Genomic DNA, 144,179 nt, shown 5'->3' on the forward strand with positions numbered 1-144,179 from the left:
GGTTAAGAAACGGTTGACATTTCAAAGTGAAATTGCATGAAATTGCACATTGTATTTCAGAATGATGTCTGTCTGTTTAACAAAACAAGTAATCAAAATATGACAGGCCAGAAAGACTGTGCCTGGAATTTAACATGTGACCTTGCACTATGCAGGACAACAGCTCAACCTATTGAGCCACCCTTAGAACTTAGAAATTATGGTCAGTTTCTGTATAAAAAAAGAAAGCCGTTTCTCCTGCAGCATGGATTGCTCGATTCGGCCAAAGTTTAAACAGCTGCAATTCAATGATCTTTTGACATATCAAGGTGAAATTGCGCATGGTACTTCAGAACGATGTCATCCTGTTTAACTAAACAGATTAAATTTAGAACAAATTTCAGAACAAATTTAAGACAGGCTAAATGACTGTGGCTGGATTCGATCCCACGACCTTATACTTTGCAGATCGCCGTCCCAGTTCAGTTACTGCATAAAAAACTACGCTGTTTCTCCTGTGGTAAGCGAAAGTTGAAACAGCTTTAATTCAATCATATTTTGACATACCAAGGTGAAATTGTGTACGGTACGTCAGAGTAATGTCATCTTAAAGCCTATTAGGTTTGAAAAACCATCATTTAAAAATGACATTTTATTTAGTGACACAAACATATTGAGTAAATGTGGACATTTACATAAATACACCCCTTTCAGCCATTTTGTACTTGATTCAATTGCCTTAAGTACAAAAATTTAAATACGTCAATGATACAGATATGAACCAAATTTCAAGTCAATTAGACCTTTGGTTCAAGAGAAGAGGAATTTTGAATGTTTTCCCACATTATCACTGTACAGGAAAATCCATCATGGCGGTCCTTATGGGTCCTTGAGGCTTTTTTGTTCCTCATGAAAAATGAGGAATGCCCACCAAGTTACAGAAGAATTGGAGCAATGGGGTGGAAATGCAATCACTCTGAAAAGTGGACATTTGGGCGTGGCCTGTGGCGCCCCCTATAGTCTGATGTGGGCCAGTCTGTGTTTGGGCCGTAGTTGTGGCATGTTGTATCAATATGCCAAATTCCCAAACTTTTTACCAATGTGTTCATGAGATAAATTACAAGAATAATAACTAGAGACGGTACAATTTCTAGGGAAATTGTAGGGTGTGCTTGCTTGCTTCAGATGCAGGTGGGTCCGTTTTCCCTTCTAGTGATATTTTCAAGCATTTATCCTACTCATATTGCATAATTCATTAAGAACACCCTTTGAAACAAGCTACTGTAACAACGTTGTCACTGGCAGTATTTCAGATGGAATTGCGATTCAAATAGTACCGTCTGCTAACTGAAAATAAGCCCCCCAAAACGTAAATAAGTTCGATATTAATTTAGGGGGAAATGGCTACTTCAAAAGCAGATTGCTAGAGGCAAGCTAGCTGCTGTTGCTATCCACACTCCACTGATTGTTTGAAAGCGCAGGAAATTAGACCATTTCTTTTGTAAGGATATTTAAGCAATAAGCCACAAGAGGCCGTGGTTTGCGCTGATTTTAGAACAGGTAAGGGGAGTTGTTAGGCACAACGCGAAGCAGAGTTTTCTCCAGTTTTGTTTCGCCATGAAGGGGCTTATTTCCCCGATAATGACCGGCGTTCTATACATTATCCCGCTTATTACACGGCCAGTGGTGTAACTATAGGGAGTGCAGGGAGTGCAGCTGCACTAGGGCCCGTGGCGAAAGGGGGCCCGTCCTCGATCTCAAGTGAGAACACTACCTGAAGAACTGGCAGGGCCCCTCGCTCCGCGTAAATCACAGAAAGGTTAACATATGATCCAGTCCGATCAATTAGCAAACATTTCTCAATTATGGTTATTCTCATCTGCCCAATAAACATTTTAATAGTCAGTCTTCACAACAGCAAATAATTCATTTGGCCTCATTTGCCTTTTGCTGAATGAAACGAATCTCGTTTTTATTAAGTAATATTATCTGGGTAATATGTTGTCAACGATTCTATAGCCCACCCACACGTTGTGATCGTTTGCCATCCTGTTGTGGTGCATTGCATCATGCCCTTCTTTCAAAAACACAAAAGTGGCTGCAGGAAGCGGCACAAACGCAAAGAGCAGGATTAAAGGGTGGCAAAGCTGGCAAAATTATCTTCATTTGGATTTGTGGCAAGGTGTTCAAGAGGACGGTACATCTGACCCCCAGCCCAACAGCAATGAGTGAAACTCAATTCATGTTAGCCACCAGGGTAGGCTAACGTTTACTGTCAGGTATAGCATATTGAAAGCATTTAGACATGGCTATTAAACGTCATTAAATGCACGTATAGGCATATGGCAGCAGCCAGGTTAGATATTGAAAACAATGTGCATGATGTTGTTGGAAAATAACTAAAGCTAGATAAGCTAAACGTTAAGCTAGCATATACAAAAATAAAATCAAACATTCACCAATCAATTCACAATGTGTATTGTAATAAGCAGTGTTGGGAAAGTTCACTTTCTACATGAACTAACTACTTCAGTTCATAGTTCATACTTCAAAATGTTGAACTAAGTTCAAAGCTCCAAATAATGAACTAGGTTAGTTCAGTTCTTTTTTTCAATAAGTGGCTGCCGTCTGCAATACCGCTCTCTGCCTCTACGCAATTCGGCGTTTTCACACGTGCCATGCATAGACAGTAGAAGAAAGAAAGAAAGCACGCGCAGCGATTGACAGGTTGGACACAAGACTGTTAACGGTGTGTTTTTAGCCTGGAAGTCTCTAGAAATCTGGCACCTTATTAAACGAAATTAAAAAGAGTGAACGTGCCATTCCCCCTCCGTGAGTCACCACCTTACCGCGGTGGAGGGGTTTGCGTGTCCTAGTGATCCTGGAAGCTATGTTGTCGGGGGCTTTATGCCCCTGGTAGGGTCTCCCAAGGCAAACAGGTTCCAGGTGAAAGACCAGACAAAGCGTGGCTCAAAAAACCAACCATGAAGAAACACAACAATGGTTCCCAGTTGCCCCTGCCCGGAAGCGGGTCACCGGGGGCCCCCCCTGGAGCCAGGCCCGGGGGTGGGGCTCGATGGCGAGCGCCTGGTGGCCGGGCCTTTTCCCATGGGGCCCGGTCGGGCACAGCCCGAAGAGACAACGTGGGACCCTCTTCCAGTGGGCTCACCATCCGCAGGAGGGGTCATGGGGGTCGGGTGCAGTGTGAGACGGGCGGCGGCCGAAGGCGGGGGCCTTGGCGGTCCGATCCTCGGCTGCAGAAGCTAACTTTAGGGACGTGGAACGTCACCTCGCTGGCGGGAAAGGAGCCTGAGCTGGTGCGCGAGGTAGAGAGTTTCCGGCTAGATATAGTCGGCCTCGCCTCGACGCACAGCACGGGCTCCGGAACCAGTCTCCTTGAGAGGGGCTGGACTCTCTTCCACTCTGGAGTTGCCCTTGGTGAGAGGCGTCGAGCTGGGGTGGGAATACTTGTTTCCCCTCGGTTCGGTGCCTGTACATTGGGGTTCACCCCGGTGGATGAGAGGGTAGCCTCCCTCCGCCTTCGGGTGGGGGGACGGGTCCTCACTGTCGTTTGTGCTTATGCACCAAACGGCAGCTCAGAGTACCCACCCTATTTGGAGTCTCTGGAGGGTGTGCTGGAAAGCGCTCCTCCCGGGGATTCCCTCGTCCTCCTGGGGGACTTCAATGCTCATGTGGGCAATGACAGTGAGACCTGGAGGGGCGTGATTGGGAGGAACGGCCCCCCCGATCTGAACCCGAGTGGTGTTCTGTTGTTGGACTTCTGTGCTAAACACGGCTTGTCCATAACGAACACCATGTTCAAGCATAAGGGTGTCCATATGTGCACCTGCCACCAGGACACCCGAGGTCTCAGTTCGATGATCGACTTCGTAGTCGTGTCGTCGGACTTGAGGCCGCATGTCTTGGACACTCGGGTGAGGAGAGGGGCGGAGCTGTCAACTGATCACCACCTGGTGGTGAGTTGGCTCCGATGGTGGGGGAGGACGCCGGTCAGGCCTGGCAGGCCCAAACGTAATGTGAGGGTCTGCTGGGAACGGCTGGCGGAACCCTCTGTCAGAAGGAGCTTCAACTCCCACCTCCGGGAGAGCTTCGATCATGTCTCGGGGGGGGCCGGGGACATTGAGTCCGAATGGGCCATGTTCCGGCCCTCCATTGTTGAAGCGGCTGAACCGGAGCTGCGGCCGCAAGGCGGTCGGTGCATGTCGCGGCGGTAACCCTCGGACCCGGTGGTGGACTCCGGAGGTGAGGGATGCCGTCAAGCTGAAGAAGGAGGCCTATCGGGCTTTATTGGCTGGTAGGACTCCTGAGGCAGCTGATGTGTACCGGCAGGCCAAGCGGAACGCGGCTCTGGCGGTCGCGGAGGCAAAAACCCGGGCATGGGAGGAGTTCGGCGAGGCCATGGAGAATGACTTCCGAACGGCTTCAAAAAGGTTCTGGACCACCATCCGGCGACTCAGGAGGGGGAAGCAGTGTTCTGTCAACACTGTATACGGTAGGGACGGTGCGCTGCTGACTTCGACGGGGGACGTCCTGGATCGGTGGAAGGAATACTTTGAAGACCTCCTTAATTCCACCAACACGCTTTCCGACGTGGAGGCAGAGTCTGGGGACATCGGGGGGGGCCCTTCTATCTCTGGGGCCGAGGTCGCCGAGGTGGTTGAAAAGCTCCGCGGTGGCAGGGCCCCTGGGGTGGACGAGGTCCGCCCGGAGTTCCTTAAGGCTCTGGATGTTGTAGGGCTGTCTTGGTTGACACGACTCTGCAACATCGCGTGGACATGGGGGACAGTGCCTCTGGACTGGCAGACCGGGGTGGTGGTTCCCCTCTTTAAAAAGGGGGACCGGAGGGTGTGCTCCAACTTTAGGGGGATCACACTCCTCAGCCTCCCTGGGAAGGTCTATTCAGGGGTCCTGGAGAGGAGGGTCCGCCGGATTGTCGAACCTCGGATTCAGGAGGAGCAATGTGGTTTTCGTCCTGGCCGTGGAACAGTGGACCAGCTCTATACCCTCCGCGGAGTCCTGGAGGGTACATGGGAGTTCGCCCAACCAGTCTACACATGTTTTGTGGATTTGGAAAAGGCGTTCGACCGTGTCCCTCGGGGGCTCATGTGGGGGGTGCTCCGAGAGTACGGGGTACCGGATTCCCTGATCGGGGCTGTCCGGTCCCTGTACGACCGGTGCCAGAGTTTGGTCCGCATTGCCGGTAGTAAGTCGAACTTGTTTCCGGTGAGGGTTGGACTCCGCCAGGGCTGCCCTATGTCACCGATTCTGTTCATTACCTATATGGACAGGATTTCTAGGCGCAGCCAGGGTGTTGAGGGGGTCCGGTTTGGTGACCTCAGGATCGGGTCGCTGCTTTTTGCAGATGATGTGGTCCTGTTGGCTTCATCGGGCCGTGACCTTCAGCTCTCACTGGAGCGGTTCGCAACCGAATGTGAAGCGGCTGGGATGCGAATCAGCACCTCTAAATCTGAGGCCATGGTTATCGACCGGAAAAGGGTGGAGTGCCATCTCCGGGTCGGGGAGGAGATCCTGAACCAAGCGGAGGAGTTCAAGTATCTCGGGGTCTTGTTCACGAGTGAGGGAAGAATGGAGCGCGAGGTCGACAGGCGGATCGGTGCGGCGTCCGCAGTGATGCGGGCTCTGCATCGGTCCGTCGTGGTGAAGAAGGAGCTGAGTCGAAAGGCGAAGCTCTCTATTTACCAGTCGATCTACGTTCCTACCCTCACCTATGGTCACGAACTATGGGTAGTGACCGAAAGAACGAGATCGCGAATACAAGCGGCCGAAATGAGCTTTCTCCGCAGGGTGTCCGGGCTCTCCCTTACAGATAGGGTGAGAAGCTCGGTCATCCGGGAGGGGCTCAGAGTAGAACCGCTGCTCCTCCGCGTCGAGAGGAGCCAGCTGAAGTGGCTCGGGCATCTGATTAGGATGCCTCCTGGACGCCTCCCTGGTGAGGTGTTCCGGGGACATCCCACTGGGAAGAGGCCCCGGGGAAGACCCAGGACACGCTGGAGGGACTATGTCTCTCGGCTGGCCTGGGAACGCCTCGGGATCCCCCGGGAAGAGCTGGTGGAAGTGGCCGGGGAGAGGGAAGCCTGGGCCTCCCTGCTTAGGTCGTTGCCCCCGCGACCCGATCCCCGGACAAGCGGAAGATGACGAGAGACGAGGAGACGAACGTGCCATTCACAGACACCAGAATGAGTGCGTCCACTGCCTAGTCTCGTTCATCAGGCAGTAGCCTAATACAGTAGGCTACGTTCAGTTCACCATCCATCCATCCATCATCTGCCGCTTGTCCGGGGATCGGGTCACGGGGGCAGCGACCTAAGCAGGGAGGCCCAGACTTCCCTCTCCCCGGCCACTTCCACCAGCTCTTCCTGGGGGACCCCGAGGCGTTCCCAGGCCAGCCGAGAGACATAGTCCCTCCAGCGTGTCCTGGGTCTTCCCCGGGGCCTCTTCCCAGTGGGATGTCCCCGGAACACCTCACCAGGGAGGCGTCCAGGAGGCATCCTAATCAGATGCCCGAGCCACTTCAGCTGGCTCCTCTCGACGCGGAGGAGCAGCGGTTCTACTCTGAGCCCCTCCCGGATGACCGAGCTTCTCACCCTATCTGTAAGGGAGAGCCCGGACACCCTGCGGAGAAAGCTCATTTCGGCCGCTTGTATTCGCGATCTCGTTCTTTCGGTCTCTACCCATAGTTCGTGACCATAGGTGAGGGTAGGAACGTAGATCGACTGGTAAATAGAGAGCTTCGCCTTTCGACTCAGCTCCTTCTTCACCACGACGGACCGATGCAGAGCCCGCATCACTGCGGACGCCGCACCGATCCGCCTGTCGACCTCGCGCTCCATTCTTCCCTCACTCGTGAACAAGACCCAGAGATACTTGAACTCCTCCGCTTGGTTCAGGATCTCCTCCCCGACCCGGAGATGGCACTCCACCCTTTTCCGGTCGATAACCATGGCCTCAGATTTGGAGGTGCTGATTTGCATCCCAGCCGCTTCACATTCGGTTGCGAACCGCTCCAGTGAGAGCTGAAGGTCACGGCCCGATGAAGCCAACAGGACCACATCATCTGCAAAAAGCAGCGACCCAATCCTGAGGTCACCAAACCGGACCCCCTCAACACCCTGGCTACGCCTAGAAATTCTGTCCATATAGGTAATGAACAGAATCGGTGACATAGGACAGCCCTGGCGGAGTCCAACCCTCACCGGAAACAAGTTCGACTTACTACAGGCAATGCGGCAGTTCACTTTCACCAAAATTATGAACGAGTTCATGAACGTGTTCAGACGCAACACTGATAATAAATACATTTCCATGCGCCTCTCTAAGATCAACACTCAATAATTTCGCCTGACGATAGGTCAGTTAAGGGGCTGTACGCCGCTGTACACGGCTACTTGCCAACAAAAATAACTTAACACAGTGTGTCTTTTTACAATGTATTTGTTACCATTCGTATTGTTGATCAGCAGAGAAATAGTTCGCCAAAGACGTTGAACTTCATAGACATAGAGCATTATTTAGGTTTCAAATCAGCTGACGTCGCTAAGCAACAGAGTACGCTGGGGTTGAAAAGTTACCGGACTACTTGCGAAAGACGTGAATCCGAGACAAAAGGGCCACTTTCCTTGACAGCCGTCAAATATGCATAGCAACGGTCAAATATGAGAAAATTGTTCACTGCAGAACGTTGGGAAGCTCCATTTAAGTGAATGGAGCATTCTACAGCATTAAAAACAGCCGTGTAATAAGACATAATAAAGTTTAGCTATTAGCTGTGGCATTGAAGACAGTACGCCAGTGTAGCGAGCCGAGTCTGTGACTCTGTGGCTAATGTCAAAACAAGAAGCAGCCTCACTCAAATTCCAAGTTTTACACAAATAACAAACTATGCTGACCCGCTGACTGTCTTCGCAATCGCCATATCTTTAAAACACTGCTGTCCATTTAGATGTAGAATTGACCCTGGTACGAAATTAAGAAAATACTCACCAGATGCAGATCGACATTTGACTGAGTGACAACACCGTTGACAACACTGTTGTTGCTGCCTCAATCGTCAATGGAGGCTGACAGGCTCTCTCGTAGCAAACAAATCAACGTTTTTACAGCAATCTATATTAAAATCTCACCACCTGGCTGTTTTCACAATAGTCATATCGTCATAACATTTCCCTCTTTCAGTTTTTTTGTGTAAAATTGAACTATAAAATTATCTACAAAAAATACTACTATGACGGTTTCTAGCATTGTTGCGAGCTAGAAAGTCTTTATCACGTTGTATCCATGCGTCGTTGCTAACGTGTGTTGACGTTGTGACGTAGCCAGCACAGATTACCATTTTGACAAAAGGCACGTTGTAACCTCCTAAACTGAGCAACGGAATGTAAATCCCAATACAAGCAACTCAATTGCTAGCAAGACAAAACTTTTGACACAGGCGTTGTCAATTTAGTCAAAATATTGATTGAGTTTTAGGGGTGTGAAGAGAAACAATAATAAAAATATATATGTGAGATAACAATGGTTTGTCCTCGCCGAAGGCAAGCACACCCCAATAATAATACCAACAATTACAACGGAGGAACCCTAACAAGGGGAATGTGTTGCTCTCAGGAGGAGGCTGGCTAAAAGGAACATATATAGGCACAATGGATCCTGACTCTGGCTAAATATAAATCCATGTCCACTACATATCCACAACCTTGATGAGTAACTACACTGTGATTGGTTGGAAAAGTGACATTGTCAAGCTCATCGACTTAATGAAAAGTTGAACACGTTTCAACGAAAGGCACCAGTGATCCCTCACCACTGCGGTTCACTTATCGCGGATTCGCTATTTCGCGGATTTTCATAATGCTTTTTTTTTTTTTTTTGGTGCATTGTGCTCTGCATTCTGATTCGCTAAAAACTCACTCCCGCTTCTTGTATCAAAACATGCTACGAATTGTGCTATCATTTTGTCGTCTCGTGCAGTTATGTGTACGTACATAAAACAGCTTGGCAAATTTACATTAAGTTGGCCAAATTATCTTGTAATTTCGAACATCTCCTAAACCCATAATGTCGACGAAACGGCCTGGACCGACAAAAGCACCTGCGGATGGGCCCAAACGGCGGACGATGCTATCTATCTCAGATAAAGTTAAACTTCTGGACATGCTAAGGGAAGGTAACACGTGAGTCACTGTATTTGTATACATGTAATAGTTGCTAATTGTAAAAAAAAAAAAAGTTTTCTATTTCGCGGATTTCACTTATCGCGGGTCATTTTCGGAACGTAACCCCCGCGATAAACGAGGGATTACTGTATATAGGCACAATGGATCCTGACTAAATCTAAATCTAAATCCATGTCCACTACATATCCACAACCTTGATGAGTAACTACACTGTGATTGGTTGGAAAAGTGACATTGTCAAGCTCATCGACTTAATGAAAAGTTGAACACGTTTCAACGAAAGGCACCTGATATAGCAAAATGACCAGCTAACTAAACCCAAACCTTCCTTATCTTATCCCTATTTTCTTCTGTCTCTGTTTTTGTTTAACACGATGCTTAAGCATCCCACAGAGCCAAGCTCGAATATGTTTTGAATGATCAGCAGCGAGAGGGGGGCTAGTCTTTACTCACACACTGTGCTCGTAATAATGTTTGCAGTTCGCGCACACATCAAATTTTAGGGGCATATGCGAGTGAAATAGTTGCACTGTTGAGCCCTGAATTGGCTTATTATTGTCAACGATGGAGACTTGCTACGAAGTTGGGGTGCGCTCACCAGAGGATTGTCCTGCAAAGGCAGCTGGAGTTGGCACCGTTGCGACTCAAAGACAGTCGTACTGCATTTTATCTTTATCTGATGCACAACGTTGAGGTGCTTGTTCATCACAGTTGATAAATGAAGCGAAGTAGCGCGTGAGGCAATTAAATTCTTCTTTGTTTAGTTTAAAGGCGGTTGGCAGTCCATTCAATTGAATTTAGTCATTTTATTAGTCAAACGTTGTATGTTTGTGCACCAGTGATTTGATTTAAATAACTACTATTTTCTTGAGACATAAGTCAACGTTACATTATATTACTTAGTCTCGATAGCGGTATCGATAAGCTTGGACCTTATTGATATTCGGGTTTTGAGAAATTTGGAACCAGGTCCTTACAGAACCGGTTATCGATACCCATCTCTACTTTTGACACTGACGTTGTCTATGTAGTCCAAATATTGAGGGATCCTTTGGGGTGGGAAAATAAATAATAATAAAATATGAAGAATAAATCGATATGAAAGAACAAAGGTTGTCCTCTTGCCAAAGGCAAGCACACCCAATAAGAAATCATAAAACTTTAAACCGCTATAAGATAACAAGTAATTATGCCTAATACTCAGTTGGTTTATTGTTCACTTGAAGAGGTAACAATACAGAAGAATGTAATACAAGAGCAGATTAATAAATCATACTTACCTGGGTTACTGGTATGAAGCTTTTCTAGGCAGAGCCATATTATTTTTTGTGGATTCTTCACTCAGAATGAAGTGCAAATGGTATTCCTCTACCCGTGCCATTAATTAACAATAGCGCAAAAAAGGCATAGCCATATCAAGTTATCCCTTTGTAGGAGGTATCCATGAAAAACATGGGATATGGGTGGCCCTTTAATAGATATCTCTGTGATGGTATTTGCACCACTTTGATTAGGGGTTTGTGATTGTGTAAGTGGCTAATAAAAACAGATGTTTCCCGGAGCTCAGTAGTGACAAACTTGTCTACACTGACTGAATCATCAACGTCTGGGAAAGTGAGGACATGCAGACTGCTTTTAATTTATCTTATGTCTTCAGGGGTAAGGTAGCTTGACGTTGTCATACTCATAATTATAGTCAGAATATGAGTCTGATAACTCTCCGTTGGGCTGTGAGTATGGGACGTGTTTTAACCGAACTCGTAAAACAAATGCCTCTTCGCTCAATTGGATAGACCTACAACCAATCAGAGCAATGTAATATGTTGTTTGTTGAAAACAAATTCTACCCAAGTGCTCTTTGGTGACGTGGTTGATTACGGTACTGATCATCTGTCCATAATCGTATAAAGCCCGCCCTCACAATTTCATTGGTCCGAACAGCTCCTGTTCGGACATAGTTTTTCCCCAACCGAGCTTCCCCAGACCCAACTTCCAACCAAATGTTTTTATGGGCGGGGCTAAGTTGGGCTGGAAACCAGACTAGGGCTAAGGTAATAGCCGACCTTATGTTTGTCAGTATGTCCTTGCCCGTATTCAGAACACTTGTGTAAGTCACATCTCAACAAATGTCAACTCAGGATCTACACAATTTTTGGTTCCCTCATTCAAATTGGCAATATCATGTCCTCTCTGAACTGTACATTTTGTGAACCACTACACCTGTAAAATTGGTGTCCTTTCTAAATTTGAATGAAATGTATGCTCCACGAGAATTATCCTGTGTTTTTGTTGGCTTGCCTTTGCTTCTTCCTTCCCCCGTTCAATAGCAAAAAAATAATAATCTTTGTAGGTTGACACTGGAGCCGGAAAACATTTTTGCTCTCATTTTGCAACTTGTGGATGTAGGATTTCATGTATTCTTTGTCCTCTCCAGTAACAAGGCCCACCTGTAAATATTTCTCAAGAAGTGCACAGATTCGTCAGCCTCAAGGAAAGTTGTAGTTTATTTTTGCTGCAAGGAACTCTGTACAGAGTTGTAGTCCTTTTATACATGTTCTGAACAAGTTCAACTTACATGAGGGAGGTGAAATCTGTTTCCCATATTTGGAGACAGAAACTTTTCACCCTTGAATGTCACCTGTCAGTCTGCTTAGTCAAAGTTTGTAATAACAGCTGTAAAGAACGTCTGGCGTATTTCGCCTATGCACGCCGAAATCTGGTGCACATAATTTTCATTTCTACATAAAATTATGTAAAATATCTTCCACAACAGCATTCTTTTCAACTTGCATAACAGCGTCCACAAATATTTCTAACACCACCTCCCGACTGACCCTGGTATCTTTTATCTAGATTTTTTTTCCTCAATTCCTTTGAGCCAGTATTTCCCCTTTTTCCAAAAAAGCCAAAACACTATATTGTAAAGGATGGATATTGATGGAATGAAATTGTATTGACGATGAAAGAACATGGCATATCACTACTGCTGCCCTCAGAATGTCTACCAGGGGAATTAGTCCTAATAGAACAGGAAGCCAGTATTTCCTGCTGCTCCAAGAACAACTCCCTTTAAGAGTGTACTCCTAATCGCAGCTCGTTACCTGTATAAAAAGAGCTGGAAGCCAGTAATCCTTCAGATTGAGAGGGGTCAAATACTTATTTCACTCATTAATATCAATTTATAACAATTTTGACATGCGTTTTTCTGAATTTTGTTGTTGTGATTCTGGATGTTGTTATTCTGTCTCTCACTGTTCAACTAAACATACCATTAAAGAATTATTGTTTTTCTGGATTTTGTTGTTATTCTGTCTCTCACTGTTCAAATAAACCTACCATAAAAGAATGATCGTTTTTCTGGATTTTGTTGTTGTTATTCTGTCTCTCACTATTCAAATAAACCTACAATTAAAGAATGATCATTTCTTTGTCAGTGGGCAAACGTACAAAATCAGCAGGGGATCAAAACAAAAATGTCATCACTACAATACTGTCATCTCATTGGATAGTGCACTTTACATTGAGCAATAAACCAAACTATGATGTTATCCTGTAATTGGTAAATGGACAACTGTTGAGAAATGCATTATAGGGGTTCTGTATTTAAATTGCACTCGATATAGCTTGCTTGACCCAGAGATAAATACACAAACAAGCAACACAAAGATAAATCAATAGCTTGCTGCCGCAGTATCCTTTTTGACTGTCCAGTACACTCTCAATACAGTCTTGATATACTGTATAAAAATTAAAGTTTGTGGTCCTACATAATTCGCCAGCACGACTACACGGTTGTCAATCCCAACTATTGTGTGCACTGTAAAACTGCGCTACTTCGTTGCCAGACAATCTTGGTAGCTAGACAATTTAACACTGATCTCTGAAATTGCTTTTATACAACAAAATGTGTCACCACAGGTTGTGCTAGGGAGTATCCTGGTAACATATGCAAATGGCTGTGTGATCCTGACTGGGACCAATGACTTGCAACACATGTAGCTCATGCAGATTTCCTTATAAAGACTTGATGTAACATTAGCACATAAATTGAATATAAATTGAAAAACTTGCCACAAAACAGAACAAATATTCAATTTTTTTTATTTAAAAACTATAAACAGTCACCAAAGTAAATAAAGCCAATCTCTAACAGATTGTTATGTCTATGTATATCGCACATCCTACTGACACCGCAGAAATGAGGATGGGTGGGTTTCCCCGCTCGGATGCTAACACAACAGGCAGTCATAAATGTTACACAATACATCGTAGAGAGGACAGTCTGAGGACGTGAGCCGGAATGTGACATGGTATTAAGAATGAAAAAATAGTACAATAAAACTCCACACTATATTAAGATAGAAAAAAGTAGTGAAGAAAATATTATACCTGCACATAAAGAAAAGAACACAGGAGAAAACCTGTATAAAACTCCATGTATTTAAACCAATTTACAAATACAAAAAAATTTGGTACGCGCACTGTGCTCGTACATGACAAACGTTTACAGTGGATACATGTTAGATTTTGTGTATGTGTGTGTGTGTATGTGTAGGAATACCTTCAATATTTCTTTTACAAAATGAACAGATATATTATTCCATACTCTTTCAGCCAGCAAAATGAGTTCTACAAGGTATTTTTATACAAAAAAAGTCACAGTTCCACAAAAAACTGCTTTACCCTTCCATACACTTTACAGCATCAGTACCTTTGCAGAAGTATTTACAGGTTTTAAGTACATTCATTCACTGCTGAGTATAGAATCACATTAGATACAAGTAACCAGGGATCATAAAAAAGCAAACAAAGAAAAACCATACTGTTAAATTCTACCAAAGTAATGCTTCTATTACTCCACAGAGCAAGTTCTCCAGTGGCTGTATCGGCTTGAAAGAGGATTTTCTTTATATATATTCACAAATATTTACACAATTCTTTTCATTAATTGTAAGGGTATTCATTTCAATAATAAATAAGTGAAAATATATTGACTCAAGTAAGAAAAACCAAGCTACCAAGTTCTAAACAAAAACAACAGCGCCAGTCACCTGCTGATGCTCCTCCAATTTGTGACCCATCTCCTTCTGTCACCCAACTCCCCATAAACCCATATCTTTCTGCCAACTCACACCAATTCCTTGCAAACAGTCCCAGGTTTACAAAAAATGTGCTCGCATTTAGTTTTTTTTGTAGTCCCTCATGGCAGCTGTCTATAAAGCTCCCCCTTTTGGGAGGCTGGTGGAAGACCCCATGGCAGTTTGTTGTGTGGAGTGGGGCAGAATATTAGGATTCACGCACACAAGGTGGGTGTTAGGGAGGGGTAGCAGACCGGTTTAGTTCCAGTAGAGAGCTGCTGCCCTATCGTGTGCTCATTTTGCGGTGAGCATTTTCCCTCTTCTCTGATGATGGGTTGAGCAGTTGTCCCTTTAGCCTCAAGCCTGTAGCGAGCGCGTCAGTTCGTAAAGGCATTTGGCGAGCGTGGTGGATACCTCCATGTTACTGAGTGCCAGCACAGAGAGGTGATTCTCATGCCTCTTTACTAACCTGGAAGGCCAAATGAAGGAAAGTGGACATGGATCAAAACAAACTTGCCTCTCGATATTGAAGGCATGACATCACAAGCAGAAAAAACATCCAGTATTAGGCCATTACTTTTCTTTGAATTAAGATTAAAACATTGTTTAGTTGTAGATTAATCATAGATTTGCGGTTTCAACTGTATCATTACAGATGCAATTGAGAAAATTAACAATGAGCAAATTTGTCATTTTCCAAACTAATGCAATAATAAACTATCTGAATCCCTTCATCACCATCTCTAACCTTTAGTTTTGATGTATCTGCTATTTGACAATCCTGCACACAAGTCTTGGACATAGGACCATTTATTTGCCCAATTTACAAATTTGTAAGTACTTTTCACTTTGTAACTTTGCTTGGCCAAAGGGCACTGGATTTAATAATTAGCAGTACATTACTTCAAGAGACACCAGCATGTTGTTTTTGAGATCTTGCTGCATCACTGTTTGATGTTGCCCTTGTTTTTTTCTGAACTGTACTATGTCATAGTTCTTGAGATGTTATTGCTACACTGTGGTTGACACATCGTACTTGGTAGCTAAGATTTTGACACATTTTAGGTAAATACTGACCGTTCCTCGAATCTGACCACTGAAATGGTAATAAAACTACGCACTTCTGATCCTTTCTGCTGGACTTCCTGCACACGCTATTTGTATGTCACATTAAAACGCATCTTGTAAGTGAATAAAATGTAATGTAAATGTAATTTGCTGTAAAACCCTATTGATTTTTTTATTTATTAGTTTGAATTCTGTTAATTATTAATTATAATAGTGAACTGTATTTATAAAGTGCTTTTCTCAACTTTATGTGGAACGATATTGTAAGCATACTTTCCATGGCACTTGTGAGACTTGTGAGCACCAATAACTTAACATCAACAGTATAGCAAAGATTTGAATAGCAACTTTGAGAGTGTCAACTTACTTCCGACCACAATCTGAATACTTTGCGATGTTCTTCAGAGTTAAGGCAGCAGTTAGTCTTATGTGTTTTGTCATTGGTCCCTCTTTTTCATCCTAAGAAAAAAAAAAAAAAAGTTCATATTCACAAGCAAAATTCCCAAGAACAATTAATGACCAATCTGTAAGAACTATGACAACAAAACAATTGATAGATTTGGCAAAGTCTGTCACCCATCTCTTGGCATTTACAGTGTCTCCAATACGGTGCTCTTAATTATTGACAGTGGGGAATATTTAGTGGACTAAAAGACAGCCAATCCCCAAGTCTCTGAGATATCACATCAGCATCTAACCATTGCTACTGTGCTTGGAGGTACAATAGGTATGAATCACTATGTCAGAAGCTTCCCCTGACTTACTTTCCCCTTTAAAATTTTTATTCAGGGAAAATGTTGTTGGATGTGAATAATTCATACTATGGAGTACAACACCGTACAAGTGTACACCAATTGATTGAACAATACACTTAATATTTAGACTGACAATGGTACCTGAATAAACTTGACTCTGGTTCAGTGAATTTGATAAAATTACTATTAACCTCCCTATTAACTATTACAGCCTATTTAAAAAAACAAAAAACTGACGGGATGTAATTTTGCAGGTAATTACAATGCTGTGAACTACTGTTATCCATGTAAACTGTGCATGAGAAGGCATTATGATAAAAGCTTTATGAAAAGAGTACAACTTACGGTGAAGTCTCTGAACACCAGGTTTCGAGAACCCCTGCGCAGGGCCATAAGAGCTGCACTCGGATGATTGACTATAGCTTTCTGAGCTCGCGGTGTTGGAGTGCTGCATGCTACTGACTGAGGCCTACACAGCAACACAACACGTCCACAAAATCATGTTAGACAATGAATACAGTGCAGTAAATTATCAATGAGACACTTTGCAACTACTGCAGCTAATTATTTAAGTGAGAAGCATTCATATGAATACATTCAAAGGTGTTTTATTATCTGGATCAAGAATATAAATATTGGCAACATTATTATGTAACTACAATAAGTGCACATAATTACTATGCAGGTACAATGGGTTACTACAAGGACGTAACAACAATGTTGTTTTTGCATAGCGTAAATCGATTTTGTAAAAGAGCAGTGGATAGTTTTGTTCCCAAAAGAATGTTAATATAACATTAATCTATACATGTTGAACAACATCAACCCTTTTGCAAGCTTTTAAAATGTGTGAACCTTTCTTAGATATAGATACATGTGGTATGGTAAGTTGATGATCAAGATCTCATGAAGTAATCCTAGCTTGTATATGATTGAATGTGTTAGAAGACCAATCAAAAGCTGTGGAAGAACAAAAATACTAACCAAGAATAAACTCCAGAAAAAAAATTCGGAAAGTTATTTTGGTCGATTATTCCTCCCCTTTATAAATACCAATTAGTATTGTATGTTATATTGTTGGAAAGCTTGATTAGTCACCTTTACAACGAGGTACAACTTGCAAGGATCATGCATTTGTGGAATGAGCAACACAGCTAACCGTGTGGGTAGCGCCCCAAAATCCTCTGCAATATTCTTCTGTTGGTATTCACTCTCGTTTTGAGCTTCAAGTGGGATCAGCTTGGGCGTGCTGTATGTGCCAGAGTGACCAATGCAAACATGTTGGCTGACTTGCGACAAATCCTGGTTTAGGAATGGGATGCCATCCCACAGCAGTGTGTGACCAGTCTGGTGACCAGCATGAGGAGGTGCGAAGCTGTTGTGGCTGTGTATGGATCTTCCACATGCTACTGAGGTCCCTGACAGTGTAAAATGAATAAAGTGTAAAAATTGCCAATATGTGTATTTTTTTCCTCATTACTGTGGGAGAGTGCAATTATCCAATCCACCAAGCTACTCAAAACGAGAGTGAATACCAACAGAAGAATATTCCAGGGGATTTTGGCCTGGACACTTGGACATTTTTGGGCATGTATTCTGTCACAAAACATGTTTTGAAAGTATCCTTCCGAACACTGGGTACAAGTATTGTAGCCTGAATTCAAGTATTGTTACCTCAGTAAAAAAATGCAATCAGGAATATATACATCATTGGCAATTAGACTAGCTATATTTTACCTGTATTATTTTATGATTCATTGTTTATGATTTGCTGACGTTACTAGTAGAGCTAAATGTGAACATCAATAGGTAAGGTTTATTTAAACTGTCAAATGTATCTACTTTTTTTCTTGTTCTCCAGTAGCTACTTAGCTACTTAACTTAATCCAATCATCTAGGCTAGTTGTGACTTAATCCTACAGTAGTACGCTAAAAATCCTCAAATTTGTAGAGCTAGACTATAGAAACCATCTGAGGAGAAAACCATGTATTCGCGGTGCTGTTTATTTGGTTGCCATGACTTTGCAAGTGAAGATCCAGATCCTGTTGCTCATCCTCAAAGTGGAGTGCAAGTGCGGAAGCAGGTAGGGATGGAGATTTTAACAGATTTCACTATTCGAATAGTATCCGAAATTATTTTCGAATATCCGGATAATCTATTTTGTTAATGTGGTTCCGTTATGTAATTAGCCTGACGTGACGCAAAGCATACAGTAAACACATGAACCACCACACATTCTGGCAATAATTGGGACTGTTAAGATATTAGATTAAATAAGGGTTGAATAAAGAAAATAAATGAAAGATCAATTTATTAACATGACGAAAAGACAATGAACTTGAAAAAATGCTGCGCCTTCAGACGTAGGCTCTTAATTTGGCGGAGAAGCGATTAGCCTATTATTATGTGAAATAAAAAGTAGGCTACATTGGACTAAATTAAACACATTGGGTAAGCTATTCTCGATAAAAACGAAAGACACACATGGAGAACTATTGCATATTAACTTGGATATTAACTTGGAACCGGAATCCTATAGGATACGGTGCGCCACCACACAATGCAAACATAAACAGCCGATTACGCTAGCTCTACATGGCTACTGGTAAGAAAATAAATAAGCCACAACTGCATTAGCCATACGCATTTTTAATCAGGAGAATTAGCATGTAAACATGCTCAGGGGAGAGGCGAGTACGGAGTCGATTTACGAGCAGGCCGGCGTAGAAAAGACTGCAGGACCTGAGGTTGCTGCGAGGTACTGCTTAGCCAGGACACTATGCTTCTTGTAGCGCCAAATGAAATGAAAGGAGACTTGCAGCAGAACACAGGCGTTGCCTACCTTTTTTGATGGTTTTCATCATTTTCTAACGTCACAACTATTAGAATTCACAACACGACGGTTTTTCAATAAAATGTTTTTTTAAATTAAACTACGCTCATAAGTATTCGAAAAAGGTATTCGAATACTAACTTACTATAGGATATCCGGATATTCGATTAACCACGCCCATCCCTAGAAGCAGGTGACCGTTCATTTGAGTTCAGTGGAGCAGACAGCTTCAAAGTCGTGTAATTAAAATATGTTTTTAAATATCCGAAGCAGTGGCAAGCCGCTACAGAATGCATATAGCGAAAACACTGCTGATCCTTTGTCTTTTGTATAAGTGCTTGTACTTTCTTTGATCCTTTTCTATTTTGTTCAAATAAATACATAGTACATAAGTACATACTTGGAAGTTGTCTGATTGATGCCCTGTTTCTGTTCCTCCATTTTCATTGCTGCTAACAAGGCATCCCGAGAACAGTGCTTATCCTACAGGTGGATTGAGGTGAAACATTAAGTAGCATTATGCAGATGCACAATACAAGACAAAACACCCACTCCCCCCAATTTAAAAAAGGGCATGAAAAGAAAAATTATCTGTTGTTGAAAGTTTAATTTAGGTAATTGCCCACACCCTTTATATAGAAAACAAACAACTAATAGGACTACTTTCAACTTACAAAAATGTTACTTTTTCTTTGGCCATGCTCATAAAATTCTTACAGTATGTTAATATGTTTTGCATGTCTCCACTAAAATGCTATTTGAACTGAGTCTATATTTCTTAGAAACCCATAAATGGGTAGGAGTTTGGACTTGCCTGCAAGTGGGTTATGAAAGACAGTCTTTGCCGTGGAAAGGGTTCACATCCTTCCCATAGGCACTGGCCACCATACATGTCCTTACCGCCATGCTGGGTAGCTGCATGGTAGAAAACTTGTGATGGAGTCTCAAACCACCTGAAGGGGGAATAAAACGCATTTAGCGATGATTATACAATGTGTCAAGGGACTGAAGAAAAGCCATGATTGCTATGTAAGACAATGTGAAACATGCACTGTATGTCAGGTTGGTATGTTTATGTTTCTTTTCCACTGTATGACCAGCATTAAGCTCACCGTTTACATGATTGCCACAGACACTTGAAGTTTTGTCCTGTTTTTCTGATCTGCTCTGAGGGACCTGGTGAGGCATGTCGTGGCAATATAGAGGAGTTCAATCTGGGGTTGCCTGCCTGATCAGTCTGCTGTATAGCAGGGGGTGAAGATGGCGTCATGCCAGGCTAAGGGGGGAAATGTAAGCATTAGAAGACTAAGTTTAGTTTAAAACTTGAAGATATAAAAGCTACATGTATTTAGATTTATTTCTGAGTTGAGACTTTGCATAGACTTCTGACAAGAATACTGGGCTCATATTGCCTTTCAACAAATATAATACTCACCATGGTGCTGGCTGCCTGTGGCGGAGAGCAGTTTCTCTGATGTGTGGCGCTCTCTAATGCTACTTTGGCTACTGTGCTTGGGTCCGCTCCAGCAGGCACAGCAACCATGGTGGAGCTGCTTCCGGCATTGTTTGGGTCACTGATGGTAATAATACGTACCCCCACCTTACTGGGGATACCTGAGGTTGTATTGCCCCGGTCATCATCCTCTGCCGGCCTCTTAGGTGCCCGTCCTTCACCACTGCCTCCATTAGCCGGCACAGTCCGTAGCCCAGCAGGATTATGAGAGTTGACAGTGATGTTGGTAGGTGCAGCATTGGGAACCAGCTGTTGCCTTTGCATTGGCACAGCAGCAGAGTTGAGCCCCAATGGCCCATTGGACAGTTCAACTGAACTTTTGTTGCACACCATTTGGGGCCCATTGGCCAGGCGTTCTACTGGCTCAGCTTTGGCAGTGTCCTGCTGTGGAGGTGGGGGCTGCTGGACAGTATCCTGCAGCTTCTGGGGAGAGGGCACCTCCCCGTTTCCGAAGTGTTTGGAAGCGATGTGATTTGGAATGATTCTGTTAAAGTGGGTGCCAGCATTAGAAGTGTCCCCCCGATCAAGGTCACAAACCCCATTGACCAGAGTCTTTTTGGGGTCAGTATGTCCCCCCTCTAAGTCCTGCTGCCTCCCATTGGTGGGGAAGACTTCGCTAGCTGGCCCGTTAACCACCCCCTGGCTGTTCCCTGAGTAGTACGGTGGTAAACTAGAATCTACACACTTCCTTCCATTTAGCAGCTTGGTCCCTGCCAGGTCCCCGTTGCTCGTTTTTCCAGCTGGAGCTCCCCCTTCTGCCAGTGATGAATTCTCCATCACTTCAATTTTGCGCTCATGGATGTGCAGCCCTGTGGCGTCTTTGGCCTCCTCCTCTTTCTGGCATATGATCTTGTCACCCCTGAGGGGTGGTGGTGGTCCCCCTGTTACACTCCCTGTTTGGTGTGGTAGAAGCATGCCTGGAGTGACAGCACCCTGGCTGACCGTGGCGGCTGCCGCAGAGGTGGTGAAGCTTGTGTTGGGCACCACAGTAAAAGTGACCTGGCCCCCAGGTACTGGAGCCTGGATGATTGTGGCTGAGCTGCTGGTAGAAAGGAGTTGTCCTGGTAGAAGCTGGACTGTCTGGAGGGCACCCTGGGCCTGGATCGAGCCAGGCACCAATTGAACATTGAGCTGTTGAGGTTGCTGGTACAGCACCTGGGGACTTGATGCTCGAGTGCTGGTGGGAGGGGGTACTTGCGGTGCAGGGAGAATAAGCTTCCCTCCCGGTGTGGAGGGCCCTCGCTTTGGAAGCAGTAACTGTTTGATCAAACTGGACTCAGTGGAGGTAGGCTGGGAAGGAGGTGGCTGAGGAGACAGAGGAAGGGGTTGAGGGTGGATCTGCTGCTGCTGATGTTTGACTGATGGCATCTGGCTGACAGGAAGATGACTCTGGACCTGGGCGATGGGTGTGGGAGGGCAGGATGAGGGGTTGGAACTAGTTCCGGGCTGCCCTGCTAGCTGGATAGTCTGGGCACCAGGCATGACAGAGGGATTGCCAAGCACAATCTGGTGGATGGCTGGGTTGTATGTCGGGCTGTGTTGCGCATTGGGGCTAATGATGACAACACTGGACTGCTGGGGCTGGCCAGGAGTGGCTGTTGTAGACATGGATCCACCATCCTGTGATGGAGCTGGTTTGGGTGCAATATTTTGAAAAGTGACCCGGGAACCCTGGGTATTGGGTACACCTGCAATGGTAAACACCTGACCTCCTCCCATCTGGAAGTTCTGTAGCGTCGAAGAGGGAACTGACACACCTGGGCCATAGTGAGGAGTTGCCGAGTGTCCAGTTGTGTCCTGCTGTCCTGATTGAACTGTCAGGGGAGGTGTATGAGGTGCAGGTGGGCGCTGGGCCATGGGAGAACATGAGCCCTGCACCCTCGCTGAGAGGATGTGGCCCTGTGGTACTTGCTGAATCAGCGTCACCGGGGTACCAGGAGGGAGGACGGGGCTGGATTGGTGGCCTAAATGCGGCTGCTGCTGTTGCGGAGAGGGGAAGTGGTTCTGAATGACAGGTGAAGATGGGATAGAACTTTGCATCATTGCTGATTTAAGGATATCCCCAGAGCGGGCCTGCTGCTGGACCATGATGAGAGAGTTGTGATGTAACTGCTGCTGTGGGAGCCTGGGAACAGTTGTCTGAGCCATGTGTGGTACTTCTGGAGTGGGAGAGGCCACCTGTGGAGAAGCCCCACTGGCATTAAGGCTGGGGATAGGGTGCTGTGCAAACTGGAGTCCAGGAGGTAAGCCTAATTCAAGGAAAGAAAGAGATACAGTAAAGCATTCAATTTCAGTTTCAACTCTTACAACATACTTAATGTTACATTGACAGCATTTACCCATATCCTAAGAATGCAGTAATAAAGGTTTCTCTTTCTGAAGCTAATTTGTAAAAGCATGTAGACATGATCAAAGTCACCTTATTTGAAAGCCTGATGCTTTGCAAAAACATACCCCCTTAACACGTGCATAGTTTCAGCCAAGTAAAACCTACAACAGTGCACATGAAACAGGGTTCTTCCTGCCTACAGTATTAAGAGACGCCTGCCTCCGTGCCAAAGTGTGTGCTGCCTCCAGCTCTCTACAAAAGTCAGACGGGTGAAAACACTTTTCTAACAAGCGTTGCTATTGGTGGATTTATTAGGGGCCAAGCAGCAGCGAAGCTGCTGTGGCACCTATTGTTTTGTTCATTTTATTATTATTATGCATAGCGATTGGTGCAAAGTTTTGAAATTTGGCACACTGATTTGGAACGGTCTCCTGATTATCGCCAGCAAAGTTTCCTGTCGATCCCTGAAGTTCTATAGCGCCACCAAGGCGTCAAAGTTGGAGGTGCGTTTACGCCCACAACTTTTGAACTGTGAGACAATTTTTCTTAATTGAGGTATCATTGGATTCCTTGGATGCAGACAATTCGATTGAACCCTGTGACGTCATTGTCGTCATTATGGTTTTTAAGTCATTTGTATTTTAAGAAATACCAACTTTTTCAAACTCCTCCTAGGCCGTTGCTCCGATTTTCATGAAAATTGCAACAGATCATCTTCAGACCATGCTGACAAAACGTTTAAAATAACGCGAATAACGCAGAAACGATTTTGACAAAGAGGACGCCAAAGCGCACGTGAGGCCATGACTCTGACGGTTTACAGAGTCGAAACTTTGGAAATGTCATCACGAGCATGTAATCTAATCATCTTCTTACCACAATAACCTTGATATGTCAAAATATGACTGAATTACAGCTGTTTATACTTGGGTCAAATCTGACAAAGCTCGCCACGGGAGAAACGGCTTCCTTTTTTTAAAATAAAGTAACCGAACACAGCATTTCCCAGCAGCGAGAATAGCTCACTGGGATAACACGGGCTGCTTTGAAACACGGTCATAGGATCGAATCCAGCCACAGTTGTCAAGCATGTCGTGACACTGGATTATCTTTTTTGCGAAGCCAGGTATGCCACTGTAGCTATCTAGCAGTATAATCATAATAACGATAATGTTTCATTCTCAGGACATTTATACTCAAGAAGAGTCAGATTTATTGTGTTTTGTAGATTTAACGCTGCTACATCTAGCAAGCGCATTTTTTTGTCTCAAAATGACATGAATGTTTTTTATCATTTGCTTCTTTAGCTCCTGAATTTCTATATCGAATGCTGCTTGGCCCCTTCATTGCTGCTTGCAGCTATATTTTTATTTATAACTGCAATTGCGGCATTACACCGATGTGGTGGAGCTGTATCGTAATAAGCACAGTGCACTGGGAAAAGCGCTGCCAAAACTGCTGAGGAAAAGAATAGCGTCTTTTTTTCTCCTGTTTCTGGTGCCGCCCTGGTATTTCATGGTTGTTCATACAGGTGAATATCGTGTCTTCTGCATCCAAGCCAGTCTGATTTCATAACATTTCCTAAATTAATGTTACATCCAATCAGTGTAATGTTTGACAGTTTTGCTTTGTTTAGCAAAGTTAGCTAGCTAGTGGCATAAAATGAAAAACAGTCAGTTGATTTAGAGACGTTAACAAGTTTCTTAAACATCTTCTGATCATACATACATAATATTTATTCACTCATATGATTGAGAACACTATCACAATTCATGTACAGTATGTATAATAATACAGAGTTTCTTAATGTATGTAAAAAAAAAATACATAGTTTAAGAAACTCATGCGCAACAGATATTTGTTAAAGACATTTTTGCAAGGTGGCCCTCAAGGAGGCCTTGGACTACAAGGAGTTCTTGAAGAGGTTTTTATAAGATAAAAATAAAGGCTGAAATATTTTGCTTCTGAACAGAGTAGGGGAAAACAATGCCATGTTCAACTATCCTGTAACACAGACATTTAGCTTTTTATGAAACGTGTAAACTAAAGTTTATTTATAAGAAATAAAATATGCTTCAACTTAACAATTGTCATTTTATCATAATTATTAGAATGAATAATTGTTACTTGTAAAGTGTTTGCTTGAGCCAGTTGAAGGCATGGTACACATGCATGTGTGCACATAATCAGGATGTTACCACCTAATTTTGAGCCAGAAAAAAAACATGTTAAAAGTACAAAAACAATGTGTAATCATTTTAGTTGGTGTGTTTTAGAGAATTAAACTGCATGTATTCCAATAGTCTTGTAATCCCAACTACATTGCTTGTGGTTGGGATGTCTCGATCTGACCTCCAAGATCGGGGTCAATCAAGGCATTTGTTACTTTTGCTTTTCTATTTGTTAGATATGTTGCTGCAAGCATTGTTGAACCTGAAATACCCCGACGTCTACAGAAAATGTATTTAAGAAAAACTAAACTCAGGGAATTTAAGGACAAGTTGTTAGCCATCTGTCTAACTTTGTAAAGAGATGCAATGGAATGAAAGAATAGTTTTAATGAGCACAAACTTAAGCCCAGCACGTCTACATTTACAAAAACATGAATGATTTAGTTGGGTTCTATCAGATGAGATTGCAAAGACAGTGTTGAAATTAAATTATGACGAAAGATGATTGTTTATATCAGCAATTTACAGAACTATCAAAAAAATATTGCCTTATGTAAAAAAAAAAAAAGAGGAACATTTACATTTTGGATCGGAATGCGGTACTGGTCGACTCAATAATAAATTTACCTGACATTGGGATTAAATACTTAATTGAGACATCTCTTATTTTAGGTAAATCAGTATGCAGGACTACTCGTTTCATTATACAGTCCATCAGAAATATACAGTACAATGCAGAACCATAGGAAAAATGTATTAAACGGACCGCAAAAGGAATTTGGATTGACTTTATTCCATATTCAGTGGTGGAAAACTACTACTACTGCTATTTTGGTATTCTCTGTGACAACTACTTATGTCACTTTTGAACATTTTAATATGGTGTCGTTTTATATTTATTAATTAATCTACACTCAATTAATGACAAAGATTTGTGGATTAAATCTTTCATCCCTAGTGTTAGGTGATCAGATACAGCAATGTCCTATCATCCACCAAACCATGTTATCAGTGATTTCCTCACTGCTTCCAATACATTTGGACCCTCTCCACCAATTTATTTTATATATTCCCCCCCCCAAAATATCTGGCATTGACTATACTAACTGGAATTATATTTGTTTAAATCTCTCTTTTTGGGGGCCAAGCAGGCCAAGCTGCGAAGCCACCTTGAGTGTTTCTACCTTTTCTTATAATTAGGGTTCCTCAGGTAAGAAAGAACCTATTGTTATTGTTAGTTTTACGGTTGTTCCATGGGAGTCAATGGCAACCCCGAGACCAGTAACGTAAAAAGTTTTGAAATTTGGCATGTCGAAATTGCAGAGCATTAGTAACAACCTTACCAAACATTGGCCACGTGAGACAATAGGTGGCGCTACAGGCCACGCCCCAATATGTCAATTTTCTAAGTGATGCCATAAGTCCCAAAATTCTGAAATTTAGTATATATGCCTTACAGCTCACAAGGAACAAAAGAGCCTCAATAACCTATAACGGCCACCATATTGGATGTTTTTGTATAATAAAGATTAAGGAAACACGTTTTTTCACTAATCTTCATACAATTTTTGTCCAATATTCCCCAGAATTGGCATGCATCATCATCAGAGCCACCCTCACTCAAATCCGGTACAGTTGTCTGGTACAGCCAATCAAAATCAGATTCAGCCAAATCAAATCATTGGCAGAAATATACTGCCAATTAATAATTGACAATAACAGGCTTTAATGAACTGAAAACACAAGTTATACGACTTACGGTTCTCAAGGACGCACACACGCAATCTCAACTGCGCTGTGAAGCGTGTGTCCTTGCTATTCTCCGACATGCACTCTAACAATCACTGCTGATAGACAGTCTATAATCTTGTACAGCCCTATTTCTGATACCGTGGCGGCAGAAATGTTGCCGTGGCGACAAAATCAACATAGTGTTTCCCCCATCTCAGCAAATCTTTGAGATATCAACACCAAACTTGGTATGTCACGAGGAAGACACTACAACATGTTACCATGTGCAAAGGCAACTTAATATCTCAAAAAATGATTGAAATAAAGGAAATCCAATTTATTGCCAACGCTAAAATATTGCTTTAAGCATGCTTCCTGATACTCTGATTTAATCACAAGTTCATATGAAGACTCTTGACAATGTTTACTAAACAAATCTGAGAAAAGGTATAGAATATATTAAATATGCATGTTTGGCTAATTGCTAGGGCTTTTTCTGATGAAAAGTTTCCCTTTCTCTTCAGCGTGCGTGCTCCAAATTCTCACACACACAATCTGGCCCCTTGACACGTGCAAACTTCGTGAGGCGCACAGACATCCAAGATTTTTTGAAAAGGGTGGGCTGACCAAGCACCCACCCCTCACCCCTACCCTCGCCTTGGTTTTTATCATAGGCCCTTGTGGAGTAACACCCTGTGGTGTAATTGTATTTCAGATTTTGTATGCGATGGTAAAAAGCTCTCAATCCTGAACAATTTATAGTATATGCCATGGGGGGGGGGGCTAAACGAAAGTTATAAAGTCATTGGACTTGTTTGTTTGTTACTGACAGTCTTTAGTGTAAGTGACGTGGTAACACCATTGCCTCCACATGATTCAGTTGACGCAGCTTCGAACTCAGAACTGTTCATGCCTGCATAGCCTAGTTGTTCATCAATCGTTTAAGCTCTTTTATAGCATCTTCGGTAAGATATGAGGTTTTGAAATGATAAAAGGTCATGCAAGACAAATACGTGAACTTATAGCTGTCCTTATGGCCCGTTCCTGTGTGTCTAATGTTAGTGAAGCTCCCTGTGTACGCTTTGACCCGGTTGTCATAGTTATGAAAGTAAACATTTTTTCTTTAGACAAAACAAGATTTTTGTTCAGAAACGATACTGCCTTAGTTTTATTCATTATCGATTGGCTCATCTCAGCTAGTTAGTAAACTAGTCCATCAACATTCTACTCTGTAGCCCAACTAGTGCAATTTCATAATCTCTTTGTTTTATAAGACAATCTGAGGCAGCCTTTTAAACCTCTAGGTAAAAAAAAAGAGTTCTGATTTGATTGGAAACTCTATACATGTATAGTTGGATTTGACATTTAACAGACATTTAATTCATTTTTCAAGTTCTTTAACTCAAACAACCCATAACAGTACAAAATTGCAGTCAGAATTGGCAAAATTGCTAGCTTGGATGTTATCTTTACATATAGAGGGGGTCTTGTGTTTACAAACAATGAAAATAAGTACACAGCCTCAAGGCAGAAAGATGCGTTTAATTTCACTTTCTGTGTATGTTCCTGCCACCCCCCCTTTCTGAATAAAGTTCATTTGATCTGATTTGTTTTATTTCTGTTGCTATGAAAACCAGTTTAGCCAAACGAACTAACATTGCTTTTAGCTAACAAAACATTAGTTAGCTTGCTAATCGGTCCAAACTGGTTCATGCAGGAAACTCAGAGACCTTAATACGTCACTAGAATCTCATACTCCACATGACTTGACTGTGCCGCCCTTGTTATGTTCTGGTTAGTTCGTCTATGTCTATGCTGTTCAAGCCCTTCACGATGCTGCTAATACTAAATATTAGGGCTGTCCCCGACTAAGATTTTCTTTGGTCGACCAAAACCCGACTGAAACGTCTGAATCGACTAATCGAAATTAGAAACGCAAAAGAAACTTTCACTGTCTGACTCAATGGCTGCTGGACATTGCAGATTCAGCCGCTAATAGCCTACTAATAATAAGACTCGTATCACCAGTCCTGTTGTAACCGAATGCCGATGGTATTTAGTATCCATTACAATGTACTACAAATAAAAAATATTGTTTGTTTAACATACAAATCATCAGAGCGCGCTTATCACTGCCTGAACTTGCAGCATGCAAACTTACGTAGAAGCTGGGTAGGGAACGGAGCAACAGAGAAATATTTTGTTGTCTTAGCTGGAAAAGATAATGTCATTCGATTTGGATGTGATTCTTATAATAGGCATATTCATTTTTCAACCCAGTGCGTTTGCATGAGCGAAGTAGGGCTAGGCCAACTTGCGTTCTTCAGGTGGTAGGCTACATCATACTCAACGTCGAACTGTGAAAAATAAACCGTTCTTGGCAGAGTTTGTATTCAACGTTTTTCGAGTCACCCGGTACTTTGTAAATGTAAATCTACTTTAATGAAATGCTGCCATACTACAGATTTCTTTGCCATTTTGACTAATAACACCAACAAAGTAGGCTATGAGTTCTGCAGCTAATTGTGCTTGTGCCGTGTGCAAAATACCGAAAGGGAAAATAGTAACATCTTTTCTTTTAAATTATATATTTTTAGAGTTGCTTTATTTGTCTTAAATAATATAATCTACAATTTCTGTATAACATTTCGTTAATTCAGCAATGATGACAAGAAATCAGATCTCACACTGCCATGAGACAGCTCGACTAAAATCTTTGTCGACCAAGAGCATATTGGAAAATCGACTGGTCGACGGAGTGGGGACAGCCCTACTGAATATTGTTACTGTTACGTGTCTTGATTGTGCTAAGGTTTACACAAGGGTTATTTATGGGCACCTTGTATTGCACTTTTTATGTCAAAACTATGCAGTGTTTGAATGCTCTAAACAGTATTTCGTTGTTTTCTATGACATATGAATGATGATGATGAATAAATATATTGAATTGAATCTTGTCATATTATACAGTCGAAGACAGCTAGATAATCATATTGTAGCGTCAGTGCCCTTGGGTACCCAGCATGCAGTGCGGCATACCAAAAAACGCAGAGTTGTGGAAAATAGTTTGGTTACAACAGCCGTGCGAGGGATTTCAGTTGTTGTGCTCGTTCAGTTAAATGTGTGAAATGTTATTGTTTGTTGGTTAAGATAATCCTGTTGGTCAGCCTAATTGTGCATGTTGTGTCGTTTAATGGGACCAGAGTCTGACCATGTTAAAGTATTGTCAGGCCGCTGTACTATCACAAGGTACATTCACAAGCAGCTGAACATGAGCTCTGCCTTAGCCCAGTTGCCCACATGACTTGTCAATTGTGCTTTGACAGATTCTAGAAAGTGATCAACTCAAGAAGTTTCAATATCCTTGGTTTTCAAGCTATCTTGGGGTAACTTTGAAAGCAGTGTCGTGTTTAAAATGTATTGGTTGCAGGAGGCATGTTTTTGGCCTATTTCTACACCTCATTAGGTTTAGGGTTAGGGTTTTCTATACCGCATTTCTGCCTTGGCGTGACCAAGGCAGAAATCCCTGCGCTGGGAGAGGGGGAAACGGCATGAATGAGGATAGTGTGGGCAGAGTAAGCAGTAGTAGTTCATAACCTACTCACACTTCCTTTAATTAAGTGTATCCTCACTTTCATAAAGTTACTGTTGCTCCGTGTCTCTGTTCAGTGGTAATAGGAAGCCGCATGATTAAGTAATTTGTTGTAATGAACCAATGAAATCCTTGGTACATAGACCCGGGACCACGTTGTAAAAATGCCCCAAAAGGTTTGACCTCTAGGCGGCGGTGCAAAAAACAAAGATTTGGCACGGGTCATCTTCAAACCAACCCTCACAAATGTTATCACACGGTTTTTAGATTTTCCTAACCGTTTGCCGGCAGTGCCGCCAAACTTGCTACGTGTACTCGGAACCCTGTTCCGCGGATGTCTAAAACGTTTTTTTTTTTCGGCATTTAATCTGCTTGGCCCCCTCATTGCGGCTTGCAGCTATATATTTTTTATATTTATTAAGTTGCCATGGTTTCTCACTAAATACTGTAGTGTCCTCTTCATGTGTGGCCCATATCAAGTCGATAGGTCAACATTGATGGACACATGAAGTATGTGCAACAGTTGACAATTCACCAATATATGAATATTTCTGCCATTTTGTATTTGATTCCTTATCCATTATCACCCGATGGGGTGGCATGTCTCCCTATAGGAGTCCCTATTAATCGAATTCTTCCCTGACAGTGGAATACTATTATTACTAACAATAGGCTTACTCCTGACAAAATAATCCAAATTATTGTCCACAGAGACAACAAGTGTCGTACATGTGTTCATTCCGGAATGGACTTGTCTGTACCTGCCAATTATGGTGCTACTGACATAGACGTTGTGTGGCAACTGTAATTGATTGTCTTTTATTTACTTGACCAGTTAGCATGCCACTCAAAAACTATAAGGCAAGAAAATGTAATATATTCTGCTTCTTGTAAACTATTGAAGTCTACAAGTATTTCATGCTTTGGTTTCAAAAAAAGTTTATAATGAGTAATCGTCCATTCAGTAGTCCTGAAGAGTACGTTTTCAAATATACCTCCTGTATTAGTTAGTAGATGCTATGTATTGTCCAAGTATAAATACATTTGCCTGTCATTTGAAATTGTCAACAATCGGTTAATCTACTAATAATCGTAAAAAATCCAATATCGGTCAACCTACAATAGTTAGCACATAGTATGAATTCTGAGATTACTTATTAATCATTATCAAGCGCAGACTGTAGTAATCAAACCAAGTACGAGTCATCTTTAATTCTTACCTGAGGGGGGCTGTTCGACGGGGCCCTCATGTCGATGTCCCAGTGGTGGTGCATTATTGGGTTGCTGCTGGTAATACAACTGGATGGGCAGTGGGATTGCCCGCCGCCTCACCCCCATGACCAGTATGTGGACCGGTGAGTTTGGCTTAGGGTCATCTTGCCTCTTTACTGTGTGGTTTGGGAAGATGGTCCTAGGATGTCAATTTAAGGGAGAATTAAAAGTGTGATGAAAACATGAACAGGGATGCAATATCCAAAAATGCCATTGTAGCATAAAAAATATTTTATGAGGGTATTGACATTATTCCAAACAAACTTACCGTAGACATTTGAGGAAGCTAGAAGAAGTCAGGATGCCACCACGACCCATCTTACTACAGATGGCCAAGTACTCAGAGTACATGTCTGATCGAGACACAGAGCTGTCAGGGTTGGCCTCAAAGTGTGCATTCATCCTGTTCACAAACAGAAGAAAAAGTAAAGACACTAGTAAACTAGAGAGGGTACAATTTCTAAAGGGTACAATTTCTAGGGAAATTGTAGGGGGTGCTTGCTTGTGTCGCTTCAGATGGGTCTGTTTATTAACTGTAATTTTTTACAACTTATTTCTGTATATTTTAGATAAATGTGCACTTATTATTTATGAAGATTAAATAGATTTAAAAGCATACATTTGTTGATGCTCATTTACAAAATACTAAAAGTGAAGTGTAGAATGAAAAGTTGTCTTCTCATTTTCCCTGCAAGAGGGAATAGTGATAAGCTATAGCAGCCTCAGTTGAAAAGTTGGGTCAAACGAAGATATTGGACAATCCAGAGTATAAATGGTCCTAACCTTTATGACTTAAATGTCCCAAGTTTTTCTCTTCTATTGATATTTTCAAGCATTCAGCCTACTCATTATATTAATTCATTAAGAACCCCCTTTGAAACAAGCTATTCTAACAACGTTGTCACCGGCAGTATTTCAGATGGAATCGCGATTTAAACAGTACCATCTGCTAAATGAAAATATAGCCCCAAAAGCTTAAGTACGGTTGACATTTATTTAGGGGGAAATGGCTAATTCAAGAGGTTTGTTGGAAGCGACCTTTGTCAGTAACAATGCCAAATGCGACCATTTTGTCTCAGTCTAGAGCTCTGCATGGAGAAGCTGACCCGATTGTGCTACGAGCAAGCTAGCCTAACTGCTGTTGCTATTAACAGCGTTAACGGAAACCCATTTTAAGGAAATACATTTTTTATTGCAGGATTAACGTTTTTCTTTTTTTGGCCTACCAAACTTTGTTGCTGCAACAACTAGTGACGTTAGAAAAACTGCAACACCACACCGGATCTAGCTAGACCGGAAACAAAACACCAGGCACGCCCACACACTTGTTTGGGTTAGCGAGCCATCTTAAGTGTAGTAGCACAGAATGTCTAATATGGGGAGGACTCCCACTCTCGGGGAAACTTCCGGGTTCTGAACTGGTTGCAGGTTCCACTCTAGTTCCATATGAGGGCGCTAACGGTCGAGTGCAGAATGAATGGAGGTCTATGGATCTTTACCCCTCAAAATCCACTTTTCTCAGGATATCATTTTTTATGAAAATACACACTGTTGGATGATAGATTTTTTTTTTTAAGTCACCTTTCTGTTCTAAAAAGCCTTTTAAAATGTAATTGACGTCATACACATTGTACTGCCCGAGATACTGCTTGACGGCAAGCTCTGGTTACTGCCACTTTTCTCTCAAAGCATTGACAACACAGCTGACCGTGGAGGCTCTCCCTGTCAATACACATACTAGAAAGGGTTTTGGTTTGCTAATGTTGCTAATGCTCTGATATTCTGGTTCTGCTTCGGATGCCATCAAGCGGGATCTCTGGTAGTAGTCAGTCCTTCACTAACCAATCGGCATTCGTTAGCAGAATGCTAGAGTGTTATGGGCAACAACGACTTACCCTGTAAGAAATCAAAAGGTCACAAGTACTCGTTCATTCAACTTTTCGAACTGTAATCCATGTTTAACATACAAAAACTACAAATCTGAGATTTCTCAATGACAATCAGGTAAAAAAGACAAATGTAACCGTTTAGCTCTATAGACTCCCATTCATTTTGCACTCGACCACGATCACTCCCAGTGGAACTCTGGTGGAACTGCAACAAAATTTGGTTCCATAGGGCTTAATAGGGAGTGAGCAGGCTATCCTTAAACAGGCTCTGGTAGTAGGCCAACGCTACGTTTTGAGTGGATGGCAAGTGTGAGATGCCGAAATGGATGCCAATAAGATTATGAATGGAAAGTTTACTTTTAAAAAGTTGCCAAATGGCTCCATTGACAAGACCGAAGTGATCTGTGTGTTTTGTCGTTGTGAACTGAGTCGCAGCACATCCACTTGATGGCCAAGCACACAGTTAATGCAAATTCTCCACCCCTTCATCAAAGCCAGGCGATTGCAATGTTGTTTTCAAAAAAAAGTTTTTCCACTCCAATCCACTTTTCCATGTTGATAAGAGCATTAAAATGAGAAAAAACAATGGGCCAAAAAGAAATCGAGGGACATTTCGAATAGTGTTTCCCACACAGACTAATGTGTGGCGGTGTGCTACAGAATCAAAACCGGCCGCCACATATTGCGTTTCATTATAAAATAATGTTTTTAACGCTATCTAAAACACACAGCGTACTCGTTCAGCTGCATTTCTTTTCCCTGCTCTCCCTCCGTCTCTCTGTCACTCACGCGTCTCTCACATACACACACACACACACACACAGTTTCAAAGTCATCACACGTTAGCAACGACGCAGGGCTCTCAAGTTTTGAAGACAGGCAAGAGTGACATTCTCCCCCCCCCCTCCCCGTCAGGGGGTCAAAATGTATTGCTTTTTACCCAACATCTTTGAAAGGCAGCAATGATTAATGCATCCATGGCCAGGATATACTAATAAAATATGACATTTTAAAAGTCAGAGGCATCGGGCCTATTTACTGCACTGGGTTCAATCTTGCCACCTTTAACATACTAAGTGCCGCCACTACCAGCTAGGCCAACGAAGGGCTATACGTTGTTGCACGTGGCCTATTATTTACCTGAGGAGTGAGTTTCACTGATACACACCAGCTACATCTATGAACTACTTGTTCTGAGCAGGTGTTGTCAGTGAACAGGCTGTAAAACTGTTGGTTGAGACTCGTGAAAAACTGATGCTAATTATCTGGGAAACATTGAACATTTTTTAACAGCAGTCAAGTTGTCATTGTTTGTGTCAAACATGTTGTGAATTTGTTGTAACATCAAAACAGGAGATCATGACTGTGCTCAAAGTGATGCTCGAGCTCCAGCGGTTTGCTTTGTAGATGAACAAAACTTTCGGAAGACGTACCATAATCACGAAAAAATTACAGGATATGCTTTTTTCCATTGGTTGTTGCATTAAATCTTACCCAGATACAATGGTGCTATTTTCCGATTGGCTATTGTATAGACCTTTTTTTGGATTGACTGATAAGTGGCAGGCTCGACTAAGAACTCCATGGGAGACGCGCTTGACTGCCGGTTCCATAGTGAGAGTGGGGCGGCCTGAGGAATTTTGGTTGGGTGCTGCGGCCATGGGCGTAACTACCATTGAGGACACCAAGGTCGTGTCCTCTGTATTTTCTTATTTCAGTTTTTTTTCTTAAATTGAGGTACAACTCAAAGTAAAAGTACACGTGAAACTGACTGTAGGACAATGATCTTAGTCTCCCACAAACCGTAACGTGATTTTATACTTTAAGAGCCAAGAGTAGCTTGAGAGTTTGGACATACGTGCTGCGCGTCATCAACAAAACGCACTGCCGCTATGGTAACCACCACACACAAGTCAGACGCTGATGTTGTTACCGCTATAGACATACCGCTACCGTTCGTGAGTCAGTTAGTTACAGTCACTGGAAGAGGAGTGCATCAAACTAAACATGTAGGTTGAGAGAAGTTTAAGTGGCAGATGACTGTGAGAAGAAAATTCATTTTCATGTGGAAATATTTTTATTGCAGCCCAGCGTACTACTCAGATAAGGAAACATCGAATTAAAGTTTAGTTAACTCCGCCAGTACCGGTCGTCAATCAATTTCCACCGGTTGAATCAACATTCATTTAGCGATTGATACGTCATTGATGTGATTGATTGAAAATGAAACATTTATTCAGTGTTGATTTCTCAATGTCGGATGTTGAACCTGTTATATATTTCTTCCGGATGCCGGAGCACAACGCAGCAACACGGCAGATACAAAATAAAACATCCGGTTAATTTTCAAAATAATAATAAAACTATTTTTGTGGTAACTTGCCCTTACTTCATGAGTCACCATAATGGTCCTTCAAAAAGCCTCAGAATGCCCCATTTTTACCTCAATTTCAAAAGCTCCACACCGCCCTCAAGGTTTTTAAAGGGGCAGTTGATTGCAAAACCGATTTGATATTGTCATAGTTGAATAACGACAGTTCGGTGGGTAAAATGAACATACAGTGAATATCAAAGTCCATTGACACCTCTTTCCTATGCAAATCTCAAAAAGAAAATTTGGCTGTAAAACGCTAGCTTTTCAACAAAGCCACCGGTGTGACGTAGGACCAGGGACCGACCTTTTTGGCTCTGGTCTGCATCTTTGTCACGCCCCAAAATGTACATCCAGACCAGCCCGAGGTAGCGTCTATCTCCAATACTAGTTTAGCTGCACGCTGCTCTGTGTAGGCTACTTATAAGAAATTACAAAGAATAACGTTTTGAATTATAACAACCAAATGGACCACGGTCGTAAATGCTGTGTTCCAGGCCGTACAGGGAAGGCTAACACTCACAGTCTTCCCAAGGAGCCAAACATTCGACAGGCATGGCTGCTGTTTATGAAAAGATCCCGGCGAAGTTCGACACTCACAGTTTTGACAACCTTGGACAATTTCAAGCAGGATTTGCTAGGAAGCTGAACCTGGAAAGAGGTGCTGTTCCGACCGTATGCTCATTGCAACCGCAAGCTGTAAGGACAGTATGATGTTGCGCTAACAGTTATTAGCAATGCTAACGTGTCCTGTATATAGCATAGGTAGAATGCTAAATATGTTTCTACACACATCAAATGACTAGCTAGACTAGCTGTAGTCGGCATTAGAAGGGCAGCTTCCCAAAAAATAGCCAGACTACGAACAGCAGTCTGGCTTATTGCTAACGCCTGTCTAGATAATCTATTTCAAGAACTGGAGAAAGGCAGGTGCTAGATACATGATACGTTAGCATTGCTAGTAGTTAACTGTTACTAGTAACACCTAGACTGTAGTAGGCATGTAAACTAGTTTGGCTTGCTCACGCAAGAGCATAGGTAGAATGTGTGATAATTTATCCTAGTTTATTGGCAATGGGGCTAACGTTGTTTCATGTTCCTGACTGTGTTTCATTCAAATAAATAACCTGTGTCATGTAAATCTACAATTAAAGATGCATGTTTGTCCAGATATTTGTCAGGTTATTTTTCAGCAAGATATCTAGAGCTAGCTAACTGAAGCAGAGTTGAATCAGGATATGGTTTGGTTGCTAAGCCTAACGTTCTACCCACCAGTTGATCCAGTTTGCTTCAACAACAGAAGTGTAAACAAGTAATGTTATCATTTCAAATTATAGGTAGTCAATCTGTTGAAAACAGTGTTGTGTAGACATAATAGATTTATTTACGCGTTTTTATTTCAAGTCTCTAGCTTCGGTGTTTCAGTGAGTGCTGCTGTTGGCCGCGTTGCGTTATTGCTCCCCAGCTTCACTCGTTGAAAACCAACCAATCAGCGCACAGCTTATCTAAATATTAATGAGCATACCATAAAAGGAGAAAACCTTGTGTTTTTTCCCGGGAACATTTCAGAGGATCTATCAGGGGGAATAGAAGAGCACCTGGGCCATTTTCAACCCAACCAATGTTACATACCCTATTCGGAGACCTTATGGAACAATGTGAAATACCCCAAAAACCCAGTCAATTGCCCCTTTAAAGATGACACATCTGAATACATGATGTTGAAATGGCATATTGTTTTCATTTCTATCAGTTTAGGATTTGACTTTGTTTATATTCTTCACTAAAGGGAGAACAGGATAGTGAGGAAAAGGTTGTCAAACCAAGCTCATCTTTGGGCCAAGAAGCAAGAAGAGGAGCAGTGAAGAGAGAGATAGAGGGAGATCAGGTACTAAAAAAGGAAGAGACAATGCCAGAACTGTATACGTTTTAAAAGTCAGATGTTTAATGCATGATAATTGGGTGATGTTCTCTGATAAACAAATAAACCTATTCAAAAGTCATAATGATGATGTTTTTGCTCCTTAAGACTCTGAAAATGGCCGGGTTTAAATAATGTAATTAAAAACAATTTCGGGGGAGCATGCCCCCGAACCTGCCTTGAAGTTCTGACTCATGACCTCAGTATTTTTTGGGCCCTGCGTACTGGGCTGCGGCATATCAAATATTATAAATATTAATTTTCTACTTGAAAAATACAATGTGTGGCGGGAGGGCGTGACTTAAGACCAAAATGAGTGATTGTCACTCTCAATGCGTGACACTTGAGAGCCCTGATGACGGTATGCGATATCAGCAACTCTTCAGCATTAGAACAGTAGCTAAGTCTAGGAAAGTTGAGGTTACTTTTCGCTAGGTACCTACGAATGTCTTAATCTGCTAGACAAGTGGCTTCCCCATCGTTATTTTGGTGAGTAGTCTCACGTGCCTTACTTACCAGGCGTCATGGAGCCGACCAGCTAAATAGTTATTTAGCACTGGCGTTGCTACCTGCATACATGCAGAAATTGTTTACAATGTTTTCAGGCCACAACCAGTTCTGCTCAAGCATAAATACAGGGTCAGGGAGAGAAAGAGATAGTAGGAGGGGAGGACAGCATCCAATATAGCTAATATATATATATTTAATAAATAAATAAAAACCCTAACAAACCGCAAATTGCTTTCGAATCTGTGGGAAACACTGTAGAATAGATAAAAATGTGCGATTAATTGCGAGTTATCTATGACATTAATGAGATTAATCACGATTAAATATTGTAATCGTTTGGCAGCACTAGTTCTTTGATTAACATTAATGAGACGGATATGAGTGGGTTTGTTAGACGGCAGTCTCTAAGACCTGACGCACATGTCGCAGATCTGACACAAATTCAGTTGTTTTGTTCCAGTTCATGAATATATAGATGAGCTGCGCGCTGATTGGTTGGTTTACAACAACTGAAGCTGTGGAGCAAAGACGCAACAACAGCACTCACTGAAACAACGAAGGTGGAGACTTGAAATAAAAATGAACAAAAACATCTATTGTGTCTACACAACACTGTTTTCAACAGATTGACTAGATATCATTTGAAATGATTACGCTAGTTGTTTCCACTTCTGTTATCAAAAAAAAAACAGAATCACCTTAGGTGGGTAATGTTGGCACGTTTAGCAAACAAACTACCGTGATTCAACTCAGCTTCAGTTAGCTCTCTGAAAAATAGATCTGGACAAACATGCATCTTGAATTGTAGATTTACATGACAACACAGGTTATTTATTTGAATGAAACACAGTCAGGAACATGAAATAACGTTAACCCCATTGGCAATAAACTAGGCTAAATCATCACACATTCTACTTATGCTCTTGCATTGGCACGCTAAACTAGTTTACATGCCTACAGTCTTAACAAAAAGCAGATGAGCTAGAGTCTAGCTAACATTGCTGATGTTTGTCTAGCGTAGAAGATCCCTGTGCAGTTTGACAGCACCTCTTTTCAGCAACAGCGGCTTGGCAAATCCTTCTTTAAATTGTCCAAGATTTTCATTAAAAACCGTCTTTGGTGAAATGGTTCGAGCAAATGAATAAATGAGTGTCGAACTTCACAGGGATCTTCTCATAGAAAAACATCAGCCATGCCCGTCGAGTGTCTGGTTCCTTGGGAAGAAAGTGTCATCATTCCCAATAGCCTGGAAAACTGCATTTACGATTTTCAATATAGTTTAAAAACGGAAAAAAAAAACAAAAAAAAACATAGCTTTTTCATTGGTAAAACCTTGTCTAGTGAAGGTGATGTCTTTTTGTCTCAGCTTTTCAGCCCCACCCTTACGTTTCTTAGCCTGGTTTTCCATCGTTATTCTTCTCCCGGTGCTCCCGATGGCCAGTCCGCTACTACGGGGCTGTGCCGCGGTGGTGGATTTTCAAGTCATATCATTTTAAATTCTCGTGCTGTCAGGGTGTGCTGCAGTACCCTAAGCATCCCTAGTTCCCGCGGCCATGAATATGTATGTATTTATTTAAACAAGTTTGAAGCTCATGATTCGTACCCGATGTTTCTGGTTGGACTTGAACCTCTGTTGACGTGTCTGGCGTTCTTTTAGTACCTTCAGCTGTGAAAAATCTGTTACGCACTTACGCAGGCATCAGACAGCTTTTTCGAACTAGTGTCCGTGGAGAAGCAAACTTCTGATAGGGTGGGCCAACTGCTTGCCTTTACGTGATTCGTCAAGATCTGAGGTAAGTCACGTAATGATAGGGTCATTGCCAATCTCTCTGATGCTGACGCTTTTTCTGTCAGTGGTAGAGTATCGGGCCGGCTACATGCCAAAAGTAGCGGTACGCAAGCAAAAGTGCCGGTACGCTTAAGAGTAAAATGTAGAAGTGCCAGTAATGAAAACATATTTGGCGACCCAATTTTCATTCCCCGCCAACCACCCCTGGGTCGCGACCCAGACTTTGAAAAACACTGCCTTAACGAGTTAATAGCATTCACAAAAAAAGTGTTTCTACTTTTATACCTTGTTTTTTTTATAAAACGTTCTATAAGCCGCTTTGAAATATAAACCGCACCACCACAAGATGTAAAATCGGGTTACAAACCACAGTTTTATTTCCGAAAGATACGGTAATAAAATGTAACTCGATAACTCAAGCCTGCTCCTCGGTCGGTTGTTGAAACGAGCCACAGCAAGAATAGGATAAGAACATTATTTCTACCAATTTAGACTCCTCGGTCAATTTCTTGGGGCATACATATAGCAAGCCTCAAACGGCATACAACAGGAAAAATGTTCTTATGAATTTATCCACCTCAGTCAGTTGGTGTCTTGCGTGAACGTGATACAGAACATACAAGACAATTTTACAATATTGCATAGCACAAAGGAAAAAATACGAATGCTAATGTAAACATAGCGAACGCACAGCAGAGCTGTACATGCAACACTGTATGGCAGAACAGGCCTAAAATGAGGACAACAAGAACAACCATTGTGACTTATGTAAAATGTTTGAATGCGCCATCCCTAATATTTGATTAATGGAATGTAAATTTTTGTCTTACAACTCACCATTGTATTGTAAACTTCTCTCCATCAAGTTCCATAATACCAGGTGGAGTGGACTGAACAGGAACTCTTGCTGCTGTAGAGAGAGAAGTTTTGAGAAGTTAATTGATCAACACATGGATTAAACCAAAGTTTCTAACAATTCAGACAAATGCTGGAATGTTCAAATGAAATGCTCAAAAGCGATGTGGCTAGTAAGTATAGACCAGTGTTTCCCACATAGACTAATTTGTGTCAGTGTACCACAGAATCAACACCGGCCGCCACATATTGCGTTTTGTTAAATATCTATTTTTTTTTAATGCTATTTAAAACACGCAGCGTATTCGTTCAGCTGAATTTCCTTTCCCTGCTCTCTTTCTGTCTCTCTGTCACTCACACGTCTCTCACACACACACAGTCACAACGTCAGCAACAACATAGATCCGCTGTCCTAGTAAGACAGAGTGATATCAGCGAGCCTTCAGCATTAGTACCGTAGCTTAAAGTATAGGAAAGTTAAGGTACCTATAGACATGTCTTGATCTGCTAGACAAATGGGTTCCCCTTTGTTATTTTGGTGAGCAGTCTCACAAGCCCTACTTACGTAGCATCATGGAGCCGACCAGCTAGTTAATTAGCACTAGCGTTGCTACCTGCATATATGCAGAAATTGTTTACAATATTTGAAGGCTTCAACCAGTGCTGCTCAAGCAGAAAGACAGGTCAGGGAAAGAAAGAGATTCGTTAGGCATTGAAGAAAGAGTAGGAGAGGAGGACAGCATCCAACATGCTGCTGTGAGAGAGCCAGCTGAAGCAACAGGTGAGGTGGACAAAGATGTAGTAACAGGCAGGTAAGAAAGCAGGACAGTTAATTTTGTATAGGGTGTTGTAACAAACGATTAACATAGGAATTATTTTTACCCCCCTCCCCGGTCAGACACGGGTCGACCGACTCCCACAAATTGCTTTCAAATCTGTGGGAAACACTACAGACTGTTTAGACTGATACTGTAGTCGCTTTGCATAAAAGTGTCTGCTAAATGAATAAAATGGAAATGTAATATATTGAGTATGCAAAATATCTGCATAAATATATTTATTCATTTAGCAGACGCTTTTATCCAAAGCGACTTCCAAGAGAGAGCTATACAAAGTGCATAGGTCACTGATAATAACAAGATAGCCCCAAAAACATTGCGGGTAGCCAAAACATAAAGCACATATTGTGAACAACCAAAATAAGTGTCAAAGGGAAGAACCATAAGAGCACGTAGTTAAACAAGTTACAATTAAACAACATGAATCGCTATAAGTGCAAGTTTACCAGTAGAAAAGCAAGCAACAGTAAAAAAAATATTAAAAAAATATAAATCACAGCGAGTACAACAATTTAAATCAGTTACCACTAACCAACATGAGCAACAAGTCTCTAAGCAAGTCATTGCGATCCTTGAGGAAACTAACATTGGGAATTTGTCAATGTTCACGCTACTATCCAATACAACACTGGCATATTTAATTTGCAAATCAAATATTCAAACGCTAACAAACACTTATGAATCAAATGCTTTAACTCTTCCGAGTCGACGATCACGCCGGCGTGATCAGAGCGCTGATCGGCTTTCGGACCACGCAGCATGTAAACAAAGACACTCAGAGGGCTGCCGTCGATTTCATGCAATAGTGCAGACCTGAAGCTACATTTGAGTGTTTGAGTTGTGTAAATACGCCAAGTAAAACTTAAACAGCAGGTCTCAAATGTGATCAGGTTGTCCCAACTCAGAAGTCTGTACTTATGGAGGACTGAACAGTGATGGTGTGATTGAGTTTTTTTGTCAAGTATTTTGAGAGCCTGATTGTAGAGAGATATGACTGGTTTAAGGGTAGTGGAGTTGGCAGTAGACCAGGTGGGTAAGCAGTAGTTAATGTGAGATAAAATCTGCGAGAAAATGTAAATTTTAGCAGCTTCGGTCGACATGTGATTTTAAAGATGCCTGAAGTTGGCCACGGTGAATTTTAAATTTCTTCATTGTGTCGCCGTTTTGTCCGCCATATTCTTTTTTTTCTTATTTTACCCATAATGCAAAGCGCAACAGGCTATATAAGTCAGTCTTACGTTAGTCACTCATAGTGAAGCTTTATGCAACAGGTAAATTGAAGTGTCTATGGCAAGTCGGACTTAGTTACATTTAAGTTTAAGAGTAGGTCTTTTTTTGTGCAACTGGCCCCAGGGCTTGTTGTGTCATGTTATGTCATAACTAGCTGGGTTGTTTTGGAGAGGATGGGAGAGATCACAGCCCTTACCAACACAGTGAAGATATGTTGCAATTGGAACAGTGCAGGAGGTACTCCAATAGCCTCATATTCAACGTGCCTTAAATTTGACAGCCAGCCTTACCAATGCACTTGACATACCTGAAGAGATTCAGGGATAACTTACTTTTTGAATAGCGGCACAGATGGAAATATTGCACAATTGTTTGTCAGAAAATAGTCTTTGGGGACATTCTCTAAACTTTCAACCTCTTAGCCTTCCCATCACACACAGAAATGTTCTTATGTATTCTATTACTCAACATTAATAATCGTTATTACAATATCAAGAGCAATAATCAACATTGATTTAATTTGTCAACCTTCTATGCGATCATGTTTTTAATAGCACTATAACATCTGATTTAATGTGATGTGAAGTGTGATGTATGAAAACATGTAATTTGCCACAGTTGTAAGGTGCTGAAAAAGGTTATAAAAATGCACTTTGAAAATGCTTGAATTTGACTTTGGAAAAGGTGTAAGAACCTTGCTTTTGTTAGAGCCAACAATTATAAAAAGTAATACCTTTTTATCCTAGTATGGATAAAGTATTTGACCAAGGGTCCTTTTGGAGTCTCCAAAGGGCACTTTTAGAAGAAGTTCAAAATCCGGTTTAACCTGGCCCCCCCACCACTATGCAGCCTCGTCAAGTTTAGAACAGCAGCAACCAGTGCTACTCGAGGGGCAGCAAGAGGAGACTGTGAAATTCCTTTAAAGGTGACAAATTGCTGTCAAAACACAGCCGTTTCAAACGTCTTTAGATGTTTGAACCATCTATGCTTCCAATTGGTTGGCGTCTTATCTTTCCATATTCCACAGATATGTCCCTTAGTACATGCATACACACACACACACACACACACACACACACACAGAGTATAAATATGTATGAAATGAATTGATTGTAAAACTCTTACATTTTTTTATGTGCTCTTAAATTCTCATTTAGGAGCAGATATACTCCTTGGGGAAAAAAAGTTGGCGTAGAGCCCTGCTCAGGGCCCCCGGCTCCAGCTAAACTCTTACCAGGGTCACCCAGCTCCGCACAAACTCATACCAATGCGCCATCATATATATAATTAGACCTTGCAAGAAAGTGCTTTAAATAACTTAATCTGGAGTATTAATAATATATCTAAATCTAAAGCAATACGACATATGATTTAAACATTTGCAATGTGGTGTTGTAGTATTGCATCATTGTCATCACATTTGGCAAACATTTCCAATAGCATAGTGCAAACCTGTGACTTAAGTCAAACTGTATTATTTGTCTGAAGATAAAGGCCATGCAACTTACCAGGCATGGGAGCCCCCTGCATTGGTGCAGGCACCTGCTCCACCAGCTGTGGCCGCACCTCTGCCGTCTGGCTGCTGCCAGCACTCTGGTGCTCCATTATCCTCACTGCCGTCAGAGCATCCGGTCCAAATGTATGCAGGTCTACTGATACTAATCGCACCAGAAGGTCTGCCAAGGAAGAGAAGGGGATATACAAATGTATTCAAAACACAATCCTTGAGATTAAGTTAAAAGTAGGAAGCCAGCCATAATCTTTAATATCTTTTTATACGATACGATACAATACGATGAACTTTATTGTTCCACTCAGGGAAATTTGTCTTGGTCTCTGTGGTGCGTCATAAATGCCTTGACAGTCACAGTAACAACAAACAATACATCCTCAGCCAAACATTATCAACAGTTACATAACTGTATTGAACATGTCCCATAACATAACACATACATACACCTCATAATAATACATGCTAAAAGATCACTGTAATAAAGGCACTATAAAAATTATTACATAGATTTCAGCCTCAAGGAGCATTGAGAGGTTTTATGGAAGTTGGAACAAATGAGTTCTTAAAACGGTTGCGTTTGCAGCAAGGGACTCTATATCGCCTCCTTGAGGGTTATACCAGCATTCCATTGGCAGCAGACTCCTGGGAACCAATGGGGGAAAGATTTATGCTACAATGAATATGCAGAACCCTTGACCTGAACATAGGAAGTAAAAGACCTTTCGGGCACTCTTGAATGTAGGAGTTTTAAGTTGGGACGTAGTGTAAAATAAAATAATACAATGATTTACAAATCTCAAAAACCCATTATATTATTCATAATATAACATATAAAACATGTCAAATGTTTAAACAAGTGCTGTCAAACGATTAAAATATTTAATCGCAATTAATCGCATTAATGTCATAGTTAACTCGCGATTAATCACAATTAATCGCACATTTTTATCTATTCTAAATGTCCCTGATTTCTTTTTGTCCCAATCTTTTTTCAAATTTTAATGCTCTTATCAACATAGAAAAGTGGTTCGGATTGCTTTGTGCAAATATTTTTTTTTGTTGAAAACAACATTGCAATCGCCTGGCTTTGACGAGGGGGCAGAGAATTCGCATCAGCTGTGTGCTTGGCCATCAAGTGGTATTTCAGACTGGACGTGCTTCGATGATAGCTCAGTTTACAACGACAAAACACACAGATCACTGGTCTTGTCAATAGAACCATTTGGCAACTTTCCATTCAGAATCTTATTGGCATCCATTTCGGCATCTCGCGCTCGTCATCCACTCAAAACGTAACGTTAGCCTACTACCAGAGAATGTCTAATATCCGTAAACGGGCTCTGCTACTACTCTTTAGCCAGCTCGCAAGCCAAACGAGTGTTTGGCGTGCCTGTTGTTTTGTTTCCGGTCTAGCTAGATCCGGTGCGGTGTTGTAGTTTTTCTAACGTCGGTAGTTGTGGCAACAGCATGTGAAAAAAACTACAAAGTTTGCTAGGCCAAAAATAGCGTTAATCGCGCGATAAAATAATTGACGCCGTTAATTTGGGTTTGCGTTAACGCCGTTAATAACGCGTTAAACTGACAGCACTAGTTTAAACTGATGAAATGTACCATTTTAAGGAAAAAATAAGGTAATTTTGAATTTGATGGCAGCAACACGTCTCAAAAGTTGGGACGGGGGCAATAAAAGTCTGGAAAAGGTGTGTTACTAAACATAAACGGCTGGAGGAACATTTTGCATTTACATATTGTGGAACAATTTCAGAATAATTTTGGAACAATTTCAGCTTCCTGCTGCACCAAAGAAATTAAATGGACTGTGGTTCCTTATTATTCTCTATTGACATTCATTTTTGAAAATTAATTAATGTTATATCTTTATTGAGGGAAATCCTTACTTAGATTTATTGCCCAGTCCTATCCAGGGTTTCCCGCAGCACTTTGCCGTTAAGGCGTCCGCCTTAACAACACACGCCTGCCGCCTTGACTACATTGTAAAAAATAAGTTTTATTTTATCTTTTTAATTAGCGATATTCACTGTGTTTCCACCAGTTTTCTCCACCAGGAGTCCACAATTAAAAACCCACAAGCAAAACTTCGTCAACTTAAATATTTATAAACAACTACATTATTTTTGTCTAATCAATTTAGATTCCATAGACGCGCGAATATAGACAAGGGGTAAAGTGTGAGCGAGTGAACTGGTTGAAATGTGTCTCACGGTCAATGTGTGAGGCTTGAGAACCCTGCAATGAGTTTATTATTTTAGATGTGTTTTAAGAAGACTAGCCTACAACAGGGTTGCAAAACAGGCAACACAGAAGACTAGCAGAGGCTGACTTACAAAAATATATTTTATTATTTAGTAAAAACAAGTATCTCCAGCCCCACTCAGCCTGATTAACAACTGGCGCGTCAAAACCCTCCCTTTCCAGTTACACCCCAGGACAGGGCCAACCAAAATGTTGCTGCGCAACCCACCCACGAGACGAGATTTCACAGGTGTTCCATGTTCGCGCATAGTGAGCTTGAGTGTTGCTTCACTCAGTGTATCTGCGCCTCGTTCATTACTGGTTACAACGTTAGCAGAACTACTTGGTCGTTTCCTTCTCAGCGTGAGAATTGGTTGAAATACATGAGTTGGTAGCCCTGCTACAATAAAAAAATAATAGTATATAGAGAGATACATATAATTCCACCCGCCAAACTGGCTAGCAAGACTGACTGCTTTACCCGCCACAGCCGAATTCGACCCACATTTGGCGGGTGACAATGTCATGTCCTGAGTATAGTTTTTATACACACACACACACACACACACACACACACACACACACACACACACACACACACACACACACACACACACACACACACACACACACACACACACACACACACACACACACACACACACACACACACACACACACACACACACACATATATATACACACACTAAAGCATAAAGTTTGTAGCCACAATGACAAAGTAATTCCAGGAATACAACAGACACAGCTTGACCAGAGTAATGGAGGGGTGGAGACGGACAACACCAAACATTCTGTCCAAACAAAAAATTAAAATGACCCGCTCTGAACTCCCTACTGATTGAACGTCACTGTTATTCCAAGGTTCATACTGGAGTACTTATCCACACATGATCCATCAAAGCCAGTGACTTATTCAGCATATTCATCCAAACTCAAGGCTAAATAGTGAAAGATAGACCAGTTTCTCACCACACATCTCTTCTGTACACAGCAGTTGTATTTGAATGTTTGTATAGGCTTACAAGGCTATGGTTGGTTTACCTGATTTCTCATACCTCTAGTACAGGGGTGGCTAACCAGTCCGGCATAAAGAGCCACAAAAAAGACGCACCATAGCAAAGAGCCACACATGCACGCCCGTACTACAACAGCAGCTTACAGATCTAACGACAGTTATAATACAAAGTATCAGTTTTTATACGACCGCACAGTGCCTGCAATCACAAAAATGTGTTTTACTTTCAATATTTTTTTATTCCTGTTCTCGACTTGATGTGCTCTAAAATGAAAGTGAGTCGGGTGCTGAGAAAATGAGCAAAAAAGGAGCAAGAATTTCACAAATCGATTCGAGGATCGCTGAATAAATTTGTCAGCACGTCTATCAGAAATGGCGTGGATCCGCGCGCACGCAGGATAATAGCTGTCGGAATTATGGACAGTCTACGTGATTTTCAGAATCAACTTTTCGCTGGGTTGCACCAATGAATCAAGGCATTGCGGTCCGGATCCGGACCGGAGTCCGTTTATTGAGTACCCACCGCAGACAGTAAAAGATACGCAGTAAGAAGAAACACTAGTGGTTCACGCTTGCGCGCATAGGCTACTGCTGATTTGCTTATTTCCTATTTACTTGTTTGGTGTAGGCAATCTAGAATTACTGTTGGTGCAATTATAATCAGAAATCCCCCCCCCCCCTAAAAAAAACTTTTTGGATCTGCACGATTCACGCAAGTCACCCAAACTGACGCGAAAAAAGCAGGAGGCGCCGAAAAGCACACCTTTTGCATCCTGTAAATTGAGGATAACAGGGAAATATCTCCAAGATAGTTCAGGCCAAAAACAAAGTTAACACACCATGCTGATCCATACCAGCCTACCGTGTGGTATCTTACCTACGCTCCTATCCACAGAAGCAATCTTGCTGCAGGGGATTTCTCCCAGCTCCGCCAGTAGGTAGAGTACCTCAAGGGAAGCCATGAGAAGCATGAGGTCTGGCAGGGAAAGCAGGCCAATCACCTCCTTGTAAGAGTCATGGTCCACGTACTCGCAGATCAGCATGCCATTATCCTCAACCTTGCTCAGGTTGCCCAAGATTTCCATGGCTAAGAGTGAGAACCAAGATCAAAAGGTCATGAGGGTACATAACCCAGACTGGAGGCTTGTACATGATTTATTTTGTAATATAACAAAACCAATCGGTGTCAGTTTACTAGAAGTATTCACATTCACAGCAAAACAGACAAGACTAAGATAAACACTTAAGACACTTTTTTTGTGGTATGTATCAACCCATTTGGCATGTTCTATGATTATCTGGTAACTGGCATGTTTAACCAAGCATGTTTGGCCCAACTGAACTGAACATGTAAATTAGAGTAACGCAACTTACATTATCATTTAAGTAGAAATAACGATGAAAGACATGCAAACATGGTACTCACCCCTCATTTTGAGGAACCTGTCCCTGGACATCAAGCATTTGGTGATGGTGTGAAACATTAAGTGGGTAGTCCGAAAATCAACTGGATCTAATTGGAGCTGTAAGGGAAAAAAACACAATAATGCATACAGTTAATTAGGATATAAAATAGAGCCCGACCGATAAAGGATTTTTACAGCCCATACTGATATTTGGTCATTAAAAAATCTGATGTATCGGCCGATATAAAACTTTTTTTATTTATTTATCCAGAAACGTGTTACAAAACAAACTGATTTCCCCAACATTAGTTATTTGTAGTTTACCTTTTTCATCATTTTTTGTCATTTTAGTCATTTTTTGCAGACGTTCTTATCCAGAGCGACACAGTAAGTACAGGGACATTCCCCGAGGCAAGTAGGGTGAAGTGCCTTGCCCAAGGACATGTCATTTGACACGGCCTGAATCAAACCAAAGCAACCTTCTGACTAATAGCCCGATTCCCTGACTGCTCAGCCATCTGACTCCTTTTATTATTTCCTCACTAAAATAAAATGATAATGCAGTTTAAAAATAACGGGTGGAAGAAAGTGACGGGTGGAAGAACATAACGGTCGGGTAGAAAGTGAAATTGTAGAAAGAAAAATTTAGTTGACACCAACATTTAAATTTAGTAGCAAAAGCCATTGTTATGTTAACAAAATTATTTTAGATATAGTATAAGTTTAGCTAGCTTGCAAATACTGAGGATAGCCTTGTCTACCAAAGTAGAGTTGGCCAATTTCGTTAGCGATACTAGCTAACGTTAGTTTGCTAGTTGTATATAACATTTCACTGGGTCTTGCAGCTGTTTGATTTACTGAAATGATTATGAAATCTTATGTTCTTCTAGCCATTTGCCTACTTTAGCAAGTCACAGTATTTCCTAGCCCTGATAGTGTAACTGAGACGACACAGTAAATAATTCCTCTTTCAAGTAATAAGCCCCCGTTCAAGTGTTGAGCATTAAATTAGTTGCACGGTCTGGAGAGATCTTTAGACATAGCCACTTTAATGTTTTGCTAATGCAAAATTTGGTAAAATAAAATCAGTAAAACAGACGTAATGATTGGCACATAAGGGGAAATTACAAGGCATTTTATTTTGTTGGAGTTTTAACTTGTCCAGTGGGGCGAGTACATTTCTCTTCCACTTGCCCTACAAAAAAATCCACTTGTCCCAGACAAGCCTTAATGTCGAGCCCTGTTACTGGTTTAAAACTGACACAACACTCCATAAGAATATAGTCTTTTGGCAATTCTGACCATCTCAAAGTAGTAAAGGCCTACCTCATGATAAAAAAAAACATGACAGTATATTGCCATGTTTATTTCTGCTACATTCCTGAAATAAGTATTCCAATGAAGACCAAAACACATTAATGGCTCTTGAACTCGCTGTGAAATATTTTACTGTTGATTGTTCTTCTACAGGTACAGTCTTGCACTTTTTGGGGTTCATGTTGTTTTAATTTGTAACTTGCATGCTCTTATGGGTCTTCCCTTTGGCACTTGTTTAGTTTTTCACAATGTATGCTTCATGTTTTGGCTGCTTGCAATGTTTGGGACTAACTTGTTGTTATGATCAGTGACCTATGCTCTCTTGTAAAGCTCTCTCTTGGAAGTCGCTTTGGATAAAAGCATCTGCTAAATGCATAAATGTAAATGTAATGGCTGACCAACAGCATCAAGATTCTACTGTTCAGTAGTGGCTAGAGTTGCCCAAAATAATCATATGGGTACACATTTCACACTGAAGTGCAAAACTGTCCTTTAAAATAATTTACAAAACAGAGGTTATAAAACAAGACAAATTTTATGTCCCGTGTCAGCCGGCAAGGCATTTTCACAAAACCAACAAGGATGAGACCCCCATATCATTTTGACTAATGTCTAATGGAGTTTACACTCACCTCTCCTGCCATGTTACCCAGAGTGTCCAAACCCAACTGTCGAAGGGAGATGAAGTTGCAGTGGGCACATAGCAGGAGGAAGCGCAGGCAGGTGCGGTTAATTGCCAACAATTTGACATTTGCCTCCTCAAATGAGAGGTTCCGTAGGATGACTGCCACCTGCAAGACGCGCTGCCCCTCCATGTCACTGATGCCAAGGTCACGAAGAGGGTGGAAGAGAGCATTGCAACGTTCGTCCCATAACATGCCATCTGTGTCAAGATAACAGCATGAGAAGAACAGCAGGGTCGTTCCATTTATATTAATTTATATATTTTTTATACAAATGTCACATCAAGTTTCTGAAACACTAGTAGTTTAAACTTTTGACAGATCTTTGATGGAAGCTCTCCTCCAAAAGTATTAACTGGTTTCATCAGTGCATTTTTTTTGTCTGTTAATCTTCAGGTCCAAGTTGTCCATTTACCGGTTATACAATCACCAACATGTATCCTGTTGAAGAATCAATTAAAGCATGTTTTTTGGACAATTATGCTTTCAGTACTAACTTACCCTGTCCAGGACTGCCCTTGTCCCAAATGAGGTCCCTGACTTCAGCATCTTCCACAACATCCTTCCAAAACTGTGGAAATATAGTTGGATTAGGGTGGAATTGTATACAAAAAAATGTACCATCAAAATCCAAGGTCTGACTAATTAATACATTTAAAAAAAGGCAAAAAAAATTGCCTACTCTCTGAGTCTGAGTAAAATGTAGCTGTATATTTGGCAGGGTTTCCCGCAGCACTTTGCTGTTGAGGCAGCCGCCTTAGCAAAACACGCCTGCCACCTTAACTACATTGTAAAAAATATAATTAATTTGCGATATTTGCCTTTTTCTCCGCCAGTTTTTTCCCTTTCATTCCAACGGCAGTCTCCCTTCTCTAGAGAACTTCGTTTTTTGAAGTTCTCTAGAGAACCCCCCCCGATATATAATGACGCCACTGTTGATTACGGGAAGGTTTTACTAGTGGTGGGCATAGATTATTATTATTTTTATCTAGATTAATCTCAAAGTAATCTTGCCATTAATCTAGATTAATCTAGATTAAAATGGCTCATTTGAATTCCGCCGAAGGCATTCTGAATATGTGTGCTACCCAATGACTAAAAGTAAGTCTTTGAGAACGGGTTTTTCAAGCCAGGTGGCACATTAGACCAGGGGCTCATCTTCTGTTTCCAAAATGCATCACAAACTGTTTGAGAAAGCTGTTCTACTATGATAATTGGTGTTGAAAATAAATCATGTTCAATAAGATGTACTTGTATTTATGAACTGTTTATTAGATTAGTTAGCTTGGCTGAAAGAGCTGTGCTGACGGGCTTGCCTCGGTTGCACTCAAACATAGTAGTTTGACAACGACCCTTCCCCTGCGCTACATCAGTGCTTGGCCCGGCATTTTCCGCATTAGTTAAGTGATGCTTTGCGTTTAGGTGGTATTTGAAAGTCCTACAGTAAACTAATTCCGCATAGCACAGGGTGCAAACAACCTTAGTCTTGTCGAGGTTTCCATTGGGAAGCTTCTTAAAAATACATTTTCCCTGAAGTAAACCAGGTGGCTTCATAGCTGCATCCATGTTAGCATGTTATGTTTGATGTAATAATTTCATATACAAGGAATACACACAGGTTTGAAGACTCGTTCTCGCCCCCTACAGTGCAATTCGGCTAGGTATATATCCGCAAAAAAATATCAAGGTGAAAGTCATCATAGCTTGCGTAGTATAGACCCAGCTCCCAACCCAACTTTGAGAATAGATTAACGGCGATTTTTTTTTATCGCCCGATAAGAGTCTCATGTTAACGCAGCACGTTAACGCCAATAACGTCCCACCACTGATTTTTAGGTAGGTTGACTGTTCAATGCAGTAGGCTGAGAGAAAGTGAAAATGAAACTTGTGAGCAGAGAAAGTGTTGTTTGACAGTACTTTAAGTCAAAATGTTAGTTTCCTCAAGGATCACAATGACTCTTGCTTGGAGACTTGTTGCTCTTGTTGGTTAGTGGTAACTGATTTAAACTGCTGTATTTGCTGCGAAATATTCCATTTTAGTTAATCTTATTTTTACTGTTGCTTGCTTTTTCTACAGGTACACTTGCACATAGAGATTCATGTTTTTTAATTGTAACTTGCTTAACTACATGCTCTTATGGTTCTTCCCTTTGGCACTTATTTTTTGGTTGTTCACAATGTGTGCTTCTTGTTTTGGCTACCCTCAATGCTTTTGTTATTATTATCAGTGACCTATGCACTTTGTAAAGCGCTCTCTTGGAAGTCGCTTTGGATAAAAGCGTCTGCTAAATGAATAAATGTAAATGCAAATGAAAAAGAAGGCGATTCAAGTCGAGCTACATGTTCAATTTGCAATGCCGATTTGTCTTGTGGTGGCAAGGACCCTAAACAATACATATCCGCTGTTAAAACATTTGCGTATGAAACATCCAAAATAAATTCAAGAAATCTAAAAGGCTAATATTCTTTATATTGATTGGATCTTGAGATAGGGTAAACACAGGCACATGTATTTGTCAAAATAGTTTTCCCCACTTGTCTTCCTGGCATAACGTTGCCTTTTCTTTTTTTGGATTCGGTGCATCCTTAGAAACAAGCCACATGCTTGAACTATTACAGGGTGTCTACAGTTATAAACAAATTATTATGCTAGGTTGCTAGGTAACGGAAGCTAACTAAATCTAGCTAGCTTTCGTTTTGAAAAAATAACTCACTCTGGTGGCAGCGTCGGTAATATTTAGAACCTCTAAAGGTTAAGGCCTTATTTTTTGTAAAAGTGATTATAGACTTAAGACTTTTTAAGGACCCGCGGCCACCCTGTATTAGGACCCCACAGGAGGGCCATTGTCAACTTTACCTTCACAAAGTCACGTGTAGTTTTCTCCTTCCAGTCCATTCCAAATACAGCTGAGAAAGTACCTAATGCTGAAAAGACATACAGAAACCGTTAACGCAAGCATTTCTCCCTGCCATACATACTAAGATGCAGTGACACACACTTTTAATTATCCATACTTAGATCACATTAGAAACTTTTTACAAGAATGGGATTTGACAAGAATGATGAAGCTATATTTTTCAGTTATATATTTTGATAAATACATCTTTAAACCTGTTAACGATTAGAACCTAACATTTAAGTTCATTGTTAACAGGTAAAAGTTTTTAAGTAAACTGAATAATGCAATTAAAGGGTCATAGTAAATACTTACAATCATCAAAAACCCCTGCATGTGCCAGCAACAATGTGATGAGTTTGGGATCTTTCTCCAGTTGCATGGCATGCTTGCTCTCATTGGAGAGTAGAGTGCAAACATTGACCGCAAAGTCCACTTCATTGGGCAGTCCAGACAGGAGAGAGAGCACCAGTTTGTTGTAGTCACATGTTGGTGCAAACTCTGTGGACAGTCCATAGCTTTGGCGGAGATAGTCTGTTGACAAGAGACAAAACATCAAATGTTTGTCAGAATGTAAAACATTAAACAATGATTAGCGTTTACATTACTGGAATGGGGTAATATAGGGCTATAATATCATTTTACCATATTTTCCAGACTATAAGTCACTAGCCTGACGTTGTCATACTCATAATTCTAGTCAGAATATGAGTCTGAGAACTCTCCGTTGGGCTTTGACTACGGGGCGTGTTTCAAACGAGCCTGGAAAACAAATGCCTTTTCGCTCAATTGGATAGACCTACAACCAATCAGAGCAACGTAATATGTTGTTTGTTCAAAACAAATTCAACTTAAGCGCTCTTTTGTGACGTGGGTGATTATGTTACTGTTGATCATCTGTCCATCATCGTATAAAGCCCGCCCTGGCAATTTCATTGGTACGCCCAGATTCTGTTTTTCTGTAGTTGTTTCCCAATACGAGACCCTCCAGACCCAACTTCCCGACCACCTTTTTTGTGGGCGGGGAGAAGTTGGGCTGGCAGCCAGGCTAATAAGTCACACTTTTCTTCATAGTTTAGCTGGTCCTGCAACTTAGTCAGGTGCAACTTATATATCAAAACATGTATTATTGAACATGTTTTAAAATGTTAATTCATACTGACAGACATGAACCAACGAGTTCAACGGATTCAGTGATGTGGAATGAGATCGGGAGCTTGGTGAACTATCTTACCGGTTGCTTACTAACTTGCTTGTTGGACTCATTAGCTTATGATAATTTGGCCTATTCAGACTCCCATGTTTTATATGCTATTGTGTAGCTGAATAACTGTTAATGTGTTACGTTAACATACCGGACACCTATTCAGCTTGTTGTTCTGTGTGCTATTGTGAGTATTAGTTGAATAATTTGCCTTTCCAGATTAAATGTATGGTCTTGGATTTTGTGAAATACATTTCAAAATAAATGCGACATAATCTAGTGCACTGGTTCTCAACCAGGGGTACGTGAAGGCAGTCCAGGGGGTACGTGAGATTTTTAAGGTTAGCATCCATTCAAAAATCCTTTAAAAATAGTTATTATACAGCTCTTCAGAATGTTCCAAAAATGTTCTGTTTTGTATGGGCCATATGTAGGTTAAATGTCTGCGTTCGCAGGTCTGCATTAGGGGCAGGGCAGCTGTGGTGGCATATAAGGGGGCGTATTTTTTTTCAATCAAAAATGCTCTGCGCTGGTTAGGGGGTACTTGGTTGAAGAAATATTTCACAAGGGGTACATCACTGAAAAAGGTTGAGAACCACTGGTCTAGTGTGACATGTTTTATTCATATTCATGACGCATTTTTTGACTGATGCAATTTATACTCCGGAGCGACGTATAGTCCGGAAAATACGGTCCTTGCATGCACCTTTAATAGCCAATGCATAACTGTAATCACCCACATCCCACATTTTCTGTGTATAACTTAAGATGAACATAACTGGGTACAATTTAATTGGGGGGTCAGATGGCTGAGCGGTTAGGAAACCAGAGGGTTGCCGGTTCGATTCCCGACCGTGAAAATTACGTTGTGTCCTTGGGCAAGGCACTTCACCCTACTTGCGGGGGAATGTCCCTGTGTAAGTTGCTCTGGATAAGAGTGTCTGCTAAATGAGTAAATGTAATGTATCCATGTGATGCTCTCTTGCTTTCCTGAGTATATGAGTCAATTTGCACAGTTGTCAGGTATTGGTAGTCTATTTGAAATCCTACAATTTCCTGTTGGTACGTTCTTACACATATGTGTTCCCTAATTATTTGGGAACACAGTCAATATGAAAGTTAATCTGCCGTAACTTTTGGCATTATCAAATTCCCACTCCTTGGTGGAAATTGAATAATGACAAATTGGAAAATGCTAAATAAAAACTGGATGGGAGGACCAATTAGTCTATAAAACTACCTGTGTCTAAGCTGTTGTCTGCCCATTAAGAGATGGGCAGACAACAATGGTTTTCTTCTTATCTTATCTATTTTTTTAAATGCTCGTGCGCCCCGCCCCCCACGTGACATGAAAAAGTGCCGCCCCGGTCGGCTGCCCGGTCTGCCCGTGCCTAAAACTGCCCCTGTAGCAAATCCTGCTTTACATTGTCCCAGGTTTTCAAAATTGTCCTCGGTGAAATGGTTCGAGCAGATGTGTAATTGAGGGTCTAACTTCACAGGGATCTTCTCATAGACAAACATCACAGCCCGTCGAATGTTTGGTTACTTAGGAAGACTCTGAAAATGGTCAGCACTCCCTGTATAGCCGGGAACGCTGCATTTACCACCATAGTCCATTTTTAATATGCTAGAAAAACGTTCTTCTTTGTAATTCTGTGGAAGTACACAGAGCAGCACGCAGCAAATTTTGGGGCGTGACCAAGGTACACAACAGAGCCAAAAAAGGTGGAGCCACCGAACTGACGTCAGTTTTACAGCTACATTTTTTAATTGTGAGATTTGCAAAGGAAAGAGGTGTCAATGGACTTTGAAGTTCACTGTATGTCCATTTTACCCAGTGAACCGTCGTTATTCAACCGTGACAAGGTAAATTTGGTTCTGCAATCAATGACCCCTTTTAAGGATGCCCACAATTAACATTAAATCATTGTGCAATGTGCAGTAACTAATGCCAGCAGAAGTAGTATACACTTTGAGCAGGTAGGCTTAGCAGCAAGCAGTTTCTATGTGAACAATAAAAAGTAATCTGGTGTGCAAATATGTTAGTTATGCTCCCAGTGTACTTTATAGCAGATCAGCATTTTTTGTCAAATTGTCTGTCTCCCTTGAAAAATCTGAACTGTCTGCAAACATTTGATTTCATAGCAATTCAATGGAACGGGTGGCTCTACCACCATGACAATCTGTGACTCGCCCGCACGCCTCCAACTCGCCAGAGATTTTACGAGGATTAGCCACTGACAGCTGTGGGAATGAGAGCGCATACTTGAGAAACTGTTTAAAGAGGAGGAATCAATCTTCATACAAAATGGAGGGTTGCAAATTATTGGTTACATTTCTAAATAATAAAATCATAGGTCCTCTATTAACAATGAAAAAATTACGAGACAAATTATTTTACAAATGCAAAAGACATTAGAAACAGTGCCTCTCAAGTTGATCCCACACTGTATTCAGAGCATACTTTTTTACATTGGGCAATAGAAACGTGTACTTTTATGCCGGTGCACCAATGTGAATTTGTGAATCTTACCATCCCAACTGTCTATGCATTAACAGCTTTATAAAGTTGCATTGTATGACTTAAGTCGACAATAAGCTGTACAGTGTCACTGTGGTCAATTTATGAAGTCATTGTTCCATTCCTATGTATACCAGTTTAACATTACAATGACAATTCGGTTAAGCCTTGTGCCAGATAATTTTCCATGTGGAAAGTCGGATTTCTTGTCAAAGGTCAATAAATTCCATTCAAAAGTCAATTATATAGGTTTTACAAATTACCAATATAATAGTTTATAGTTAATTCTAGTATTATTATAGTTTGACTATAATATATAAAGAGAGCAAATGGCAAGAGCGATTGAAACTTACCCGATACAGTGTGTTGCTGGTAGTTATAGGAGCAAGGAATTGCACCAATTGGAAGAGATGGTTTAGGATTTCCTGGCTGCACCTCTTCATCATCCTCACCAAAGTGATGGACCTTTTCATACTTCTCTAAATATCTGAAAACAAGGACATTTATTCTCAGAGTGAACAAACAAGAGGTCTGCAAATTCTGCAGGTCAGTCACAATAGATTAGAGCTGAGCCAAACAACTCCACTCATTTTGCCAATTTTGGAGGTTGTTCAATTGATAAAATAATTAATGGCGATTACACACTAAATATTAACAGTAAATTTGGTTGGAAATAGTGAAAATGTATATATGATAAAGTTTAGCTTCTCATTAGGCATCCACAAAAATAAACATTTAGAACTATTAGAAAACCTAGTTCACACACACACACACGCACACGCACACACACCTGATCAGTAGTAGTGTTGAAAGTCATTGCCAAGCACAGTTGCTGCAGTGAGTCACCAAGTGAGCCCATTTCTGAATGGAGGCCCATTGGTTCACCGTGGCCAGGGTAATCCCCATTTCGCACTGTGACACACTGCACTATAAATACACTTAGCCTTCATTTGGAGATGCACCAACCAGGCACTATGCACCGTCATCAAATGCTGTCTGGGCATGGGCAGCAGGGAGAGGAAGGAGTTGGTCGGGGTAGCAGCTGCTTGTGTATAGCCTTTCTGCATATCTTAATCATTGTTAACCAGGGTCACCAGGAAAGCACCACAAACGCAATGATTTTGGGTTGTTTTTTCACTTTTAAATTTGGCAGACAGTTAGTCAATTCTCTATTTATCATTATAATTCAAATATGGGCCTATTAACTCAATTATGGGACAATTGCATGAGAAATTGTATTACAGTTTACAGATGCAAAATATTGTCTACTTTAATTTTAAGAAGATGTATTTAACTGATGTCATTTTAGGTCGGCTGGATCAAGTGTACAAGAGTGCCACTCTTGAGTGGCCAGCCTGCTTACTCGTAAAGTTTGGATGCCCTCTGCTGGTCAAACAAGAAAAAGAAAAGTTGAATGAACAGTCTCTCAAGACAAGAGGTCATGAGAGCTGCAAAGTATAAATTAGGAGAGGCATACAAAGAGCAGAATTAGGGTGTGTAGACTGCATTTTGTATCTAGGCTGGTAAGAATAAGATGAATAGAATATTGGTAACACCTACTGGATACACCTTTTTATTGTAATCTACATTTTAATTGTAAACAACATTATAAAAAATCCAAATTCCAAATACAAATAAGGTACAGCATTGTTGATTATTTTGAAGCTTACAGTCTAAATTCTTACATTTGTTATTCTACAAACTTTAAAATACACACATGGTCTAAAGTACAGGATTTCCTGCAGCACTTTTCGGTTTAAGCGGCCGCCTAAGCAACACACGCCTGCCACCTTAATTGGTCTATTGATGACGTAGTTATTTGTATGTAAACATTCGGGATGCGCGCACAATGTGGTTGCAGAAAACCGGGAAAGGGTAGCATTTAAAACGGCAAAAGGACCACACGGATCATACAAATAGTTAGATTTAAAAAGGTCGAGGAGGAGAGCCTTTAAGAGAGAAAGCGATTCCCCAGTGATCTGTCACATCAGAATTTTGATTTGGATCACGAAAGTCTTGAAATTTGAGTGAGAATGTTGCACGGTAGACCGCATAGTCGGGCGGCAGCAATGTCTTCACGTCATGTTACAAATTTCATAATTTTACAGTTTTACAGTCAATTGTACTTCAAAAATTTTGAGCAGGGCTGCTTTCAAGAGATATGGGAATTCTGCTTTTAGCCAGCTGGTCCGATTACTTTTGTGATTTGTTTAAAACTGGCAATCTGAGTGAGACTGTGTCCCCGTTTTGACGTTAGCATCAGTCACTCGGGTTGCTCACTGACAGTGTGCACAATGTTGTATTTCACTCCATTCTACACCAGAAAAGTGTGGGAGGACTGCCTATAGTAGATACGAGCCTGCTAGCCAGCATCTCGGATTTCTTTAACCCAACCTCTTTCATTCATCATTTCCCTGAGAAAGCGACCTCCGTTAGCCAGGCTAGTTTTGCCCAAGCCAGCCTAGTTTTGCCCGATCACTTAGTCAGGCTATTTAACGGTATTGGGGGTCAAGTGACTTTTGTGCATAGACAAGTGAAACATAAATGTACTTGTCCAAAAGACAAATGCCTCAAAGTTAATTTCAAGCCCTGCAATCCGGTGGCCAGAGATATGATGACCTGATCGAAACTCCAAGTGAAATAGACCCCGGGAGAAGTTTGTCTTTTGCAACAGACATGCGCAGTTGAGCCTCCTTGACAATCGTGTGACGTAGGGTGATAATTGGTCTATAGCGTAGTTTATAGCAATATACGCCCTGTTTTCTCCCTTCCATTCCAAACAGTGACCAACGCCAGTCTCCCTTCTCTGCAGAATGCATTAGTCTATCTATTAGTCTTTGAAAATACAAGGCATCAATAGAAAATATGAAAATGCATTATTTGTGTTCCTTGTGTATTTTTGTATGAACTGGTCATCACTGTATCCTTATTCAGAATGAGATGTACATGTAGATATTAGGGAATGATTAGTATGGCATCGCCAGACCAATTCACAAATTATGCATTTTTGTCTGGAACCTCTTTGTTCATTTTCAATTTCCATGGAGCATTATGGATACAGACCAAATTGTCGCAATTGGATAGAAATAACCAATTAGAGCAACTAAACGTAAACGGCGTTGTTTACTAAAATGTCTCAACAGCACTCCACTGTTGAGTTGTCAGATCGAACCCGCCCCCACAAAGAATAATCCTGTTGTGATTGGCCCGGCACTACCCAGGCTGAGTTGAAATCAGTTTGAATGGGTGGGAGGCCAGACCCATCTCTGCCAGAGCAAATAAAATTGATGGCATTTCATGGAGTCAGAATTCTCTTGACTAAAGCACTGAAAAAGGGTACTCGTATATAAAAATGCTGCTGTACTTGAATGCCATTATTTAAACCAGTACAAATTGCATAATTGTTTTCAAACTAAAAATACTGTTAAAACCATTGTTAATTTATTTATTTTTACAAACAAATCTGACAAGTAGACAAGGATATATTTAAATCAAGGATTTACACAGTATCACTAAGATCTTTAGAGATACTTTTAAAACTCATGTAAAAGTGTAAATGTAATATGTAGCCAATGAATACCTCCAAAAGGGGTTGTGTATATGAAAAATATTCCTGACAAGCATTTTTTTACAAACCAAAAATACATTCGCTTGTCCTTCTACATGTCTACACATTTCCAGAAATCACCTCACAAGCTAGCATCAGACACCCTGCTTGTGGGCTGTGGAGGCAACAAATGTGCAAATTCAGAAGAAGAATTCTATGGTAAGGGTTTGGGTATCCAGACTATCAATGCAGGTAGCCATAACCAGGGAGGCCATAACTAGATAGACCAGCATGGAGCATTTATGAACACAAGTATTTTGCTTACTCCTTAAAAACAAAAGCCTGGCAATCAAGTTGGTGACGGTTGACCACCTTTACCCACCAGATTGTCAGGTGATTTACATGCTAGAAGTTTGTTCACAGGGTTTCATGATCACTTGGGAATTAAGATAGTCACAAACTAGCTGCCGACTAAGTGTATGCCACCCAATAGTACAATAATATCTACAGTCAATCTCACTGAATAGTTCATATTAGAAACACTGTGGTAAATATACATAGCATTTGTTAATGTGTCTCCACAGCAGATATCCACACCTTGTATGGATATTCCCTGCATAGGAATGGGAATAAATATGCGACATGGCACATTTATCAAAATACCAAAGTATACGGGTTGCTAAAAGCAGTGAAGTTCAAACAGCTGATTATCCTTATATTAGGAAAAGAGCTACACTTCAATCAACTCATGTGACTTTTGTTATGGGTGATTTTATTTAGTTTTGAGATGTCTTCCCATGATTTTAGAGTGTCTTCTGTATTATCCTTATACAAACAGATTTACCCTAATCTATCGTCCATGTAAATCCTCAACTGAGTCACAGCTTTGTAATTACTTATTACTTATTTATTATCAAAAAGTGACTACTCTCCAGGACTCGGTGGCTGGACCCAGCAATGGCATCACAGGGTTTGAAATTAACTTTTTTTACTTGGTGGCACTGGTGCTCCCAACTTTGAAAAGTTAGGAGCACAAGCAATAATTTAGGAGAACCCACTGAATATTAAGGAGCACCGCAACTAAAACTGTAACAAAAAACATGGTGAATGCGTGACAATCGAGCCCTGGATTTATTTGGCGCGCTAGTTAGCTCCTTGTCACGTGACAACGGAGTGCAGTGACTGACGGCTAATATTAACCTTCCGCATTAGAAGAGTAAAGATTAAGTTAAAAAAAATGGGTTAGAACGGTGGACCGGTCTCTGTAGCAGCTCACAGGAGTCACATACTGTATAGTTGGCCTAATAGCAAGCATTTTGTAAAAACAAAAATTAACAGGTTGCACCATAACAATTATTTGCACTTGCACAAATGTTCTATATTTTGAGGTCAAAGAATTTTGGGAGCATCATTTCAAGCCCTACATCATTGTTTTTCACATACCAAATCTGTTCTCACAACTTATATCAGGCACAATTCCATCTGAACTATCATCTGGGACCACTAATAAGTTCAATGAAGATAAAGTGCAAGAATGATAATTCTATTTAATTCACTGAATATTAATATCCGTTGTTGTGAGGATATCAAGTACCACAGGAAAAACTGATCTCTAAAGAGTGGGAGAAATAAATAAAATGATTGCTTGTCTCATTATGATGGTCTTACCTTAAGTTTAGGCATTAAGCTTATATTTTCTTTCAATAATGTAAAGTTGCTACAGTGGATAAAAAACAATTATGCAAGGAGGTAAAGCATTGCATTGGTCATGTCTTCACTCTGCTGTTCTTGGTCCGTAAAGTGTAATCAGTAAAGATTAGACCAATTAAAACCCTTGTGTTTTACCATTAAGTCAACATATGTAATTATTTGGGCATTTCTACAGCTTAATGCTGCATCCAATGTGTTTTCTCTGAGCATGTGTCAGACTTCCGTACAACACCTTTCGGTTGTCTGGAACAGCATTTATGGTAGATCTCTGGCCATTTTTTCAATGTTTGATACTGTATAACGCTATATGCGTCTCCATAAGGACATATTACCATTTTACATATTATTCAGCTTTCAAAGTGTCCCAACAAACTTGTTTAAGACCTCGGTGTACTACAACCTACCACCTCTGACAAGTTAGACATCCCCGTTGGTATTATAACTAGGTTAGGATATATGACATATCACAAGAACCCAAGAAAAGAAGAATGTTGTGGCATAACTCCTCTATATAGTCAAGATTACCAAATTAATCCACATTAGTTTGGCAAAATTGCACTTTTAGCTAAGAATGCAAATATTTTATCCACTCAATTGCAATAATCTGTTTCTTTGCACTATTGTGTGCATCTTAATTTATCCAATGATGTCCTAACTGTTTACTACCGATCAAAGTGCCGTAATAAACTCTGTCCACATTACATGAGTAGTTCATCTCTTCCATACAAAATCAAAGACTGAGGAAGACACTGCTGTCCCTAATGTTGACTTATTGCTCTGTATCTGTATAGGTCAATTCATGCAAGATAGTCAATATACAGGAAACATGGGTTGGTGACTACCCATGAAGTAAATATTAACATGACGAGCTACTATACATAAAAAGGGGTAGGGCAGCCTAAAACTTTTAAACCAAGTCTGTTCGATTGCAGTTACAAAACTGGGACAAAGCAGAACATTTAGTAAGTGAACAAATGTAAGATTCTAAAAAGAATGACTACCTGCAGACCCTATTTTACCGAAACTGCACTGAAAACTCACCTGATTTTATTTGTAGTACCTGTGAGTTCCTAATTATAATCCTATACATTTCAAGTTACAAAATACGCAATGCACAAATACATTAATGTAAATATCTATAGACACGTCTATATACATGGCTTCGCTGCAGATAAGTCTTCAGCATGGGTATGTAATGAATCTTGTCTTTGGCTTCAGTTTTACAGAAATGTAACACGCTCTAAACAATCACTCAAACTGAACTGTGCAGTGCTGCTAGCGCTTACGAGTTGTAAACATTGCCACATGCTGACTGTGTGCTCCTCTGCTACTTACCTAAGGTAGTATTGTTTTAAAGCAAATGCTGCATTGGAACAACTCCTTGGAAAGTTGAAGTCTTCTCCAAGTTCAGACCACTGATTCTTGTCAGAAACCTGAAATAAAATCTTTGTTAGCTAGCCTAGTGTTAACACTTGTTTTAGCTACAATTTTCAAAAATAACAGGCTTTCAAATGTGAATACTTCAAAAAATATAAGAAACCCTCTCATTCCGTTCAAGTCATATTGTGGCATTCGCAATAAAAGTATAGTACTGCTTGATTACTTTAGGGCAAGAAACAATAGCTACCTAGCTACAACTATGGGTTGTAGGTGGCTTAGCAAGCAGCTAGGTAGTTAGCTACGATTAGCAATATAGCTAGTGATAGCTAACATTAGTTTTCTGGTATGACTAGCGTGCAAACAAGCTGAAGTGGGGCTACGCTTGAGGCAACAATATTCGCAACCACAGACACAGTAGGAACTCTCACTAGTTACCCCATCTAGCACTACCATGGGAGCTAGGTTAGCTTGCGACCTGTCTTCTTTGGGGTCATTCTGTACAGTTACAGTATTTAGTAAAGGCCCGCGTGAGGCCTACATTCTGTCTCCAACCATGAACCCAACGATGGCCAGAGCGATGAGCGGACAAACTACCAATGTATTGTTCAAATGTACACACAAACCTTTTCCCGGCGAGTATGTTCATTACCTCGCCCGTGCACTCAGCGAGTAATCGATGGTATACGTGCCCGCTAATTTTGAGTTACTCCAGCGACGCTGACTCAAACCTAGTCGCTAACGTACGGACTTTCAATTCAAATCATACACAACAAGCCACCACATTGCATTGATAGCAAACTAGCACAAGGCCATAACCAATCCTATATATTCTACAACCGTTTACCCTCGAGACTAATCTCTGATGTGCAAAGACAGTTGAGTGGTGGGCTACTCCACAATTCAGAAAAAAACGCGAGTGCGAAAAATCCACTTTTAGCCCCACTCACCTTAGCAAATCCACCTAAAGAAACGACTCTGATATAAAGAGCATTGAGGTCCAGCTCTTTTCCACCCACGATAGGTACCTTTTTAAACGGCGATCTGAAAAGAGAAAACATAAAATATGTGCAACAATGTTACGGTAACAGTCATATCCCATTGCAAGTCCCATGCAAATTATGTTTTTAGCATTTTCAAAGGAATAAAGATGCCCCATTCTCACCCTCTGCTTTGGTGAAATTGCCGCAGCTCATCCAGGAACGCCAGCCCTTTCCTCCGCTGATCTGGTAGATTTTTTCCCGTCGAATTTGCCATTGTTTTTGCATGTAAAACGGTTAAAACCCCACTCGGTTGCTTCCTAAGACACCAAGGATCCCATACTCCGCCGGCGCTCAGTCATTCGCGAAGCTGAGTGTTTAAAAAGTTAAAGAAATATCTAATGGCAAGAGCGCCAGCTCGCTAATAAAGACCGATGCACACAGAAACCAAGCCAATTCTCCCCACACTAAGTTCTAACGATCATTGAGAAATACGACCGATTCTAACGGGAAACCAAAATCGCCATAGTAAAGGATGTAATGCGAATAATTTTGGTAGCAATTGTATTGGTTTGGAGTGGTTTGACAGTGTGTTACGGACGCGGCTCCGAGCAATCGCACACACTGTAGAGCGGCAGCGGGATCCAGTTCTCAGACAAAAAGATCTAAAGGCCGCGAGCTCGTACTGACATGTAGCGCCCTCTACTAGGCACAGCGGAATTGCACTGTCCTGAGCGCTTTATTGGAACAATAGATAGTTTCTTTTAGGGCTCATCTATAACTTACAGCTCCCATTGAAAAATAACACAATTTCGTATGTCCATGGGGGGAGGGGAACTTTTCAATAACTTCAGACCATTAAATACACCCTGCAAACATTTGCACACATCAACAAAACGAAGAAGTTCAACATGTGTTTGTGATAACTTAACAATAAGTCAATTAATTGGGTAAGGTATGCCGCAAGTATACCTTTTTACAAATGAAGAACAGTAATAAAACCTCAATTGGTATATAAGGACCTTAATGTTAATTTTGTCCAAATGGTATTAATATAATTAGTGTAGGCTACAGAGTGGGTGCTTTGCAACATGTTAAATGCTACGGAAATGTTAAGGACCAGCTCTTTAGTTCATCATAACTAACATAGCCTACTATTTACATTTTAACTTCGCGATTGGCATGCGGTTGGCAACTATTTACACAACTGTAGTAACCCATTTTGTTTCGCAGATTTTTTTTACGGAATGCCTTGTATTTCAATGAGCCGGACGGAAGATACCCATGATCCCTACTTCTGTAACTGTCGAGTAGAAATCGGGGATTGCTATATGATGGTGTTATACTACGTTCGACCATTACACGTTCCCTTCCTTTGGAGAACAGCTTTTCACAAAATGGCGGTGACAAACGTGTGCTAGCTAGCCAAACATAAGGACTGAGGATTGTCAAGTTATAACAACTGACCACAGAATGTCATGGGTACATGTAAAAACAGACATGTTAGCCAAACTGTCGTGAAAACGCGTGTCAGTTAAATCAACCAGTCAGCTGTAGCCATTAGCTCTACGGTTTGATCGGGATTCGAATTTTGTTGAACGTAGCCTACTGTATGCTACTAGTAGTAGCTTGCTAGTAGTACAGGCTAACTACTAGATTACTACTCGACGTCCTGGCCAAGGCTAGGATCTAGCAACGCTAGAGAAACTTGGGGTAGCTAGTTAACAGTGCTTTATCATATCGGGGTGCTGGCTTAATACATTTAACCAAATGACAAGGTAGCCTATAATCTAGACAACAGAAAATTTGACTAGCTAGTGCTAAGTAGTCAAGCAAGGCTGTGCTCAGCAGTTTCATGTACTGTACTGTGACTAGCTCTAGCTCGGATTATTAGACAATAACACGAGGCCGTATTTTGTGATTGAAAAGACAAATGTAACAACACAAAGGTAGCAAAAGCATGAAAGCAAACATGTAGTGAGTTGGCCCACAAGAGTAACGTCATCGACAACAGTCTCTGTTGAATGGCAGTAGATGCGCTATGTTCACCTGTCTAATTGCTTGCTTGTTAGAAGGGGTGACCCTGACAGTTTACCGGTGGGGCCCACTGAGTTCAACAGGCCTCAGATTTGAACTAAACGTTGGATTTTGGGTTGAGATTAAGATATCGTATAAAATAGCACTGCAATCCTATAAACTCTAGATTGTTTAGATGAAATAGTTAAAATGAAACTGCCTTAATGCCATGTCAAAATATTCACCCCTTTTCAAACAAAATAACCTTAATAAAAATTACATTACATTTAAAATGTCTCCATACCTTACACAACACCCTAAATTGACAAAATGAAAACAATTGTTTATGACATGTTTTAATGTATTATGATATAGACATTTCTCAATTGCATGTTCACACACAAAACATGACTACTTTGTAGATGTAATCAGTCACTGAATACATCCACAAAGTAGTAATTTTTTGTATAAAGCCGGACATTTATTGCATGAATTGACTTATTGACATTTGTGATCCACTAGCCTACCCATTCTCCTGATACTTAGACCCGTGGTAATCCTTGTTGGAAGAATGCTGTGCAGGGGGTCCCTGAGGACCAGGTCGTGACAGCATTAGGAGTAAATGTTTTTTTTGTATAGTATTGAAGTTCATGGGAGGGAGACAACTACTTATCATTGATATAATGTAACATTAATTTAAGGGACTAGGAGATTTTTTTCTTGTCACAGGTCAGAAAATGCATTTACTATCTGTCCTATATAATTGCAAACATCCTGTGTCATATTATGAGACCTTGATGGCAGGAGCAGTCTGGTTTACATCTTACCCAAAGCAGAAACCGACTCTATTCATTAGAAGTGCTAAAGCAAATAGTCTCAGGCCAGTAGATACACCTTACGTATCTCACAATATGTTTCAAAAAGGTGGCAATCATGAATGGATCAGGACCAGACAGGAATAACTATTTTTGAGGGGTTGCAAAAGTTGGCATGAAACAGATTTTAATGAGTTATGTAGGCTAAATTACTGTTGATTGTGTTTTTATGAAGGTTATCTTTAACAGTGATTTGCTTAATTCCTGTCAGAACATATTCTCTAGCTCAAGTCTCTCTAGTCTCTGAGCATATTCCACTTGCTAGCTTTGCATTAATTTAGGATACCTGGAAAGTGAATTCGCAACACATTTATCCAACAATGGTGTTGAGAAGATAGGACCAGAGGAGAGGAGGTGAAATTGAAGGGGGATAGGACAATAGTTAGAAACCTTGGCCACAATATACACATAGCTGTCCTTATCCATTATCAGAAATATGTAACAACACTAACTTCTTATTTTTTCCCATGTGTTTGTGATTTTTTAATATTTCAGAATGCCAAGAAATTTGTTTTCAAATGCAAAATAAATTCTGGGGAGGAACCCCAAACCTCGCCGGAACTTTTGTTCCCCCCCAATGTTGACTCCTTGGCTACGGCCTGACCATGGCTTATGCTATCAATGCAGTTCAAAACTCACTCCTCCCCAATAAAATATACCACAACCACATTGTCTGGGATGGACCAGTGGAATGTGTGGAAGTGGAAATGCATCTGGATGGGTGCAGGAGGATGACTTTATTTTCCTTGAATACTTCAGCAAACATCCCAAAGCCTTGCTGGGGCCTGTTCCATAAAGCAAGTTTACCAAATAAGCCGCCAGGCTTATGTCAAGGAAAGTAACTGACTTAAGCCTGGCTTTTTTTCCGGCTAACTCGCTTTATGGAACAGGTCACAAAGTTGGTTCTTCTTGAACAGCTCCCACCTAGGGTGGCCAGGTGTCTGGCTTTTGGCCCACAATTAGGTTTCTCAGTTCCACTCTATCCAGCGTAATCAGTACCCAAAGGAAAATGTGTCCTTCTTTTGACTGATTGACAAAAATATCAATGTAAACCATTGAAATGGTTTCATTGGTTCAATAAATGTGGGGTCAGAGGGCTGAGCGGTTAGGGAATCGTGCTATTAATCAGAAGATTGCCAGTTCGATTCCCAGCCGTGCCAAATGATGTTGTGTCCTTGGGCAAGGCACTTCACCCTACTTGCCTGTACTTACTGTAAGTCACTCTGGATAAGAGTGTCTGCTAAATGACTAAATGTAAATGTGAACAGACACACGTGATGTGGATGTAAAAAACTGCCAGAAAGGCCTGGTGAAATTTAAGCTTTTCATTTTCAGTGTCACCTGACATTCACTTGATAGTAGTGCCGGCAAAAAAAACACATAACTTTCTATTCAGACCCAATTGAAAGAAAACAATGGAAGACTAAATGACATTACTTATTTTGCCTGAAGAGACTCGCCACACTGTGTGAGGACAACTGAATCTCCAGCACAAATCTGTCTGGAAATCGTATATCCTTGAATATAGGGATGCAGTTACATTTATTTTAAACGTGAAGTGACTACAACTATAAATGCATATAATGAGATATTTGATTATTATTTGTAGTAAAACTAGGAATATACTTTTCAATGATGGATGTTGTGTTCAAAAGCTGAAAATGTTGCAATGTATGCTTATAGAAACTTCCAGCGTCGAGGTGTCTTTATATACTCTCTAGATTCCTATTATCCACAACAGGCTCTTGGAACAATCAAGAAGGCACATCACTCCAAAGCACAGACCAATAACTATATATTTGATATCTAAAGCAGCAGCCTTCAAACCAACAGTCTATGCCATTGGTTAATCGAAACTTGGAACACCACAAATGAAAAAGCAAATAGTTAATTGTTGACTGATAGAAGAGTAGTATTTCCTCCAAGATTATTTCTTGGCATAGCGTCTTCACTGCCCTCTTCCTTTGAATTTCTACAGCATTTTAGATGACAGACCTTCTCAAAGAACATTCATTCATCCACCTTCGCCCATTTAAAGGCAGGGTAGGCAATGTTGCTGAGAAGCACTTTTTGTCATATTTGCCAAAAGTAACTACACTTCCAACCAATGTCAGAAAGGATGGACAAAGCCAAAAATGATTTGGTAGTGTCTTACAGCTTACAGCTTCTTCTTGGCTGAAACCCTTTCAAGCAACATAACTAATATAACTAACATAACATAACTTTCTTAAATTTTACTGCTTTAACCCATTAGTGAGTAGCGTCATAAATATGTGATCGTTCGAATGTGCTTCCCACAGCGCAACATCACCAATGTGATGTGAGAGCCTTTAGCATCTCAGGGCAAACTTGGTGGACTTTTTAAATACCCCTGCCAGGGCTGTGGATGAGGCTTCCCCCAAGTCTTCAGACTCCTCCACCAAGGGCGTGTTGGTCGGGTTCAGGAGCTCTTAAAAGTGCTCTTTCCACCACCCAACTATGTGCCCTGTCCAGGTCAGCAGTTTTCTGGGATACAAAAATCTTGGCATTAATGTGACCCACCATGAAAAAATGTAGTGTCATCCATCTGTCAATACTTAATACCAATCTATCCACCATGTCTGCAAAATTTAGTTTCACACAAAAGTGGGGTTTCTCTATATTCTAAGTCCTAGGTCATGTAAGTGATCATCTGCTTGTTCCAATAGAAACAATCTTAGAAAGTATGGGTTGATATTTTCTGTTGAAGGCAGAAAATCGCTGTTACTCCAGATTATTGTATAGCCAGTGAGCTTGCAAAATCATTTAATGAAGCTAAAGGAAGGGGCACAGAGGCTTCAGAAAAAGCGACAAACCAACATGTCATCAGTAGTTATGCTCAAATGACATTATTTTGATACCAGTTAAAGGGGGATCCTCCTTATTTGTCATGCCCTCTACCTCTGCCCCCTAGCAACATTTTTTTTGTTTGTTTCGGTCTCCCGGTGGTGGATGTGGCCAATCTGGCCATGGTCTCCAGTTCCCAATTACCCACACACACTGTAGTAATGGTAGTCATGCTCTCGGTTACCTACTGAATATAGTCAAGTAGAAGTGTTTTTGTGATATCATCATTCGTTTTGCTAACTTTGTTTTTTGCCTGTGCCTCCAGGATTACCAGCCAACCTTGCCACCCTGCCAAAGCCTTGCACAGCCTACCCTGCCTGTCCCGTCTGTTTTGTCACTGCCATTCCACTCTGCGATAACCCAGGCATTAAACCCTTTCTGGACCATCCCTCATTATTTTGTTAGTCTGTGTTGTGCACTTGGGTCCACCACCACCCCGTAACATTAGTCCTATTGCTAGGGGCTCCAAGGCACTTTTGATTAGTTAGGGTTAGTGTGAATATCCTTGTCTAACCTTGTGCTGAAAGTCAAAATAATCCAATTTATCATAATAAGTTAGGATGGAGGATGTTAGACAGATGTATAGCATTTTGACCCATGTAATGAACCCAAATCCAAATATACTAAGGCCTTCTAACACATATGACCATTCTATTTGGCATAGAGGGATAGGATGGCTTCTCCAGGAAGAAAAATCTGTCTGTAGTAAATCCTGTTTGATCAGGATGTAAAATAGACTAAACATATTGCCCTAGTCTATTGACAATTACCTTGGTTATAGTTATAGCTGCTGTACATTAAATTTATTGACGTGACAATTGCCTCAACATAATGCATTACAAATTCCATTATTTGCTTTTCACTACATTATATATGTGTGAAATTAGTTCCTGAAAGCATGTGGAAAGCACAAAAACTTTGTTGTGTGAAATGAGAAGTTAAACCGTTGAACAGTTTCTCCTGTTTTCAGCTCAGGTTTTTTATAGGCGGAGCAAAAAACAGGCGACACGCCCCCCCACTCTCAAGCATAGAAGACAGCTGATTTTCTCACGATTTCAAAGCCTAATTTAACATACTTGTCTGTGTTTTTTTTACATTCGAATTTGGATGGATAGTTAACAACACATTCTTTTGTGGTGAACTTAAAACTCATTTTCAATTCCACTTTACAGCATCCTTAAGTGGATGTAGGTACTGTTTGTGGAGATGGTTAGCAATGAAATATAATCTAAAATTGTTTGTGTCACAGTATTAGTGAACCTTTACTCCACCTGTGCAGCATTTCAATCTCAGACACAATCCCACACAGATAGCCAGGAAGGGCCAATGTATAATAAATAACTTTATTTAGAAATCCAGTTCATGTGCTTTCACACCTTTCCCCACAAAATGAGTACCAGTACTCGCCCCCGTATGCCATCACCCGTAGCCTAATGTCAAAGATCCTCATCGTCATAGAATCCAAAACAGTCCAGGATCCGATCAGCCCTTTGGCTCCACTCCAGCCTGTTTGTGGCTGAGGCGACTCGAAGGCAGCTCTGTGCTGATGGCAGCTGCTTCACTACAGTCCCTTGATGGTGGTGGCAAGGACAAACTGAGACATCAAGTTTTGCATTCACATGCAGCTTAAACACGTTCCTTACGCGGAGAGACACAGCCTCTACAAGCACAGCACATAACGGGTCATTGTAGTTTGTAGTCGGCGTCGCTGGTTGGCATCCTCCCGTAGTCCTCCGCTGTTGCCCCGGACGATCTGAAAATCACCAGGCCAAATCCACAAAACAACAAACAAGAGAAAAGGAAACTGAAATAAACTAAACTTCCCCCCCCCCTCCGTTTCTCCAACAACTCCCCTCTTATTCACTTGCCACCGGGTCACCTGAGATGGTATTAGCAGGCTTTCCTTGCAAGTTACTGATAGTGGGGCAGGCACTGTTGAAGAAGTTGTTGTTTGTCTCCAGAACAGTGTCACTTCAAGTTCAGGTTCTCCGTTTATAAGTATTAGACAACCAGCTGATTGGAAAGAGAGTAATCTGGCATCTTGACAAGAATAATGACAGGATCATCAGACACACAGTCATAGAAGCAAAGTCTGCAGCAGAGGAAAGAATTTATCATAAAAATTAAAAGCTAAGATAACATAGTCAACAGGAGGTTGTTATACAATCAGGCAGACATATGACTGTCATCAGTACACAATGTAGGCTAGGTTTACAACAGGAACACATGGGAATGAAGACATAATGAATTACACTAATAGTTAATGAAAAAAGGGCTGATCTACTGATTCGGACTGACATGAGAACTAAGAAAAGCATTGATTTATCTCACAGCACACATCACCTAAAGGGCAGTCTGTAGTTTATTAAAATCTGTAAGATTTTAGGCTCCCCTACTTAAAACATCTGCCTTTCTTGCATGATCATTTACAGCTATACTTTTTTTGGTATAATTTACATGTTTAGTTATTGTATGACATGTTGGTCTTCATTAAATGTGACAGCTTCAGCATATGGTACAATTGAGGCCAATGGCCCACGCTCTCCTTACACACAAAGACAAAAGGACTTAGTGGGATACTAATTGGATATGGGGTAACGTCCTCTTTTGCTATACAATGCTAAGCCCAGTAGACATGGAAAACAAGTCTCCAGTTTCAAATGCAGTTGAACACTAGCAAGTCTATTGTGCGGATGTCTTTTTAACAATTCATTTTTCATCCCAAAATTTATATATAGTATAAAAAGTGTTCCAAGTACAATTAGATAGGCCTCTTTTCTTATGCCTAAACCCAGCAAATGCAGGGGTACATTTAATCTTGTTTACAATTTAATTGTTTAGGATTATATCATTTTTTTTAAACAAATCAAACGGAAGCAAGATAATTCATAATGTAGCTCTAAATTTACTCTAAACCACAAAGCATGGTTATGCACTGCTTCATCTCCCCCTTTTTATCAAGAATGATCTCCTAAACGTCTTTGAATTGTAAACTTTTGTCTCTTTTTAAAGACTATATACTTGTCATTTGAACTACCCAGACTCACCCAGCTACTACTTCAGTTCACCAATTATGTTCATTTAAGCCTTTTTGTTCTATTCATCAATTAATGCATGGATGTCAAATTTATTGTCAGTTGGCCTCTGAGATAGGATTGTGAGATAGGACAAAACTGGGAAGAGAACCAAAATATTCTGCCGGGTTGAAGGTTCCGAAGTCCACAGTGGTCTCCATCTTTCTCAAATGGAAGTTGTAACCATCTGCAGCTGACCATCTGGCAAACTGAGATATTGGGGGATAAGGACTTTCTTCAGGATGGTGACCAAGACCCCATTGGTCACTCTTACAAAGCTTCAGAGAAGCCATCACACCTATGGTAGAATGCCAGCCAGAAGTCATTCTTCAGTAAAAGGCTGTCAGAGCCAGAACTCAACTCGGATCTTCAGTGTAAGGAGTTCCACTCACACGTCTGGAACCACGAGTGGAGGGTGAACCCAAAAGTGAGACGCACTTGGTACTGGAGAGACTGAAGGTTTTTAATCGGCTCGGCAAAAGAAAAACAAACAAAAAGTAGCAAAAAACTTAGGACTGGTATAGGCAACCGGCATCAGCAAAACTTAAACATCAAGCAATGTAGGCATGAGACAGAGTCCCCAAAATACCCCTAACAGAACGAGGCCCAGGTGAACCTAATAACAATATCAGAGCTGAGCAAGCCGGGCATGATGACCTCTAGTGGCCAAAACACAGAAAAAACAAAACACTGACAAAGGCAAATGCCAAGAGGCACCTCAAGGCTCTGAGAAACAAGATTCTCTGGTATGTTGAAACAAAGATTGAACTCTTTGGCGTGAATGTCATATTTTGAGAAACCAGGTACCGCTCATCTCTTGGCCAATGTCAGACCTAAGATGAAGCATGGCAGCATTATGGTGTGGAAATATTTTTTATTTGCAGAAACTCTGAGACAAGTCAGGTTCAGGGAAAAGATTAACAATGTATAGACAAATCCTTCATCAAAACCTGCTTCATAGTGCTCAGGACCTCAGATTGAAGGACAGGTTCACCTATCAACAGAGGTGGGTAGAGTAGCCAAAAACTGTAGTTGTGTAAAAGTATTGATACTTTAAAATAATAAGGACTCAAGTAGTAGTAAAAGTAATCAACTAAATAATTACTTGAGTAAGAGTAAGAAAGTATCTAGCAAAAACTTACTTCATACAATATGATTTATTGTCAAACACAATTACCATAAAGATGCAAAACAAATATGCATGTCTCGAATGTTGCTACTGTGGCACTTCTACATTTGGTTTGGTACTTCTAGAGGTAAAAGTATGTGTGGAGCCCTGCATAGGCACTCGGTAATTAGGTAAAAATAAATAGGTAATTAAAACAGCCAGTCATGTTAACCAGTGGTTCCCAACCCTGGTCTTCAGGGCCCCCCTGTCCTGCATGTTTTAGATGTTTCCCTGCTCCAACGCACCTGATTCAAATGAATGGTCATGAGCAGGCTTCTGCAGAGCTGGATAATGACCCATTTATTTGAATCAGGTGTGTTGGAGTAGGGATACATCTAAAACATACAGGACAGGGGTTCCCTGAGGACCAGGGTTGGGAACCACTGATCTAAATCACTGCTTTGACAGTCTGTAAGACAAAAGGGTTTGTATATAGGGTGACATAGGGGTACTTCCCTAAGAGCCCTCCCTAAGAACAATGTCTCACTACATAAACAAAAAAGCAACATGTGGGGATTTTTTGCTATTTCATGAAATGTCGTTTTTTTTCTGAGTAACCTGACTCGCAAGGGTTTATTATACATATCCACCTGGATAAGATGGATTATTGCATTGTTGTGATTTTGCAAGGTTAACAACTGAGGAATACTAAAGCTGAAACACCTGACGCAGTCTTGGTTTCAGCAGTTTCAGTTTCTTATTGATCTATACCAGTAGGTGGCACACTTGTGTTACAATTGTAATCATTCTGCACACTATTATTTACAGTTGTTTAAAGTTTCAATTATCTGAGAAATGTTTATAGTTTACACTTTCAATTATAGGATACATATTTTATTGTTTCAAAGTGATGGTGTTCCTTAATCAGCATGTGCTTGTGCTTGTACTTTCTGTATAACCTGGAAGTCATTTCCAACTGTAAAAAAGTACCCCCCCATCTATTGGTTGGTTTGTGTCAGTAGGTGCGTTCAACTTCATGCAGCCTGGCTGACTTGAAGCAGCCAATGGCATTCTCAGCGCCGCTGGCGCTGCATGAAGTCGAACGCACCTAATGCCTGTTGAGGGTCAAAGTTCAACTTCAAGGGTGAGAACTGCTTTTGTGGTGTGCCCCAGTAGTTTACTGGGTACAGTGTGTACCACATACCGCAGGGACACAGGCTTGATTCCAGACCAGAAAATGTCATGTATGTCCTCCTCTCTCTCCCCCCTACAATTCATGTCCCTCTACATTGTCACTATCAACACAGCATAAATGCATCGAGAAAAAAATAACAACCTTCGCTCATGGAAACTCTCAATACACGCTTGTTTTGACAGACGTATGCTAAAGCTAACCAGTATGCAGTATGATATGTACAATTATACGGCCGTACAACAGTTCTCCAGCAGTCATTCCCTGAGACTGGTAGCTGAGTTTACTTTTCTTTGTGCATGGTACACATAGACCGTTCCTAGACTTCCCTGGTCTGATTACATCCCCTGCAAACATTTATCATATTCTCATATATATGTTAGTGTATGTAAACCAGCCAAGACTACACATTTGTGTGTGTAAAATAATGCATCATGACAGGTTGTATAATTTGAAATAGCATTTAATTTAATTATCACAGCAAACAATTACACTGCACTGAACCGCTCTCACTTCGCAACCGAATGTGAAGCGGCTGGGATGCGAATCAGCACCTCCAAATCTGAGGCCATGGTTATCGACCGGAAAAGGGTGGAGTGTTATCTCCAGGTCGGGAAGGAGATCTTGACCCAAGTGGAGGAGTTCAAATAGCCTATCTCAGGGTCTTGTTCACGAGTGAGAGAAGAATGGAGCACGAGATCGACAGGCGGATCGGTGCGGCGTCCGCAGTGATGCGGGCTCTGCATCGGTCCGTCGTGGTGAAGAAGGAGCTGAGTTGAAAGGCGAAGCTCTCTATTTACCAGTCGATCTACGTTCCTACCCTCACCTATGGTCACAAACTGTGGGTAGTGACCGAAAAAACGAGATCGCGAATACAAGCGGCCGAAATGAGCTTTCTCCACAGGGTTTCTGGGCTCTTCCTTAGAGATAGGGTGAGAAGCTCGGTCATCCGGGAGGGGCTCAGAGTAGAACCGCTGCTCCTCCGCGTCGAGAGGAGCCAGCTGAGGTGGCTCGGGCATCTGATCAGGATGCCTCCTGGACGGCTCCCTGGTAAAGTGTTCTGGGCACGTCCCACTGGGAAGAGGCCCCGGGGAAGACCCAGGACACGCTGGGCTGGCCTGGCCTGGGAACGCCTCGGGGTCCCCCAGGAAGAGCTGGTGGAAGTGGCCGGGGAGAGTGAAGTCCGGGCCTCCCTGCTTAGGTTGCTGCCCCCGCGACCCGACCCCCGGACAAGCGCCAGATAACGAACGAACGAACGAACTGTAAGTAAAAGTACAAAAAATGTAAAATACAGTCATGTGAAAAATGTAATCAAACTGAACGAATCGTTCACGAACGACTGACCACTGAAATGCTGTTAGAACTATGAACTTCTGGTCCATGGGCGTATCTAGCCCTATTTTTTGGGGGAGGGGGGGGGGCTGGATCCCCCACAAAAGTTTTATAAGCCCCCCAGAATTTTTTTTTTTTTTGTTAATTTCTCTTCCTAAAACCCACTAGAGGACACTATTTAAAATGATATTTTAAAGAAATTCTTCTAGAGGAACAATGCCTCCAGACTCCCCAAGTTTTGCTGGGTCACAGGAAAAATAATAGGTTTTATCTCGGGGCTTAGCCCCCCAAAAGTTGGAAGTTAGATTCGCCCCTGTTCTGGACCTTGACTTCCTGCTGTACTTTCTCTGGCATGATTTGTATTTTCATAATTTTCTGTCACGTGACATCCGCGGTGACCTGAGCCCAAATTGGTTAGCCTACAGCACCACTTTCACACGTCAGTCTTCATCCTACACTGGGGTTCAATTTGTGGTCCTCCTCGGACTCATACATAGCCTGGCTGCCAGCCCAACTTCTCCCTGCCCACAAAACATTTGGTCGGGAAATTGGGTCTGGAGGGTCTCGTATTGGGAACAACTACATAAAACCAGGATCTGGGCGGACCAATGATATTGCCAGGGCGGGCTTTATACGATGATGGACAGATGATCAACAGTAACGTAATCAACAACGTCACGAGAGAGCCCTTGGGTTGAATTCGTTTTCAACAAACAACATATTACGTTGCTCTGATTGGTTTTAGGTCTATCCAATTGAGCGAAGAGGCATTTGTTTTACGAGTTCGGTTGAAACACGCCCTGTATGGAGGACCAAACCTGCCATATTTACAAATGAATGAATGAATAAATAAATGTCCACATCCATGCATTTAGACAGAAATAAACAAATATATATATTAATTAATGCACAATTGTCAATCAATAGTTACATATATTTGACATTTATGTATTTATTTATTTTGTATTCATTTATGTATTGATTTATTGATTTATTGATTTATTCATTCATTCATTTATTCATTTATTTATTCATTTATTTATTCATTTATTTATTCATTTATTTATTCATTCATTTATTCATTTATTTATTCATTTATTTATTCATTTATTTATTCATTTATTTATTCATTTATTTATTCATTTATTCATTTATTTATTCATTTATTTATTCATTTATTTATTTATTTATTTATTTATTTATTCATTCATTCATTCATTCATTCATTGTTCCCAATATGATAATGAGAGGAGGCCAGTAGGCGTGGAAACTGATGTTCAGACATTGCTATCAATCCAGAGCCATAGATTCAATCTAGCTAACGCCTGGGACACACTGGCTGCGAAGCGCCCTGGAGCGCCACAATATACTACGAATGGCGCGATGCTGTTCACACTAGACGCGCATTTCTCCACGCCGGTCACCAAGCCTTTCACCTTCTCTGAGATTTTCTTTTCTACATGTAAAGCTGACATGTACATAAACATGGCATAGGCTACAGGCTATTTAGGCAACTTGTTGCTCCAACAATAACCGTCGCAACGGCATCCAATTCCCAACGTAACGTGGCAACGTTTGGCTTTTGTTGCCGTAGTCTTTGTAAAATATGTGCTATGGGGCATACAACTCCATTTAGGACTAAGCTACTTTTCATCTTCGATGATTAACTTTGTGTCGTCAATCTTCACAAATTTCTCTTCTGCTTGATTGGGGGCTATATGCCAGATTGTCTATCTCGCTCTTACACACAGGACAAATATGTTGGTTTGACAATCAACAATCAGGATTTTTTATTTTAAAATGTTTACGTTTTTATCGGGGTAAACACGTGGTTGGCCGGTCAGCGTAGTGAAGTTGGGTGTTAAGTGATAGCCCACAACTAACGTAGTAAAATCTTTATAACAAGTTTGTTTATCCAAATATCATATATGGTGAATTAAATCTTTGTTTTCAACAAGGTCGGCCAGCCTGTCCATGTAGGCTATGTTGTCCATGACAGCAAGGATGGATGTAAGGCTACATAATCGAATACAAAGCGTGGAAAACGATTAGCCAATGGTGTGTCATATACCGCCTACCTATTTTGATTGACACATCTCATTAACATATTGAGAAGAAGAAATACAGGAATGAATGAATGAATAAATGAATGAATACACAAATAAATACATAAATACATGTTAATTATAAGGTAATATTGATTGACAATTGTGCATTAATTAGTACATGTATTCATTTATTTATGTCTAAATGCATGGATGTGGACATTTATTTATTCATTCATTCATTTTTAAATATGGCAGGTTTGGTCCTCCATAGCCCCGTAGTCACAGCCCAACGGAGAGTTATCAGACTCATATTCTGACTAGAATTATGAGTATGACAACGTCAGGCTAACTCATACATAGCTGACCACCTCTTAAACACCACTTAGGCCAAGTAGGCGATATTTAGTGAGTAGTGGGTTTAGCCAATTAAATTGAACTTGCTTATGCAAGCTTGCATTAGGAATAACTTGTTGACTACCTAGAAAGCATCACTGGTTTCACGCGGAGGTTCTAACACGCGCCCTTTAAGATTCAAGGCTGCTCTGGTTGGCTGTTTCAAACAGTGCATGCCACTCAATTGACGGTGAGACTACGGAATAAAACGCTATGAAATTACAACCCTGCGAAATCAAACGCAACTAAACTTATCAACTTCAAGATAAAGTCGCAAGCACCTCGCAAGGACTTTTACAGCTGGTAAGCCAACCTTTTACTCATCGTAAACCACAAGGTCATTAAATGCGCCGTAGCAGGTAGCTCTAGTCTAGTAGGTTAATGGAGCTATAGTGATATTAAAAGCTCTTATAAACTTTAGCTATCAATACGGGTGGGGTGGCAACTGCCAACCAGTGACTGTATTGCCTTCTAACGGACTCTGTCGCTACACTTGTAGTTGCAGCCTACATCACTGAATCAAATTTGTTTCAAAGAGTGGTCGCGAGCCGAGTCCGTAGGTTGTCGGCACTCTCTAAATCATTGATTTCGAGGTCGGAACTAGCCGTTTGCAGGCAAGTCAACCAGCTTTGCAAAGTGACTTTTTGACGTTAATTAAAAACTTTAAGTATTAACGTTTAGGTTGCCATATGTTTAACATATTTAAACGGAGCTCGTTTTTTATAGCATGTAGTGTTGGCGAAATCATGTTAACTAGATTTAAAATGAAAGCACAGTTGGAAGTTACCGTGGTAAAGTTGGTTGGAAGTTCGATATTCAACAGATATTCGAACGCCCCGTATTTTGTTGACGTCTGTACACGTTTAAAATTGGGTGCTACCACTTCATTTTTTTCTGAGGGGAAACCAGATAACGATTATTGCTAGAGTGAAAACCTGTCCACACTCAACCAATCTTGATTGAATTAAGGTTAAGAAATAGGCTAATATAAATGGGCAGTGACATTATCAACACAACTGTAGGCTATTTTGTAAGCCACAAACAATTATGTTTGTATACTATATCATATTCACATTTCGAAAAAGGTATACATTTAAGTTTGTTAAAATGCCCACTAGATGGCAGTGTGAGTGCAAAAATAATAAGGGCAGAGCCTCTGGTCAATGTGATGAGTATACCCAAGGATAAATTGTGGCGCAACAGCAAGCAAAATAACATTACAATAAAACAGGTTAGGAATACACAGGGTTGAAGACAGCTGGACAGTACACAGAGAAGCCTTATTCAAGAAATAAAACGCATAATACCCATGGCAATATCCAACACAGGGAATATACAACATATTTTTTATGTAATTGAGAGTAAAAGAAAATGTACAGGGTCTGTTTTTTTCCCCTCTGGATAGGGATGGGAACCTATCAGTAGTGGTAGTGGTTCCCAACCCTGGTCCTCAGGGCACCCCTGTCCTGCATGTTTGAGATGTTTCCCTGCTCCAACACACCTGATTATAATGAATGGTTATAAGCAGGCTTCTGCAGAGCATTATTTTGGAGCGGCTCTGACGTTCTTCCGAGCAAGTTCAGCCAGTCTGAACACACCTCACATCAAGGGAAAATCGGATAAAATAATCTGTAGATAATCAGGACATAAACTAGGATTGTCCAGTTAACTTAATTTAAATTGGCAAGAACTAAAGACTAATACAATAATAGCCTTAAATTAACTGACAACATAAGTTATACGACTTAGCTCTACAGTACTCAAGGACACACAAACGCAATCTCAACTGCGCTGTGAAGCGCTTGTCCGTGCAATCCTCCGATACGCTTTCAAACAATCACTGCTGATAGACGGCCTAACATTTTGTACAGCCCTATTTCTGTTACCGTGGTGGCAGAAATTTTGCCGTGGTGGGCCGCCACGTAAAATCAACATAGCAGAAACACTGCACTCAATATCTGGCTGGCGAGCACACGTTGAGCCTCGTTGACTCTGGCCTGCGGAGGCATGTAGACGCCGACCAGAATGAATGACGCAAACAAGGTGAGTAAAAAGGTTTACAGTTAATAAAAAAGGTTTCCAGATCCGGAGAACAGTGCTGCAGAATCAGTCACAAATCTTTACACCAGCCACTGTTAGTGTAAAAATAAATACCACGGCCTTTCATTTTGCCAGAAAGTACAGTCACGATCCGCTCTCAGCATTTTAAAACCTGCGAGCTGTAGCGCAGAGTCCGGGATCAGTTCACTCAGCCATGTCTCCGTAAAGCACAAAACGGAAGATGAATGAAAGTCTCTGTTTTTCCACACCAGTAACTGAAGTTCGTCCAGTTTGTTGCTCAGCGTTGGAGACAAATATCCCCGGTAATGCTGTACGTAAGTGCACTGGCACGTTTACCTCTCCTACGATGCTTTGCTGCAAGGACAAAGCCGAGGGTGGCTTTGACTATAATGCCCATTAATTCTGCTACTGGAAGCAGAAAAGTGGGAAATAAAACTTTTGAAAAGGATTTACCCATGTGCACAAACTCCAATTAAGTTAACACCGAATCAACCAACCGACATCTTTATCTCTGGCTGCATCAAGGGCATTGGCACTGCACAAGTCTAACTATAATTTCAGTCTTGTCTGTGAGTCTGTCTCGATAACCGGTCATTGTCTGAAGTTGCAAGTCAGTAGGTGTCTTGCACAAGGCCCAAGGATAGGGATGGGTATCGTTAATTTTTATCGATATCGATACCATTTTCGAGACTGCTTAACGATTCGAGTCTTTATCGATACCACTATCGATACTTTTCTATTTCTTAAGTAAAACAGATCTAAAATAGAACAAGGGGAACGTGTTGCTGTCAGGAGGAGGCTGTCTAAAAGGAGCAAATAGGCACAATGGATCCTGACTCTGGCTATATCTAAATCTGTCCACAACCTGGATGAGTAACTAGACTGTGATTGGTTGGTTGACGAAGTGACATTGTCAAGCTCATCGACTTTATGAAAAGTTGAACACATTTCAACAAAAGGCACCTGATATAGCTAAATGACCAGTTAACCAAACCCAAACCTTCCTTATCTTATCCATATTTTCTTCTGTCTCTGTTTTTGTTTAACACAATGTTTAAGCATCTCACAGAGACATGCTCGCAGTGGCTATGTTTTGAATGATCAACAGTGAGGGGGGGAGGCTTGTCTATACTTGCACACTGTGCTCGTAAATAATTTTTGCTGTTTGCGCACACATCACATTTTAGGGGCATATGCGAGTGAAATAGTTGCACTGTTGAGTCCTGAATTGGCTTATTATTGTCAACGACCGAGACTCGCTACGTATGGAGGATTATAGGGGCCAAAACTAAATAAATAAATATTATAACACACAGCTTAAATAAATGACTAATTATATAATGTAATGCCTAATTGACAGACAAAATGTATAAATTACCAATTAAATGAGACACTAAATATATAAATGTTACATGTATTTGTGTGTGTGTGTGTATATATATATATATATATATATATATATATATATATATATATATATATATATATATATATATATATATATATATATATTTACATTTACGTTTTAATGTGTTCACATTTATTTATTTATACTTACATTTATCCACGGTGTAACTTGCTGCAGCAAAATAAATCCGTCGTCCCACGTCACCAAGTCAGGGGGCGGGTTCAAGCCTCTGATTGGTGGTTCAACTTGAATCGACTGCTTTAGACTATTCCAAGATGGCAGCACCTTGTGCGTATTCAATGAATGAAATATTGAATGCTACAGTGGTTGGAATGTGGGCGGTAGCTGAAGAGATGGAGGCACCTGCCAATTCACTTCTTTTTTTACATCATATTGAAAGCTTCGCTGAAATTATAGGAATGATATTGGCCCTAACTGACACAGACATCAATGAAAATATGTTCACGATCCTCAGCGAGATGATACAGCATAGGGGTGGGCAAATCGATCTCAAGACCGACAGTGGCCGGGTTGGGAAACCCGGCAACTATCGATACCAACGTTGGTATCAATAGCCTGATTGATAGCGTGATAAGATCGATACTTAAGTTTCATCCCACACTGAGTACACAACTCCCGTTACATCATAGGCTAGTGGTTGTGCAAACACCGTCTAACTTCGCTCAAACTCACTTTGCCCCTCCCCTGCTAGGCTGAGTTGTTGCCGTGTACGTGCAGTAACACGACTCAGCGGCACACATTAACAGTATTTTTGAGAAAAATCGTTGTCCTGTGTTTTATTATGATCACAATCATGAACAATTAATTAAAGGAAACATTTTAAATGTTCATTCAAATATTCATATTGATGTTGCATTCACTTAATCAATTATGAGGCATTGCTTTCCCCGGCACGAAAGTGTAAATCTTTACGAAAGTAGATAAACTGCTTTTCTAAGCCAAAAGTATCGGTATTGGCAATACTGGTCCTGTATTTACTCCTTGGTATCGGATCTATACCACATCTTGCAGTGTCGCACACCCCTAGCAGCTGTAGAGTGAGGCGATAGATTCCTCTAGATTGAAGAGAGCTTGATCGACTGGTGGAGTCTGCCTGGTGTGTAATACTGTTCATTCACCAATCAGAGGCTTTAACCCGCCCCCTGACTTGGTGACGGGGGACGACGGATTTATTTTGCTGCAGAAAGTTACACCGTGGATAAATGTAAGTATAAATAAATAAATGTGAACACATTAAAACGTATATATATATATATATATATATATATATATATATATATATATATATATATATATCACACAAATACATGTAACATTTATATATTTGGTGTCTCATTTAATTAGTAATTTATATATTTTGTCTGTCAATTAGGCATTACATTAGTCAATTAGTCATTTATTTAAGCTTTGTGTTATAATATTTATGTAGTTTTGGCCCCTATAATCCTCCATAGCTACGAAGTTGTGGTGCGCTCACCAGAGGATTGTCCTGCGAAGGCAGCTGGAGTTTACACCGTTGCGACTCGGAGACAGTCGAAGTACCTCTTTTTATCTTTATCGGATGCAGGTGCTTTTTCATCGCAGTTGTTTCCCCCCCCCTTTACAAGAAATTACTTTAGAACATATATTGCACTTTGCTTCGTCTTTATCTTTGGCTTTAATAAAATGTAGCCAAGCCTTTGACCGTTTTGTGCGTTCTGCCATCGTTGCTAGCAACAAAATGATAAATGAAGCGAGGTTGTGCGTGAGGCAATAGCATTATTCTTTATTTAGTTTAAAGGCGGTTGGCAGGCCATTCAATTGAATTTATTAGTCAAACGTTGTATGTTTGTGCACCAGCGATTTGATTTAAATAACAGTACTTATTTCTCGAGACAAAAGTCAACGTTACATTATATTACTTGGTCTCGATAGCGGTATCGATAAGCTTGGACCTTATTGATATTCGGGTTTTGAGAAATCTGGAACCGGGTCCTTGCAGAACCGGTTCTCGATACCCATCGCTACCCAAGGACGTGCATTTTTATGTGTAGCGTTGTTTGAAATGAGTGCTTTGTAATTGCCAAAATGTATTGGCCCCCATGTTTAGCTTGCACTGTTAGCAATGGAGCCATGTTGAGCTTGCACTATGGATATCGTGAGAAAAAATATAAGGTTAAGGTGCACTGAGCAATGGATATTTACTGCTGTCCCTGTCTGGGACCTGATCAAGGCTGTCTCCATGGCAAACAATCTGCGAACTGTCTGATTGTGGCCTCGGCGATGGCGACAACCCAGGCCTACTCATGCACTAACTTCCACATATTACAGATATGCACGCACCCCCCCACCACCCCCATCCAACGCCTTTGCCTGCTTCGTCCCCCCAGTGTGACAGGTGGGTCTGTGACCAGCGCCTATCATGGCTGCAGGACCAGATGGCTGCTTGTTGCGCTGGCTTACCTCCATCCCCCAACCCCCCTACCCGTTGCAAGTCATGAGTTTCTGTAATGTTGTAAAATGTATGTGCTTATGTGCTGAGGTGTTTTTTCCTGTTCCCACACTGTACTCATCAAGGAGCATAGTCTGGGGGTTGCCTTTTTTTCTCCTCCCTCTCCTCATGTTATGCTGAAATTTCTCCCTCAACCTTGTCTTCCCGTCCTGTCTACCCCCTTGTCATGTTTGTGTATATGTATGGACGGGTGGATTGCAACTTTTAACTCGTTTTTTTTATTATGTGACAGACTATGTTGTGGTACTTGTATACTTGTGCTGTAACAAAGGACTTACTACTACTACTACTACTATAGAGTAGGGCTGCAACGATTAGTCGACGTTATTGACAACGTCGACAATAAAAAATTGTCTTCAAATATTTCTGTTGTCGACTAATCGTTTGATCTCATAGGACCTATTTTAAGTGCCTGCAATAACGTGATTTTACCAGTGCGGCGCTGTAGCGCTACACAAATGCAGCCCTCCCATATGCTATCCAATAGAAGAAAATGGCGGTAAACATTTTAGGGGCAAACCAAGCCCTCTCCCCTCGGCTTGAAGCAACGGCCCCGGTGGATGTAGGTGGTATTGCATTTACGGTTAGGTTTCCGACTCTTCCGGTCGTTGTTATAACCCGAACCTGGCTCATACTACTAGCTTTTTCATAGAATAATTTTTCCAGATTTTTTTTCCTAAGTTTGAAACCAATCCGAAATGGGTAAACTAGCACCCAATTTATTTGCTTACGTCAAAAGTTTCCTGCAAATGTGCTCGCGGATACGAACAGGGCACGAGCACAAAAGTTCACATTGGCCGATAGCCGATTTACATCGAGCTGAATGAGCCATAGACTTGTATTGAATGAGCACAGGGAGAACTGGCTTGAGTTGCCTGCCCTGATGTAGCAAGTTTAGCAAATGGTTGTCACACATACATGAAATGTTGTTAATATAGTTTATTCCCGTTATTTTAAAACGGATTTGATTTTTCGTAAAAACGTTCATGACATGATGGCAAATATATTATGTTAAAGGAGACATGAAATGCTGTTTTTGGATGCTTTTATATAGGCCTTAGTGGTCCCTTAATACTGTATCTTAAGTCTCTTTCCCGAAATTCAGCCATGGTGCAGAATTATAGCCACTATGAGTAGTCCCACAATGAGCTTTCCTCAGAACGCGCTGTTTTGGTGTCTGTAGCTTTAAATGCTAATGAGGAGCATGCGCCATTACAACAACAGCAGAACGGCTATCCAAATAGCAATGAAGGGTACAACATTCGCATTAGTGTGTATTCACACACATTTTCCAGACTTTAAATCGCTAATTAATCGTTAACTGGGCTGTTAGCTGCTAGCTGCAGAGCTGATGTTACAGCCACATTCGAAGGGTAACAAGCTAGGTAAACATATACAGTAAAGCAACACAATTATGTAGCGTTAGTTGACTTACTTGTCCGAGGTTTGTAGCTGGACCCAAGAGAGTTGGTACTGATCCAGTCTTCAATTGCAGACGGACAGCAAAGCCAGCTTTGTATTGTCCCGAGTTGTGGAAACCGTTGTCGCTGAAATGTTTGGCGCAGCTATGCAAAACTTTGGGAAGTTGTGTCGGCGCATTTCCAGCAAAAATACAATTGAGATAGTGGTTGTGCAGAGGCTCGGATGAAGGAACTAAAAAAAAGATTTGTGCTTGCATTTGTACATCCAAGCACTGAGCAACTTATGCATCGTTTGATTGCTCGCCATGGTGTCTCTCCAGGAAAAACCGATATAACACTTGCCCTTGCACGGTGGTAGCTCAGTTTCTCATGGGCGGGCCAGATGATCTGGGCGGGCATAGCAGAGAGAGGGGAGTTAACCTTCCCCCTATCTACGTCACTAGGGGGAGATTTTCAAACAGAGCAATTGAGCCTTCATTTTGTCAAAGGCAGAGAAGAACACGCAGGACTTGGTTTACACTTATCGAAAATTCTAGCCACTGGGGGACCAAAGGCAGGCTAGGGGAACTCATTAATGTTAAATAACCTCATAAAATGAAGTTTTCATGTCATGTCTCCTTTAAGCGCGAGCATAGATTGTTGACGTCTATCTGGAGCAAAGACGAAGATTAATACTTTAACCGGTAACCACAATAGGAAATTATATAGGCCTATATTTAAATAATATTAGTCTTGCCTTCAGAAGCTTTTGTCAAACACACCCATTATTCTTTTTCTTGATCGTGTGTGTCATCAAGCCAGACTGCTTTTGTGGGACAATGAATTAAGGTCCTCAGTGACTTTGTTTCACCCCCACTTACATCTGATGGATACGTCTTGTAGCCTATATGGTTCTGCGAATATTCCCCTTTCAAAGGCAAATGTTCAATAAAGTATATTTTAGACACAGTTTTCAAGCTTTTATTTATTACATTATTACCAAGTCTCGTTAGATCACGTTATATCTATTACTAGGCATTTGGTTTTGTAGGATGAACATATAAAACACAGGCCATATTTCTACACTGATGTTAAATTGAAGGCAGTGTGAATTTCGTGGCATTTCGTTTGAATATAAAGTTGACAGTAAGCTATGGTAAGTCTGCATTATGGAAGATTCTGGTTACCAAAATAACTATTAAAGGGGCAATTGACTGCAAAACTGATTTTACCATGTCATAGTTGAATAACGACAGTTCGGTGGGTAAAATGAACATACCGTGAATATCAAAGTCCATTGACACCTCTTTCCTATTCAAATCTCAAAAAGAAAAAATGTGGCTGTGAAACGCTAGCTTTTCAACAAAGCTACCGGTCCTACGTAGGACCGGTGATCGCCCTCTTATTGGCTCTGGTCTGTATCTTTGTCACGCCCCAGAATTTACATCCAGACCAGCCCGAGGTAGCGTCTATCTCCGATACTTGTTTAGCTGCGCGCTGCTCTGTGTAAGCTACTTATAAGGAACTACAAAGAAGAACGTTTTGAATTATAACAAGGATATTGAAAATGGACCACGGTCGTAAATGCTGTGTTCCAGGCTGTAGCCTACAGGGAAGCCTAACACTCAGTCTTCCCAAGGAGCCAAACATTCAAAGGGCATGGCTGCTGTTGTCTTATGAGAAGATCCCGGCAAAGTTCGACACTCAATCATTCATTTGCTCTGAACATTTCACCCAAGACAGTTTTGACAACCTTGGACAATTGCAAGCAGGATTTGCTAGGAAGCTGAACCTGGAAAGAGGTGCTGTTTCGACCGTATGCTCATTGCAACCGCCTATAAGGACAGTATGATGTTGTGCTAACAGTTATTAGCAATGCTAACGTTTCCTGTATAATATAGCATACCAGGTAGAATGCTAAATAAGTTTCTACACACATCAAATGACTCTAGCTAGACTAGCTGTAGTCGGCATTAGAAGTGAAGCTTCCGAAAAATAGCCAGAAAACGAACAGCAGTCTGGCTTATTGCTAACGCCTGTCTAGATAATCTATTAGAAAGAACTGGAGAAAGGCAGGTGCCTTATACAGGATACGGTAGCATTGCTAGTAACTGTTACTAGTAACACCTAGACTGTAGGCATGTAAACAAGTTTAGCTTGCTAACGCAAGAGCATAGGTAGAATGTGTGATAATTCAGCCTAGTTTATTGGCAATGGGGCTAACGTTGATTCATGTTCCTGACTGTGTTTCATTCAAATAAATAACCTGTGTAATGTAAATCTACAATTCAAGATGCATGTTTGTCCAGATCTTGGTCATGTTATTTAGAGCTAGCTAGCTAACTGAAGCAGCTATGAATCAGGATATGGTTTGGTTGCTAAGCTGTAGCCTAACGTTCTACCCACCCAAGTCAATCCAGTTTGCTTCAACAACAGAAGTGGAAACAAGTAATGTTATCATTTCAAATGATATATAGTCAATCTGTTGAAAACAGTGTTGTGTAGACACAATAGATTTATTTGCACGTTTTTATTTCAAGTCTCCAACTTCGGTGTTTCAGCGAGTGCTGCTGTTGGCTGTGTTGCATTTTTGCTCCCCAGCTTCACTCGTTGAAAACAAACCAATCAGCGCGCAGCTTATCTAAATATTAATGAGCATACCATAAAAGGAGAACATTTCAGAGGATCTGTCAGTGGGCATAGAACAACACCCGGGCCATTTTCAACCCAACCAATGTTACATACCCTATTTGGAGACCTTAAGGAACAGTGTGAAATACCCCCCAAAAAGTCAATTGCCCCTTTAAGCTTTCTTTGCCTGGCGAGAACAACAACGGAGCTGTTCATGTTAACAGTTTATTTCATCCGACACAATGCGTTGGAAATCATACTCATATCACAAAGAAAAAAAAGCAACATATGTGATGAGTTCCATCTAGAATAGCCCTATATTTAGCCCTATAGCCTATTTCTAAAAAACAAGTGAAAGGAATACTATACAGTGACAGAATACATTTCCGTTAAGTTTACATCATGTGTCTGATTCTTATCGGACTTGTACCCCATTCTGAAACTGCAATGCCTTAGCTCACATGCTCGTAACCATATAAATCTATGATCGTGACTGGTTGTCGCAAAGTATGACGTGTACTAGTTGCAAGCGTGCTCGAGGACTCTGAGCTAGGGAAAAAAAAGAGCCACTGTTTAAAGCTAGACTGGAATTCACGGAAGTGGAAATATGGCCGCGTGCCTCACTGCGCCACTGAGCACTTTTCATAGAAATGAATGGGGACGCCATCTTGGAAGACAAAGGTAGCTTACTCCAGTTATATTAACTCTATGGTGCAAACGCATAGAGGTAATAAAGAGTAGGCGCCGCATTAGCTGCTGGGCGCGAGAAATGCGGCCGCCATCTTGGAAAGGTAAAAATCCTAGTTGCTTAGCATCAGAATAAACAAGATACCAGCACTGAGCAGCATATTCCTGCCCAAATCGGCTGACAATCGCAAACAGGGCTCGGGGGATTACTTTTCACAAGTAAAATTTAACATTGTGAAAAAAATAACCATGTCCTGTATCCTAGCTGCATGTATGACCTTTGCAGCAAAGCAAACCGCATGAAAATCAGTTCGGTATTCAGTTTGGTACGATTAATTAAATGCGCTGACAGCTCATTGCCCCAGCCAAACAGATTACACTGAGTGGAGCGGTTGACCTTTCCAAGATGGCGGCCCCACGGCTCGTCAGCGCCAGTAGGCAGTAGCGGTCGATGCGGCGTCTGCTCTTTATTATGGTTATGTGCAAACGGGCCTGATAAAGTCTTGTGTAGGAAAGTTTCACCAAAGATCCAACTAAAAATACTGTAATATGTAATGTGTGCAAGGCGGAACTTGTTTTCCATGGTAGTGTCAGGCCAAATAGTGTCCTAGGGCCAAATAGTGTCCTACCTGACGTCACAATGTCGTTCAGAAGCAAGGACGCGTCCGACCTTAAATTCCTGAGATATCTAATCGTGCAAGCAGGAAACTGTCATGGTTGCTATACTGGTTACTAGGTAGGAAGTTTTGTATTTAGGCTTATTTAAACCAGTTCATTCTACTCTACTATTTAAAGTTTTCACTCGTTCGATAGCTGGTGCTAGCTAGCCAGTTGTTTTCGTCAACAAAATTACTTATTTAGCGTCAATTTAACAGACCGGGAAGGCAACACGTATAGTATTCTACCTGCGCGCGTTGCTGTCTCAGGAATGTTGAACGAGTAAAACATTTAAATAGTAGAGTAGAATAAACTGGTTTAAATAAGCCTAAATACAAAACTTCCTACCTAGTAACCAGTATAGCAACCATGACAGTTTCCTGCTAGCACGATTAGATATCTCAGGAATTTAAGGTCGGCATAGCGACGGCCGCGTCCTTGCTACGGAACGGCATTGTGACGTCAGGTAGGACACTATTTGGCCCTAGGACACTATTTGGCCTGTAGCACAACGTGCATTCATGAACATTTAAAACGAAAGCATCCCCACACGGGAGGAGATGGAAACGGCAAGAGGTGAGTGTGCTCAAGCTGGATGGCTAGTTGGTTACACGAGTTGATAATAACAAATTACGGATACTAACACCGTAGCAACATGTCCACAGACAGCAGTTAAACATTTCAGTGTATACGACCATTGTAATGACAAACAAAAAGCCAGTCCAGAAATTATACTGTTACTTACTGTTTTTCATTGAACAGAACCCTGTTGTTTTATAAGAGATATGTTTACATTCCTCCTTTTTTGTCTGTAATACAACTGACTTATTTTGTTTATTTATCTTTTAAATACTTTAAAGCAACATGATTGAAACAATGCTTAGAGAGCATTTTGGTTTTAGGTTGGACCAGTGGCGGAACTAGAGTTTTATACATGGGGTGGCCAGGGCTACTTCAGGGGGTCCATAGTCAAGAGTCTTGGGTCACTGTTTTCATTAATATATACAGTATAATCTGGCTCTATAAGTGCTGGAACATCCAAGTGTTTTTGAAAAAAAGCTCAAGCAGGAATTTATAATAGCATTTATGTGTTACAGAAATAACACAGTGCATAGTTTATTTACAAAACAAAGTGAATTTACACACCCTAAAAAACTGCAATTTTACTTGACAGGTAGCAGAAATGGACTGCCCAAAAACATTACAAATTTACAGTAATATTTATGTTCATATAATGTTAACTAATAGCAAATAAAAGTTTTGGAATTAGCCTAAACAAGACTAAATCAAATCTGTGTGATAAGAAACCCTTTTGGATGTATAATTTTAGAATGTCAGTGTACAAGGTAGTACACAGTGGAGGTATTATTTATTATACCTACTAACACAGATGTAAACACAATGTTACTGTTAGGCTAAATTGGGAACCGATCTCTTGTCTGTCTAATTACCGTAGTTTTCGGAAAATAAGCTGCATTGTGTATAAGGCACACCCCCCCAGAATGAGCACGTTGTGTTTGTAAATCTGTGTATATAGCATTGGAATACAAGACGCACTTAGAAAGCAAACAACGTTACCGTTGCGCCGGACCAATGCTCACGATTGATTATTTGCCATCTAAGTAGACAACATTCCCAATCAGGGTGAACACTCAAATTCTCTAAAGACCATAGCATTACACATTTCAAAACAGAACGAACACAACACTCCAAACAATACTTATTTAACTAAGCCAATGCCTTTAACTTAGTAGCTTTTCAGCTTGCTGCAGGGCATTCTGGGTACCAAGCGATCTTACAGCATTGTGTAACACACTTTGGTTGTTGATAGTATGTCCAGAAATAAAGCCAAGTCACTCATTTAGTGGCAGAATCCATTGTTACGTCTACACAATTATTTTAGATATTGTACAAGTTTAGCTAGTTTGCAAATCCTGAGGATAGCCTACCATAGCAGACCTTTCTATGTGATAACGGACAAGGGTGTTTTGTCCCTCGGGAGTTGCCGTAGGCTTGATGCTGAAAGCATATGTGAAATCAGTGAGGGCTGTTTGAAGAGCGATGTCAAGAAGAGCAGTGGTAAAATACAAGTTATGAAAAGAGACCGCGTTTGTGTCTTAGTGTCCACAAGATCATATACAATTAGATCTAAAACAAACTTGCAAAAAGCTTGGTTGCACTACCAAAGTTGAATTAGTAATGTTGTTAGCAATGTAAGCGTTATTTTGCTAGCTAGCCTATAACATTACACTGGGTCTACAAGCCATTTGCCTACTTTAGCAAGTCACTGTAAAGCCTACTGACTGTCTCAGTTTGTCTGTTGTTGGAGTCGAAGTTCTAACATTAACATTAACTTAACACAGCTAGGCAACATTTGTAAAAAGAATTCTGGAAACTAAACCCAATCCAAACCTTATACATTTACTTCAAATGTTATGCCTTTGTCAATCGCAAAAAGAGCTTGTGGAGCTGTGGAAATATTCTCTATTCTGCTGGCTGTTCTTATTCTACTGTATCTGGCAACAAACGTCTCTCTTCGATTTGAATAATGCACCGCAAGCAGCAAAATAAATGCCTCTCTCTAATGAGGTCAAATGAGATGTCAATCAGCATCAAATATCGAATAGCGAATTACATTTTGTCAGGGGTGTCCAGTGTCACCCCGGACACCCCTCTGACTCCTCTACTGGGTTGGACACAATTGACCTATCGCTAAGCCCCACCCCTCGAACGCAAACGGGCCAATGGCATCTTAGTAACAGCTGCACTCAGACATCTTCAGTTTAGGAGCAAAGTCCAAACTCGCATTCCTTGGAGGTGCAAAAGAAAATAATCGTACGCGTAGAAAAAACACTAAACCAGAAATCTTAGAAAAACGTAGAGTTTAGCGTAATGTAGCGTAAAGTTTTATTGCCAGAAAAACTTATATGCAAAAAACTTGCATCTTTTTAGTGCCTTAAAAATGGTAAAATAACTTTCTTCTTGCATGCTGCTTGCCTCAATTACCTTACAGCCTCATGGCCTTTCTTACAACTATGTCTCCTGTGGGTGTGGCCAGGCAGAACTGCGCAGTCGCGCTGCATGCCTACAAAATAGTACACAATAAATGGAATAAATAAATGAATATACACCTTGTACATATCCATGAAACAAATACTAATCACACTGTACATCTGTAATTATTAAGAAAAAAAATAACAGGCAATTTACACAAACATTGAATTGGCTCTTACATTCAGTTTACAACTCCATAGAGTAGCATTAGGAAAAGTGATTCTTCTCTTGTTTTATCGGGTTTGTTGTAATTTAAGTGTAAAAACAATGTGCATGGGGTATATGCAACACTGATACGAGGTATCATGAGAGGATGGGCAATGGGGTATATTTGATCCCATTTCCCAAACCAAGACAGGCCAAGACAGGCCAAATGTCTCCGGTGGATAAAGCTGTGTGGCAGACCACACCAGGGCTGGACTGGGACAAGAAATCAGCCCTGGCATTTTTGGCCATGGCAGCCCACCAAGATTATTTATACGATATGCGGAGGCACACAACATACCAGAGGATATATGCGCATATTGTGCTGTTTCAACAATTAAAATAAAGCGCAGTAGCCTACATGGATGAGAGTAACCATGTTGAAAAATGCATACACTCTTTCACTATACTTACAGAGACTTTCATCTTTGGAGAGATGGCTACAATGCCACAATACCCATCTTGAAGTGAAAGTGGTTGTCAAAGAAACATTGCTAGAGATGTCTTTTCAGTGTTTAATGAAAATACTGTTTATACAAACGTGTACATTGTTTATAAAAATAGAAATTAAACAATTAGGTACGATCATAATTTTAATCTTTTATATAATAGCCCAAAATAACCTTTTGTTCTTTCAATGGCCACATGTAAAAACAGGAGTGGAGATTAAAAAAGCTGTCTTCCCTCAAGGAGGTGATCAACACTTGCTCTGGAGCAGTTTAATACATATGCCTCAGCACACTGTCTATGTGCCATGCCTCTCTCATGCTCCTCTATTCTTTGGTGCACATGCCTCCAGTCTGTCATGCCTCCAATGAAAGAACTTGGGTCATTGGGCTTGCTAAAAGCAAGGCAAAGAAAACAAAATAAAGCATTACGTTCATCACTATAAGTCAGCCATTTCCATGCCATGTCGTCCGTTCTTGTGAAGAGCCTCTGGATGACAGGGTTTGTGGCATTCTGCTGTGGGTGAAACTTAAAGAATTCCTGCCTTTTTGTGGAATGAGGGCGGCTAAAATAGTCTACAACTGCCTGATCTTCCTGTGACTCCTCCACTCCTACTCCAACAGTCTGACTTGACTAAACATAGAGAAAGAGAGAGAGACAGGAGCATTAATTTCACTAGTGTTATTTCTCTGGTTACCTACTAATGAATAATCATTATTAGCAATTAGAAATAGCAATATTTCACTATTACATGATAATAAATAATAACTGTAAGCTATAACACCTGCAAACTATAACATAATAGCAAGCAAGCTAAAATAACACTGTAAATTGGACACAAAGTCTACTCATAGCGCACACACACACACACACACAAAAGAAATATTAGAACACATGTTTTCTCCAGGGAATACATGTTTGTCTAAATTTTGTTTATTAAGCTGGCTCACAAACAAGTTTTATCTATGTTTTCATGTCCCAAAAAAGCTGTTTACCCATAAAGCCTAATAAATTAATAAAGCAATTAAACACTGACAGCTTCCTCACATTAATGTTGTTCAAATAGCAATAGCAAAGTGATGCTCTTTCAATACACAGTCAACAGAGCTATTTAACTCCCCAAAGAAAAGCTAGCAAATGTTTAGTGGGCTAACTGTTGTGTTAGCTAAAATAGCCACTTTGACCGGGCTCAGTCTAGATTACTCTGTACAACATGTTGTTATAACGCAGGAGCTAACTGTTAGGAAACTACATACTGTGTTAAAGTTTAGGAATCTAGCTTAACAAATATTTCTTTATCAACACAAACTTAAATTTCAACTTCTTACCGCCGCCACTTCGTCTGAGGCTGAGCTCGGCCCGGCGCCACCCATCTCTGCGCTTGGCCTCGGCCGCCATTCAGTCACCTCTCCGTCCCCATCATCACCGACATCCTCCTCAGCCTCCGCCGCCGCAATTTCCACCGTCGCAGGTGCTAATGAAGCCGGGCCAGCTGTCGCGGCAAACATGTCCGATATTTTAGCACATGTTGCAGAGTTTGCCTCTAGGGCTTTTCTCTTTTTATCTCGGACTTTCTCCGCGCCTCCTTTCCGTTTTTTCTCCATTTTTCTGTCAGTGTCAATAAGTGACGTGACGTGACTGATTGACAGCCGAGACCCAAGGGCGGGACCTCGGCCCTCTGCTGTGTATGTGATTGGGCCAGGCCCAGCATAGAACTAATCATAATGAGTAATTGCCTGAGACCGCCAGGGACAAAGTATTTTTTTTAAACTTTCAGGTGAAGTTGACAGCCTGCCTGGCCTGCACGCACCTATGTGCCATGGGGGACCTCGGCCCTCGGCCTCGGCTGTGTGACTTGGCCGGGCCGGGCCGGGCCAGGCCGGGTCCATAAAAAAAAAAAAATTGTAATAATTATATTTTAATTTTTTTTTTTTTTTTTTTTAATGGACCCGGCCCGGCCCAAAATGCCTGCCGGCCCACCGGGCATTGCCCGGTACGCCCGATGGCCAGTCCAGCCCTGGACCACACGGTCAACTCAACCTAACGAAGACAAAGGATGTCATCACATTATTGTCATTGACAATACCGGCTTACTTTCACCACTGATGTTATGCTAGGCTTAGGCAAGTTATTAGGCAAGTCTGGTTAAAACTAGCTAACGTCAGGGTTTTTCCTGCATAGAGAAAATTTGGGCGCGCGTCAAAGCCGTTTTCCTGAGCGCCAAAGGCAAAAAAAAAGTCTGCAATGAAAAGAAAAAAAACGCGTGCAATGCATGTCAGCGAATATGTTCTCAGTATGTTTCAAGCAGGCTACAGCCGAACCCTCGTTCTGTTTTGATCAATAGTAGGCCTAATCGAGTTGATAAGCGTGTCGTCTTGTCTGAACTATACGCAACTGTGAGGTGCGCGAATGGACAGAGTGGCTACTGAACTGTCATTCCGCTGCGAGGGCCAGCCCTACGTGCACGAATACACCTGAGAAATGCAAATAGAATTTCCACTCAAAATGCTGACAAAAGTTTGACTTATGATTTCAAACGCAGCCTCCATTGGTATTCTTAACCTGGAATGATAATATATAGTGCAGTATTTCCTCTATGGCAAAATGTCTGCCGCCATGGTATCAGAAATCAGGCTGTACAACATTTTGGCCGTCTTATCAGCAGTGATTGTTAGAGTGCATGTCGGAGAATTGCAACGACACGCGCTTCACACCGCAATTGAGATTGCGTGTGTGCGTCTTTGAGAACTGTAAGTCGTATAACTTATGTTGTCAGTTTATGTGAGCCTGTTATTGTATAAGTCTATAGTTCTTGCAAGTTTAAATCAAGTTAACTGGTGATTTTCGTTGTATGTATTCTTTCCCTGCTAGCTAAATTGCACATGTCTGTTGATTCGGTAGCGATTTCTGCCCTTGCTCAGGTTTGTATTTAAGGTGCATTATTATGCTGAAGTCGTTTTAATTAATAAAAAGTGGGTTTATTTTCTATGTTTGCTGCAGAATGCTTAGCCTATCAAGATCAAACGAAGCAGGCAGTGTCGGCTACATGGTTCAGAGTGGCCAACATTAATCGATAGGCTAGGCTGACCATTTACAATAAGTTGTTCAGTCAATTATTAATTGGCAGCATTTAGAACATACTTTGAGTGTAAGGTGTCTTAAGTAGCCTAACTTTATTGCTTTGCGGAAATAGGACAAAAATGTGGGGTTGGGGGAGAAGGTGTGCGTGTGTACACCTTTTTTTTTCTCCCCCCAACCCCCACATATGTGTGTGTGTGTGTGTGTGTGTGTTTTGAGCACCGAAGGCCCATTTTGACCCAGGAAAAACCCTGAACGTTAACGTTATTAGCTACTTATAACGTTTGGCTAGCTATTCACGATCTAGAAAGTTAGGACACTGCCCTGTCAGTGACAGCTACGGTAAACTAATAAACGTAGGTTTACATCTCAGTGCCTATCCAGATTAGTTAAATTAACTGAAGGTAAATTAATGTAGCTAATCCAACCCTGCAGTGCATCAACAATGCTGGTCTTGCCAAGCATTGGATATCCACAATTCAGGATAGCCTACGATTTGCCACGATTCAGGATAACAAAATCCAAACTCTTGGATGTTGTTATCCTGGATTGTGAATGTCCGTGAGATGAAGCTTCTCCCTCTGGCATTGAGATCTGTAAATTCTCGCCTTAAAGTTTGTCATCCACCATATCTGCTTTTAAATTCTGAACGTATCCCTCCATTCATTGCATAATAAAGACCCTTTTGACGGCTAAAACTCTAGTCAGCTGCGATAGCTTGTCCGAGTTAGCAACAGTAACTAAGGGGGGCGGGGTTTAGCGATAGGTCAATTGGACAAAAAGAGATGTAGTAGACTGTTCAGTTGACTCAAAGTGCAATACAAATATTTTTTTCAAAAGCTGAAGTGATTTCTTGTTTTTATTAGTTAGAATAAGTATAAATCGATGTTTTAACAAATTGCAAAAGCTGAAAATCGTTCAAAGCATTCTGATTAATCAATGAAAAAAATGATTAGTCAACTAATCGATCTAACAATCGTTAGATTAGCTGATTATCAAAATAATCGTTTGTTGCAGCCCTACTATAGAGCACTATTTAAAAACAACTACCGTTGCCAAATGTGGTGTACATTAAAACATGGGTTGTCATCAAATACACACAGACAGGCACAGGTCACACATGAAACAAAACACTGAGCACATACACATATTGCAAGCCAGATCAAATATAAATGTGTTTGGCTTACAAGAACACTGTTCTAACAAATGTAGCCTACTCTATCGGCAATTGTGCTGCCAACAAGCCTGCTTGACTCTGTTGGCCAGCACAGTGTTACATTTAGCGGTTAACCCTTCTTTAAAGTCCTCACATCCTGACATTATCAGCAATCATTCTTCCGGGGAAAAATACAAACGCGCAAGTTAGAACCTTTTGAACATGTTGGATAGCTAGCCACTGAGCAATGCTGCAGTTATTATTAAGTGTGTGTTATACCATTACTGCTTCAAATTATACCTAGATATACATTTTAGGCCATACTGCAAAGCCCTAATACCCACTTACAACTTACAGACCATGTAAGTCGTTCTTTGTGTTGAGGTATGGTTTTAAGGTAAGAGGTATCCATGTCTTAGGTTTGTCTGAAGTGACATTTACCAACGAAGTATGTATTCAGTGATCCCAAAAATATTGTGTATTATATTGACTGACAGTTTTGCAATTTAAAGATTGCCGACACATTTTTACCAGCACGTTTCACATGTACAGTATTAATACATTGTTACTCATGTCTCTGTCCTTTGCCGTCATTCTGTTGTAGGCGTGGCTTGAAGAGAGGTTTGATATGCCCTTGCAGAGCCTTCGAAGTCCTGTCAGCCTGCTCCCTGGGCCTGGGCCGGCTGATGTACTCCAGTATGACCAGTGGCTGTCTGTACGTCACGAGGCCACGCTGGTACCTATGCAGGAAGACCTTGCCATCTGGCTCACAGGCATGCTGGGTAAGAAACTAGGGAGACTGTTCAGCAGGGCTACACATGAACACTGTCATGCCAATGTCATGCCACTGACATGCTGTGGCATGTCCCAAAGTCACTCTTACTAGACAGTTATGCTATAATGCTATATCTTAAAATGTCAAACTGTTTGTTTTTTCAAAAGACATCTGAAACAATAAACTAATTCCAATGTTAGTGACACTATGAGCTACGAACCTACAACTCCCAAGAGCACTACCTGCATACAGTGTTGTATTCTGGTCCTTTTGTGTTAGGCCTATTGCTTGCGCTTGCAGTCCCGCGATAAAAAGCTTTAACAAGCTGCTACGACATGGCCACATATTACAGGTGTTAGAACCCAGAGAGCAGAAAACAAGAGAATAGAAATGGATGATGAAAACACAAAATTGTGGCCAGTGAAAATGCTGAGTGGCTTTGGAAAACTAGCTAGTTTCAGTGTCTGTAAGCAAAAAAGTAAAATGTCAAGCACTGCTTTTCAGTATCACCTTTTGTGGTCAAAATTAACTAGCCTTGCAGTATGTGCTCTGAAACATCTAGCTCTATTTCTTGACCAGTATGCTGTGTTCACACCAAAAGCAAAGCAATTGTTGTGTGCTGCAAGATATATTTTTGCTTTGTGTTACTGCTTTGTGGTAGCCTGGCTGCCAGCCCAACTTAGCCCCGCCCACAAAAACATTTGGTCGGGAAGATGGGTCTAGGATCGCTCGGTTGGGGAAAAAGTTGGTCTGAACAGGAGCTATTTGGACCAATCCAATTGTCAGGGCGGGAGTTATGCGATGATGGACAGATGATCAACAGTAACGTAAACAACCACGTAGGGCTGCACGATTAAGGCCAAAATAATAAAAAATAATCACGATTATTTTGATCAATATTGAAATCACGATTAATTATCACGATTATTTGTTGATTATAACCTAATCACATTTTATTGTCACAATACATTGTACTTGCATAATGGATGTGTATAAAACTCATATATAATCAATAAAAAACAAATACGGCAGGGATCAGCATTAAGGCTTGTCCGCTTGTCCGGGACAAGTGGATTTTTTTGTAGGGCAAGTGGAAGAGAAATGTACTTGCCCCACTGGACAAGTTAAAACTCACACAAAATAAAATGCCACGTTACTTCATCTTTTGTTCCACTCATTACGTTTATTTTACCAATTTTATTTAACCGAATTCTGCATGAGCAAAACACAGATCTGTGTTCGCTCGAGTGGCATAGTCCCAAGATCTCTACAGACCTTTCAGCTAATTTAATGCTCAACAATTGAACGGGGGCTTATTACTTGAAAGAGGAATTATTTACTGTGTCGTCTCAGTTACACTAGGGCTTTGGAAAACTGTACCAAGCTCAAATAGGCTAATAGCTAGTAGAACATAACATTTCAGAATAATTTCAGTAAATCAAGCAGCGCTGCAAGACCCAGTTAAAAGTTATGCAGCTAGCAAACGTTAGCTAGCATCGCTAACGACATTGGCTAACTCAACTTAGGTAGGCTATCCTCTGTATTTGCAAGCTATCTAAACTTATACTGTATCTAAAATAAGGCTTTAGGGATTAGCGAAGGCAGGTCACAGGTAGTTTTTTTTGTTTTCTTTGTTAAGATAGCATCCTTATGACCGACTATCTGTTGCGGAATTTTCCTCACGTTACTCTGTCTGTAACCGTCTACATCTAGAAATTGAGCTGTATGGTGCAGGGAACAACTCTGACTGGCTCATGGAGGCACGTGAACAGACATTAGGTGTATTCGACTCCACGCAGCGCCGCAGCCGGCTGCAGCCTGCAGATTGGAGAAAGAGTTAACCCAATACATAAAATGAGAAATTTTACGACTTAAGGAGCCGTTTATAACTCCTCCCCGACAGCAAGCGGCAACTCCCGCTGGTCGTTTCATGCAGCCACAGCCGATGTCGAACACACCTATTGGTTTACGGAACGCTAGATTGGCTTTGCAAAAAAACTTTGATACGGAGTGTTCTTTGAACGGAAAGACGCATTTTAAATATCGCTCGATCACGTGAATTTGATCGTGGGAAGCCGAAATCGTGATCGTGATTAAAATTTGATTAATCGTGCAGCCCTACAACCACGTCACCAAAGAGTGCTTGGGTTGAATTTGTTTTCAACAAACAACATACTACGTTGCTCTGATTGGTTGTAGGTATATCCAATTGAGCAAAGAGGCATTTCTGTTGAAACACGCCCCATACTCACAGCCCAACGGAGAGGCTTCAGACTCATATTCTGACTAGAATTATGAGTATGAAAACGTCAGGCTAGCTGTGTTACATCAACCATGTCCGAAATGACTTCTATAAACAAATACTAAGTAGTGTTGTACAGCAGAGGATGCCCACGGACAGCTACAAAAATCTTGCCCTCAATTTCTTCCAAAAAAACGTGAGTGAAATCTCAATATTGATAAGCTTTCGAGACACAGCATTATGCGAAATAGTGCGTCCATCACTTCATTTGCATTGTCCGGCACAAAATTGCGTGTTTGCATTGACTTAACATGTAATATCGCAGCATTAAAAATGCAATGTAAACACAGGATTATAGTTGGTTCCTGTTCTTTTTATAAAAGTTCTTTTAACAATGCAATTTTCTCTCAGGATTTAAAACAATTACTCTGCTCTACTCTTCAACATGGATGTATGCCTTAATATTAGAGTTTTGAGAAGTCACTTTTTTGGTTTTTGTTCAAATCTTTTTCTAATTAAATCTATTGTCAAAATAAGCTTTCTGTACAGTCAAAAGGGAGAGGCTATCTACTGTTTGCAGTCTGTGTTCATTCATCTCCCCCATACCCCATTCAAACCCAAATTGAAACGCATTCCCTCACTTGCACTCTTCTCTTTCACCCATCCATGTAGGAGAGGAAGTAAGAGCTGAGAATTTCATGGAGGAGCTTAATAATGGAGTTAAGCTATGCCAGTTGATTGGAGTACTGCAGAGCAAGATTGCAGCGAGTGCTCCTTCCAACATGAAGAAAGGGCGTACAACGGTACTTAAGAAAGATTTATTGGATCAGATGTTAGTTTGATGTAACTACTTGTACTCGCTGTGAATTATATTATTGTTGCTTGCTTTCCTACAGGTACACTCTTGCACTTTTGAGGTTCATGTTGTTTAATGGCAATTTGTTTAAATACATGCTCTTCTGTTTCTTCCCATAGGCACTTATTTTCTTTTCACAATGTATGCTTCATGTTTTGGCTCCCCGCAATGTTTTTGGGGCTATCTCGTTATTTATGATCATTGACCTATGCACTTCTGTAAAGCTCTCTATTGGAAGTCGCTTTGGATAAAAGCGTCTCAGTGTTCGCTTTAGGATTTTTGTTTTTGCAGTGGGGGAAGGCTAATGTAATAGTCTGTCTAATTGCTAATGTAATATTGCACATTTTTGTCCCATTTCCCCTAAAGCAATAAGGTTAGGCTACTTAAAGACACCCCTTCCACTCATAAAGTATGTTCTAAATGGCATAATTTAAAGAATTAAATAAGGTTAAACAATCCGAGGACGAAGAACAACAACCAACTTACTTTTATCATCAACGCACCATTTCACTAAATTAAAGATTGCTCACTGCGAGCATAAAAAAACTTGGTTCGGTATTACTTCAGAAGACCAACCATCATTTGTAATAACTCTGATAAAAGTCTGACAAGTGTATTCAGTCTCCTATTGGCTGATCCCACCAGCCTTTCTTACAGGTAATTATGCTCTTTAAAGGTTAGTGGACATTCACTGAAATTTGTACTTAAAGTTTGTGATAAGCACATAAAAATTATACTTTTTTCATTCAGGTAATAATAAATAAGCTGTCTTACATTCATTAGTCTAACTGTGTGGTGCTTCGAAAACTGCCACATCACCCCTAAAAAAATCTATAATTGGGGTGTGCTTGCCTTTGTCGAGCACAAACCATTGTTATCTCACATATATATTATTGTGAGAATGCTGTTAAGCATTAAGCATGCTAGGTAAATGTTGGTTATTCTCTGCCCTCATAGCTGCTTAGCAATCATAGCTGCACCATCACCGTGGCAACCAAACAAACAAGCAGCATGAAAGCAAAATTGGGTAACGTTTTGGAAACTGCAGGTAGTCAAATTTCTGACCGCAGAGAAATATTAAGGACATCTCTGGTTTCATTTTTAGGATAGGACGTATAGGTTTGCGTCTAGGTTAACTTGTTTGAGGTGTGGATGCTAGCTACATGTGTCATTCTCTCTGCCCGGCTCATTAGCGAGCACAGCTGCTCCATTGCCGTGGCAACCAAACAGACACGCACCATGAAAGCAGAATTGGGTAACGTTTTGGAAACTGCAGGTAGAGTCGTATTTCTGACCGCAGAGACATATAAAGGAAATCTCTGGTTTCGGCAGAGTCTTGGGTCTCGGAAAATATCCTTATATTTTGGATTGGGCGTGTAGTTTTGCGTCTAGGTTAACTTGTTTGAGGTATGGATGCTAGGCAAATTTCTGTTACAGTGCGTGTCCACTGCAGCGACGCGATGCGAGCGACAACAAGTTTTCCATTCATTTTCTATGGAGTCAGGCGAATCGCTTGCGTGGTGCATTGTGGGTAGCGACGCGACGCGATTCAAGCGATTCAAGTTGAGATTTTCTCAACTTTATGCTAATGAGGAGCGATTTTCGCTAGCGATGGCCAATCGGAGTGTTTTCTTGTTTCTCGTAACGTAGAAACCATGGTAAACATTTCTAGCTTTCTAGGTTTCAAACTGGAGGAGAAACTAATTGTTTGTGTGGCTGCTTACCCAGTCCTGTACGATACATATCTGTATTCGTACAGAGATGTTAATACAAAAAAACGATGCATGGCGCAAGGTTTGCCGAAGTTGTGGGTGCTTGTACTTTCAAATTCAGTTTAGTCACATTACGTAACTTCGTTCTGTCCTAACTAGTTAGCTAGCCGGGCTGAAACTCCCTATCGTATCGGCAGATTAGCAGAGATTGAGGAATATAGAGTAAAACGTTTTTTTTACATATGTCAACGTGTATGTCTACAGTATTAAACAGTTTTATATTTTGTAAACAAGTTGTATTTTGATCGATGTTGCAACTACGTAAACCCAAGTCTGCACACTTGGCCATGACAACTACAACAGTGACTTTAGAGAACTACATTCTACATTAATCTGTTTGAAACGCCCCCGAGCGTGGTGAACTGTGGGAAGGCAAGCGATGGCAAGCGATTCGCGTCGCTGCAGTGGACACGCACTGTTATTCTCGACGAACCAATAAAGTTCATCATTCATCAAACCCGATTACTAGCAATTGTCGGTTTATGCCAATAATACAATTACTCCATTTACATGTGTAATTAGTTATGCGATTACTCAATAAACACATCTACATGATTCTTTTTTATTAATCGTTGTATGCTTCACGGACGAAACTTTTGCTACAAAGTGTCGCCTTGTCTTCTTGTATCGGCCCTACTGCTGTATGTTTGAATCCTACTAAGAAAGCAGAGTAAATGCACTCAATGGGAGGCTACATCTGCTACTGCTATTACTATCCCAACTATAATTTCAGCTGTTAAAACGATAATGTTCTTGTTATGACTAGCTAGCCTACTTCTTCTCCTGTTTAACAGTTCAGCTTTCAGCTTCTCCCGCATTGTAGGCTATTTTAGCTCTTAGCAGTGTTAGATCATGCAGTTCAGCTTCCACACTGCCTCTTTTGTGTGACTCACACATTTTTGAAATTCATTTCAGCTTTCAGCTTGCGGGTATTTTCTCATTTCTGTAGTTTCAGCAATAAAAAGAATAAATAATAATAATAATAATAATAAAAAAAACGTTCAGCTCCTTCAGGAGATGTGCTGTGTTTTGGTATTTCTCCCTTTTATTCTTAATTTTTTTTAAAGGTTTTTGTGCAAATTATTCTCCATTTTAAAAGTAATGGTAAATCCTTTCAAATCATTAAAAAAGCTTCCTCTTTCAAACTTAACTACTTCAGCATACTTTCAGTCCTCCTCTTTCAAACTTAACTACTTCAGCATACTTTCAGATAGAGACACCATTCAACCTTTAAAATGTTCACAAGACATTCAGCTTATAACTTTCTACTAAATTTTCACTATTTTCAGCTTTTTTAGCATGGTCAGCTATCCCCATTCAGGTTTTCAGCATTCTCACTGCTGTTTCGCAGGAACAGCCTTTTCTAGTTGGGGTGTGCTTGCCTTCGGCGAGCACAAACCATTGTTATCTCACATATATTATTATTATTAATGTTATTTCTTTTTGCCCCCCTAAAACTTTGTCAATATTTGAACTACATACACAATGCCTGTGTCAAAATGTTTGTCTTGGTCTCCATTGAGTTGCTTGTATTTGGATTTACATTCCGTTGCACAGTTTAGGAGGTTACAACGTTTTTGTGGGGACAAAGTGCCTTTCGTCGACGAAGGGTAATCTGTGCTAGCTACGTCACCACGTCAACACACGTTAGCAACGACGCCTGGATACAACGTGATGGAGACTTTCTAGCTCGCAACCATTTGGCGTTTTAGAGAAAGCGATTTCGAGTGGAACTGCAATCTCGCATTTTTGATTTAGGTCGTGACAGTCTTTGAAATTTGAGCGAGTGCAGGTCGCCCGTGAGACCGCCTCGTCTTTTAGGCAGCCATGCTAGAAAGCGTCATAGTAGTATTTTTTGTAGCTAGCTAATTTTATAGTAAAATTTTACACAAAAAACTGAAAGAGGAAAATGTTATGCCAATATGACTATTGTGAAAACCGCCAGGTGGTGAGATTTTAATATAGATTGCTGTAAAAACGTTCATTTGTTTGCTACGTGAGAGCCTGTCAGCCTCCATTGACGATTGCGGCAGCAACAACAGTGTTGTCACTCAGTCAACTGTCGATCCGCGTCTGGTGAGTATTTTCTTAATTTCGTACCAGGGTCAATTCTACATCTAAATGGACAGCAGTGTTTTAAAGATATGGCGATTTCTAAGACAGCCAGCGGGTCCGCATAGTTTGTTATTTGTGTAAAACATGGAATTTGAGTGAGACTGCGTCTTGTTTTGACGTTAGCCACAGAGTCACAGACTCGGCTCGCTACACTGGCAGTGTAGTAGGCTACAGTACTGTCTTCAATGCCACAGCTATAGCTAAACTTTATTAACTACTTACTAACCGACAGTGAGGTCATGCCGGGAAATATCAAACTGAGGCTGGAACGCTGAGGATTGATTTTTCCTGGCATGACCGAACGGTCGAGGTTAGTAAGTAGTTTATTATATGGCATTTTTAGCTTCTTTTCATTTTGTAAACAAAAATAAATGGTACCTCTAGGCTAATTGTAGCTAGCTCTCAAGTCTTCTCACGCTGTGTTTCATGTGTTGCCTAGCAGCTCATTACTTTTGATAGAAAGCGTACAACATGCTTCTGCTAAAATGGCTTTAATTTCAACACAAAATAACGACACAAGTGATTAAAAGAGTCTAGTCTTCATCCTCACTTTCGATGACAAATCTTTTCAGCATCATCTGGATAGTAAAACTCAGCAGCTGACTCGTCGCTTTTGACGATGACATCAGAGGGCAATACGGAGCCTTATTGACCACTGAGGAGGGCAATACGCGTCTGGCATGACTACCCATTAGCCAATCAGAAAGCTTGTACCGTCGTTGCCATATAATAATATGTCTTACACGGCTGTTCTTAATGCTGTAGAATGCTCCATTCACGTGAATGGGGCTTCCCAACGTTCTGCGGTGAACAATTTTCTCATATTTGACCATTGCTATGGATATTTGACCGCTGTCAAGGGAAGTGGCCTTTTTGCCTCGGATTCACGTCTTTCGTAGCACTCCGCAAGTAGTCCGGTAACTTTTCAACCCCAGCGTACTCTGTTACTTAGCGACATCAGATGATTTGAAGCCTAAATAATGCTCAAAGTCTATGAAGTTCAACGTCTTTGGCGAACAATTTCTCTGCTGATCAACAATACGAATGGTAACAAGTACTTTGTAAAAAGACACACTGTGTTAAGTTATTTTTGTTGGCAAGTAGCCGTGTACAGCGGCGTAACAATGACTTGGCAGGCCCGAGTGCAGATCTCACCAACGGGCCCCTTAACCGACCTATCGTCAGGCGAAATTATTGAGTGTTGATCTTAGAGAGGCGCATGGAAATGTATTTATTATCAGTGTTGCGTCTGAACACGTTCATGAGCTCGCTCATAATTTTGGTGAACTGAACGTAGCCTACTGTATTAGGCTACAGTACTGCCTGAAGAACGATACTGTGCAGTGGACGCACTCATTCTGGTGTCTGTGAATGGCACGTTCACCGTTTTAAATTGTGTTTAATTAGGCCAGATTTCTAGAGACTTCCAGGCTAAAAACACACCGTTAACAGTCTTGTGTCCAGGGTTACCCAACCTGTCAATTGCTGCGTGTGCTTTCTTTCTTCTACTGTCTATGCACGGCAAGTGTGAAAACGCCGAATTGCGTAGAGGCAGAGAGCGGTATTGCAGACGGCAGCCACATATTGAAAAAAAGAACTGAACTAACCTCTTCATTATTTGGAGCTATGAACTATGAATTGAACTAGTTCATGTAGAAAGTGAACTTTCCCAACACTGCTTATTACAATACACATTGTGAATTGATTGGTGAATGTTTGATTTTATTTTTGTATATGCTAGCTTGACGTTTAGCCTATCTAGCTTTAGCTATTTTCCAACAACATCCTGCACATTGTTTTCAATATCTAACCTGTCTGCTGCCTTATGCCTATACGTGCATTTAATTATGTTTAATAGCCATGTCTAAATGCTTTCAATAGGCTATACCATACAGTAAACGTTCGCCTACCCTGGTGGCTGAGTTTCACTCATTGCTGTTGGGCTGGGGTTCAGACGTAGCGTCCTTTGAACACCTCGCCACAAATCCAAATGAAGATAATTTTGCCAGCTTTGCCACCCTTAAATCCTGCTCTTTGCATTTGTGCCGCTTCCTGCAGCCACTTTTGTGTTTTTAAAAGAAGGGCATGATGGTGTAGCCTATTTACCGCAATTACTCAACACGCAATGCAACACAACAGGATGGCAAACGATCACAACGTGTGGCTGGCCTATAGAAACGTTGACAACATATTACCCAGACAATATTACTTCATAAAAACGAGATTAGTTTCATTCAGCAAAAGGCAAATGAGGCCAAATGAATTATTTGCTGTTGTTAAGACTGGCCATTGTTAAAATGTTTATTGGGCAGATGAGAATAACCATAATTGAGACATGTTTGCGAATTAATTGGACTGGGTCATTTGTTAACTTTTCTGTGATTTATGCGGCGCGAGGGGCCCGGTCAGTTCTTCAGGTAGAGTTATCACTTGAGATCTAAGACGGGCCCCCCTTCGCCACGGGCCCTAGTGCAGCTGCACTCCCTATAGTTACGCCACTGGCCATGTAATAAATGGGATAATGTATAGAACGCCGGTCATTATCGGGGAAATAAACCCCTTCATGGCAAAACAAAACTGGAGAAAACTCCGCTTCGCGTCGTGCCTAACAACTCCCCTTACCTGTTCTAAAATCAGCTCAAACCACGGCCTCTTGGGGCTTATTGCATAATCATCCCTTACAAAAGAAACGTTCTAATTTCCTGCGCTTTCAAACAATCAGTGGAGAGTGGATAGCAACGGCAACAAGCTTGCCTCTAGCAAACTGCTTTTGAATTAGCCATGTCCCCTTAAATTAATATCGAACTTATTTACGTTTTGGGAGGCATATTTTCAGTTAGCAGACGGTACTATTTGAATCGCAATTCCATCTGAATTACTGCCAGTGACAACGTTGTTACAGTAGCTTGTTTCAAAGGGTGTTCGTAATGAATTATGCAATATGAGTAGGATAAATGCTTGAAAATATCACTAGAAGGGAAAACTGACCCACCTGCATCTGAAGCAAGCAAGCACACCCTACAATTTCCCAAGAAATTATACCCTCTCTAGTTCTAAATGTATCATCAAGTACCAGAAAAGAAATATTGGTACTCGTCCTTAAAAAATGGGTGCATCCCTAATATATAGATAGAGAGATAGCTATAGAGATAGATAGATAGAGCTATAGAGATAGATAGAGCTATAAAGATAGATAGATTTAGCCATAGAGGTAGATAAATAGAGCTATAGAGATAGATAGATTGAGCTATATAGATAGATTGAGCTCTATAGATAGATAGAGCTATAGAGAGAGATAGATTGAGCTATATAGATAGATTGAGCTCTATAGATAGATAGAGCTATAGAGAGAGATAGATAGAGCTATAGAGAGAGATAGAGATAGATAGATAGTTCAAAGACTCTGGAACAGCAAATGTTTACTCCTCGACAGGTCTGCAAACGCCTTTGTAAACCGAGATGTGTTAAAACGTTTGTTAACCGAGACCGTAGGTTAACAAACGTTAGTTGAATTTGTTAACAAACGTTAACAAACATTTAACTCGCTTAAATGTTTTGCTTACAGTGGTATGAAAAACTATCTGAACCTTTTGGAATTTCTCACATTTCTGCATAAAATCACCATCAAATGTGATCTGATCTTTGTCAAAATCACACAGATGAAAAAACAGTGTCTGCTTTAACTAAAACCACCCAAACAGTTATAGGTTTTCATATTTTAATGAGGATAGCATGCAAACAATGACAGAAGGGGGAGGAATAAGTAACTGAACCAGCACATTTAATATTTTGTGCCCCCCCCTTTGGTAGTAATAACTTCAACCAGACGCTTCCTGTAGCTGCAGATCAGTCTGGCACATCGATCAGGACTAATCTTGGCCCATTCTTCTTTACAGAACTGCTGTAGTTCAGATTCCTGGGATGTCTGGCATGAATCGCTGTCTTGAGGTCATGCCACAGCATCTCAATGGGGTTCAAGTTTGGACTTGGACTTGGCCACTCCAGAACGTGTATTTTGTTCTTCTAAAACCATTCTGAAGTTGATTTACTTGTGTGTTTTGGATCATTGTCTCGTTGCAGCATCCATCCTCTTTTTAGCTTCAACTGTCTGACAGACGGCCTCAGCTTTTCCTGCGAAACATCCTGATAAACTTTTGAATTCATTTTTCCATTAATGATTGCAAGTTGTCCAGGCCCTGAGGCAGCAAAACAGCCCCAAACCATGATGCACCCTCCACCATGCTTCACGGTGGGGATGAGGTGTTGATGTTGGTGAGATGTTCCATTTCTCCTCCACACATGACATTGTGTGTGTGTTCCTCCCAAACAATTCAATTTTGGTTTCATCAGTCCACAAAATATTTTGTCAAAACTTCTGTGGAGTGTCCAAGTGCCTTTTTGCGAACATTAAACGAGCAACAATGTTTTATTTAGACAGCAGTGGCTTCCTCCGTGGAATCCTCCCATGAACACCATTCTTGGCCATTGTTTTACATATAGTTAATGTGTGCACAGAGATATTGGACTGTGCCAGTGATTTCTGATGTCTTTAGCAGACACTCTAGGGTTCTTTTTTACCTCTCTGAGTATTCTGCGCTGAACTGTTGGCATCATCTTTGGTGGACGGCCACTCCTTGGGAGAGAAGCAACAGTGCCAAACTCTCTCCATTTGTAGACAACTTCTCTGACTGTCGATTGATGAACATCCAGACTTTTAGAGATTGTTTTGTATCCTTTCCCAGCTTTATACAGATCAACAATTCTTGATCGCAGGTCTTCAGACAGCTCTTTTGAGCGAACCATGGTGCACATCAAACAATGTTTCTCATCAAGACATTTCTTACCGGGTATGTGTTTTATAGTGGGCAGGGTAGCTTTGAGCCACTCATCAGTGATTGGGCACACACCTGACTTAAATTGTTTGGTAAAAATTGGTTTCTATTGCTCTTTAAGTCTCCTTAGGCAGAGGGTTACTTATTCCTCACCCTTCTGTCATTGTGTGCATGCTATCCTCATTAAAATATGAAAACCTATAAATGTTTGGGTGGTTTTAGTTAAAGCAGACACTGTTTTTTCATTTGTGTGATTTTGACAAAGATCAGGCGTCTCATTTATAAAGCTTGTGTACACACAAAACGGGGCTGAAAATGTGCGTACGCCACTTTCCACGCAAAGGTTGAGATTCCCCGACTGCATGGAATACAGGATAACATCACATATCCTACCTTTTAGATAACTGCAGAACACAGTGTATAACTAAATATATTTATTCAACCTTTAGAGGAGTGAGTTCTAAATATTACCGACGCTGCCACCAGAGTGAGTTATTTTTTCAAAACGAAAGCTAGCTAGCTTTAGTTAGCTTCCGTTACCTAGCAACCTAGCATAATACTCGTAGCAATGCTACTACCAGCTAGTGTTACTTGTTAGCCTCCTAATTGTAAATTTTGAAGCCATACCATAGCGTTTGTCATATAGTTTTTGTCTATCGGAAAATAGTCGGTTGGAATGTTCAGAATCACATGTGTGACGGTACTCTGTGGGGCCCGCTTTCGAATGATCACATATACGCGACACTACTAATTAACGGGTTAATACTGTGCAAATATCCTCATATGTCAAAAACTGGAAATACAGTCGTCAAGCTCCCGTGCAATCGCTACACTCTACGTCCTCGTTATCAGTCCAGACTTTAATAGATTACTGTTCATAACAAAACGCTTTTGTTTTCAAATTGTATCTCGACTCGCAGTATCACTGCCACAGTTGACGCCACTCGCACAGTTTTTTAAAATTGGTGATCTACCGGCCACCACATTTTCAGAGTTTTCGTTCGCTATTGGCTCCACCAATAGGCTAACAGTGTCTGAGAAGTTGTCATGCGCTATGATTCACCGTAAAGAACAATCATATGCCAGGGTCATGATGAGATACTAGATTAGCATTCATGAGGTGCTTTGCATTGACTATATATGGTTAAAAATGGGTGTGTTGAGGGCGGGGTAGAATGCTGATTCACGTATGCACACTTGTGGGTAATCTGTGATTTATAAAGGGAACATTGCGTACAGGTTTTTTATAAATCTGAATTTGTGTGCTTACGCCATTTTAGGCTTTTGGGCGTACGTACACTTTTAGTAAGAATCCTACACACAGTTTTATAAATGAGACCCCTGATCACATTTGATGGTGATTTTATGCAGAAATTTGAGAAATTCTTAAAGGTTCAGATACTTTTTTATACCACTGTAGGTAAGCAATAACAAATGGAATATTTACAGATTCTAAACATGTTGTTTATTATATTGAGTGACTTCTTTAACTTCTTCTTTGACTTCTTTCACAGTTTATTTTTTCAGCATCTAGCGGAAAAAACGGAATGCCGATAACGGCCCCTTTTCATCAGGTCGTTTAACATCTATAAAACGATTTGCTGCAGCAACGAAAGAAACTGTTTTATGTATACCCCTTTTACAGCTGTGAACCAAATTACAGCCTCTTAGTTTGATATTTAAATACATAAACCATATGTGTAGTATATGTCGTGAGCAGTGTCAAACTTGACATTTCTTTATTGAAAGTGGACGGACCCATGGATAATGGGACCCATTATCGGCCAAAATTTGAAAATAATATTTCCAAACGTGTCACAATTGGATTTTTAATCCAGAATGTTTTGATGTGTATCTCCATATCAAAGTTCAATGCCGTGACACATTTTTTAAAATGTGTATTATCTACTATTTTCTAGGCCTATTTTCGTAAAATTCCTGATGAGCGTCTAGAGCTAGCCTGATGATAATGGGTCCTCTTGTGCTAGGAATTTGAGAATCTTGTTACTGAAGGTAGTTGGAATGGACAAAGGGGCAACAAAACCTAGGTTGAAATAACCAAAGAAGGCATTTTTTTGCATTCAACTTAGTAGCACAGGACTGCATATAATAACACAATGTCTGGCCTATAAAGGTTTAGACCAGACATAAGAGAAATACAATACTGCCATGGCAATGTCATGTCCATTGACATTTCTAACCTTGTCATTGTATTGATGGAGACTTGGTAGACTTACATGTGGTGCCTTTGTTAAATCTCTCTTTAGGTGTTTCCTACGAGGAAGGTGGTATGTAAGAGGGATGCTTCACCGGGTTCCTTCTTTGCCCGAGACAACACAGCCAACTTTTTGGGTTGGTGCCGACACATAGGTGTGGAGGAGACATACCTGTTTGAGTCAGAGGGATTGGGTAAGGACTTACATTTTTGGAGTGGTGGGAAGAAAGCTTGTTTTGGTAAAGACTAGGGCTGGGCGGTATGGCCTAAAATGTATCTCACTGTAAAATTTGGAAGCACGTTAACGGTAGATATCACAATATATATTTGTTTTTCTTAATGTTTAGTCCATTTATTTCAACAAAAGGCAATCCACACCGATATGGCAAATCTACCGCATTTGGACAGATTCGGATGGGGTACGGCAGGTGTGTCGCATTAGTTGAATTTTTCCAACTTTCGCAGTGCTTTGCCACGGAAGAAAATATGTAGCTTTCTCCTGTATGTTTATTGGATCATAAGAAAACTTAGTTCAATATTTGAAGTGAGCTAGCCATAACAAATAATTACATGGCTGAATACTCAAATCTGTTGGCCAACAAAACATTTCGCAATTCTAAACAACCTGGCATCATTGCTTGCATGGCTAAACTATTCCATGCTGCTTTTTTGACATCTAAGTCTCTGTAAATGTCAGAAGTTGTATAATATAAAACTGAACAATAAAGCCTGAAAGCAATGCTTTACTCCATCTGTGCAATGATGTTTGAGGATGTGGAAGATTGCTTGCAATGTTTGCGTAGATTTATTGCAATATGTGTTGAAGTTCTGTTTTTCAGTTCAGGTAATTTTATGCCTTGCCTGGTGTGAATGGGGTTGTGACAAATTTCATTTCTGGAAGGCTCTACCGTGGTTATCACAGTATAGTGAAAATCCATATCAGTGTTTGCCACAGAATTAGATTCTATTTGTGGTGGTAGGCAGGGCTGGAGCCAGACGTTGTAAACATTAGGGGCTTAGCTCAAACCTAGGTCCTGTTATCGTTTTGCTGTGAGTGTAAATAGAGACCTCAACAACTAATGTGACGGTCAGATCATTTTTTATGCATTAATTTGAGCGCAAAATCGTTTTTTGAGCTTTATGTAATATAAACATTACGTTAGACTCTATTGGTTATTGTTATATGTAAGGGGCACTTATTATAAGGTGAAGTGAAGAGCTGCCTTTCAAAGGAACTTTTCAAAAAGAAGAGAGAGATAAATAAATATAGAATAGTTTACTCAGATTATGTAGTCAGCATTTATGAAACATAAAATATCAAACAGTATTACCTTGTTTCTCGTAGTTTCAACCTTTCACATAAGTTGATAAAAATAAAGAAAATACAATGACCTCAGAGATCTGATAAAATAACCCCAAAATAATAAACCAAAGTGCATCTACCTGGGTAGTATGTTTTTGTGTGGTGAGATCTTGGAATGGCTTCAAATCCTTAAACTCATGTTCAACTCCGATTGTTTTTTGTTTCAAACTTATGTAATATACATATCATCGATACATTTTCCCACAATGCATTAAACAACTGAATTAACAGCAGAATAGAAATATAGAGAACTTCACATGCTTGACTCACTAAACACATCTATCATGCTTGTCTGCTAGTAACACAATGACGAACATGTGTAAAATATTCACCGGAGGAAAAAAAGTAGAAGTAAACTGTGTCTTAGTTTCGACCCGATTGGTACGAAAACCCTTTTAACTATCGCTTCAATGTTATCTTTAACTCATCTTATTATCTTTAATATAGCTTCAGCTCACGCTAGTTATGCTGTATAACGGTTTTCTTCTTCTTTCTAAAATCAGTAGCAGTTTCCCTTCTATACAGCACCACCACTGCTACTGCTACCTACTGGACAAATATGGTGTGCAGAGAAACATACTAAGTAGGCTATTTTCGAGTGGGTTACATATACAACCCCAATTCCCCAAAAGTTGGGACGTAAGATGTAAATAAAAACAGAATGCAATGATTTGCAAATCTCATCATGTAATTCACAATAGATAATTGAAAACAAATGTTTAAACTTAGGAAAGTTACAATTTTAAGGAATAAATATGGTAATTTGTAATTTGATAGCGGCAACACCTATCCAAAAAGTTGGGACGGGGGCAATAAAAGGCTGGAAAAAGTAAGTGGTACTAACAATGAACAGCTGGAGAAGCATTTAACAACTAACTAGGTTAATTGCAAACAGGTCAGTAACATGATTGGGTATAAAAAGAGTATCTTAGAGAGGCAGTCTTTTAGAAGTAAAGATGAGCAAAGGTTCATCAATCTGCGAAAACTTGCATCTACATATTGTGGAACCATTTCAGAATAATGTTGCTCAAAGTGCAATTGCGAAAACTGAATATATCATCATCTACAGTACATAATATAATACAATTATTCTGAGAGTCTGGAGAACTCTCTGTGTAAGGGACAAAGGGGAAAATACATTCTGCATGCCTGTGATCTTCAGGCACTCAGGAAGCACCATTAAAAAAAACATACATGATTCTGTAATGGAAATCATTGCATGGGCTCAGAAACACTTCCAGAACTCATTATCTGTGAACATACTTTTCCGTGCCATCCTAAAATGCAGGTTAAGGCTCTATCATGCAAAGAATAACCCACATGTGAACATGATCCAGAAACACTGCCATCTTCTCTGGGCTAAAGCTCATTTAAGATGGTCTGAGGCAAAATGTGAACTGTTCTGTGGTCAGACAAATTTAAATGTGAATTTTTATTTGGAAACCATGGACGTTGCGTCCTCCGGACTAAAGAGCAGAGGGACCAACCAGCTTTTTATCAGCGCTCAGTTTAGAAGCCTGCATGTCTGATATTATGTTTGGTGGATCATGAAATGAAAAATATGACAGAAGACTGTTGAGCATCAAGATTACTGTATCAGACATGAAAGGGACAACATTCCTTTCCCACAACTGGTCTCCTCAGTTCCCATACAGATACAGACCCTTATAAAAAAAAGAAGAAAGGATGCTACAGAGTGGTAAACATGACCTTGTCCCAACTTTTTTGAGACGTGATGCTGCCATCACAAACAAAAAAGAATCAATAAATTAATGTGTGGGAAACACTGCATATCGTAGGCCAAATTCATGTCAAATATATTTCTATACCGTTCATGCTGTCCTTAAAGACATCGATCTGATTCAACATTTTGGATTGAGTTTGAAAAGCTTTATATACATTGTCCTGAAAATGCATTGTGTAACTTAGCAACCCAGTTTCAGCCGTATCCTGCCACTTCCTATAGAGCATTGTTGTGAAATGTTGTGGTTGTTTTCTCATGAATATTCATGTTAGTTCATTCATGATAGTTGAAATGCTGGAGGTGCTATAGTGAGTATGTATTACCTTTCCTCTGCATTTGATTTTAAAATGTTGAGGATTTCACCCCACTTATCTCTCCATCCATTGATGGCCACGGTACAGACTGTCTGGAGCCATTGGCATGGCCTGTCGGCAAGGCTAGGGAGCCGAGGCAGTGGAAGCAGAGAGGGGGGACATATCAGAATGTCTGATTTTAGAACCAGTCACGACCTCCGGGTGCGAATATTTTTTTCCGATTTTGTTGCTAAAGTTTTCCTGCGGGAGGTGGGACATGCACAGATGTATGCTGTACATTTTGTGAGCCAAATCGATTCTAATACGAAGAAGCCAAGGTTGTACCACGGGGGACACTATGCAGTACATATTTGTAATTATATCATGAAAATTGTATTAATTAAAGATTCAATTCATTTAATTGGAAGGAAGCCTATAGTAATGGTAAATATCTAAAATTCACTTAGCAAAGTAACTGAGCACCAGTGGTGGAAAGAGTACTGAAAACGGGTATTTAAGAACAAGTACTCATACATTGCTCAGATAATACTCAATTACAAGTAAAAGTACAGGTGTTAAAGTACTTAATTAAAAGTAAAAATGCTCTTTTCAAACTACTCAGAGTTCTAGTTACTTTTTAGCTGGGGATATTTAAAGAATAATACAAAATAAAATAAAAATACCATCAGACATCCATAGAGAAAATGGTTACTTTTAAATAATTTTTTAGGGAAAACGATGTTTACCTTATTGATAAATAGTAAAGTGTTTGAGATTACAGGTTGAATTCTTGTAAACTGAAATCACCACAGATGGCAAACAAAGTTTGCATTACATTAGCATGCTGTCACCTTTCCTCTCTGTAGCCTACGTGAATAACTTCTCCATGGGCACTCGTCAGCTGTTATTACTTTGTCATGTACAATAAGTTCATGGTGGCTGTCATGAATTTCCATCATGTGGTTGGTTTGCTTCTCCAAACATTCAGTTCTGTACATAAATTAACTGCTATTATTACAATAAACTCTTTCTAAAACCTGCTGCAGCGGGACTTTTTTTCGGTCCAAATATCAATGTTTTAATTGGTTTATTTATAATCGGATATCTTTATTGGCTACTGAAATGCCGGTTCGAATGTTAGAATATTAATTCAAATTGTACGCTTGGTTACTCAGTAACAAATTGTGATTTTACAAGTAGCAAAGTTAATTACTTAGCTTAATTTGTACTTGAGTAAAAATACAATTACAGACTTTAAAATATACTCATAAAAGTTCAAGTAGACCAGGATTGATTAGTTTAGCTAGCATGAATATTAATCATAAGGGCTTAACCCAAAAATTGGGGGTTCTAGATACACTTCCTTAGAGGCAAATCAAGTTTTCTGGAATGTATTAAACTTTTTTTTCTTCCAATAAATAGAGTATGTCTGATCTACAGGTGAATTTACAGAAAGATTGTTTGAGTCAGTTTGGAGGAGAGGCTGCTATATGAGATGATTTGGGTGGTAATCGGTCACAGTCTGAAGGATAGGTTACAGATTGTCAATGCATGCAAGACATGTTCAGCTTGGTTTGGAACATGACAACTTTATAAATTATAAAATGTCTGTATTTAATTCATAGCAATTTCCCTCTTGTGTTTTCCCTCAGTGCTGCATAAGGAGCCTCGCCAGGTGTGTCTGTGTCTATTGGAGATAGGACGCATTGTTTCCAAGTAAGTTCTTATAACACTAAGTGCCGAGCAGGGCTCATTTGACCCCAGTGAAGAGAATAAAGATTGTATATTCGCACTCAATCAAATTCCAGGACCCTGGTTTCTTGACTTGTTTTCACAAAAAACTGTGTTTTCACCCAGTATTTTCGTTTGATATGTTTTGTTTTTTTTTTTATCGCAAAGCTAATTTAAGGATGTGCAAAATGAGGAAAAAAATATATGTGAATTCTATTAAGTGAATTAGCTTCACATGGTTGTTTGTGTGTTGACTGGTACATTAACATTTTGTCATTTAGCAGAGTGACTTACAGTAAGTACAGGGACATTCTCCCTGAGGCAAGTAGGGTGAAGTGCTTTGTCCAAGGACACAACTTCATTGGCACGGCCAGGAATCGAACCAACAACCTTCTGATTCATAGAACCCCTATAAGAGCAATTCTTGTCATGACATAGCGGGAACAATAATTGTAATCGTAAAAGGCAAATATGTTTTGTAAAGTGGATAAACAACTGATAAATGCATTTAGCATATTTACACATGAGCAAAACAAATTCTATTATGTGACTTTGATAGTTTGCAACTATTTTGCAAATGGTAGGCTAAACCATTTATTCATATTATAAGTTAGGCCTAAGAAAATTAGATGACAGCATGGGCAGGGGCTGTTATAATCATTGAATTCATAAGTGTAGTCGTTCTTAAAGGCTTATCATTTTTTATAATTTGAGACACGGGACAGACTAGACTACAGGGCTCCATGACTCCTTGATTCTCCCGGCCACACTTTGCACAAGACTTCCTCCTTCACAATCAAGTCCACCTTTTCTAATTCCTCACTAACATTATAACAGCCCTCTCAATAAAATAGCTTACAATAGCATTTTTGAAATATCAAGAGGGAGAAATTAATAAATGAGCATTTTACGACCTCTTACATCTGGCTGCAATGAATGCCCATATTGAGTGTGTGAACGGAAAACAATAAGCTAAATTAAATGTATTCTTGAGCTGTAAAAAGGCCTATCAGAATGGAATGCTTGGACAGTTGGGTAACCTGGATTTGAGTAAGTTAGACACACCGTTGAAAGTAGAGCCTGACCGATTTATCGGCGGATCAATATTATTGGCCGATATTAGGCATTTTCCAAACTATGGGTATCGGCATTTATAATGGCCAATATTGTTATTATTATTTACTAACAAGGTACAAAATCAAGGCTCATAATGGCCGATAAATGAATAAAAGATTTACTAAACACCCTTCAACCATGTTATGAGGTGACATGGTTAACGAGAGTGAATACCAACAGAAGAATATTGCAGGGATTTGGGAAAAAAAAAAAAAGTTTTTTAGCTGTGTTGCTCATTCCACAAATGCACAATCCTTGTTGTAAAGGTGACTAATCAGGCTTTCCAAAAATATAAAATACATTAGCAAGTGGTATTATTGAAGGGGAGGAATAATCGACCAATATAACGTTTCAGATTTTTTTGTTTATATTTGCCGATATATGGGAATATTGGGTTTCTAAATCACCAAATATAAGTATCGGTATTGGCCTTAATCTTTTATTGGTCGGGTTCTAGTTGAAAGGAACTGCTGAGACCAAAATCCATTGATTAACTACGCAATTGATCATTAGAACAAGGGATGGGATGTTATACCTTTCAAACAGCCTGAAAGATGCCTTCAGTCTAGTTGTAGTAGATGCACCTTTCGGCAGGTTACGTAACCTGCTATATACACTTGAAACGGGAGTCCCATGTTACAGTAATAGCAGTGGTGTAGTGGTAAAATTAGAGGTGGGTATTATTTATTGTATTATTTATTTATTTACAGGGTCGTCAAGTTTGGAGTGAGATTCCTGGAGATCCCTTCACAGAGGCTTGAGAACCCTGTTTATTTATTTATTATTACGTTTCATTAGGCCTATTTTGATGGAAACTGAGGTTGGCTTGTATCTGCATCATCAAAATTCATTTGAGAGCACGTTATTAATAGTAGGCTAGCCGTTCGTCCCTGTATTAATGCAATTTTGTGAGAACCAAAACAACGTTTACAAACGTGAATTGATCTTACTCTGTACTGCCTTGCCTTTGATGCCTTTTGCGGGCATCTGTTGGAGTGGGAGCATTTGATGGTCTCTTCAAAAATCGCCTGATATCCATGGCTAATTAATCCATTCCGAACAGGTAGACTAATCCACAACATGTATATGTGTACATACTTTGTGGATTCTGATTGGTGTCGCCGCCGCAGCCACAACGCATTGATTGGAGGATCACAGACCATACAGCGCAGTTGAAATGATTCAGACAGCGTTTACATGTTAAACAATATGAATTTTAGTAGTTGGTGTTTTAAAATTACACCAAATTTATTTCTGATTATTCCAACGGCAGAATACGAGGCGCAGGGAACTTAGATGTGCGTAAAAATGCATAAACGCTATTTCAGTGAAGACAGTTACGTATTAGATTTGAGCATTTATTGTTACATAACATGGACATGTAGATTTAACTTTGGCGGAGTGGATGATCTAAGGGAAGCACTCCCAGCCTCTTTTATGCAACACCTACATACATGACATGAGGCAGGGAGCAATAGAGAGATAATCCACTAAACAATCGCCACCACTCCGCCAGACTATGTGTAGAGCGGAGCACCGCTGTTCTGAGCCACAGGAGGACCCCCTGACATCCCACTACGTACGTACTAATGGCGAAAAACAAGCGTTTTCTGGATGCGGGGGTCATGCTAGCATTGACGATGAGCACGTCTGCGGATCACCAGTGCTAAGCCAAGATCTACGGCGACATTCTACCATTATTGTGATCCGGTAACCTCTGGACTCCTACAATGTCTAGGGTATTGAGGCGTACATAGCGCTCGTAAGCCGAGGATGAACAGTCCCCATCATCTCAGCGTGGCTAGCCACTTGAAGATGCCCAGGTGGCAGCCCCAATCCGGAAGCATTGCGATGTATACCAATCCGGGGACAGCCCACAGCAAATCGTTGCGCGAACCAGGATGTTGTCATGGCTTGCCGGCATTGGTGACAACAGGGATCGGAAGGCGTCGCCCGGGGCGACATAGCAGGTACAGCGACATAGAGGAGAGTGGACAAAACGCAGTTAGTTCGAGCAATCACAATAGAGGCACCTTGCATTGTATCAGATTGGAATGTTCAGGACACAGTAAACGTTCACTGCACAATAGTGGTGAATTCCCCACACCGTGAAACATTAAAAGGTTGTGAAAACACTGACTCGAGTATTATCGCCGTATAGGGCCCGAAGTACCCTTGTTCAGTTGGACACCAGTAAGTCGAAGGGCATAGCCCTATAACAAGCAATGTCACACAGGCATATGCGCCCACAGAACTGCCCTCAACCAACTAAACCCTCAGTGGCCTATGTGCAAGATGGGTACAAGTGATAGAAGACGTATCTTGATTCTGAATGCTGTTCTCTTGGCCCGTTCGTCAGCAGCTTGCTGAGGGCTCCGAACACCTTACTTGATTACTCGATACCATTAATTTGTTTAGCAGACGCATTTATCCAAAGCAACTTCCAAGAGAGAGCTTTACAAAGTGCATAGGTCACTGATAACAACAAGATAGCCCCAAAACATTGCGGGTAGCCAAGACACAAAGCACATATTGTGAACAACCAAAAATAAGTGCCAAAGGGAAGAACCATAAGAACATGTAGTTAAGCAAGTTACAATTAAACAACATGAATTGCTATAAGTGCAAGTGTACCTGTAGAAAAGCAAGCAACAGTAAAAATTATTAACTAAAATGAAATATTTTGCAGCGAGTACAAGTTTAAATCAGTAACCACCAACCAACAAGAGCAACAAGTATCTAAGCAAGAGTCATTGTGATCCTTGAGGAAACTAGCATTGGGTTCAGCAAACCATTCCTAAGTCCCGTTGTACTCCCGGAACAAGTGCGTCTTGAGCCTTTTCTTGAAGGTGGAGAGACAGTCAGTGTCTTTGATGGAGGTGGAGAGTTGATTCTACCACTGGGGGGTAGGCAGGAGAAGAGCTTGTGCTGGGATTGGACGGTCTTGAGCGGTGGGACCACCAGGCTGAAGAAGGCCGTGCCAACGGCTGCGCAGCCTACTCAAACGCATATCCGACTGCAACCGTTGTCTACACCAGTGGTTCCCAACCCTGGTCCTCGGGACCCCCCGTCCTGCATGTTTTAGCTGTTTCCCTGCGGCAACACACCTGATTCAAATAAATGGTCGTTAAAAGGCTTCTGCAGAGCTGGATAACGACCCATTCATTTGAATCAGGTGTGTTGGAGCAGGGAAACATCTAAAACATGCAGGACAGGGGGTCCCGAGGACCAGGGTTGGGAACCACTGGTTTACACCATCACGAAAATTAGCCACGCATTGAGAAGTCCAACAGACGGGACACAAACTCTGGGGCACGATGCATGTGGAAGTAGGCGCCCTTGGGCCCGCAACGACAGCAGGTCGTACACAGCCATAGACGCGGTGCCCAAAGCGGCCATCACAACACCAAGGACATACTCCAGTTATCCGAGGGTAACGACGCCCGCATGAAACGCCATCAGGAAATGCCGAGAACCAAGGTGAACGGGCCTACGGTTTACTCAAAGGACAGTGAAATGTCCATGCAATTGGACGCGTCCGAACACCGAGATGCAGCGCAGGTGGAGATGACGGAACATCCTACCAAATCATCCAGCAGGTACACAATGCCGACTGGTGCTCATTACCAGCATCCAACATGGAGCTGCGGCGGCAGAATACCACTCCACCGAGAGTAGGCTACAGCTGCCACACACCAACGCCAATTAGGTGCCACTGAGAGGCATGCAGCAAAAAGAGTGGACCAGGGGTCGTTGACCTGCAGGCAGGCTGAGAAAAAGCTGTCTGCTTGAGATGTGAATGCTATAATTAAGTCCATATCCTACAGAACAGCCGACACAAAGAGGGACTGTTGCAATTGTTGGTAAACTGGCTTACACATGGCTCTCAGTTTTGCAATTCTTGGATTGTGTCCTGACGATAAATGAAGAACATTACATGTTTTGCCGGTATAACTGGATTTAATTAGACCAGTGGTTCTCAACCCTGTCCTCAGGGACCCCCTGTCCTCAGGGACCCCCTGTCCTCAGGGACCCCCTGTCCTCAGGGACCCCCTGTCCTCAGGGACCCCCTGTCCTGCATGTTTTAGATGTTTCCCTGCTCCAACACACCTGATTCCAATAAAAGGGTCTTTATCTAGCTCTGTTGAAGCCTGGTAATGAACACGCATTTTAATCAGGTGTGTTGGAACAGGGAAACATCTAAAACAAGCAGGACAGGGGGTCCCTGAAGACAGGGTTGAGAACCACGGAATTAGACTATTGAATGTTTATGATGTCCCTGTGTGTTTATACTTTTGACTTGGGACAACAACACAATCTTGTCAGACGATAATGTCGGGCTACCCTAGACCAACTGCAGTCTAACATGTTTGACATACTTTAGCCATTAAATTACATTTTGCTGAAGGATTGGTGACATAGACAACAAACGCTCTAATGAAATAACACAGACTAACAACACGGAAATAAATTACAGATTGACGAAGACATGTTCATTTTCCGACCTTGCCTAGCTCCATGCAAGAACCACCATCTAGTGACCGTTACGTGTGAGTAACAACGTCCTGTTTGAAGAATCAGGTCATTTGACCCCTAACGGTGCTATAAGTAGGGAAAAACTAAAATAATCGTCATTTGTAGAGTAGCGGCTACTGTTGTATTGGCCACAGCCTGTCTGATGTAGATTGACTTGCGAGGTGAATAGATAGTGAGATGTGAGATTAGCGGTTACGTGACACCGACACAGTACATTCAGAAAAGTAACATTTTTCAAATAGGTTAAAATAATAATAATTATTATTCGTTTTTTTTATAGCTCTTTTGTAAAACTCAGTCACTTTACGTGTATGAGGACAAGCAAAACAAGACAACAGTAAAATATAAAGACAAAGGATTGAACAAAACAGACAAACAGAATATTATAAAGAAAACTAACATATAAGTCTAGTCGTGGAGGGAGCAGGGGATGTTCAGGTGAAGGCGAGGTTGAAAAGGTGAGTTTTGAGGGACTGCTTAAATAGTGCTATATTGGGAGCCAGATGGATAGGGAGGTCATTCCAGAGGGAGGGTGCGGCAGCAGAGAAGGCCCTGTCACCCCAGGTCCGGTGCTTAGTCCTGATGGTTTTTAGGGTGTTTGCACCGGCAGACCTGAGGCAACGGGTAGGGGCATGAAGGGGGAGGAGGACAGAAAGGTAGGAAGGGGCCAGGTTATTTAGGGATTTTCAGGTAGTGAGTAGTATTTTGAAGTTGATCCTGTGTTTGATCGGGAGCCAGTGGAGGTTTGGAGGACTGGGGTGATGTGTTCGTAGCGGCGGGTGGCGGTGAGCAGACGAGCGGCAGAGTTCTGGACATATTGGAGTTTGTTGAGGACAGTGTTTGGAGGGCCATATAAGATGCTGTTGTAGTAGTCCAGTCTGTAAGTTATGAGGGCGTAAATTAGAGTTTGGGTGGTGGCAAAGGACAGAGAGGGCCAGAGGCGTGCAATGTTCTTGAGGTTGAAGAAGGCAGTTTTGGTGATGTGATTGGCGTGGGGTAGGAAAGAGAGGGTGGGATTTAAAATGATACCAAGGTTATGGACCTGGGTGGAGGGAAAGAAATGTTCACTGATTGTTGTAATTGCATGTTAGTCTCTCAAAAAAAGGAGGCTTTGACTTGTCCCTGTTGTTATGGTTACTTATTTCAGACAGTTTGTACAGGCTCCTACTATGTAGCCAGCACAATGATTTACAACGGTGAACACAGTTTTGCTGGAAAAATATCCCAAACAAGACACAAATAACCCAAATATAATATCAAATATCAATAATAATACAAAATAAACAAATGCCATAAATATACAAATCATAAGTCTAAGAATTAATTAATAATTTAAGTGTAAGATCAACAGATAAGTCTTGAGACCCCTCTTGAAGGTTCCAAAACTATCACATGAATGCAGAACAGTTGGCAACTCATATCATAGAATGCATGCATGTGTTAAAAGGACTGTCTGCAGGGAATGTGTTTGATCAATCACGGAGGGTGTGGGCCTCCTGGGCCAAAAATGCCAGGGCCAAAAATGTTGTCCCAGTCCAGCCCTGCTTCCATCCAGGACCGGATGCAGCCTGCTTTGACTGGGGGTGCAGTGAACATTTCTGGGGGGTATCATGATTACGGACAGGGATCGTATTATGTTTTATATTGATTTTGACACTGCTTATCGATCTAAGTGTTAATCAGGCGTGGAGCCAGACAATGTAAACATTCGGGGATTGGCCCAAACCTAGGACGTATTCTGGGTTTGATGTGATGCTAGATAAGTACTTCCACAGTTAATGCGAGCACGCACAGGCCTTCATTTGAGCGCCCAGGCCTTCAAAATAGCTTTTTGAGCTTTATGTAAAATAAACATTGCCATTTTCCAATTGGTAAAGCCTTGTCTAATGAAGGTGATGTCTTTATCATTTCTGGCTCAAAATTTTCGACAGGGGAAGCAGAAACATGTATCTAGCTTGGCTGAGTAATCTAACCAAGTTGTTCAGCAATACCAACTTGGGTTGAATGCTCAAGGACCTTGGCTAAAAATGCACATAGGGTACGTTTGCAGAACCGGCTGCATTGGAGTGCTGTCATTCAAACCATGCTCGCCTTCACCCACAGTGAAAGCGTCAAACACTGATGTGTATATACACTTAGGGCTGGGCGATAAATCGATATTATTGAAGTAATGACTTCCCTCAATAAAGATACCATAACATGAATTCATTTTCAATAATGTTGATAGAGATAATTAGGAATAGCAGTCCATTTCATTTTGGTGATGCAGCAGGAAGTTACGTAGAAATGGTATACGCTTACTAAAATACACTGAACACCTTGAGTGGAGTAGATAATATTAATTGCGGAAAATGATTCTTGTTGCCGAAAACAGTGGCAGCTATAGCCATAGCGAGGGAGCAACTTCCAATGAAGAAATTATTGATAAAAAGGATTCAGGCAGGAGGACTCAGTATAGTATTTACTTGATACTTTATTTCACACGTTACAACACATGATTGTAACACTTTGACATTATGGTTCTGCTTGCATCGGCTCCATGTTAGCAAAGATTATGATACATTTTTTGGTCCGTACCAAGAGATCCGAGAGAACGGAACTACAAGTGTGAACACAACAGTCATAAACTCCACCAGCGATGAGCAGTTGCCTAATTAGAAACTAGTATTATCGTTTTTAGACCATTTTGTGTTGATGTAAACACACAAGCCACAGTCCAATTTATTGTTCACTGAGTTTGAGAGCAGGATAAATGGGACAGCAAGCAGATATCCTAGCCGTTCCAAACTAATAGGCTACACTTCTCTAATTTTTAAAATACTTGGACTTTGCCCTGTCAATAAATAAAGAACAATAACTGTTTTGCCAGGATAACTGGATCGGATCAGATCCTTGAATGTTTGAGACCATTTCGATAGCTCCTTCTCTATAGAAGAAGACCCACGGATCGCAAACTATAGTTTGAGTATAAACTGATCCGCCTTACATACATAGATTGTCAAATTGAGCAATACGCATTCGATTGCTGATCTACCCTGGAGCAGGAGCATGGTCATCCCTCTATGTTAAATCAATTTTCTATGTCTTTCTTATAGGTATGGTGTTGAGCCTCCTGTTCTGGTGAAATTTGAGAAGGAGATTGAGCTTGAGGAAACTCTGCTGATTACAAAGGAGCCAATCCCAGCAGTAAAAACCTTTACACTGTGCTGCCAACATGGTGGCCTATATCAACCTGCGGTAGGTACCTCCTCTCAACAGTATTCACTAGGACTTACCACTCACCTGTGCTTGATACGCTTGCTGTTGGCTGCTCGTGGGAAATTCACAGATTCCATAAAGTGTGCAAAATCAAGTGTCATTGGCTTTTCATTAGAAGGAGTACACTGACCACTTCACCTCATATGTCGGCAAACAACTAATTGAACACCCATATAATTATCTTCATAAAAAGTGTGTGTGTGTGTGTAGGAGGGAACAGATTTTACGTAAAGATTTTTAAAGTGTATGCATAAACGCATAATAAAACTTAGGGCCCTTTCTGCAGCAGTGAGCTTTTTAACGCACTGCAGCACGTGGGCTTGTTGGTAGACAAGGTGATTTTGTCTCTTGTCATCTGGGCTACTAGATTTTTTTGTTACTAGCATCCTTAAACTAGCATCCTATCAGTGAATTAGTATCCTATTAGTGAATTGCAGGCTACATAAAGCAAAAAACATATACAAAGTAGTTTTACTTTAAGTGGGGCCCATTTAGTTTGTTTAGCATTTTTTTGGCATGTTGCTAGCTCATCTACTGATTACGCAATTAGAGACATACAGAAAATGTTTCTGATTATGACACACTTTTAGACACATGATCAAACAGCTGTACTTTCCTTGATGCATGTAAACTTCACCCTCAAAAACTCAGGCCCTTGAGCCAGTAGGAGAATGTGATTGGCTGGCCCGGGGGGAGACCAGTGTCAATACTTTTTGACATCTGCCTTCTAGAATTGGTAGGGGTTTGTATTTGTTACATTTGTAACATTTCTAAAATTGCATAAAAATTCACTGAACAAAAAGTTATTGTGGTCAGCTCAAATGACCGTGATAAGGAGGTAAGACTTTTCGCTAATGCAAATCACTAGTGAACTGTTTAACAAAGAGTTAGGGTTAGATTCTATGTGTGAACTTGTAATAACATGCCTCTAATTCTTTTTTTTATTGGGTGAGAGGTGGTGATGTTGTGATTATATAAATGTACATTTATATTACATTTACATTTAGCAGACGCTCCTATCCAGAGCGACTTACATTAAGTACAGGTTCCGATTCCCTAGCCACTCAGCCACCTGACTCCCAGGTGTAACAAACATTATCTACTGGAGAAGGGCTTTACTCCATTGTATTTATTTCTCATGCTCTTTTATATATGGAGAATTGAGTGTATGAATTGTTACATAGTCAGAAGCAGTGTTGGGGGAAGTTACTCCAAAAAAGTAATATATTCATTATGACTTATTATTGTTCACTAAGTAGTGTGATTAAGTTACATTATTACTTTCTGTACAAAATTATTTTTACTATTACTTTTAGTAGCGAGTTGTGGAAACGGGTCACCATCTCTCTCATGGTTTAAAGTGGTTTTTTCGCTAGCTTCCAGCTTTGTTTCTCTGTGAACACTTATGATAAGTTTGAAGTGCTTTTTTGTTAATAGATCATATTTCGTTGGGCACAGTTTGCGTTTTACTTTATTGTTTTTTCCGATATCGTCAAAGAAATCGAAAGTGTGAAGATTTCCACGCCGAAAACGCAACACGTTCTGCGGCCATGATTGCTGTTGTGTTTGTCTGCAGCGTGTTCCTCACTTAAGTAATAATATTATGTAACAAGTTTTATTACATAATGCATTACCCCAGGGCCGGCCCAAGCCTTTATGGGGCCTTAAGAAAAATAGATTTGGGGGCCCCTCGGCATTGCTTATTGTTGCCGATATTGCATAATACATTAAACTGTAATTTCATTTGCTCTTGGGGGCCCTCTGGTAGCCACAGGGGCCCTAAGCAGCCGCTTAGTTCGCTTATGCCTTGGGCCGGCCCTGCGTTACACTGGTCAGAAGTGGAGTTCTGAAAGGTCTTTACATAGTTTCTTTGAATGGTTTTAGAACAAAATACAAAGTTAATAGTGCAAAGACGAACAACTTTTAATTTAAAAAACATCGAAATAGGTGCAGAGATACTCGGCACAATAGTTTTCTCGTGCCACAGACCACTAAAATGCATCACTATCAGTAATACTACATACTTATCTACTGAAATGTATCCCAACATGTCATGCATTGTAAGTAATTCTCTTTTATGTTCCAGGAGCAGGGCATCAATGACCATCCTTGTAACTGCTCCAACAGAGTATCTATTGAGTATCTGGCAGAGGGACGGTATAGACTGGGAGACAAGACCCTCTTTATCCGGGTAGGTCTCTCCGCAGAACTGTCATCTTATCTATGAAGCAGTGACTGGTGGGTGCAACAGAACTTTCCAAACCAGACGTTATCGGGGAATGAAACCCAAACCAAGGGATTCATTTTAGCCGCAACAACAAGGTAATCACAATGTGCAACAAGGGAACTACAAAGAACAACTGGTATACCAGGACAGGATTAGTGCAGTAAATTATAGCAGGGAACACAAGAAGGGTAGTGCGAGCAGTTATCAAGTTTCAAAGTTAAACTATGGGCCCTACCTTCTCTACACTCCAAACCTGCCTGTGGGAAACACTAACCCTAACACTAACCTACCAAATACACAAAACTGGCGACATCTGTTGCTTCTAACCTGGTGTATATAGCTATTTACCTATGTGATGCAGTGTAGATCCATTGGTGTCTTACCTAGCCCTTCTCCAACAAAGACAGGGGGATGGAGGGTAGACAAGACAACTTTAAACACACACAGCATATTAATTGAGACTTTAACGAGGGCTCAATCAGCCACTGAACATGTTGCACTTGGCCCTGCTTCCCTGCTCTCTTTGAATTATATATATTTACACAAGCCGTTCTCTCCCCAATTGGACACGATTGATGAAATGGGACACACCCACAAACGGAGCAGTGCACCTGAGAGCAGCAGTCGCAGACAAAGGACCAGGGGAAAAAAACATGCGCACACACAGAACGTCCTGTTATTTGGCCATGAATACAAATAAAAATATAAAATAAAACAACATAAAACCTAGAGAAATATACACAAGAATGCATAGTATTTAACAAGCAATGAGTCATCATTCATACATGTACTTTCTGTCTTTGTTTTTTGACCACAGTGTTGCCATATCACCAGTGCTCGAAGTGGGCCGGTACTCACCGGTACGCAGTACCGGCACCTCTACATTTTACTCTGTGTACCGGCACCTTTCCTTGCGTACCGTCACCTCTTCTTGCATGCCGGTACACTAGATTCAAAAAAGTTATCAAGACAGCGTCAACTGATGCCTGAGTAAAACAGACTTTTCACTGCTGTTTTCTCAACTAGAAACTAAACGACTTTTGTTTGTAAGTAATTATGTTAGCCTGGCTTCAGAAAAGGCACTAAAAGAACGCATGTGCCAGAGCCTGACCCGTCAACAGAGGTCCAAGTCCAAACATCGGGTAGGCTACAAATCATGAGCTTCAAACTTGTTTAAATACATACATTTATGTATGGCTGCGGGAACTAGGGGCTCTGAGGGTGCTGCAGCACGAGAATTAAAAATTATATGTCTTTTAAATCCACCACCGTGGAATAGCCCCGCAGTAGCGGACTGGCCATCGGGAGAAGAATAACGATGGAAAACGAGGATAAGAAACGTAAGGGTGGGGCTGAAAAATAAAGAGCAAAAAAGACATCACTTTCACAAGACAAGGTTTTACCAATTAAAAAAGTTGGCCTTAAGTATCGAACTCCCGAACAAGAATCACATTAAACACAGACTATGTATGCATTAGCAGGCAGCTGTGGTGGCGTAGCTATACGGGGCGGGTTCTGGTGGGCTGGTCTCGATAAAAGTCCTGGGCCTATTACTCCCAGTCCGTCCCTGCCGCCCCGCAACATTAAGCCAACCCCTGATGAAATATGTTCCCGAGGCTATACATTTATTTTGTTAATCAATAGGCTAACAATAAATTGTCGTTGTACCAGCAATCCAAGTTTTAGTTTAATTTTTCACTGTAGAAATCTCACATTTTATAATGATTTGCCAATGCAAGAGAGTACCGGCACCTTTTTCCCCACTTCAAGCACTGCATATCACACCAAAATGATGCGTATACATTAGGGATGCTCAGAATTAACTGTCACCGTTAACCGACAATACAAATGTTTCTTGGTTAATACTATCAGTTAACCAGTTTTGCCAACTTTTCACCTTCCCCAGTGACAAAAAAAAATGGTATCTGCCAACTAGCAACAAATCTACCCAGGTGAAAAAAAAGTATACTTTAGAGTGCTTCAAGCATATTCATATTTTCAATAGTACATTTTAAATATAGTAAGAAAAAGTGTACTATCTGTTAATATATAAAAAGTATACTACCATAATTATTTAACCAATTTTAACGTTAATACTTTGAACTTTGTATTACAGTACACTTTTAGTAAATATATTATTAAAAATATATACTATAAGTAAAACGTATATGTAATTTCTAAAGTGTACAACTGGAATTTAGTTTTTAAACATATTATTTGTATATTTTAAAAATAATCTTTGTAAAAATGCACTTAAAGCTTACTTTAAAAATAAACATTTGCTGAAATTTTGGGATATTTTAAGTTACTTTTGAAGTCCCTTCATTAATTCATCCTTCAGTGTACTGGTATACATTTGCTGTACTAGTGTGTAGTAGAGTAAAGTACCTTTCTTTTTTTACAGTTTTCTTGTGCTTGTGCGGCTTCTATTTTGAAGCAACTTATTAGTGGTTTTAGAACAAAAAAGTGACTTCTAGATCTCTATTGCTCAACACTTGAACGGGGGCTTATTACTTGAATGAGGAATTATTTTCTGTGTCGTCTCAGTTACACTATCAGGGCTTGGAAATACAGACTTGCTAAACTGGGCAAATGGCTAGTAAAACATAACATTTCATAATAATTTCAGTTAATCAAACAGCTGCAAGACTCAGTGAAATGTTATAGGCTAGCTTGCAAGCTAACGCTAACTTCACTAACATTACGACTTTGGTAGTGTAACCGAGCTCTTTGTAAGTTCGTTTTAGACATATTCCCCCACCCCCCACCCCCCGATGTCCCCAGACTCTGCCTCCACGTAGGAAAGCGTCTTGGTGGAATTAAGGAGGTCTATAAAGTATTCCTTCCACCAATCCAGGACGTCCCCCATCGAGGTCAGCAGCGGACCATCCCCACCATATACAGTGTTGATAGTCTACCTCTTTCCCCTCCTGAGTTGCCGGATGGTGGTCCAGAACCTTTTCAAAGCCGTTCGGAAGTCATTCTCCATGGCCTCGCCGAACTCCTCCCACGCCCGGGTTTTTGCCTCCGCGACCGCCAAAGCCTCGTTCCACTTGGCCTGCCGGTACACATTAGCTGCCTCTGTAGGCAAAAGCCTACCCAATTTGTTCTCAGGCCTACCCAAAAACGAAAATATCTCAGAAAGATTATGCACCAGGTGCACATCGCAAAGTAAATAAGTAAAAAAAAAAAACTGAAAAGATGCCTATCCATATTTTTCTAGGCCTACCCAAAATATTTTTGGGGGTTACTCCACTGGTGTAAACTGTAATCCTATATCCTGGTACTGTTTTTTGGGGGGTATTTCAAGCTGTTCCTGTCTCCAAATAGGGTATGTAACATTGTTTGGGCTGAAAATGGCCCGGGTGCTGTTCTATGCCCCCTGATACATCCAGTGAAATTTTCCCGGGAAAAAATGCTAGGTTTTCTCCTTTTATGGCATGCTCATGAATATATAGATGAGCTGCACGCCGACGACTGAAGCTGCGGAGCAAAGACTCAACATGGCCAACAGCACTCACAGAAACATTGAAGGTGGAGACTTGAAATAAAAACGTTCAAATAAATCTTGTGTCTACACAACTGTTTTCAACAGATTGACTAGATATCATTTAACCCTTGTTCTGCCTTCGGGTCACATGACCAAAAGGTTCATAACGAACCATTGTTGTGTTTACCCAATTTTACCCAATTCAAAAGCAAAAAATAATAATTTTCTTTTAACCTTTGAAATGTGGGGGGTCTGAGACAGCCCAACGGTTAAAAGAAAATGCTTCATTTTGTTTTTGTATGCTGTAAAGTTGTTGCAAACGACAGTTGGTCACAATGACTGATGGGTCAGAATGACCCGAAGAGAACACAAGGGTTAAAATGATAACGTTAGTTGTTTCCACTTCTGTTGTCGAAGTGAACAGGATCAACTTACATGTAACGTTACATGGGTAACGTCACAGTTTAGCAACAAAACTATTGTTATTCACCTCAGCTTCAGTTAGCTCTAGCTATCTTGCTAACTAATAAAAAATAACCTGACAAACATGCATTGTGAATTGTAGATTTACATGACAACACAGGTTATTTATTCGAATGAAACAGTCAGGAACATGAAATAACGTTAGCCCATGCCAATAAACTAAATCACACATTCTACCAATGCCAGATACAGGATATTTTAGCATTGCTAATAGCAATGCTAACGCAACTTGCGGGTGCGATGAACATAAGGTCGGAACAGCATCTATTTTCAGCAACAGCTTCATAGCAAATCCTGCTTTACATTGTCCCAGGTTTTCAAACTTGAGGACTTGAGGTTCACTGAATGTCCATTTTACCCACCGAACTGCCGTTATTCAACTATGACAAGGTAAACTCGGTTTTGCAGTCAATGACTCCTTTAAAGATTTTCAAATAGATCCAAAATTGATTAGTTTGTCAAGTAGTAAGAGTACAGACAATACAGTATTGAAACAACATTTCTTTCAGTGTTGAGTTTATTACTTATTATTTTGTGACTTAAGCGTAAATAAGGCATTGTCTAATGGTCTGCTAACTCGTGTCATTCATTCCCCCACTCTTGCTCTCATTAATAGATGCTGCATGGAAAGCATGTGATGGTGCGTGTAGGAGGAGGCTGGGATACCCTGGGGGGTTTCCTGCTCAAGTATGACCCGTGCCGTGTTCTCCAGTTTACCACTCTGGAACAGAAGATCCTGGCCTACCAGAAGGGTCCGCCTGGCGATGGCCAGTCCCCAGCCCCTCCGCCTGAGATGGATCCATTAACAGCTGTCAACCTCTTCCTTTCTTCTTCCTCATCCTCTGCTCTGGCTTCTTGTAGATCCCACGTCACTTCTCCTGTTTCTACCCCCACTATGCCCAGGAAGACAGACAAAAAACTCCAGATTCCCTTCACCAAAAGTATCGTTAAAACATTGCCTAATCTGTTTCCAGATGGATCAGTAAAGTCAGTCTCCAACTCTTCACATGATCAAAGCCATCACAAAGCTACGCTCTCATTCTCCTCCCCTGGTACTACCCCCACAACTTCATCAACCAAGCCAGCCATTAAAATAAAGCTTTGGCCTTTGCCACACCACACCCTCTCTCAACGCAGAAGCCCTTTGTGTCCTGAGACATCTCGTAAATGTCTCAAACCTTCCACCACCACCACCTCCGTGCCTCACCTCTCAACTGCTCCAGTACTGGCCCCGAAAAATGCCTGTACCCCATCTGAAGCCTTGCAACGCTCTTGCTTGGCTCAGAGACGTCCTGGCACCACAACCTCAGCTTTTCATTTAAAGATGGGTAGGCAACCTTGTGTGGCCCAGTTGGCACAAGCATCAACCCCAATACCCAGACTGGCATCAGCTGCCAAGACTCTAGCCCCCAATGCCAAAACAATCTCCACAGTCCCGAACAAATCCACCTCTTCCCATCCCTCACTCCTGAAGTGCAAAGAAACCACAGTCAAAAGCAAGGGGCAGTCTCCAGTCAGGGCTGTTCCGAAAGCAGTGGTGACATTGCATGGCAGACCTAGGCGAGCTCCCAGAAGGCTCAGTGGCACTTCCTGTGCTCCCAAAACGGCCAATCAGAGAGCAACACCAAGGGAAACAATCCCACAAGGGGCTGGGCAGAGACAAATTGATAATACTTACACTCTAAATCTTGGAAGGGTGAAGATTAAGCAAGTAGCAACTGCAAAAGCAACAATTGCAAAAGCAACAAAAGCCAGTCAGACAGTCAAAGACCTTTCCTCCTATAAGAATGCCCAGCTTCCAAAAAAGACCCATCTGCTTCCAAAAAAGATCATCCATCTTAAAAGTAAGATTGAAGACCCTTATTTTGAAATGAACAGTAAGAGAAAGCAAAAGACAGTCATGGGGTGTAAATTGTGAAATAGGGAAGGTGGCTTTGTGTTGCAATGTTTTTGGAGGGGATAATTGTGGATTAGAAGGCTGGTGGATTTAGGCAAACTCGTCATTACTAAGGTATAGATTCAGAAAGGGGTCATTGATAACACTAGTTATCAGCAGTCTAAATATCTATATTACCTCAAGTTTTAAGTTTAGTATTTTTCTATGGATATATTTATTTATTTGTTGGCTATTAACTCTGTATCTTTTTTTATATTTTTTTCTCTTCAGAATGTTTAAATGTCACTGTTTGTATTGCATGCATATGTATTAAGAACAGGGACGTGCACAGGAATTTGAAGAGCAGTTGCTCTGGCCTGAAAAGGGCAGCCCCCCCCCTACAAAACCCAAAATAGTGATAGGATTTAGACATTTAACCATTTTGAATGAAATAGTTCATGTGATGTATTTTATCATTTATTATTCTTGTTAAAACAAAATGTTATAAACTAACCATCAGCAGACATGTAGCTTAGTTTTCCTACCAAAATATGTGAAAGCATGTGATAATAATGTTGTCTGGTAGGCAAGCTGTCTGATTATTTAGGCTAAACATGGCAAACTGAGCGTTGATTTTATGAAGATTTTAATTCATTTTATAAAACTTGGTGATGATTGTTTGTTTGTTATACATTTCTACAACTTAAAACTTACCATTTCTGACAACGTCAAGGCAGTTTTTTCATCTACACAGAAGAAAACAACCGTGACCATCTCTTGAGGGCAAAAAATGGAGGCTCAGGTGGCGGTCGCGTGCAGTACCGCAGAGTAAAGAGTAGGGGGCATACCCCCCTCCCCTTGCCACTCTCCTTGCCCATAGGCTTATCGATTGGAACTGAATAAGGCTACTTTATGAAATGTTTTGGTTGGCAATTTTTTACATCTAGGTCTACATGAAATTCTACAGCTGTTTAAATTTACTATTTATTTATTTTCCCTCGGAGGGGCACTTTGACTTGTTGCCCAGTTGCCCGGGCAACCTTAGCCACAACCTGTGCACGTCCCTGATTAAGAATGTTTCTGTACTCATGGTGTGGTACTTCAGTTAAACTTTTGGTGCATTAATGTGGTTTAAAATTATTCTTTATTTCTATAATGTTTTGTATCGTATTATTTGTCAAGGCTTTCAGCGTTCAAAGCCAAACTACCGTGTAGTTTTGGATTTGTGTACGACTGGACAGCTGGTGTCTTTCTTATCCCCTTGAGATACTGGTAGAATTTGATCTAAAGGGCTGAACTGGGATAAAGACAAATCTTGGATTTTAAATGGTAATAGCCTTTCTAAGAGTTTTGTACATTGGCTGATTAAAATATGTTTCAATATTTCTATGGAATGGTAATGCACATTTTAAATATATATTTTTTTAATCTTTAAATATGTTAATATATTTATAGGTGGAGGTAATAACCAACCAAAGTCTCTCATTGATGAATGATCTATTGTTTCTTTATCTTGAAGAATTTATGAATGTTGTCTGTTTTACAAGTGGGTGAATGAATAAGTTATAAAATGTTCCTTGTGTGCTTTTCTCAGAAATGATTTAATACTGAGTAGCATAAAAAAGGTATCAATTTTTGCTTGTACCTGTTTTCAAAAGGTGTGTTTTGTTAGGGGTTGATTAAAGTACAAGCACAATTACATTTTTAGTATTTTTAAGCCACAAACAAAATACAATATGCATTTTTTATTTACATACATCTGCTTAGTCACATTTTGTCCTATCATTGTGGTCAGCACTTTACTATTCATCTTTTTGTCTCAATTTGATTGTCAATTTAGTTAATTATTATTTTTGTCTGTATTTTTTTCTTGGTAAATAATAGAATGTGTGTGTGTATCACGATTCATTACTTTAGAATTTTAGATGTTAAGATGTTTTCTACAAACAAAAGGTAAATGACAACTGAAAAGGGATTGGCGTGCTTAATCTGATTGAGTATGATTATAACAGTGTTATTCTTTAGATATTGCTGCAACGTAATCTTAAACTGTTCACTGTTTTCCGACAAAGAGGGGGAAGGATAGGATGATTAGGATAGTTTCCATGAAATAAATGTTGGTGAACAGGTTTTTAAATCTTGGCCTTGTAGATCACAAGATCCTAATAATATAGGCTACTTATTTTGAGTCTCAAATAAGCCTTTGATAACAGAGCATTGTATTTAAGCATGTTTTGTATTGTTGTCATAGGATTTCATGTCCTCCGTTTTGTATGAAGTCTGTATTAACACACAGTATGCAGCAGCAAAACAATTCTTTACCTGACATAATTAAAAGTGCATAGTTACTACCCTCACCACATTTACCAAATAACCTTATGATCACAGTGCAAGAACACAAGCACCAACAAATATACTTTAACTTTTTTATTGGCTTCAAATGCTGTTCAAATCACATGAGTAAATGCTTAAAAGTATCACTTGGAGTAAAAACATGTAAGGGAAGTTTAAGTCATATAGGGTAGGACCATTTTTATACAGGATTGCCCAATTTCTTTGTTTTGTTGCAACTACAATGCAGCCGGAAAGTATTCGCAGCGCTTCAACTTTGGCAAATGTTGTTATTTTACAGCCTTTTTCCAAAATTGATTCAATAATTTTTCAATCAAATCAAATGTATTTTTATAGCCCTTTTTACACGCAAGCATGTCACAGAGGGCTTGTTTGAAAAAGAAAAAAAAGGTTTGTTTGATATTTTTCATAGATTTGCAAAAAATTCAATACTAAAATATAACATACATCCATATGTACATAAGCGTTCACACCCTTTGCTCAATACTTTGTTGAAGCACCTTTAGCAGCAATTACAGCCTTAAGTCTTTTTGAGTATGAGGCTACAAAGCTTGGCACACCTATTTTTTGTTAGTTTTTCTCGTTTTTCTTTGCAGGCCCTCTCAAGCTCCATCAGTTTGGATGGTCAAGCCTCAGTGCACAGACATTTTCAGATCTCTCCAGATATGTTTAATTTAGTGCTGTCAAACGATTAAAATATTTAATCGCGATTAATTGCATTAATGTCATAGTTAACTCGCGATAAATCACAATTAATCGAATTTTTATCTATTCTAAATGTCCCTTTATTTCTTTTTATCCCATTCTTTTTCAAATTTTAATGCTCTTATCAACATGGAAAAGTGGTTTGGATTGCTTCGTGGAAATATTTTTTTATTGAAAACAACATTGCAATCGCCTGGCTTTGACGAGGAGGCGGAGAATTCGCATCAGCTGTGTGCTTGGCCAAGTGGTATTTCAGACTGGACGTGCTGCGATGATAGCTCAGTTTACAACGACAAAACACACAGATCACTTTAGTCTTGTCAATGGAACCATTTGGCAACTTTTTAACCCTCGTGCTGCCTTCGGGTCACATGACCAAAAGGTTCATAATGAACCATCGTTGTGTTTACCCAATACAAAAGCAATTTTTCTTTTTTTTCTTTTAACCTTCGCAATGTGGGGGGTCTGAGACAGCCCAACGGTTAAAAGAAAATGCTTCACTTTGTTTTTGTATGCGGTACAGTTGTCGCAAACGACGGTGGGTCACAACGACTGATGGGTCAGAATGACCCGAGGAGAACACAAGGGTTAAAAGTAAACTTTCCATTCAGAATCTTATTGGCATCCATTTCGGCGTCTCGCGCTCGCCATCCACTCAAAACGTAACGTTAGCCAACTACCAGAGAATGTCTAATATCCGCAAACGGGCTCTGATACTACTCTTTAGCCGGCTCGCAAGCCAAACAAGTGTGTGGCATGCCTGTTGTTTTGTTTCCGGTCTAGCTAGATCCGGTGTGGTGTTGTAGTTTTTCTAACGTCGGTAGTTGTTGCAACAGTATGTGAAAAAAACTACAGTTTGCTAGGCCAAAAAGAGCGTTAATCGTGCGATAAAAAAAATTGACGCCGTTAATTTGGGTTTGCGTTAACGCCGTTAATAACACGTTAAACTGACAGCACTAGTTTAATTAGGTACAAGTCTGGGCTTTGGCTGGGCCTCTAAAGGACATTCACAGAGTTGTCCTGAAGCCACTCCTTTGTTATCTTTGCTGTGTGCTTAGGGTCGTTGTCCTGTTGGAAGATGAACCTTCACCCTAGTCTGAGGTCCAGAGTGCTCTGGAGCAGGTTTTCATCAAGGATGTCTCTATACATTGCTACATTAATCTTTCCCTCGATCCTGACTTGTCTCCCAGTTCCTACCGCTGAAAAACATTCCCACAACATGATGCTGCCACCACCATGCTTCGCTGTAGGAATGGTATTGGCCAGGTTTCCTCCAGACATAACGCTTGGCATTTAGGCCAAGGAGTTACATTTTTGTTTCATCAGATACATTTTGATGAGCAGTGCATGGCCATGGGAACTAGGGGTGCTGACAGTCTGACAGCAGGATAAAAATATGACTTGAAAATCCACCACCACGGCACAGCCCCGTAGTAGCGGACTGGCCATCGGGGGCACCGGGAGAAGAATAACGATGGAAAACCAGGCTAAGAAACATAAGGGTGTGGCTGAAAAATTGAGACAAAAAGACATCACATTCTCTAGACAACGTTTTACCAATTGAAGAATGGCTATGTTTATTTTACATAATCACGTGGACAAAATTGTTGGTACCCCTCAGTCAATGAAAGAAAAACTCACAATTTTCACAGAAAAAACTTTAATCTGACAAAGGTAATAATAAATAAAAATTCTATGAATGTTAACCAATGAAAGTCAGACATTGCTTTTCAACCATGCTTCAACGGAATTATTTTAAAAAATTAACTCATGGAACAGGCCTAGACAAAAATGATGGTACCCCTAACTTAATATTTTGTTGCACAACCTTTTGAGGCAATCACTGCAATCAGACGATTCCTGTAACTGTCAATGAGACTTCTGCACCTCTCAGCAGGTATTTTGGCCCACTCCTCATGAGCAAACTGCTCCAGTTGTTTCCGGTTTGAAGGGTGTCTTTTCCAGACTGCATGTTTCAGCTCCTTCCAAAGATGCTCAATAGGATTGAGGTCAGGGCTCATAGAAGGCCACTTTAGAATAGTCCAATGTTTTCCTCTTAGCCATTCTTGGGTTTTTTAGCTGTATGTTTTGGGTCATTGTCCTGTTGCAAGACCCATGACCTGCGACTGAGACCAAGCTTTCTGACACTGGCCAGCACATTTCTCTCTAGAATCCCTTGATAGTCTTCAGATTTCATTGTACCCTGCACAGATTCAAGACACCCTGTGCCAGATGCAGCAAAGCAGCCCCAGAACATAACAGAGCCTCCTCCATGTTTCACAGTAGGGACAGTGTTCTTTTCTTGATATGCTTCATTTTTCCTTCTGTGAACATAGAGCTGATGGGCCTTGGCAAAAAGTTCAATTTTTGTCTCATCTGTCCATAGGACATTCTCCCAGAAGCTTTGTGGCTTGTCAACATGTAGTTTGGCATATTCCAGTCTAGCTTTTTTATGATTTGTTTTCAACAATGGTGTCCTCCTTGGTCGTCTCCCATGTAGTCCACTTTGGCTCAAACAACGACGGATGGTGCGATCTGACACTGATCTTCCTTGAGCATGAAGTTCACCTTGGATCTCTTTGGAAGTCTTTCTGGGCTCTTTTGTTACCATTCGGATTATCCGTCTCTTTGATTTTTCATCAATTTTCCTCCTGCGGCCACGTCCAGGGAGGTTGGCTACAGTCCCATGGATCTTAAATTTCTGAATAATATGTGCAACTGTAGTCACAGGAACATCTAGCTGCTTGGAGATTATAGCCTTTACCTTTATCATGCTTGTCTATAATTTTCTTTCTAATCTCCTGAGACAACTCTTTCCTTCGCTTCCTCTGGTCCATGTTGAGTGTGGTGCAGACCATGTCACCAGACAACACAGTGACTACCTGGAGGCCTATATATAGGCCCACTGACTGATTACAAGATTGTAGACACATGTGATGCTAATTAGTGGACACAACTTGAATTAACATGTCCCTTTGGTCACGTTATTTCAGTCTTTTATAGGGGTACCATCATTTTTGTCTAGGCCTGTTCCATGAGTTAATTTTTTTAAATAATTTGGTTGAAGCATGGTTGAAAAGCAATGTCTGACTTTCATTTGTTAACATTCATAGAATTTTTATTTATTATTACTTTTGTCAGATAAACGTTTTTTCTGTGACCATTGTGAGTTTTTCTTTCATTGACCGAGGGGTACCAACAATTTTGTCCACGTGTGTAAAGCTCAAAAACTATTTTGCGCTCAAATAAAGGCCCAAAAATAGGGCACACTCTCATTAAGTATCGAGCTCCCAAACTAGCATCACATCAAACACAGAATGTGCATGCATTAGCAGGGCAGCTGTGGTGGCGTATACGGGGGCCGGTCCTGGTGGGCCGGTCTGAATCAAAGTCCAGGGCTTATTTTACTCCCAGTCTTTTCCTGCCACCCGCAACATTAAGCCACCCCCCAGCACCCCCCTGATAAAATATGTTCCTGTGGCTATGGAGCAGTACCTAGTTTCCTCCAGACATAACGCTTGGCATTCAGGCCAAGGAGTTACATTTTTGTGACGAAGGCCCTTCTCCCCCAATCGCTCAGTTTGGCCGCGCGGCTAACTCCAGGAAGAGTCCAGGTGGTTCCAAACTTCTTCCATTTACGGATGATGGACGCCACTGTGCTCATTAATGATGTTATGCTCAAAGCCGTGCTCACAAAGCGTTATCGACCTTTCGAAACAATTGGTACCAACACAAACGTGTCGAGCATGGCTTCAAATGGGCAAAAAACACGTTATCACCTGTTGAAGCTTCGGATGTCACATGAGCGGCTGGCAGTGTTGTGCTACAGTCTAATAAGATCAGAGACAAACTGCATTTATTCAAACGTTTAAAAGACATCAGAAATCACTAACATTCGTGGGTTATAAAGAGTAGACATTTATGTCTACAACCAATTTTGTGAATGAGGTGTGTTGGAGCAGGCAAACATATAAAACATGCAGGACAGCAGCTCGAGGACCAGGGTTTGACACCCCTGATTTAAGGCATTTGTACAAAAAAATGTATCCTACCTACATCCTGCCCACCAGACAGTCACTGAAGACCATGATGGGGGGCCGGTCACTAAAGCAAAGGCTTTGGCTGGGATGTCAGAGGTCCAGTCAGTGAGTCTGACATCAGACATGTGGACTTCCATAACCATGGATGCCTTCCTTGCTGTCACATACCATTTCATTGATGCTGATTTCAAGCCCTCCACCGTGCTCTTGGGGGTGACCAAGTTCACGCAACACACACAGCCGAGGACATAAAGGAGGCCAAGACTTCTTGGAAAATGGGGCCTGAAGGACAAAGTTCATTGCCTCATTACTGACAATGCTTCCAACATGATTTCATGTATAAAGCTACTGGGAATGCACCATATGCCTTGTTTTGCCCACACCCTTGACCTGGTGGTCAAGAAGGCACTGGAGGTCATCCCTGAAATACATAACATCCGCACACAAACCAGTAGGATTGTGTGTGGAGAGACTCTCAGTCATTCCATCTTGCACTAGGGGAAATGAGAAGAGAACCGTTTCCTTCTACACTTCACTCTTAGTATTTTGAAGTGTAAATGAGCAGAAACACGTAT

At 40.8% G+C, this 144,179-nt stretch overlaps 2 protein-coding genes across 8 annotated transcripts; one reads left to right on the plus strand and one right to left on the minus strand.

Moving 5' to 3' along the window:
• Nucleotides 1–13,278: 13,278 nt before the first annotated feature.
• arid2 (AT-rich interactive domain 2) lies at nucleotides 13,279–66,067 on the minus strand. Of its 3 annotated transcripts, XM_084701343.1 has the most exons (22): nucleotides 65,571–66,067; nucleotides 65,356–65,449; nucleotides 64,364–64,461; nucleotides 58,125–58,258; nucleotides 54,362–54,580; nucleotides 54,007–54,074; nucleotides 51,651–51,720; nucleotides 51,258–51,349; nucleotides 51,099–51,134; nucleotides 49,170–49,266; nucleotides 48,621–48,830; nucleotides 44,450–44,617; nucleotides 40,855–40,927; nucleotides 31,806–31,940; nucleotides 31,486–31,676; nucleotides 20,365–22,691; nucleotides 20,042–20,205; nucleotides 19,744–19,882; nucleotides 19,330–19,412; nucleotides 16,441–16,564; nucleotides 15,708–15,799; nucleotides 13,279–14,741 (listed from the first exon to the last, which is right to left on the minus strand). In XM_084701343.1, the coding sequence occupies exons 1-22, from the start codon at nucleotides 65,660–65,662 to the stop codon at nucleotides 14,630–14,632; spliced, it is 4,818 nt and encodes a 1,605-aa protein (XP_084557469.1). In that variant the 5' UTR covers nucleotides 65,663–66,067; the 3' UTR covers nucleotides 13,279–14,629. The 3 variants fall into 3 exon arrangements, with proteins under 3 accessions (XP_084557469.1, XP_084557468.1, XP_084557470.1); XM_084701342.1 differs by having other exon boundaries at nucleotides 51,099–51,349; XM_084701344.1 differs by lacking the exons at nucleotides 65,356–65,449; nucleotides 65,571–66,067 and adding an exon at nucleotides 64,844–64,978 and having other exon boundaries at nucleotides 51,099–51,349.
• Nucleotides 66,068–79,636: 13,569 nt separating this feature from the next.
• On the plus strand, nucleotides 79,637–138,636 carry gas2l3 (growth arrest-specific 2 like 3). Of its 5 annotated transcripts, none has more exons than XM_084701333.1 (8): nucleotides 79,637–80,591; nucleotides 100,188–100,365; nucleotides 103,273–103,403; nucleotides 114,443–114,584; nucleotides 119,443–119,506; nucleotides 128,269–128,410; nucleotides 130,518–130,622; nucleotides 135,248–138,636. In XM_084701333.1, exons 2-8 carry the CDS (start codon nucleotides 100,212–100,214, stop codon nucleotides 136,547–136,549), a joined length of 2,040 nt encoding a protein of 679 aa, XP_084557459.1. In that variant the 5' UTR covers nucleotides 79,637–80,591; nucleotides 100,188–100,211; the 3' UTR covers nucleotides 136,550–138,636. The 5 variants fall into 5 exon arrangements, with proteins under 5 accessions (XP_084557459.1, XP_084557461.1, XP_084557460.1 ...); XM_084701335.1 differs by lacking the exon at nucleotides 79,637–80,591 and adding an exon at nucleotides 88,926–89,471; XM_084701334.1 differs by lacking the exon at nucleotides 79,637–80,591 and adding an exon at nucleotides 92,097–92,220.
• The last annotated feature ends 5,543 nt before the right edge of the window (nucleotides 138,637–144,179 follow it).

This window comes from Hypomesus nipponensis, chromosome 7 (assembly GCF_054491055.1).
Source record: "Hypomesus nipponensis isolate SF chromosome 7, ASM5449105v1, whole genome shotgun sequence".
Taxonomy (NCBI): domain Eukaryota; kingdom Metazoa; phylum Chordata; class Actinopteri; order Osmeriformes; family Osmeridae; genus Hypomesus; species Hypomesus nipponensis.

What these genes read in the sequence shown, in the direction of transcription:
- gas2l3 (XM_084701333.1), top strand. Translation starts at nt 100,212, where the DNA reads ATGCCCTTGCAGAGCCTTCGAAGTCCTGTCAGCCTGCTCCCTGGGCCT. An exon ending in GTTTGAGTCAGAGGGATTGG is followed by an intron (nt 114,585 to 119,442) that starts GTAAGGACTTAC and finishes GTTTTCCCTCAG; the next exon opens with TGCTGCATAAGGAGCCTCGC. An exon ending in GTGGCCTATATCAACCTGCG is followed by an intron (nt 128,411 to 130,517) that starts GTAGGTACCTCC and finishes TTTATGTTCCAG; the next exon opens with GAGCAGGGCATCAATGACCA.
- arid2 (XM_084701342.1), bottom strand. Translation starts at nt 65,662, where the DNA reads ATGGCAAATTCGACGGGAAAAAATCTACCAGATCAGCGGAGGAAAGGG. An exon ending in CAAGGGCAGTCCTGGACAGG is followed by an intron (nt 51,350 to 51,650) that starts GTAAGTTAGTAC and finishes ATCTTGACACAG; the next exon opens with ATGGCATGTTATGGGACGAA. An exon ending in GCAGGGGGCTCCCATGCCTG is followed by an intron (nt 40,928 to 44,449) that starts GTAAGTTGCATG and finishes CTCTCTCTACAG; the next exon opens with CAGCAAGAGTTCCTGTTCAG.